At 39.9% G+C, this 144,179-nt stretch overlaps 1 long non-coding RNA gene across 2 annotated transcripts; it reads left to right on the top strand.

The window, feature by feature from the left end:
- Positions 1 to 37,639: 37,639 nt before the first annotated feature.
- Positions 37,640 to 140,026, top strand: LOC307224806. Of its 2 annotated transcripts, XR_013842747.1 has the most exons (10): positions 37,640 to 37,715; positions 71,037 to 71,172; positions 74,589 to 74,713; positions 104,397 to 104,605; positions 105,803 to 105,913; positions 106,592 to 106,722; positions 120,846 to 120,915; positions 130,171 to 130,269; positions 139,268 to 139,422; positions 139,807 to 140,026. It is a non-coding gene; the product is annotated as an uncharacterized lncRNA (long non-coding RNA). The 2 variants fall into 2 exon arrangements; XR_013842748.1 differs by lacking the exon at positions 120,846 to 120,915 and having other exon boundaries at positions 105,803 to 105,921; positions 106,601 to 106,722.
- The last annotated feature ends 4,153 nt before the right edge of the window (positions 140,027 to 144,179 follow it).

Here is a 144,179-nt window from a genome sequence, read left to right as displayed (position 1 = left end):
TGCTGCTGCTGCTTTTACTCTTTGCTCCCATCGCTGCTCACTTATTTGGAGAGGGCAGCTGAACAGCAAGGAGTGACAGCAGGGAGGAGGAGGAGAGTCAATAAGATTGGAAGTGGGGACGCAGCCAGGTAGTGGTTTTATCTTGCAATACTAAATGTGTTTCCATTCTGTTTCTAGGCAATGAATTTTCTATCAACCCATTTTGATTCGGCAGAACACTTGAAACCAATGTACAGGCAATGGAAGGAATTTGTCAATGGAATTATGCATCAAGAGTTGCTCTATTGATTTGATAACTATTGTCTTTGCTTTAAGCTTCTGATTCTAAAGCACAAATTGCATTGATAATAAATAAATCGAGGACTAACTATAGGAAGTACTTGACTCTAAACACATTTACCTGATTTATAATTGAACATGATTCCAAGTAAGTATGCATAGGCCACAACTTTAAAGTATTTCAGATTAGAATGGCAGTGGTTGCCAGGACCCTTAACATACTACAGTCCAGGATTTTTTGAGGTGTGTGTAGAATGCACTTTAAATGTGTTTTAAATGTGTAGTATGTACACAGCCTTAGTAAAGAAGCAATTGCTTTCAGTGATGTCACCCCACGATAACATCTCAGAATGCAAAGGGAGTGTGTGCGCGCGCATGTGTGCGTGTGTACACACACACACACACACACACACACACACACACAAATATATTCTGAAATGCTATGGAATGTTTTCATTTGGCATTATCCAAAAGGGGAAAAAGGAGCACAGGTATGTGAGGACAGTTGCACAGAGTGAAAACAAGCACAGAAAGAGGAAAGAATGGTCAAGGCATCTGGGGGCGGGTGTCACACTAAGGCAAGGATGAGGTGTGCAGGACTAAAAGCAAAGGTACAGAGACAGAGGAGTGTATTGGGAAGCATCTATGGGAGCTGTGAAGAAATGGCGCATGTGCCCAGCAGGAGCAGAGAGAAAAGACACAGTGGATGCACATATCAGAGGGGGGAGAGAACCTATGGATAGACACAGCGGGGAGTGGGAAAGAGATAGATGGCAACTAGGCTTGTGGGAGTGGGGGAGGAGAAATAGTGAATGTACGCAGCAGGGGGAGAGCAAGCGAGAGAGACATGCAGCAGATGCAAACAGCAGGGGAGAGAGGCGTTTGGAGCAGGGAGAAAGCTCCTAGGAGAAAAGTCGAAAGAAGCCACTGCAAAATTAATAAAAGATAAAATATGGTCATAAACCATAGTCCAAAATACCTATTTTGTACTTTGCAATTAATATGAAAAAGCATGGGGGAGGAGGAGGAAGAAGAGGAAGAAAATGCAGTGCATATAATGCATTTAAAGACTCCACTCTTTGTTCCCTCCCCTTCATTTTTTGTTTTTTTAATAAATAGACTTTGCTTGAAATAATGGCTCTGGCTGCACATTTATAATGGATATGGAAAGTTGGTGCCTGCTTTACTGGCCCCCTCCACCTGCAGACACAGAAACAGAGGGCCTGATCCAGGCCCTTTGTCAGAGGCATTCACTTTGGAAGAGCAAGAAATAAATATTCATTGTCCAAGTCAAACTTTATTGAGCTGTGAACTACTGATATTAAACGTTTGCAGGCCTAATGTATATGAGAACAGAATATTTTACCCGGCATAATCAAAACAATAATCTGTTAGGTAAGGCTGGAGTGAGTCTTTCATTTCCAGGAGTGGCTTGTGCATACGGTCAGCGTAACCTATTTTATTCGAATGGCCCAGGAGACATTTGGAAAATGCCATTTGGAAAACCAGAGGCTGGGATAAATATGAGTGGTTATTTACATAGGTTACATTGCCATGGAGATATATAAGAAATCTCGATACTCATATGATGGCTTACCATAATATATATATATATATTTTTTAAGAAAACCTTTTCCATTAAAACTGTGGATGACATATTTTTATGATGGCTCTGACTAGGTTCAATGCAAACATTGTGTATATTTAGTATGCAACCCAAAACCATGAAATCCACTGAGGAATACCCCATTGACTTCAATAGCATTTGAGCTGGCATATTATTGCCTTGTGGCCAGAAGATGGGGCGAGGTGCCCTGTCTCAGCCAAGTGATTTAAGACTATTTATGTAAGCAAAAGCAGTGAAAAGACAGAAAGGAGAGCTCACTTCCTTCCTTTTGTCTAAGCTTTTTGTGAAAGTGCCTGGATATATTACAACTTGTCATTTTCTGCGGCTCAGTCATTATCAAAGGTGTCTCACTCTGAGATATGCTAAGGCTACAATTGACAAATCACTTATTCTGAAATGCTCCAGCCAGCAAGCCCAGTCCCTAGAACAGAATAAGAGCTCAGGTATTAAAATTTGGCACTCCAGTCCTAAATACATTGATTTTAGTAATATGCCCCTGTGGTGTCTAGAATTTTATTCCAAGTGTGTTTAGGACTATTGTCTGACACCTTGATCCTGATCTCGGAAGTAATCCCTTGCCTGAATCCCCACCCTGAACTCCTAAACAGGTAAAATCTGCTTAGTATTGCAACCAAACACGATTCATATACAGTGGTACCGGAGGTCTGTTCTTAACCTGAAACTGTTCTTAACCTGAGGTACCCCTTTAGCTAAAAGGGCCTCCCACTGCTGCTGCCTCACGATTTCTGTTCTCATCCTGAGGTAAAGTTCTTAACTTGAGGTACAACTTCCGGGTTAGCAGAGTCTGAACCCGAAGTGTTTGTAACCCAAGGTGTTTGTAATCCGAGGTACCACTGTAAATTATTACAATAATTTACACAATATACATGTTGTTTGTGTCAAAAAATTGTGTGTGTAGGGTGACTTGGGAAAGAGTCAGCTTCCTGTTCACATATATCTAGGTAGGTTAAAAAAAAAGGATGACCACAAAGCTCCCATCTGATGAGTGATGCACTTACACACACAATTTCACCATATGCTGAGCAGCATAACAGCAGCACCTTTTAGTAATAGGCGCACATTGTAATAGAAAAAAAAAAGTCCAATATGGCTGGGAGCATCGTGCTCTTCCTTCCTGTCTCTGCCCCCTCAAAGGCATTTCCATAACTGCAGCAGGCACTCCTGGCATGATGACACAGCAGGTGGTGGCTTTGCTTCTGCCATTGGCCAGCAGCATTGTACTTGAGCATCATTCCTTGGAGCAAAACAAGCAATTGGTAAGAGCTACTTTGAAGGAGTTGTTAAAATGGAACTAATTAAATCCAAGTTCTTCAGCTTAACAGGGCTGTCAGTCTGTCTGTTCAACAAAATACCATTCCACTGAATAATGCAACAGCTCTTCCTCTTATTGACGTCTGACTTTTCCGGCCCTCTCAGTGGTAGACCTTCCCAGCAAAATCGAGCGTTCCACATCATAAATCGACAAAGTTCTTTTGAGCTTGGAATCTCACATGGGTTATCTTTACTAAAAGGCATAAGAGGAACAGTAGGCATTCCTTTACGAAAACATGTCTTTGCTCCCTCAGAGGCCATGTCTGATGGATAGAGACTCAAGTTCTAGGAATACAGGTGCTATAGGGAAAAACAAAACAAAACAAAACAAAACAAAACAAAACACAAAACAAAACAAAACAAAACAAAACAAAACAAAACAAAACACAACACCATGGGTTCCACAGTTCTTGATCTCTTACAATGTTGTTATGAAGAGCATCCCACTAGGGGGCAGAATGGCTATGTTGCTTAATATGAACAAAAAAAATTCCTTCCAGTAGCACCTTAAAGACCAACTAAGACCAACTCTGTATACCAACATCCCACACAACGATGGTTTACAAGCTATAAAGAACACCATTTCAGATAAAACCACAGCGGACTTTGCCACCAAACTCTGCCAATTTGTTCTTACCCACAACAACTTCAAATTCGGTGATGACCTGTTCCTTCAGATCAGCGGCACAGCTATGGGCACCCGCTTTTTTATAAACTTAGTTGGTCTTTAAGGTGCTACTGGAAGGATTTTTTTTTTTTTTTGACTATGCTACTGGAAGGAATTTTTTGGAAGGAATTTTTTTTTTTTTTTTTGACTATGGCAGACCAACACGGCTACCTATCTGTTGCTTAATATGAGTTTGCTTTTCAGCAGGAAGACAGAATTTAGACTGAGGGTGAGGCACTGTTAGCAAAAATGCTAATACTAAGACAGGCTGTTGTTTGTAGCTGTGAGACGAGGTGAGTTAAAACATTGTGGTGCAGCCATGGGGGTTAGGGCGACCAAATGCAAAAGAGGACAGGTCTCATGACTGCTGAGAGAGCCGTACAGATGAACAACCACAGTCTTTACTTGGTCCAGCATGACAAACAGCAGCAGCAGCTAAAATCCCCACCTTTGTAGACTTACGTACATCTGGTCACCCTGATCTGGGCATGTCTCTGGTTAGAGCTGAGGCAAGGAAATAAAGTGATTCTCTATGTCTGAGTATCAGGGAGGGTGAATGTGTATGTGTAAGACCATGGGTAGGCAAACTAAGGCCCGGGGGCCAGATCTGGCCCAATCGCCTTCTAAATCTGACCTGCAGACAATCCGGGAATCAGCGTGTTTTTACATGAGTAGAATGTGTCCTTTTATTGAAAATGCATCTCTGGGTTATTTGTGGGGCCTACCTGGCATTTTTACATGAGTAGAATGTGTGCTTTTATTTAAAATACATCTCTGGGTTTTTTGTGGGGCATAGGAATTCGTTCATCCCCCCCCCCCATATAGTCCAGCCCCCCACAAGGTCTGGGGGACCGTGAACCGGCCCCCTGCTGAAAAAGTTTGCTGACCCCTGTGTAAGACCAACAGCAAATGTTTTACGTCTCTGCTAATTAATGCACTGCTGTGGTTGTATCTATCTTCCCAAACAACATCTCTACGTTCTTGGAGATGCTTAAGTTTTCAGGGTTATGGGGCTTACACTAGTTGCTTGGGCAGAAATGTCTATGGACTGAATGTGGCTCTCCAGAACTCTCTCTATGGCCCTCAGAACTCTCCCCAGGCCATACCCCTCAACAGCCTTGCTTCCTACCCTCCTTGAATGATTTGGCCTGTCTGGAGTGTGTCCTTGAACTCTGGATGAGGATTATATAGGGATGAGTGAGTACGTGCAGAAACTAGCCTGAGAGCCAAAGGTAATATTGACATTTGTTGCCCACCACTGGCATGTGGCCCCTGGAAAGCTGTCCAGAAGAAAATGTGGCCCTTGGGATGAAAAAAAGGTTCCCCCACCCCTTCCAGAACTCTGCCAGGGCAAAAGAGCTGCTGCCTTTCTGACCAAAATCAAGATACAGATTTCATTATGTGCCACATGATGTGCTATTTTCAATGCATTTTCGGCTTCCATCCTATCTATTGTTGCTCACAACACATTTATTGTGAGCTCTTTGGGGCAAGGATTTCTTCTAGGTAAAGCATTATGCGCTAATATAGTATATTAACAACCACGATGACAGTGTGATTGGTGAATGTTACCCTCAGACTGATGAGGTTGCAGGAGGAGAAAAGTGTGCAATAGCCAAGGAGGAGAAATAATCTGGTATGGGGGAGTCTAGTGGTGCTGGGCAAGAGGAACAAAGAAGGTGGAGAAGAAGAGAGGAGGTGGCTTAGGACCAGGCACAGTGATGTTTCTGTGTTGGAGGAGAACAGTGGATGATCTATGGGGCTGAGAATCAGGGTGAGATTTTATAAAGTTAGAGAAACAATGAGGGATGCCTGGGGAGCCGTTTTGGAAAGGATGGGGAGGAGAGATTTCAATAGGTGAGGGAGAGATTTATAGCAAGGTTCAAAGGCTCCCAGCTGGATATATTGAAAAACAGCAGTGTTAAGAGCATTTGTTGTGGGTTATTTTCTTTTCTTCTACAGCAGAATAAATACAGGAATGTACAACCAGGCACTGTTTTAGAACAAAATAAATACTATAAAACAAAGGGAGTGGCGCCTTTGGCATTTGTATTGAGTGCAGGGGCCCATTTACCGGTAATTGTTATAACAATAGGTTTTCCCGCCCAAGCTGCATTTAGTAATAGATAAATAAAAAGATGGGAAATCAATCATGTATCTCTTGACATAACATATAGTTTTGCCCTCAGATCACTACTAGCAGGGGAAAAGACCATCCTGTAAGCTTTAAAACACCACACAGATTAAAAGCAGGGTGTAAATCATTCTCTGAGCCCAGTGAGAATTAAAGCTTGTTTAACAAGAGAAATAATTATTGGAAACTCTTTTGGTTTAATGATTTGGAAGTCAAAAACATGGCAGAAGACCACCCCAGAGGTGCAATGGTACAAATGAAAGGGGAGCCGAGCCTGAATTTATCAGAAGACATTTTTCGGAGATTTCATTTTCACAAGTCCAGTCACTTTGCAGATTTTTCACTGGAAACATTACTTTTGTGACAGTGCCTTCCTTCATGCCCTAGAACTGTGCTAGGTCTGGGCTTTGTGAATTGTTCATACTGGTGGCCAGGCTGCCAGCACACTTGCTACTTCCACTGACACTTGAAGTGACGGCAAACTCAACCCAACCCAAACTCTTAGGAAAAATGAAAGAAGCTGTCCCCTCTTGAGAAATTGGTTGAAATGGTTACCCCAGTTTCTCTGCCCACAAATAGGTGGAGAGTTTTCAGGTCTCATTTGTAGATAGCTCTAAACGAAAGTACAATGATTTACATCCTACAGAAATTTGGAAGGATGAATTTGCTGTGACTTTTTATTTTCAGGTCTAAAGTTGCAGTGGTATAAAATTATGGGCATTTGTACATCCCATAGCTAAAACCCCTCACTTCATATTATATCTGATATAATATCTGGTGATATTAAAGAATGTGATTTTTCTTCCATTTTCACTGATGAAGACATAGTGCAAAGACAGATGAAGACAAATTACTCCAAACTCTGGTATAAGGCAGCTATTTATGTCTCTTAAACTATATGTAGGAGTGATGATAACGACCAAGACCTTGTTTCTGTTAAATACAAAATATGACAGCTGAATAATTTACTATTGATCATTGTGGGATTATTAATGCATTTTGTTGAACAGGTGTCTTACTTTTTTTGGAAGCAGTAAATAACGAGCGGCTCCAAACAGCACAATAAATCATAGTAATGTCTCCATGATTCAGTCATTTCATGTTAAATTGGCAAAGAGCTGCTAACTCCCGTTTCCCAGTTCTGTGGTTTTGAGATGCAAATTTCTTCCCAAATGGTTTTTCCCTTGGAAATTGTAATAGAGCGCTTGACTTTGTTCCCAAAGTTGTTATAGGCATCCCTCTTGAGAGCTGTGTCCAGTGAATTCTAGATCTGTAAGTGCCAATAGGGGGTGAAGATTAGTGTATAATATCACTAATGGAGGACCTGTTAGATAGAAGCTGATTCACAATACCCATACACTTACAGCATGCTATAGTTCCATGCATGTGCTGCTTCTGAAAACTCAGTTATGGTCCCACACGCTTGGATCCTGGTTAGCTTGCACATCCAGACCATTGAGACATTTTCTCCATCTTCCAAGAATAGGATTGTGCCCACATTCTTCATCTTGCACAATTAAATTAACTTTTATTTCTTTTCTTACATTTATATCCCACCTTTCTCCCATCATGGAACCTAAGGTGGTATATATGCAGTTCTCAGGAGGTCACCTGACCAGAGACAGATCTGCTTAGCTTCAGCAAGGTTGTGTACCCTCATGTGCCTTCAGAAGAGGGGTGGGGTGGGGGAAATTCAATTCAGCTCACATTTAAAGGCAAACCCACCTAATTTGCACTTTCTGAAACAACATACAAACTGAAACACAGTCATCCTTTGACATGTAAATTTCCCTGAATTTTGCAATGCAGTTCTCCAACCAAGTAATGGGTACAAAAAATGTGCATACTAGGATAAAGTGTTCATAAAAATGCAGATGAATGCATACACAGAGATGTATTATATTTCAAAAGTGTGAATATTAGGCAAAAATGAATACAAACATGTATATTAAAATAAATTTGTAGTAAACTCCTGATGATTTTTTATGAGGACATTTTTTTTAACTAACTGAAATTTGAAGAGCTGAACTTAAGCCTGGAATAATGAGAAACTTGGAGAAACTGAAACTGCCAGAGTTGCCCATCCCCACTTAAGATCATACTCTGGGAACTGATAAATGCCTATCATACTGATAGGCATCAGTAATTATTGCACAATTCTGATTTATTATATAATTTTGAATCATTTTATTTTCTAAAACATCCGTTTGCCAGTTCATTCAGCACTTTTTATCTGATACCTTAAACTCATTATCAATTTGATGCTCTGATCTATCAGTTTCATATAAACATGTTAACCCATCTTGTCTAAGTGCAGGTAGATGGGCTGGGTATAAATAATAAATTATTATTATTATTATTAGTCATTATCTCTAGTCTTTCAACCAGATCTGTGAATCTTGCTAAACAGCCCTTGTGTGAATGAAACAAATTCCAGTATCCATCTTTTCATCCTTATCCATTTTGAGGAACTGGTAGGTAGCCGTGTTGGTCTACCATAGTTGAAACAAAATTTAAAAATTCCTTCCAGTAGCACCTTAGAGACCAACTAAGTTTGTTATTGGTATGAGCTTATGTGTGCATTTTTTATTTTGTTTCATTTTGAGGAAGTTACTATTCAGTCAATTGCCTGATCAAGGCAAGTAATAAACATGCATCAAAATAAATAAGCTCTAATTAATCAGTTAACTAAGTCAATAAAACCTATTTAATAAACCATAAGGCTTTCCAGCCATCAACAAATACTTTATGCCCATTTCCGTCACACGTTCCAGCCATAAAAGTAATCTGAATCTTCTTTACTGACAAACAAGCACCAAGTAATATTCTAAATTAAACAATATCAATGAAAGGTGAAATGTTACAAAATGCTAATAAAATCAGGCTTTCCAATGATCTAATATTCCATCCTAGGACCTCAGTGGGTACTCCTAAGATTTGCAGTGAAGAATTCATCCCCATAGTACCTGTATACTGTGGCCTTCATTCACAACAAAATTTAGATGCTTGATCTTGGAATCAGGTGGAACTACAGTCTTAGTAACAAGCCAATCTGCTTCACTGTAGCCACTCAGGGGTTGGATGGGAGGGACACACACAAAAGGTTTGCATCAAGAGAAATTCTCAGTTGCAGAAAGGACAGGTAGGCATCACACTAAAGGCAAATCAAATAGCGATTTTCAGTTGCTATTTATTTAAGCTTTGCACTCATCCACAATTTTGAATGCTGGTACCTAGAAACAAATAGAGACATCAATCAGTTGCTCTTCTCTTCTCAAAGAGCCGGACCAATTAGCTGAATACTTTAGAAGAAGCTGTAGCAAAATACAGCTTAAAAACTTATTTGATCAAGCAAGTATCTACTATCTGGCATGTTTGATATTCCACTGAAGAAGACATCATACTGAACAACTCATCTGTACCATGATTATTAGGATAAATCGTTAGCAAAAACATGTGGATAATGGAAACTTCAAAAGCTCAAATCTAATATGATAAATGATGCCAAATACTGTGCATTAGTTTACTTAAGTTAGGTTTTAATGTTTTTAAAATGAGTGAAACAATATATCTCTGAGCTGGAGTCACATTATCATAAATGTATTTGCTAAAACAGAAGACATAAATTGCACTTAAATTCAGTAATGTACAGTGGTATGCTTGAATGTTTCTTTGTGATTAAATGTGAACAATTGCTCCTTAAGGTAAAGGTCTGTGTATGTGTGATTAATCAGATTGGAATGACAGTGCGGACAGCTCATGCCATGCCTAGTTATCAGAATGATTGATTTTAGTCTATGCGGCTGGGTGAGAAAATATCTGTTAATAACTACAGCAGCAAAACTCCTGATGTCACTGATAGCTCAAATCACTTTGCACATTCTGTATTATCTGGCTCATTTGCAGACACGGGGAATACAAAATGATGTATTGGATTGCAAAATTATAACAAAAAAGTCACACAGATTTATGCAAGAGCAATGACTGTGTGCTGTATGTATAGAGCAAGTTGAAAATTGCTGCTATTGTAGCTGTCATGGGCAGGTTATTTTCTTTGGGATGTGTGAAGAATATACTGTCAGGCTTTTATCCCGCTAATGAGTTTTTGGTGCTGTAACACTCTTCCAGCTTGTAGTCTGATGTTCCTCAGTATTAAGGAACATGAGTACAATCCAATAAGGAGCTCTTGTGCATGTTCCAGTGAAATGAATGGGAACATAAACTCCATTCGTTCTGCCAACCTTATTAGTGGGCAACTTATTAGCTAACTTTGGTGGGTTTTGCACCTGGTGTGAAAAGAGGTGCTTGAATTGTGGGGGCAGTAATAATAATAAAAAGCCCCACCTCTCACTACACCCAATTTTAGCTAAATAATGCACCTTGTAGCGTTTTTTTAAAAAGAAGAGTAAATGGGAGATTTTTTCATAAAAGGCAGGTAGTCCCAGCTCCCTCTGTCCCCATGTAATTTAAACCCTGGATCACATCTGCAATTATATCCACACCTCACCTAGACAGCCTTGTGAATTGACCTGCCCTTGAGATCATCATATTGACTCAACCTTGCTGTCACCACCGCACTGCAGTTGCAGAGTCACCTGACAGTGCTGCAGAGATCACTGTTGATCACTGCAGAGTGCTTTGCTGAGTTTAGAAGGTCTACCTTCAGGCAACAGGTACAGGAGGCAGGTCAGTTTGTTTCCATTTTTATAGGTGGATTTTATATTTTAAGGATCATACAAAACTGAGTGGTTGTTTTGCCCAAGCCTGTTGCAAAGATCAGTCTTGACCTACTTGATCTTAAGGAGCAATTGTCCAGATTTCATTTCAAGTCCAAACAGGCTAGTGGAGCACACTTGTACACAGCATCATCACAACGCCAGAACAATCACAGGTAGAGTGAGGCTCAGACATCAATAGGACTTTTGAGCCATTGGGCATTTGCCGAGGGCACAAAAATTTCCAGTAACTGTGAATGAGCTCTCCATTCGCTTTAGTTATTCTCTCTCTCTCTCTCTCTCTCTCTCTCTCTCTCTCTATTTGTCAAGAGCCCTTCTGCCCATTGAATCAGAGCCACCACTGGTTGCATCTCTCATCTTTGCTACAAGCATTGTGTTGTTTTTTATATGTATCTGTTCAGTCTGAGAACCAATATATATGCAGTTTTTGTCCTTGAAGACAGCCAAGAAAGGGGAAGGCCTTTCTCATTATTGCAGAAGCTTCTAAAAAGAGGACAGGGATTTTATAGGAGGTGTGTTCCAGTCAATTTTTGGTCTTATAAATAAAATTATCTTCAGCATTTTCAAGCATGGTGTGGTTATTTTCCCCCACTCTGTATGATTCATATTTCAGACTATATTTTTGACAACCTATTTCGTGCTTCATTGACCACAAAGGTTTGAAATTTTCATCCATATTGGAACAGTAGAGCCAAATTTGTTATGATAAATGGGCAAGTAGGTTTCTTTAATAGATTGCTGCTGGTTAATTCGAGATCTGTATTTTTATTTTTTTTAGGTCCATTGCACTTACTTTTTTTTTGTCAAAAACAATGTGATCAAAAGAGACAAAGAGATCAAGGTGGAACAATGCTTAAGGTATCCTTGTCATGGTGCGAAGATTACCAGGGAATGAGAAGAAAGAAATAGGATTCATTGGCAAAGGGTAATAGCATTCATGTTGCTTATTCATATTGTGTAAGTCAAAAACATCCATCACTTCCTATTGCAATAGGGCATAACCAATATACAGTCCAGGACTACAGTACAGCATTTTCTATAATAGTAGCATTTGAGAAACTACAAGAAATGGTTTCTTTATTTCTTTCACTGTTGCATAGCGTATACATTGGTTCCCTGGGAGCCTTCCAGCAAGGCTGAGACTTACTTGGTTTCAGAGATGGAACTACACAAAGCCTTTCAGACCCTTTCCTGGTCCTTCTGTGTAGTAAAATGCACATCCTTAAGAATTGCATTAATGATTTTTGATTATTTGAAACAGTTTGTTATGCCAATTTCATAAGCTTCTTCTTCTAATGGTGATGATGATTTAAATTCATAGCTGCATAATTTGTTAATACTTTGTTTTACTTATTTAGAAAGATTAATGGACCATTTAATCAGAAGACTAAAATTATCAATAAAATGAGACTTCTGGGTTAGCGCCTCCAGCAATGGCTGAATTCCTCTGATCGGGAGGAACTTGCTCCGTGGATTTTAAGGTCTGACCGCCATGGCGAAGGCGGAGACCCACTAAAAACCACAGGCGGGAGAAGCCTGTGGACGTGGGATTCGGCTGGCACCTTTTGCGCCTCCCCTACTTGTGGGGAAACCCGGTTTCGGGGATCTGGAGCGACGTGGGGTGAGTGGCATGGTGCTTTGAATCGACTGCTTTTTTCATGGAGTGAAGCTGCATTGCTGTTGCCGGAGAGTGCTAACTTTTTCCTGTGGACAATTTGAGTAGAACGGAAAATTGGATCTTTAAACATCTTAATTTGGCATCGAACGGGGGGAGGTTTTAAACAGGAAGTCTGCCTCCCCTTTTTGTAAATAGACTAAAGCAAAGAGGTTGCAAGCTAAAGTCTTGGAAAGTCTTTTGTAAAGAATTAAATTTCCATCGGCTAAAATTGTTAAACCCCCCTTGGTAGCAGGAGAAGAGGGGGGAAATTTTAGATCGTCTAAGCCTGCAGGAGAGAGAGCGAAGAAATATAAATTATCACCGTTTTGAACCTGGAAAAGGGCTGCTAATAAAAGTGACGTTTTGGGAAAGTTCATTGACTGTGAATAAAACCTATGTGGACAGATAGCTAAACAAGAGAAATATATTGTTTCCATTGTTTCCTTCTGCGCTCAAAAAGGAGCAAAAGTAACTGAAAATTGAAAATAATTTTGTTGCTGGATCTGCGTTTAAAAGGATTGATACAAATAGAAATTGTTTCCTCTAGAGGGAGTCTTTGAAACTGTTACAGGAGTGGATCTAGGGAATTTCCCAGCTGCAGAGATAAAAGACCATGAGAATCAGGGATTGACCTTGAACGGGTAAGAATATCGACAGAAGAAGCTTTAGTGACTGCATTTTGTAAGATAAGTGCTTTATTGGATCAGCTTCATAAGAAGACAGATGTTATGATTATTAAAATTGATAATCTGGGACAAAATGTGACTGACTTGGGACAAAAAGTGAAAATCTATACAGAAACTATGACATGGCAAGTTGTGGAGAAGGCGAGGGAGGAAGTGGTTGTTGAACCTCAAGTAATACAAGTGGAGAGAGCCCCAGCCTTACAGAGGCAATTTGATGAATATAAGTTGTTGCCTTCTATGACTGAATTTAGAGAAAGTCAGATTTTGAGGATCGGAGCCTCGCTTGGACTGGAGAAGGAAAGATGGACAGATCCCCTTATACAGGGATGTTCTGGCTTTGGGGATTTGGATTTGGGCCAGGAGGAGATCGGAGTTGTGGGGGCTTCCAGCTTTGGAGGGATTTTGAAACATGTCCTGAAATATCTTTTGGACTTTAATTTTGACTATGGAGAATGGGCTGACCTGTCGAGAAGGAATAAAGACATTGTTAGGTTGGAGCTTCCCCGAGATCTACTCCTCAGCGCCAAAGGAAGGAAATTAAGAACAAGATCAGCAGAAGATAAAGTAAAGCGTATGTATAAATATGAAGAAGATCCGCAGAAGAGACATGGAAAAGAGTTAAGAGCCTCGGACAGAAGATCACCAGGTTGATGGACCATATGGACTTGACAGAAAGGACTGGCAGAATCTGAGACCAGGGAGAAGAGACGGTGGAAGAAGATTGGAAAAAAAGTTTAAAAGTTATTTATAGAAATATTGTAAAATTAATGAGTGTTAGAAAAATGTTGGAATGAAATTACATGGCTTTAGTAGAAATGATATAAGGAGTTAAGTACAAATAAGTTTTATGGTATTAATGGTAAGATAAGGTTAAAATAAATTAAGATAAGAATGGATTTGCTGAAATAATTAATAACTAGAATACAAAAAAGGGAGGTGTGAGGAGGTCGATGAAACAAGTAAATGAAAGACAAAGAAATGGAAAAATTGGATGTGTTTTTAACTGTTTTTGCTTTTATTTTTGTTTTGGATGTACTGTTTTTTTGTTTTTTGTTTTTGTGTATTGTAATGTATTGATTTGTTTTGCTTAATTTTTTTATTTTTTTATTTCTTCTTCTTTCTGTAATCTTTAAACTTTTAATAAATATCATTTTTTTTAAAAAAATTATCAATAAAATGCAGATAATATCAGGAAAATGGTAAAATAACATAAAAGAATTATCATTAAAATGTGGATAAAACAGTATGACATCTGAAAACAAAAAGAATTAACTAAATTATATATCTGAGTAGGCTTCGAAAACTATATAGTGAGTGATTAAAATGAGTTGGCAGTTTCAAAGTTACAGTGGTCTACTAAGACCCCCAGGTCTGTTGTCCTACTGGTAAGCCAGGTGTTCCCATCTTATATTTGTGCAGTTGGTTATTCCTGTCTACATGTAGAACCTTACATTTGTCTCTATTTAATTTCATTTTGTTTGTTTGGGCCTAGTTCTCCAATCTGTTAAGGTCATCTTGAATTCTGATTCCGTCTTCTGTAGCATTAGCTCCCCCTCCCAGTTTGGTGTCATCTGCAAATTTGACACCAAACTGGGAGGGTTAGCTAATGCTGCAGAATACAGAATTGCAGAAGTCAATTTTCAATAAGCATCTTAATATTCTGTGCCTTAACTGCTCTCAGCCCTAGACTGACTTAACAACTTTACATGGGCTATTCTGGTTTCTAAAATTTGGAACACTTTCTATCCTCCATAGGCTCAGTTGTCATCAGTATTCTGTCAGCTCACAGGTTCTTGTCATATAGTTTTGCATTTAAAACCATTTTCTTTTAATTTAAAATTTCTATACTTCAAATGTGAAATGCTAGTAATTCACTTCATTTTTTTTCAGGATCAGCTTAGATGCACCCTACAAAACTCTACTCTGAGCTTTGAAATCTGTCTCAGTTCAGAAAAGGAAAATTACCAGTTATAGTCTAAACAAACCTTTTGTCCTTATGAGGTATAAGATTGACTTTCCAGGTTAGAGTACTTAATTTTATTAATAAAAAGCTTTTCTTGCAGCCCCTGCATATTACTTCAGAGAGGTCCCACTGAAGTGAGGCTACTTTTTGTGAAGATGGCCTTAGGGTCTTGCCTTTGATGGAGTCAGAATTTCATCCATCATTGAGTTTAGTATTTAAAATTATATTTTTCTCTGTTTCCATTTGATTGCCCTTTCAGTTCATTTGCATTTAGACAAGCATGGATGGAAGCTCCCATACTGTGAATATGAATAACATCTTCAACAACTGACAGGAATTAAAATATGTCATTAGCTTTGATAGTTGTCCTAGTTGTAAAGATGTACATTGTATCTATTCATTAATGAGCTTATGTACCTTTTAGGGAAGAGTCTAATTAAAATCCTTAGGTTATGTTCGTCAAAACAGTCATACCTCACTTTTCAGTGTAAGAAAGCCTGAATCGTTTAATGAATAGAGCACTCAATTTCAATAGAAGGAGGTGATTCAAAGGTAATTTCAATATCTTATACATTTAATTATTCTGGATTACAGAGCAATTGGTTGAGTGTAAGATTATCAGTGCAAAAAAGAAATATCACTTTTGAATGTTGTAAAGATGTTATAGCCCCCAGATTTCCAGTTCAATTTCATATGAATTGTCACTGGCAGAACCAGAAACATTTGTTATAGGCAGTTCTTCTGGAAAGATCTATTGGAACATTAGGCCAACAGCCAAAGTGTCAAACAGGAATCCCCCAGCATCACCTTCTGAAACTGCCCTACAGATAATAATGAGAACCACAATGAAAATGGTGTTTCTCTATCCCATCCCAGCCAGTGGCTCAGAAGGATCTCATGTTATCAGAGGCCATAAACAAATCCATCAGAACCAAAAGGGGACAGTCTAGTTCCAATGATAGATCCATCAAGGCCATGAAAGAGACTTGTTCTGGGTACAGAGGCCAGGAACAGGAGGTCATGTTCCACTAGCAGGCCAGGAAAGTCAGGTCAAGCTAAAGTCAGATTCCAGAAAAATAAGGTCAGACAAAAAAGAGGGTAAGTCCTCATAAGCAAGGTTAAGGAAGTGGTGGTTAAGATCCAAAGGCAAAGGAAGTAATGTGGTTAGCATCTTGGATAGCTCCAAGTGGATCCTAAGCTGAAAATCAAGCAAAGTGCTTACTGTGGCCCTGCAAAGTGGAGTCATTGAAAATTGAAGAATGTACTGTGGAATCCATCTGGAGAGACCCTGACTTCATGGGGTCCTCTGAACCTTTCGGGAGGGCGCTTCTGAGGAAACCTCTCCTCTCAGGCTGAGATATCCTCTGAATCTATGATCCCTTCCCCTGAGGATCTTTTTTAAAAAACATTATTTGTATTTTAATATCAAATTTAACAAGGAAGAAAAACAAATAAAAGACGAAATGCCCTCCCCCAACCAAAACAAGGCAGATAGCTGAGCATACACTGCCCATCTCAGTGAAACCCCTTCTAGAAAGCAGTCCTCTTGGCCCTGTAGCTGCTGTTACCACCAGCATGAGTTTGGTGGGCTAGTATGGAATGCCACCATGGATTTCATCAACCGTCCCCATGTTAAAAACCCTCTCCTGGTCCCATCACCCACTCTGCCACCAGAAGTGTGCAGGCAGGCAGACAGTGACCAAGTGGTTCCAGCATCCTCCACCCCCCCACAAGGCTCTGGTGCCTGCTTTCACTACCAGGGGGACCAGGGAATGCCCCCTCATTCAGAAATCTGATCTACATTTAATCAGCCATCACCATTACCACTCACCCATGGAAAACTATTGTCCCCTCTCCTCTGTGTCATGTCAATAACAGAATGGACTGGGGTGGGGCGCATGGATCCAAAGCTGGCATCCATTTAAAATTGAATGGGGTAACCTATGAGATGCCTAACCAGATTTCTGAGCAGTATATTATTGGGAGCCTTGACTTGGCATCAGATGTACTGAGAGGTGCAGTGGTATCTGCAGTTGCTGCACTGGTGACCCCAACTTTGCATTTAGTTAGTCAGATAGTCAATTTATTTATTAATTTTGTATACCACCCTACATCCATAGATCTCAGGGTGGTTCACAACATTTAAAAAGGCATAGGATATCAATCAGCCAAAGGCCTGGTTGAATAATTTAGTGACAGCACTATGCAATATTTGAAGCTTGATTTATTCTTCAAACATTTTTTGAAATTTCATACAAATGCTTTTAAAGACCAAGCTCAGAAAATTCTGCCCTGTGAATGAATGTAAAAATATTTTAGTTGTAAGGATATTTATAGCTAAAGGTGCAGGGCCAGCGCCATAGAATAATCCCACACCCTTGAAACTTTGAATTCTCCTAGAGGAAGAACTGAAATTATATGTCGATTTTCATGCTGGATTAGTAAGACTCTCAACAGGGTTTTACCATTTTTAAATAGCAATCTTAGGGAGTTAAGTGAGTGGAGAGTTCATCACAGAGGAAGCATCATTCCCGAAGCACTACTGGAATTGTACTGACCTGGATGGAAGGTGGGAGTTGTATAGTTCTTACCTTTTTTCTGTTCTTGCTCATTTTTCTTTTAACAAATTTCCTTTTCAGTGGATTTTTTTTTCTTCAATGGATGGAAAAATAATTATGCCAGATTGATGGCTGGTGGATTCCCTCTCTCGTGTTCTGGGAGCATGTTCAATCTGCTACTGGTGTGCCCCCAAAAATGCCCAGTTCAGGACCCACTTCCCTCGGAACACTGAAGGTTGTTCAGCAATGGCGGTGGAGCTTTCCATGATCACATCACAAACGCCTCCAAATGTAGACCTCCAACTGCAGAGAGAGAGAGAGAGATTCACAACATCCCACTGTCCCCAGCTGCTTCCAAAGGCAGCATAGGATCACTCCTTTTGGAGTGTCATACTTTTGGTTAAATATACCTTTCTCATGAGGGTTGTCTACAAAGACTGAACAAGGTCAATTCTGGAGGGGGAACATTCCTGAAAATGTGGGAAATTAATTTTATATTTTTTTATTCCGCTTTAGTAGCTCAAAGCTTGATATGCAAAACAAAACAAAAAAACCCTTTTGATTCTTAGACTTGAAATAGTTATAACCAGTGCTATTTTTCTAGCAAAAGAGGTGCCAGAACTCACCATGAACACTTGTTTTCTTATAATGGCAATGGCACCCACTTGAGAGGTGCCGGAAATGAGTTCCAGAGATTTCTGGCTGAAAAAGAGCCCTGGTTATAATCTTAATATAGGACAATAATGTAATTTTACACTCTGCTCCAGCAGCTCAGTCAGGCAGATTTTTCTTCAGAGATGACAATGGTCCTCTTTGAGAACAGTCTCATCCTTATCACATGATACCAGGGCATTCTCTTTACAACTCCAATCACATCCTAGTTTTATCTCTAGAATAATTCCTCAGCTACATACAGGCACTGGCACACAGGGACCCTCAGTCTTCAAGAATCTTCTTGGCATTAGGGACAGCTGCTCCACATAATACCCTCCAGATGGTACTTTGAGGGCCACCATACATGACTGGGCAACTGTGATTGACTAGGTGGGTTGCAAGATACGGAGGCCTTGTTTATACTGATCCAACTCTTTCATCTTTCTCTTTTGCCTCTGAAAGTTTTTCACTCCAAAGTAAATTAAAATTCTGCTAAACATTTTTTGTTCCTTACTAATCAAGTGTCTATTTAAAAACAAATTGGCATTTGCTAACAACTTGCCATGTGTGGATGCTGAAATAATGCCTGCTTCTTCTTTTAAGTTGTGTCATATAAAGAGACACAGCTTGATGCACAATTACTTTTGAAAAGAAAGCACAATATTAATTTTATGCTGCTTATGTTCCAGATTCTGTTTCTTTGCTTCAAATTCCATGCAAATTCTATTACTATTAAGCCCACATCATAAATAGAAATCCAATGCCCTCCTATTGCTCACCATGAGAACTGAAAATCAATTCACAACAAGGCATATTTGGAAGGTACTAAGACCTTGTTATGATTAATACAATTATCTACCTATTTGTCCATCTGCATGGCAATAAAAAACATGTCTCCTAGCGCCCACAGCAAACAGATATAAGCAAATTATGCAGCTGTGGTGGTAACTCAAGGAATATAGAATTTTATACTTAACAGAAATATACTGCAGCTGGCAGAACACCTACAAGCTCTACCTATTGTACAGGTTGGATATAAGAAAATAGATGTAGCAGACTGAACGCTATCCAAATTGCAACTGTGTTGAATAGCATGAATATAGAAATCTGCCTCATATCAAGGCAGACTGTTGGTCCATGTATCTCAGTGTTATCTCCGTTGATTGGTAGTGCCCTTTTGGGCTTCAGGCAGGAGTCTTTTCCTGGCCTAACTGGATTGTACCAGAGATTCAAGTGGTACCTTTTCCATGCAGGCTTCTGCTCTACCATTGAGGACCAAGCTACACCTGATGCTAACTGTGTAAACATAATTAAATTGTATGTTTCTTTTAAAGTAAATACCATTTCTCTTTCCCTCTCCCTCTCCCTCTCCCTCTCTCTCTCTCTCTCTCTCTCTCTGTGTGTGTGTGTGTGTGTGTGTGTGTTGAGCATCACTGGGGTCACAAGGAGAAGGAAGGAAGAGTAGAACCTTTCCTTCTCTGGTTTAGTCCCAATGAAAATCCCTCCTCCCTAGCCCTGACTCTGGACAGGAGAGGGGAGATTTTACTCAGGACCATAACTGGGAGGGGACATGAAACTCTCCCACTCTAGTGACCTGACCTGATTCTGCTAGACTCCCCTGCAGCTTCTATTTATGTAACAAAAATATGCACATTAATTGCCATGATGTAATTATTATCATATTTAGCATGGTCCTGAGTTATGGTTCTATTTTGATGCACATGGGTTGCACACCATGTACGGTGGAACTGCAGCCAATGCAACTCTTATGTGAATTTAGCTGAATGCATGTTGATCTCACTTGCAGCATTTGGTATTCTCCATTTTTTAACAGATAGCACTCAAAAGGACCTGTGCAGGGCATTGCACAGTTATAATGGTACAATAAAGAAAAATGTCCAGTATGTGTAGGTACATTCTGTTATCTTCAAAAAGTCTAGCTTTTTGTGCTTCTTGCATAAATGCACATGAAGGTTGCTTGACTGAAATTTGTATTTTTTGCTTTCTGAAAAAAGTCAGCAGAATAGAAAAGAAGAACCATCTTAAAAGGTCCGTATTGTTGGCGATAGAAGAGAACAGTTTTTTCCTGGTTTATCTGATGAGTGAAATTTTGCTTTAGGAGTTTGAATTGTGTTATTTCTTCTAACTGAAAGTAGAAGATTTTCAGAGAAGGCTGAGCAAAGTATTGTAAAGTATATAAAAACACCATCCATTCTGAAATTTTTAGAAGGTGCAGGCTGGAAGCTCCCTTGATGTTTGATCCTGCTACCTTGGCACACAAATTGTGCTGCCTCTGTAAGGACATGACTTAAGACTTTCTTCTATTAAAATATACAGGCTTATTCTCTCTTGCTGCTCTCAGTCTCTACTTCATTTGTAGAGAAGGAATGCTAAAGATTTCTGAGCTGCATGCATTTCAAACTAGGTACTATTGTGAGAATGTTCTTTGGCAGTTTCTTGCATATCTCAGCTCTCTCCTGCTCAGAAATTGGAGGATATAATCACTAAGAAAATTTGCATTTTACATTTGGATCTCACATAAAGTTTATTTTTCTTATAGGACACACACAGACAGACGGACAGAGAGAGGGAGAGAGGGAGAGACAGACTGAGAAAGCCTATAGATTACATGGGTAAACAAATGATTTAGGTATTCTTGGAGGTAAAATATAACCAAGTAATAAAAAAACCCACTGTCACTGCTCTAGAAATCATTTTATGCTTTTTTGTACATGCCATTTCTTTATTTTACTATCTGTCATTCCATATCCTATTTAAATCTTGCTCAATACTGGAATTGTATTTTGATTTCTAACTAGGTCCAAATAGGTTATTTTCAAGAAGACTATATTTTCAGGTCTGTGATCAGGGGTTGTCCTCACTGGGCACCTGCTGAACCTGTGCCTGAGGAAGGGGCTCACTACCAGCACCGAAGGCTCTTAGTCCTCCTGAGGCTCCTTCTGCTTGCTGTGGCTGCCTGTTCACTTGCTCTCTCTGACAAGCAAGCAATGGCAGGGGTGGGGGTGGGGGGAAGGCGTGGAAGTCTCCACTTTCTGGGTGGCCATTCTGAAGAAGAAGGGAAACAGATGGGCAGCGGTGATAGCATCACAGAGCCCATTCCCAAGACATAGTGTGCAAAGCCGCCTCCTCAACCTGAAACCCAACACTACCTTCTTTGCAGCCATCATAGTTGTGTTGGGTTGCTCCACTTTCAAATAAATGTGTGTCCTGTGTAAGTGCACTTATTTGTGTACATGCAGGTATGGGGAGAGAAATCTGGGCTATAGCACAGCTTGATAGGATAGAATGTTTTCCCTTTTGGCATTTTTCTGACCTCTGTAAGACTGCTTATTGGATTTTGCATTCTTTGATAGACTGGGGATAAGTACATGCTTCTGCCCTTGTGGTTGATTTTGATGCCCCTTGTGCCTGGTGCTATTCTGATTTTTCAGTTCTAGTTTAACATGGGAATTTGTGGGTGGCTTTTCCCCCCATCCTGTGTTCAAGTTAGTAAGAAATTTCTCTGTTAAGCCTTACATGTTGATGGCAAATATTTCTGTAATTTCCTCCCTGCCTCATAGATTTTTATATTTGTTTCTTCCTCTCTACAGTTCTGGCAATTTCTCTCTCCTCTATTTCTTAGAGAAAAGGGATGTTCAGTCCCTTATATACCAGGTTGTGTGAATGGATAGTGATCTGAGCCCCCTTCATGTGTTACATGTGTGAAGATAGCCTCACACACAGAAGAGGCATGGAAGCTATGTTTCTGGTTCTGCCCCAGGCATGGATCCTGACACCCATTCATTAAGTGCTGATGTCTGAGCGGGAAGCCTACATACTTAGCCTTCTCCTGTTCAGATGTCTGTGCACAATAAGTGGACATCAGGGGTGTGGTGGTTATGTTGGAATAGGGACATGAATACAATTCCCTTGCCTCTTAATGGAGCCTTATTCACATAGAGTTCTGGCCTCTATTCTCAACATACATTTTATGTACAATTATTTGAATGACGAGACCATTTTTGTTGTGGTTTCTGATTAGATAATAAACATGGGGACCCATGCAACATTTCAGTACAAATCTTTGGGGTATGATACCAAAGATGGATCTCTTCTTTTGTCTGAAACATATGTTATGTTTTTGAGAAAGGACATCTAAAGAGAAATAAGGGCAATTAATAAGGTATTAGATTGCATGATAGACAACACATATCAGTGTGATAATCATTACCTGATATGTGAATGTTCAGCACACAGTAGTGGAGTTAAATTAGTGTGAGATTTTGAAATATAAATGTAAATGAGTTCAATGAGCTAGGTTGCCTTTTCCTCCAACGCACACCATGGAAAGCAAGAAAATAAGCAGTTAAGTCACAACACTATATCTCTGTGCCACTAATCAGTTTTGCTTTCACATCTCATTCTCAGCCACTGCCTGTCACCACCCACAGCCCATGTACCTTCAGCATCTCCCTGAGCAGTGTTAACACAATCCTTAATTACAATACATAAACACAGAGACAGATTACCGTTCTGTATTTTTCTGCTTTAAGAAAAAATGATGCCTTATTTAGAAATGGTGAAAATGTTTCTAAAACTAAGCATATAGATCACTCTTTGAACATGTGGCTGTGCAGTGAGGAAGGAAGAAAAATCCTAACATTGCACAAAGCTCAGAACCTTGAATTTAAGTGACTGAAAGGCTTAACCAGCTAAGGTCAGGACATTGCTACACATCCATGGTTTGTCCAAGACACCACTGGAGTAATTCTTAACTAGAGCATAGGCAATTGGAGAAAACCTGTAATTGAACTGAAGTTAATCCAAGCGCCACAGGACACTGTATGGTCAGAGCTAGGGTTAGTTTCTAATAAGTATTTGCACATCAGAACACCCCCCAAGTAACAGAACCAGCAGCAGAACCTGGTGTCATCAGGTATTGCTCCAGCCAAGTTCAGTAGATACCAGATGAATGACAGTGGGGATTAAGAAGTCTTTCCACCAGTGTGTTCCCTCTCATTTGCTCAGAAGGCTTAGAACAGACTGCAAATTCTTGACTGTAAGATTTTAAAATGGTCCATTGGGTTGACACAGCTCTTAAACACATGGATTTTCAGTGACATGTGAAAATGGCAGTGTCTCCTTAAGACAAAAAGGTCAATATCTATCTATTTATTTTATTAAATTTGTATACTGTCCTTTATCTGAAGATCACAGAGCAGTTCACACCATAAAAAAACATAAATTGAAAACACAAAATGCATAATAAAGCAAAAGCAAAACAAACCAATAACCCCCCTCCACAGACACATTTGAAAGACCACAGAATGTTAAGCAGTTGAATGCCTGGTTGAAGAGAAATGTTTTCACAGGCCCCTAAATATATGTATTGAAGGGGCCAAGCGAGCCTCCTTGTGGAGATCATTCCATAAATGGGGAGCCACCACAAAAAAGGCCAGTTCCAGTGTTTTCCTCCTCTGGATCTCTTGTGGGGGAGGTACCCAAAGAAGGGCCTCAGATGATGATCATATTATCTGGGATGGTTCAACAGCCAAAAGCTGGAGATATCATGCCATAGGCTGATAAATAGTGTGTGTGTGTGTGTGTGTGTGTGTGTGTGTGTGTGTGTGTAGAAATGGATTTATCACCACACTTTACCATTTGTTAACATGTTGACCTTGTGCATCAACTCTCAGTTACCCTGTTTGGTAGAGAAAAGGATATGCCAACTGCTCTTTCAAAAACAAGGCGCCCTCCCAGCCTCAAAGTTTTCAATGCTCAGAGTACATATATGAAGTTGCTTATGCTGATTTATGTCACTGATACATCTATCCCAGCATTTATCTTCTTTGGCTGACAAGAGCTCTCAAAAGTCTCAGGCATGGATCTTTGCAATACTCTGAGATTCTTCAGCCTGAGACACCAGGGAATAAGCTTAGATGCTGGTCCAATAAAAAAAAAAGTAGTTCTTCAGTTGTACGTAGTTAAACTGTGGAACTGGCTCCCACAGGAGGTGGTGATGGCCACCAACTTGGATGGCTTTAAAAGAGGATTATTCAAATTCATTGAGGATAAGGCTGTTAGTGGCATCTGGTTGGCCACTATGAGACCAGGCTGATGGACTAGATGGGCTATTGGCCTGATTCAGCAGACTCCTCTTAGGAATCCCATACATGCAGAGCTGTAGGCTGCTCTTCATAGACTGGGTAGCCTTCTCCTTTCTCTGTCTTTGTGCTGGTCAGCTGATTGGTCAGATTTCATCATCACTCTGGCTGATACCATTCTCCTTCTCCCATTGTTTTATCATCTTTCTCTACAGGGTGGGCAGGGGAACAAAGTGAATCCATGATGGTACTGCCTTGGGAAGTTGTCTTTGCCTAGCTCCATCTTGGAGGTCTTTCTGACCGCATGAGGCTAGAGCCTGTGAGGTTAGGGCTTAAAATAGGCTGCCAATAAATTATGTTCTAAGTTTGTAGCTTGAAGTGGAATTTTCATCCCACCTTGTGACTGGGATGACACAAAGGATCATACGACATTCATGGTTTTCATTTCAGGATAACCTTGCCATTTTATTAAACATCTCTGAATGGCAAACTGACTTTGATGACAGTTAAAACAAGTTTCTTTGTTTCTTTTGTGGTTTCTTTTGTGTATGTGTTATGGTTGGTTTTTCTGTAATTTTGTTTTTAGATTGTACAGTGGTACCCTGGGTTACAGACGCTTCAGGTTACAGACGCTTCAGGTTACAGACTCTGCTAACCCGGAAGTAGTACCTCGGATTAAGAACTTTACCTCAGGATGAGAACGGAAATCGTGCGGCAGCAGCAGTGGGAGGCCCCATTAGCTAAAGTGGTACCTCAGGTTAAGAACACTTTCAGGTTAAGAACGGAGCTCCAGAACGAATTAAGTTCTTAACCCGAGGTACCACTGTACATAGCTTTATGGTTTTAAGGAAAAGCAAAATGAAATGTTTTAAAGATGTAAATGTAAATCAAGCTTTTTCAAGTGTTTACAGTTAAACTGTTATATCTCAACCTCCTTCAGAAAGTTAAAAGTGGTCCTTTCTGGTAGAGATATATGTTGACAGCATGGAATGTACTAATGCCAATGATCGTAAGCGTAATTTGATAATTAAGTTATGTTATGGATATTGACTATAAATTATGCTGCCTGAACAAAAGGACCAACTGCTGAGACATCTTCTCTGCCTGCTTTATTTTTACATAATACTGGAAGCTTGTCCATGTGCAATGATTTCCTTATCTAAGGATACCAGCTGCTTACTGTCTGCTGAAAGCAGTCGCTCCTTTCTCAATCACTGTCATTTGAAGACAGAAATATGCGCATGACTTTCATTATGCCTTTTCATAATGATGGATGCACTTTACTTAGAAAATTGATTATAAATATAGAAAATCAGCTTTGAAAAGCAATTTAAAGCTAGGGCATTTGTTTGTTTGTGATCATATTAAGGCTAATGAGTATATTTTCCTTGTGTAGTTAATATTTTCAAAGTCTTACAACAGTGTTAATGTGGGGAAGGCAGTGTTTGCAATATGATAAACATTTTACTGATTTGCACCCAAATTATATGCTAACTGTTTAGTCTATTATTTGCATGGAAGAAGCATGCAGAATGCAAATATAATTTACTGCTAAAGTGGTAATCTGATTTATAATAAAAACAGAACTGCAATAAGCACATTTATACATTGTTAACTTAGAACGACAGAAGTAGATTTGAAGTAATGAATTGAGCTGAATGCATGTTCTATTGTTAGGGTTTTTCTCCAAGTTCTGGATAACTTCAAGGCAGTGTATTCATCTTGAACTTCTCATTTTTTAAAGTTTGTGGACAGTAGTAGAGATTAGAGAACTGAAAGCTATTAAGTTAGCACTGAAAGCTTTCCTTCAATTGCATATAACAGAAACCAGGACAGCTATTGATAGACAACAGAATTGCAGTGTGTTATATCAATCATTAAGGTGGCACTGTCTGACTTCCTGTGCCAAGAGCAAGTCTCACATTTATCAATGGATCATGTCTTTGGCACTTCATAATATAACAGAGAAATGGGCACTGAATGACTTTGCCAGGGTTCTTTGCTGTAGACGACAGGTAGAATAGAAGGAAATTCTAGCTGATAGATAACATCTAGGAAATGGAAATAAGTATATTTGATCATTCCTGCTATTGTTTGTGAGCCATATGAAGGCAAGAGATATCACATTACACCTCAGAATACACATAATTTTATAAACATTGGCAAAATTTGGTTTCCCCCCCTGCACAAAATGGCTTAAATTCAGTGTGCAATGTGAGACATACCCTCAGTGACATTCTGTGGTTGTGGTCAACTGTAAGAGCTTCAAATGGTTTTGGGTCGTATTTTTTGAAGTCTGATATAATGTGGCATAGGCTTTTCTGAATGAAAGTCTACTTAATCAAGACCTCTACAAGGAAGCAGAAATCAAAGAGGTCTCCTGAAGTGCTTTGTGGTTTAAAAGTATCAAGCACAGATTTATTTGCCTGCAATTTGGCAGGCCTTATCTAGATTGGAGGGTCTAATACTCCTGCAAATTTCATTCAGTTCAGATGAATCAGACTGTCCATAAAACGTCTTTGACTGAGGTGGGCTGTTTTCTGAAGTGCTGAATCAGGGTCTGAACAAAATCCTTTTGTCAATGTACACCCTGTTGGAAAGAATCTACTATACAAAAGACCGGTGACAGAACAGCACTTTCACCCACAGTTATTACCTCTCCAATACAGACAGCCCCCTCACACAAAACAGTTACTAACCACCTACAATTACAGGGAAACAAACACAGATGCCAGGCTCTGCCAGAAGTGGTCTGCTGTGCAAATGTGTGTGCTTTCCAGCAGGTGGTCTGTCTAGCTTACCAGAAGGGACAAGGGTAAAGCAGCAGCAAGGTTAGTGCAGTGCAAACCTACTGGAAGCAGTGCCACATTAGTTCTGCCTGTGTGTTTGCACCATGCTGACCTTCCCACTTTATTCTGTCCTTCTCAATAAGCAACAGCAACTCACCAGCTGGTGAGCTGCTTCTGGGCTTTGCAACAAATCCAGGTGACAATTTAGTATCCATATTCAACCTGGCAACATTGTCACAGGACCTAAGAACATCAGGTGAATGAACAAAAGTGAATGAACAACATCAAGGTTCATTCACCTTTTCACCCAATACATCCCAAAAAAGTGCGGTGTCAAAAGGGCAACCAATCCCCTTTGGTCAAACCTGGTCTCTCATGACAGGTAATTGCAGAGGCAGAAAAAGGGGAGGCAGCCCACACAACTCTGCCTAGAGGATTCATACACACGTACATAATTTTGTTTGTATGCCACCTTTCCATAGTTTGAATCATGCTCAAGGTGGCTTGCAACATGAAAAAATACATAATTACAACATAATAAAAGCAGTCATAAATCATAAATAAAACGTCAAAAACTGCAGAACCAAATTGAACAATTTCCACATAAATCATAATAAGATCTACAGTAAAGAAGCACTACGCAGAAATACATCCCATTGAATTCAAAAGGTGGGTTTGGGATCCCAAAGTAAGTGAGAATACAGTTTAAGTCTCTTGGTTTGGTTTTGAATAAATATTGTTATCTCACTGAAAGTGAGACCCTTCTCATTTTTTCTTGCTGTCACTTTCCCCCCTGCAATTGGCTCCCCAACTGCCTCTGTTGTGACCACCCGCTTTATTACCTTTTAAATCTCTCTTCCAAACTCATCTATTCATCCCACTGTACCAGAGGTAGCCATAGTGGTAGCCTCCAAATGTTGCACACTACAACTCCCATCAGCCCCTGACACCATGGCTAATTGTCAGGGATGATGAAAATTGTAGTCAACAACATCTGGAGTGCACAACATCTGCCTTGTACCTTATTGCAGCTAAGGTTCAGCACATATTCTCTGCACTGTTACTCAACCTCTATGGACTGCATTCCTCTGCTGTATTTTAGACAGGAAAGCCTTAGAGTAGGGCCTGCTATACCAGATTTTTGTGAAGTTCAACGTGCACAGTTGGTTATAGAAATAAATAGGAAAAATAATAATACTAAATACTAAGATGTTTGTGTGATCAGTTATTGCAGCCACAGAGATATTCTTGCACATATACTTTAATTCACCATGCAGCCAAAGAAGTAGGCTCTAATCCTTGAAAGCCTATGTCACAATAAGTACTCTACTGGTGTGTATTTTACTGTTGTATATTTTTTAATTGTGTTTTGCATTTTAATATATTCTTATTGTGTAGGGATTTAAAACTGTTGCAAGCCACCCTAAGTGGTGCATAGAAACTAGAAGGACAGGACAGAAATGCTTAAATAAATAAAATCATTCTTAAAACATTTATTAGTCTTCAAGGGATTTTTGTCATTTATGCTGCAATAGAGTTATGCTCCTCTGGAAGTTTTTTTTATTGGGGTTACACAACTGAAGAATTTAGTGCCTTTGCTCTTAGCTTCATTGTCATTTGTTTCGATTGCTTGGTCATATAGAAGAGATTCATTGTTTATTCAAGCAAGGAATTAAGATTTGAAATCTAAAAACACAGTGGTGAGTTCCAGGAAGAAGCTTACACTCTAAGACTGCTCAAACTCCAGTTCTTAACTGGACCAAGTTTTGATATGATGGCTCATCATGGTAAGGCATTTCCGTATGATTTTTTTTAATATATAAAAATTATTTGTAGACTAAATATAATTTCTAGAGGATTATTTGGCTGGCATATATTCATTTTCTATGAGAAAATATGGTTTCGTGTCTCAAAAACCAGCTGACCAAATGGAGAAGTGAGAGAAAAACTTTAAAAAACCTTATAGTTTTTGTAGTTTCGGGACGACATTCTTTGCTATATGAACCTTGTAATATTTAAAATGAAATAATAACCTTTTCAGCCTGAAGATATGAACAGAATTCAGGTCCCATCACAAGAAAATCATGATAAAAAGATTTTAAATATTATATTGTGCTGAAAGGGGAAAGTTTCTTTCTGTATCAAATATGCTGTTATTACTTTTCAGCCTTTATTCTTTTGTAAAAATAATACAGCCTTTGTTGTCCAAGGATGACTTGATTTTTGTGAGAAATAGAGTGGTTAATTCTGTCTTCTACTGACAGAAACTTTAATGGAAAAGATCTGAAATCTTCAGGCAATGTCAGCTATACACTGCTTCCATAGCTTTTCATCAAATAGGCAACAAATGGCGCCCATAGCAGAAATGAGCAAGTTCCCAAATTCTCCTGGCACTATTCTCTTATTCCCCGAAAGACTGACAGTTGTTATTGATGTTTATCTTTCACATTGTGGTAGTGCCCAGAATCCTGTTTTGGTTTGAACAATAAAATATAATAAAAACATTGTCCTCACCCAGTTATAGTCATCCTTGAGAAAAAGCTGAAGAGCACTTGTCCAAAAAGAGCTATTTGATGTTAGTAGCATTTTCAGTTCTGTCAGAATAGGACATGGCATCACTCAGTGAGCTGTTAGCCCATTCACATATACACACTTAAAATAGTTACGGACTTAAGTTTGGATGTGGTAAACATGACCGGAAATGCAGTGGTTCCACTCTGTGGGTAATTCTAAACATTCAATGACATCACCTATTTGGTAAAGGTTCTGGTGGCACTAATGCCGTACTAATGTTGTCTATCTTCTGAATTTGTTTTATTAATGTCACATGATCACGAATCTTATAGCCATGTGAGGTATAGAGAAGCAAGTAAATCTGAGGTTCACTTCATTAACTTCTCCTAATGAAAATATACTCAGTTCTCTCCAGCAGCAACAATAAACAACCACCTAGTTCTGTCTGTTCTGCACCTAGTTCTGGACCATCAAGAAGGCTGATCGCCGAAGAATTGATGCTTTTGAATTATGGTGCTGGAGGAGACTCTTGAGAGTCCCATGGACTGCAAGAAGATCAAACACATCCATTCTTAAGGAAATCAGCCCTGAGTGGTCACTGGAAGGACAGATCGTGAAGCTGAGGCTCCAATACTTTGGCCACCTCATGAGAAGAGAAGACTCCATGGAAAAGACCCTGATGTTGGGAAAGATTGAGGGCACAAGGAGAAGGGGACGACAAAGGACAAGATGGTTGGACAGTGTTCTCGAAGCCACAAACATGAGTTTGACCAAACTGCGGGAGGCAGTGGAAGTGCCTGGCGTGCTCTGGTCCATGGGGTCACGAAGAGTCGGACACGACTAAACGACTAAACAACAACAAAGTTCTGTCTGAGAAGTCACTGAAGCTTAACCCAGAGTGAAATGTAATATTCCATAAATATTTCTATGGACTATGGTTCTTAAACTGGAAGATGCAGGGCAAAAGGCAGTTCTGATGCTGGTCTAAAGCAGAATTAACATTTTACACATGACCTGCATGCAATGGCCAGCTCAGAATCAAGAACAGGACATGTGCATATTTGGCTATATCTCAACATGACTCCAATATCAGAAGTGACTTGACTGAGGAAAAAAGCTGTGAAGCAGTGGAGTCCAGAATGGGTGAAGGGTAGATTTTCCCCTGCTCCCCGCTTGGTCTAGTAAATGAATGTGCATGTTGTCTGTCCCTCAGAAACCATAATTTTAGCACTATGTCATGAAGTGAAAAGTAGTGCAGAGGTCTCCAAGTCACATAAATAATGGCTACATTCACATCATACATTTCTCTCTCCCCTGCCCCCCTCCCGAATTCTGGCAATTGTTGTTTGTTAAGGGTGCTAGGAATTGTACCTTTATGAGGGGTAAACTACACTTCCCATGATCCTTTGGGTGGGATAACATGCTTTAAATGTATGGGGGGTGTAGATTGGAAGCTAGCATTCATAAACAGGTAAATAAAACCATGGTCCACAGTTCATGGCCCCCACATAGCTAACTCAGCATGCCCAGCAGAGCTTTTGAGCCTAACTTCTTTTGTCAAACAGCAGTCATCCATGTGGCACGGCAAGCTACATTTGAAACTCAGGGGGATTTCAAAAGCCATTTGGAATGTGGATGAAGAGCTGCTGTTGAAAAGAAAAAGAGTTGTTGTTTTTATTTTTTATTTTTTATTTTTTTTAAAAAGCAACCTTCTGGTCATTCAGAATGAGTCTTGCGGTACTGTGTATTGTGCCTGGACTGTGACCTTTGTTTGGAGGAACAAGTTTCCACCACCGAAAATTAATTGCAAACAGCCTAGGTTAATTAAATACAGGTATCTTTTTTCATAAGGTTACATCCCCTGCTATTCTTACTCACAGTAAACCCATTGAAATTGAAAAAGGTTCAATTAATGGACCCATTAATAAGTCTGCTCTGAGTAGATTTAGTTGGCAACAATCCATAGTTTCATGTTTGTCATGCTTGTTAGGTATACAGCTTTAAATTAGTAGATTCCTCAGTTCATTTTATGAGTTTGTGCTTACAAAGTTACTTGGGTACTTTCCTATTGAAGGAAGGAGTTCATGTTTTGCCCTTTTCATTGACCTTTGACACTTAATTTGAGCATCAGCAGTGCTTGTCATTTCATTTGTGTGATTTCTGAAGCGTCAGGAATTGGAATGTATTCCACAAATACAGACTTGGCATACTTCTGCAACGATATTCTGGCTTTAGCTTCTACAGTTCCCTAATTTTCCCAAATAATTATGTATGCTGTTTAGAAGCCAAACATACAGATGGCACTGGAAACACTGAACTCTAGTTCAGCACTTGGTATCAGTTATTAATGAACATGTCTGACAAATAAAACATTGTATTTTGTTACAGTTTGGTATTTTGGGAGCATGGAATGACAATCTGTTTGGAAGGAGAATGATCTGTTTTAGTGATAATCTGGTAGTGTGTGCATACATATTTTTTTCTAGGCTTACGTGAGTTAAATTTGGAAGCAAACCCTTATGTAAATTTGATATAAATTATATATGGATATGTGTTTGCGTGTGTGTGTTGATATAAATGCTATAAATGTATTATCACTAGTTCCAAAGTATCCATGCTCAACTTCTGGGAAATTTGAGACCTGCAGTCAACTTCATTTAGCCTTCATTGCTGAAAAGGTGAATGTACCTTCTAGAAAGAAATTTGTTAGGTAATGGGGATGCCTGGTGGCCTCCCTACTTATATTGGGTAGGCCTGCCGAATGTGGGTTGCCTAAAGGCATTAAACTTGAGAGAGCTAAACAGAAGACTGCCTATGACTGGCTAAAACATTTTCAGCCTTTTTCATTCTTAGTTCATGGACCAACTTGCAACCTGAAGTTGGGAAGAAAGAGTCAGACTCACAGTGTTGGTTGATCTATGGGCCACTTTATTTAAACACAAACCACCTGCAGAGGTATAAGTGGGGAAATGAGCAGCCTGCAGGCAATAGCACGACAACCCCTGACAATGGAAAATGTGGTACTGCCTATCCCCTTTCCCTTAGACACCTAAAAGGGTGAGCAAGGGGCCTTTCCGGTAGCACCATTCCCCAGGGCCCCATAACTAGCCTTTTTGCCGGATCCATCTCCTTTGTTGAATGTATACTATTCTGTGCCATTCCATTTGGAACTGTTTTTCTTGTTTTATGATTGTATCTGTTTTTATAATTGTACGTGTTATTGTTTTAACTAGCTCTGGGACCTTTTGGTGAAGGGCAGGTAAGTCATCTTACAAACAAACAAAGGTTGAATGAAATGGAAGTCCTCCTTAAATTCAGGGAGCTAGTTAACTATTGAGGAGCCTAACTATTTTCAGAACACTTTATTATGAAGACTGATTCCAGAAGCAGCAGTAAAATAATGTGGGCTTAGCTTGCAGGTTGTGTATCTATGGGAAACAAGGACATTTGGTTAAATCAGGGTGGATGAGAGGTGTGTGAACTTTACCTATTCCATAGCTTCGTATTCTGGCAGAAAAAAAATCACACAAATGCTAGGTTTTAATTAATGTCAGGGATAGACAACACGTCTCACATGGAGAAGCTTCAAATTTAAATCCCTGGAAGCTCCAAATAACTGCTGAGCTGAGGAAAAACACTACTTGAGACCAGGAGTTGTACTGCTAGTCAGACCAGACCATAGACGGAGTAACCTGATTTGGGATAAGGCATCATTGTACATGTATTAATTGTTCTGTGTGTCAGTTGATATGAAAGGGGTTTTTTAATGTTCCAGGTAGGCATTAAACGCAGTTAGTAAATTATGTAGATAATATAGTGGAATACACTGGAACTGAGTATTTACCTCTTTTTCTCTCCCAATTCATCAAAATTTTAGGGAGCGATCCTAGACCCACTTACCTGGAAGAAAGCCCCACTGAAATAAATGAGTCTTCTGAGATGTTCATGCATAGGATTGTACTGCATTTTTTGTAGTCATAATGCCCATTGAACTCAAGTTGGATACTTTTCACAAAACTTTTTAAATGAACCAAAATATGTTTTAGGCAAATCGGGGGTTAGAAATTATTATGAGGTATTAGAAAATGTTGTATTTCAGGACTTCAATTGGTTTCCAGCTAGAATCAGAAATGTAAGGTAAGTGTGTGAAAATGGATTAAATTGTAATTAAATCATAGCAAACTAATTGGAATTTTGAAAGCCTTAAAATAAGAGTTAATGTTGACTTTGATATTATTGAAGCCCTTAGTTTCAGGATATTCATTATAAATGCTCTATTTTTTAGGGCTCTTTTAAACAGGAGTTGTTTGTTTACACATGATATGTTTGTGGAGATGAGCCAGACATTTTGAAGAGACCTGCATCAACTTTTTATAAGCCAAGCTTATTGTTGTCATGGGAGATATAGCCCAACTGATTATATAGGGATAGTCCCATAATTCATAGTGACCATTTGTGACTGGTGTCAGCTAGAGGAATAATTCCAGGCTACAAATTTCTTTCATTTCATAGGAGAGTTAAGGTTATTACAAATTTATTTGTACACTCCTCAAAGCATGGAAGGGGTAAGTTAAGGCTCCTGCCTGATCTTTTGCACCACAGTCTTACATATTTCAGGGCCAACCTGAAAATGAAGAAGAGTGGGGCTGAAAGAGTAAGTCAGATTGTGAATGCATGGACAAACTTGCATAGTGTGCCCACAGTCCAAAAGTTCACACAACTGATCAGCTGTTCCTGTGGGTGGGTGTGGGTGTGGGTGTGTATATCTAGCTGCCTGTCTGTCTTATATATATACATACCTCAAAATGAATTCACCAAGGAATGTTTAGCTTCTGAAGGTAGTGCTTCATCCACCATTTTAAATAAAAGCCTTGGAGCTGATGCTGGTTCTGGCTGATAGTGGGCTTTCTTCTTCCATGGTTTAGTATCCTTTTCTAATTGGATTATTATTATTATTATGGTTTTAGTAGTTTTTCTAAGGTAAGGTAAGGTAAGGTAAGGTAAGGTAAGGTAAGGTAAGGTAAGGTAAATAGGTTTCAGATGAGAGGCGTCTACTAGTATCAAAAGTGGATTGGATACAGAGCATCTTCTTCAGATGAAGGGAGTTCCTCTGGATCCAACTGTCTGTTTTTCAGCAATCTTATCTGACAGAAGCTAGTGGAATACTTTGGCAAGTAGAATAAATATGGGGTAGCTTTGAACATAAAGGTCCTGATGCAGCAAAAGTTAATTTCACCACTTCAAAGAATATAAATGGGCCTTGGTTAGTAACAACTTGTCCCATTGGTTTCAGTTGTTTGACTAATTTTTGTGTGGCTGGGGCCTTTATGTCTAAACTGGCATTTAATTTAATTGCCTTGAACTGCCTACCTGTTCATTTCAAATACACCTTGCCTTCCTGTCTTTTACTGAAAATTATACAGAATGCAATAGTTTGCAAAACAATTGTAGATTTCCCCCCATAGATTCTGCCCCCCATAAATTGTCTATGCGCTTTGCACAATCTCACAATAAATTGGGAATTTTATTCTTTTTATAGCATGTCAGAAGATCAGTACTAGGAGTATTATCACTTTCTAATAAGCTAACTTAGTCTACAACAGGAAGTCCCCCAGGACAGCTGTAAACTGCTCTTGGAATTCACATTATGGAAGAAAATTTGTGAAAGAAGGTTAAATACATCCCAATACACTGGGTAGAGCCAAATAAGATTATTGTATCTTATTTGGGGATGGAAACTTAGGGGGAATGCGTGTATAATATATGCTGCATATTAGGAGTTTTATAATAACTCCTTGTTCAAGGTGTTTTTTTACAAAGTGTTGCATTCCAGGACAAAGCAGACATGTCCCCGAATAATGCCACAACTCTCTTTTTTAAACAGATTATCATTTTAAAAAACAAACAGCAAAGAAAATAAATAAATGATAATAACACCAATATAAACATTTTCTGTGGATGAGGTTAAAAAAATAAAAGTGACATTTTGGCCAATGCATGCAACGTTAAAGCTTTTGAAAAAGTGATGGTTTTATGTATTTCAACCACTTAAATAACTGTATCATATATAATGTTTGAATGTAACGGTTGTAACTTAACTGTGTACATTTTGACAAAATCGCATTCCGCCTTACCATTCTGTGGAGGGGATGCAAATATTATGGAAAGCTTTTTGTGTGTGGCTTAAATAAAGTATATTGTTCCATCTCTGGAAGTAGCTACAGTCCTATCCCATCAACAGTTGGGAGCACAAGCCTTTTAATGTACAAAGGGTAGCAGTACTTCAGCCAATCTGTGATAAAGGGGGGAAATGAGATCACTATGGAAACGACAGGGAGAATCTAAAAGGTTTCTTTATAAAGTAAACGTCTGATGTTTGTGACTGCGGGGGCAAAAAAAATCATAAATCTGTATGATGCTATCATTTCTGATTTGTTATCGCAGCAAATGCCAAGTGTAAGCAGTCTGACCATGGCTTTATTAAGCGCTTTCGTTTGCTAAGATAGCTACTATTCGACAGCAGAGGAGAGAGAGAGAGAGAGAGAGAGAGAGAGAGAGAGAGAGAGAGAGAGAGAGAGAGATGGCAGTGCTGTAGGGGAAATCTCATTTGCTTAAATTTTTCATCATACCTTTTTTTTCTTCTTGTAATCACAGAGAAAGCTTAGAGCTTATGCAGTGAGGAACACCATGAGGTTTCCAGAAAGGCAGTCACTCGGGGAGCTGAATACAACTGCGAAAGCAATGTTTCACCCCGTTACGTGTCTGCCTTTGATCTCAGATTGAAAATCTGTGACCCTCTCCCTCCAATCCAAAAGCAAATAAATGCAAAAGGAAAGAAACCTTCAGAACACAGACTGGCAAGGACAAAAAAAAAAAAAAATTAATAAGGAAGGAAGGAAGGAAGGAAGGAAGGAAGGAGACTATAGTTGTAATAGCTCCCATGGACCTGCTTGGACAACAGGCAACTGCCACTGGATTCACTGGACGAGCTAAACAAGTGTTGCAGGCAGCATCTCTGGTCCTGCAAAGGACAAGGAAAGCTTTTAGGCTTTCTCTGTACTTGCTGCCGAAGCTCTCACAGAAGCAACAAGACAGTCGTAGCTCTCCTGAAGTCCCAGTTCTGCAGAATTTGTCTCAAAGCTTGAAGAGAGAAAACAATGGTAAGCCAACAATTATGAATACTGTTTACTGCATTTAAACATGATTTTTATTTTGTGTCTTGCATCTAATAGGAATGATTGCTTCTCCCTAGATATCCTGGTCTTTTAAAAGACAGGTGTGAATTTTGATTGGTTTTCTGAGGTATAATTTGTTGATTTCGTCCAGTTTATTCATTTGCGGCACTAGACATACAGGGGCCATTCAGAGATTGTTGTGGTGCAACTGTAAATGGGTTGTGTCAACCCCAAGTTAAACTACTTCCATTTTCAAAGCACCATGTTCCTGTAGCTTAACTTTTAGCATGTGACTCAGATAAATAAATTTTAATGCTAAGTTTGGATAGCTGGGACAATAAGGGTTTTAAATTATATTTGCAGTGACATGCAAAGTTCAGAAGGTAGTATTTCTTGTGAAAGCATTTAGATATTGTAGTAGACTTATGAGTTTTAACTGGAACAAAAACTCCAGCCAAAATCCTGGCAGTGCAAACTTTTGAAAATGCAGAAATAAATATTTCAGTGATAAATAAATGAAATGATTTGACACCAATTTCAGTGTTGCTTTTTGGGCATATCATGAAAATCAGTGATCTGTGGATAAATTTGTGGAGTGAAATGAAACTGTTTTTTAAAAAAATTTCTATATAGCACTACCTTGGAAAAACAGTTTGAATTACCTTGCCTCATTGACAGATAATGTGTTCAGACATTTATCAGATGTTGATGATAAGACTAACTATATAGGGCTGGATGACACTAAAGGGGCAGTTTTTGAATGTTTGTATTTATTTTCTTCAAGGTATTCTACACATGGCCTTTCCAGACCAGTAACTTCATCAGAACAAAGCTTATAAGGTAGGTCAGAATAAATACTCATACAACTTGATAGCTGGGGGGGAGGGGGAGGGGGAGAATATAAATTGCATGCAACACAATGTTAATGAATAATCTCTTCTGCCCAACTATATTGTATGCAGTATGAAATGAGAGGTTGATTGATTTACGCAAATGCTCATTTATTGTACTGTTTTTATTCTGAATATGCTTTCAGTCCTAGCTAGTGTTGGTAGCATAACAGAACTGAAAACCAGGAAGCTGTTGCACATATCCCATGCCAACACACCCCCTTGAGTCACAATATTCAGTATAGATACCTGACAGCTTCTGAATTGTACATTTGTGTTTAGAACAAAGCAAATGCCTGAAAAGAGCTGAGAAACAAGTGTAAAATACATCACAACTGAGAATACTGGAAGAAGTTGTGATTTTTAAGAGCAAGGGAAATGTTACCATCAACATAGTGATGATTCCTACTGCAATGAGACTGTCTGAAGATACTATCTACCAAAAAGATAATGCTCTAGGAGTGTCAATATGACAAGCACTTTTGATAGTGGTTCTCTGAATTAGAATATAGCAGCTGCCTATCATCTTGCTGTTCTAGTCTTTCCCACCTTTTTAGTAGTACCTAGGAAATAACGCAGGATCCTAAACCATATTTCTATAGCAATGATATTTAAAAGGCCAGTTGTCGCACTTGTTTGGGGGGACACATCTATTTTGTAATAGATCATCAGAAGGGAGTTTGGGGGAATTAACTTACGCTGGGTTTGAATCATTGCCATCAATAGACTTCAACAGAGAAAGTGGTTGGGTTTCAACTTTTATTTTTTATTTTTTTCAGTCCAGTGTTTACATGCTATTGTTGTTATTAAAATTTAACCCTGATTAATGATTTTTTTAAAAATTCTTCATGTGGAATCTGCCACTAATTTTGCTAATACCTAGACAATAAAGACTGCAACTGAATGTAAAGCCATGCTGTTTGAACTCCGCTGGAGTCAATGGGCAGTATCCAGCTAAGTCATACTCGGAGTAGACCTACAGAAATCAATGGACTTTGGTTGGTCATGACTAATTAGGGTACATTGATTTTAATGGGTCTACAATCCAATGGGATTAAAGTTGCATTAAATGTTTTCAGGATTGCAATCAAAGACTAAAATATTTATTTTAGCCTTTAAAGGTTTTAATCTTTAAGAGTTTATGCCTATCCAAACACTATACACTTGTTCTCTCCTTGCACTTTTAATTTTGTTATTAATCTTATTATTTTGTTAATACATACCATTCATTCTGTAAGTTATATGCACTAGGAGATGTTACATTAGTGATCTTAAACCTATAGAGGGGAATTCGCCATTTTAAATAATACAGATTTACACAGTTAGATAAAAGGTTAATTAAGGTTAATATTGGAAAACATGTTCTGAGACTTCCTTTAGCAAAAACTTGAATGAATCTGATGTAATTCTATGTATTTTCTCTCTGTGTTTGATATGTAATATTTTTCTAGATCTAGGCTGCTGCTAATTCATTAAAACTTTCCTTGAGGGCAAATGGACCCTAGATATAAGTAAGCGCCTTTGTAGGAAAGCACATAGCATTATGAGTTAGCTAAGGGAATACTGTAACTGTATCCTCAGGTAACATTTTTGTGTACGAGTATATTATGCAATAAAAGTAGGTATTTTCCCCCTATTTTTATATTTCTTCTGGGAAATATCCAAACCTTTTCAAGCAGGTTATGCTCCTGGCTGAAATTTGCAGAAAACAATCAAAATAAACCCTGAAGAATATCTAAGAGAAATACTACTTGTGCTTGTTCCTTGGTTGACAAGTAGCATTGGACCTTTGGTTGAGTTGTCATCGCATCATGTGAACTTCATTGTTAATTATGATAAGTATTTGTTGGAATGAAGATCCATGCAGCTGGTCGTTGTTGAATTTAATAGGGCAAACTCTTTTATAACTGTGTAAGATTGCAGCCTTACTCTGCAGCATATCATTCCAAATTCACAATGAAAGTTCAGCAATTCAGTAGGTTGGATCCAGAATTCACTCTCATCTGCGGCAGCATCCCCTAACCAGAGTTCTACTCAGGGGATTTACTTGCTGGTGTAGGGAGGGTGACATCTGCTTATTCCCTCTTTAGTTCCCAGTACCACCTCCCGCTGGATTTTGGGGGGACACTTTGGAATAGTGTGGGAGATGGCACTGCAGTGTGCAGGTGAAAGGAGAATGCCAAAAGGCACCTCTCTCCTCCTACCAATGGGATCTGCCTTCTGGATCAAAAGTCTTCTTTTGGCAGAAGAGGTCTTTCTGTCTGTGGAAAGTGAAGTCTGGATTAGACTCAATTTCTCTTACCTGCCCTGCACCACCACTTTTAAAATGTGTAACTTAAAATAATGGCTTTTTTTCCAGCCAGAACTCACTAGAACTCAGTTCTGGCACCTTCACCGCAATGGACAAATGTCCCTGCTGTTCCTGAGTAATGTTGTGTGTTGTGGTAATGGTGCAGTGGTGCGCATAAATCAGCATACACACATATTTGTCTAGTGTACCATCTCTTAAGACTGGGCTGCCACCAGGTGCCAGAAGGAGCAGTAGATTCGTTTTTATTGAAAGATAAGAAAACCTGGACCATCTTTGCAACGGAGTATTCTGACTTGCACATGGAATTGTACTAAATTCCCTATTGACCCTTTTTAAGCTTTTGATTTTGTTCTGTTTTTATTTGATTATTTAAAAGATTTCTAGGCTACCTTTTAGCGTTGTTTTCCTATAAGGTGGTTTTTAATAAATAAAAATGACATGCCATAAATATAACAAAAGACCATAAAACGGTGAAATTATCAATAACAACCAACATAGCAACCTCTAAAATAGTTAAAACTATTTCTTGCCAAACTTTTATGCAAAAATGTATTTTGCGTTTTTCTTTTGTAAACCACCCTGTGGCTTTTGGATGAGGGCTGATATATAAATTTAATATATAATAATAATATTTCCTGAATATACTAATAATACACTAAGCACTGTTGTCAACCTTCCTACTCTACTTTTCCTGGGGAAAGGATATTGGTTATAAGTGTTCATTGGGGACTTGCATTGTGGGAAAGTGACTAGATTGTTTGGAAAGCAAATCAAGTTTGTTTGCATGCCATGTTAGGGCCACCACAATGCATTTTGCTGCCTGAGGCAGACAAGATACCCTGCTCTAGAAGTTGACTGGAGTGGCAGCTGAATCATACTTCAAGACTGGTGATGGGATAATATCTTATTGAGGCACTAGGACACCACAGGTTTGTTCTTCAACAGAAGGGAATAGCCAGGCAGCTTAAGAAGGGCACTCAGGGTGCTGTTGCCTATGCCTCTCCGTAACTGTCATCTAAGGCAGCTGCCTTATTTTGCCAAATGGTAGGGGTGGCCCTGTGCTACACTTTACACCCTGTCACCTGCAAAGACCTCAAAGTACAGTGGTACCTCGGGTTGCATATGCTTCAAGTTACATACACTTCAGGTTACATACTCCGCTAACCCAGAAATAGTGCTTCAGGTTAAGAACTTTGCTTCAGGATGAGAACAGAAATCGTGCTCCGGCGGCGCAGCGGCAGCAGGAGGCCCCATTAGCTTCAGGTGCTTCAGGTTAAGAACAGTTTCGGGTTAAGTACGGACCTCCAGAACAAATTAAGTACTTAAGCCGAGGTACCACTGTAGTACAGTTCCTAGGTAATCTTCAACAGTATCATGGTATTATGTGCCTTCAGGCCATTCTCTTTGCAGATCTGTTAAAAACGAAGGTAATCTTCACATACACACTTCCCCGGGGTCTTTTTCTGTTTTGTTCAGAACAAGCCTGCTGATTAGTCGAGGAAGACCCACGCAATTAGCCCTGTCCATGTATTTCTAAGCGAACATACTCTAGAATAGCTTGGGAACGAAAATTCCTCTGTCTATGTGCATGCACAAATAATGTTAGGATATGCATAGTCTGATCTATTCATAGGAAATATAAATCATTCTGGTAGAATATCTGTAGAAATCTCATGTTATGGGGATATTTGGGGCATGATGGTTTCATAGCATAAATATTAGTAGAGCCTTGTCTAGATAGGTACAGGATGATTGATAACAGAGTTAGCAGACTTGTCTGATGTTAGCATTTGTTTTCTCGTGAATCTCCTGTTCTTTTGATAGAATATATATAGAATATATATGGTTACATAGATATAGCACAGAATGTGTTTTGAATGTGCTCCTTAGGGGTTTACTTTTAGATGTAAAGAACTACTGGACATTAAACAGTAGAAGAGTAATGGGTTCTAGCTTTCTAGCTATGGAACATGAAGTGTCTGGATAGCAAGTAAAAGTCAAAGCCCATCTAGCCAAGAAAGCTGAGAATTATTATTCTCTGCATATTATAATAGTAGCTGGGACAGGCAACTCTCAGGGCGCCCTAAGAAATTTTGTCATTGCATAGTGGTTGGACTAGATAAAACTTGAGCCATCAGGCAGCTCTAAAGTTGTGTTTCCATTTGAGATTCTATCTCAGTGCTACTTGTCCTTGATAATTGTTTAATTGAACAGTGCCACCTCTACATAAGGAGATAGTCTGAAGCTCCTAGAAATTATTTTCAAAGCAGACATCACTACTGAAATCCAGTGATGTTAGAGCTCGGCTTGGATCTGAGAAATCATTGTCTCAGCTCCACAAGCTTGTTGAGAAGCCAAAGCTTGCTGCTCACATCTCCTTGGAGGAAGAGCAGGACACAAATGTAATTAACATTTGCCACTATATATGGTTTTGAATGTTTACAGCAGATCAATCATTCCACCATAAATGGTTTAGCCTTTACTACATTGAAAAGTGAGACGGTAGAATTGCATCATGTTTATGAGAAAGTTATAATCTGGGGTGGTATTCAACTACTTTTTACTCAGAGTAGACCTACTGAAATTAAATAGCATGACAAAGTTTGGCTTTGTAATTTCAATGGGTCTACTCTTAGTAAAATTTATTAGTATTTCCCTTACAAATTTAATTTGGCTCATTTTCTTTATTAGGTCTCTATAATAAAGGTAGTTCTTTAAAATGCCATACTTCTTAAGAGGACAATTCTTTTTTCAAAAGTTTTCTTGTTTCATCATATTATATTACAAAATAAAATCACACTTTTGCTGAAACATTTCGTCTAAAATTTTAACCGTGAAGACATTTCATAGCATATCTCAATGCATAAGGTCGCTGACCCAGGAAACAATTATATTTACTCACCACTCTCTTTTGTATAATGAAAAATATTTCCACTGCGATACATTTCATCTAATAATAAAACTATTTTCTTCTTACCGTTGTTTCAGTGAAAAAAATAGATAATCGGAAATCTGGTTTCTCCTGTCAAGCACAGAGAATGTAGATTTCAGTATGTTCACATGTATGCACATTTACAGAGACAGAGAGAGAGAGAGAGAGAGGTGTCAAGAATTCACATAGTATCCAAAGTTGCTTTTTTTGTATAGTTCTGAAAACAAAATTCATGATCCAAAGGAAAATAATCCTCCAGCAAAAAGAAGAACCCTTGCATCATTCTGGGTTAGGCCAAGATAAATACAAAATCTGAAGATGGCCTCATTCATTAGAATCTGTTTTCAAACAGCATTCTAACTTGCTTTAAAAGGAAACTCAGTGTAAACACTAAAAAGCTCATCAGATCTGACCTGAAATTATCTCTGTAGAATAAAAATGTGTAATGTTGTCTCTTTGGGTGGTTTTAAATCCAATGCTTAATTTTGAGCTTTTCTTATTTTGTCCGTGTAAATGAATTCTTAAAATTTATTTGGAGGGAGGCTTATTTTGGAAGGGAACTTGCAAGGGCACATATCTGCCTTTGGAATCAAGTACAGAAAAAAACTCCACTGTCCAGATCTCACAAAATATAAATATTTTCTAGACAAAGATGTAAATGTATTGTTCAGACAGATACAGCTCACTGAAAGTGGAAATCTAAGTATTTGTTACTGAACCACGTATCCCATTCAATGATAATATCATTTGGGATAGAACCAGGTAGTAAATTGGAATTAGAAAACATTTTGTATGCTAAGATATATATCAGGCCATATATAGAACAAATAATTTAGTTTTTTTCCTAAACAAACAGTATATGTGTTAAACTCTTGTAACAACAAAAAGATTATTCATGGAAGAGTAAAGCAGATCTAGTTCATGTTGAATTCTAAATATGCCCAAAGAGTAATATCAGTCATTCATTTTGCCTACATTTAATCTCTCTCTCCCCCCCATTTTATTGTGTGTGTGTGTTTTATAAATCAAGTAGGTGTGTTTTTCATTCTCTAGTTTTGTCACGGAAGCCTAGCAATTGACCATTGATTTTATTCCCCCTACTCTTCTGTGGGTTATAAAGAGAGCTGTGGGTGGTTAATTTATGAAAGGGATGTGTGACTAAATAAAGAGTTAAAATAAAGGCAGGCTCACTGGTTTGTTGAGATCTGTCAGAGTCTGAGTGGCTGGCTGCATATCTGTCTCAGGAACAATAGGTACCTGTATTCTGCTGGGCAGTCAGCAGCAATATGGAAAAGGTCTGCTTTGGTTAAGATGTTTCTTCATGAGAAGCCCTAAAGACAGTCCCACTTTTTTTGGCGGGGAAGCAGAGGGATGCAATCTCAACTGCCTTGAGATGAGGGGCAGAGCTTTGATCATTTCTATTCAGCACTGACTTGGCCTGAGATTGAGGTTCCCAGTCTAGAAGTCAGCAGGCTGTCTTTTCACTTTCTTCATAGAGGCACACACACACGCACGCAAACATATGCTCTCTCTCTCTCTCTCTCTCTCTCTCTCTCTCTCCCTCCCTCTCCCTTACGCACATACACACACGCACCCTCCTTTGCTGGTCTAAGCAGGCAGCTTAGTGTCACAGCTATAACCAAGGCACAGTGCACTGAACACAGCAGCACCAGTCTCCGTGGTGGGAAGAGGGGGCACGGCAGGTGACAACAATGGAGAAGCCTCAGTCCACTTGCAAGTTTAGGTAAGAAAGAATGATTTGTTTTCTCAAGGTTTCAGACATATTAGAATCCGTTAGCTTGAAATGAAACTGCTTAAATGAAACTGTTTAAGGATGAAGATGCCAGACTATAGGTTTCCCCCCATTCAGTTTCTGCATTGCTAGTATAAAAACACAACTCCATCCCACCCCCACTCTCGAGATGGTGACTAATCTAATTAGAAATGTTTCTAGCACTCACTTTTTAAAAATGCATTGTGATGCTTTCTTTTACAGGGGGATTGTGTCACGTAGAGCAGTATTTATTCATTACGGTTCAATGGGGTAAAATGCCACTTTGCACCTGCCATACATATACAATATTAAAACTGTGTTCCATCAAACCCAATTTTTAATTATTTTCACACTCTTAACTGTACCGAGTTCAGAGAGTTTTAAAAATTAACGAGCTTCCCTGCGGAGTTCAAATAGTATAATCTACATGAACCACTGCAGCAGGAAGAAGACATTATTCTGGGAATATATTTTTAATGCAGGTGTAACCTTTAAACTTTAATGCATTGCTTTCTCAACAATTTCAAGGAAAACAGAGGCATGTGCAGTCTGTACTTTAAAAGAGTCAGTGGCTTAAAGAAAATAATAATCAAGTTGATCATTAACAAAATGAAGCAAAGCTTATGTATATATATCTGTGTAAATAAATGCATTTATGGTATTTTCTCTTGATGCGCTGTGGGAATGCTACAAACAACTTACTGAATGTGTATTCCCGGATAACCCATAATTGTTACAGGGAAAGTATAGTAAACAGAGTTTCTTTTTGGGAATGCTAGAGTGAAAATCCTGGAGAAACAATTTGAGGCATAAAGTTAGACTGCTAAAAGAACACGAGGGGAGGTGAATCTGCATTGGTGCTTTTTTTTTTAATTGACTGTAAACCAGATGCCATCATTTCCTTGTCTCAAAAGCCTAGGATTTGCTACAACATGCCATCCCTTTATAAATATAAATTTACCGTGTGACTCCCATACAGGAACAAAGACTAACTTTGACACTGTGAGCTTTATAGTACTTTCTATTTATTGTAAACTACTGGAGATTTTTAATGAAAGAAAAAGGAAGGCAGTTTGAAGCTTGAGTGTACAGTAATCAATGTGAGGGATGCATTTTATTCAGTTGCCCATTTGCAAAATTCATTCTGAGCTTCCTGTGATATATTGTTATGTAAATATGGTTCAGCAGGGGAAAGCGGTGCTAAGGAGATTCAATTTACTTTGAAAGTTGTTCATTTTAGCTTGGGATGAATGTTATTTGTTTGATGTGACTCAAAGGAAATAAGTGACTTTTTCATTGTGAAACCTATTGTGATGCGAACAGGGTGATATAATCTTTTTAATTTTGGCTTTCACACCACAGAAGATAAAGAGAGATCTCAGCTCATTTAGTGATTGCTAAGTCTTCATGGGTGCCCAAGGACTGATCTTGGTTGCTATGGCTAATTTGACCTCAATCTATGCCGCTTTAAGAACCAAGGCACTTTCTCTCTTTTTTACATTTAAGAGCATGTACCTTGATTTATGTCCAAAATTGTGACTAAATGTCTTTGTATCCATATGATAAATGGTGGCATGCAATTAATCATTTTGTAGAAGTAAACACTGCTGTCCCACTCGAAATATGTTTTGTTCTGAGTTAATGGTATGGAACAAGCCAGTCTCGGCAAACAGCTATCTATTATTTTAGAGAACCATTGAAACTTGGATCAAAAAGAAGGAAATTGGCATTCACTTTGCCTTGCATTAGTATTTCATTTCTGCTATCTGGTGATGAGACGGCATGTAGATTGACAATGAATGACTACCATTCCATCTCTCTACCTGAATATATAATAGATTAGTTCTGAGGGTATTTGTTCCACAAGACCAAAAAAAGGGTCCCTGCTGCTTTATCTGATACTGTTTGTGTGCTACTCCATTATCAGTGGCTGTACAAAGATTTGCAGTTAGAAGTACTTTTGCTCTTCTGAAAGAAGCTCACTGTTTTAGTCTTATGCAAGTTCCCTGAACACAAATACTATCAGATTTTGTTACTATTAGAAATGTTCTGCCTGTATGATACTTAATGGCCCTTGCATTTTCATGTATTAGAGAATCTCTTTCACAAGGAACTACTGTGATTAAAAGGATTTTTTTTTGTACAAAGTGTTGGTTTTTTTTAGGGAAAGGAACAGTAATATTTCTTTTCTGCTGGATGTAAATTACTGGTTTGACTTCTTGTTTGGGTTCTGTATGCCAGGATAATGTAACAGTGATCTCAAGCTAAGAGAGAAAATGATCTGGTGTTTTTAGCATAGCTAAAAAGCACAGCAATACTTCACAGTCTTTTGCTTAATAATGAGTTGGCTAGTTAAGATTGCCACTACTATAAGGACAGCCAGTTGCTGTGTTGTGCCTGATGGGATGGTTGGCATTATAAACAAAGAAAAGCTTGAATTTGTTGGTAATTGTACAAAAGCAGCCCTTTAGAGGAAATCTTTTATTCTCTTTAAAAGAACCCATAACACACAAAGGCAGCAGAAGTGAAACTTAACAGCTACCGGTAATTGGCTGCTGTTAGAATTGATCACCTAGGTTCATACCTAGGCACTACTTTGGAGACCAAAATAAGTTCAGCTATGAATGTCATAATTACCGGTATAGTAGGTCTAATGTTATATAAGGGTTTATTTAAAGCACTTGTTAACCTTGATATGCCACTTAAATCTGTTCCACATTTTTATCATTTAAGAAGGTTAGTGGTTCGAGCCCACCCAGGGATGGCTGTGAGCTGGATCCCTGCATTGCCGAGGGTTGGACTAGATTACTCGGGGTACCTTCCAACTATACAATTCTACGATTCTATAAATTTGAAGTATTTTTATACGGTTTAATTTTCAAGAAGTTCAGTGAAAGTTGATGGTGTAGAGAAGGTGGGAAACTTAATTAGCTGGTTTGTTAAATGGACTGTAGAAGGTGGCTCTTTTGAGAACTTTTTTTTTGGGGGGGGGTCCTGGATCGATAGCAGTATTTGACAGGATAGTACCAATGGCTTCTCTACTGGATTTTAATAATGGTCAAAATGATAATAAGTACAGCATAACTTCTTGAAAATCAGGAAAAGTTTTGCTACTGACTTTAATGGGATCTGAATTACAATACCTTTCAATATTTACTATGTAAACATATTTACCTTAAAATAATGACAGCTTAGAATGTACAGTGGTACGGAAGGGTCCTTCAGTACCTCGGGTTACGAACACTTTGGGTTACAGACTCCACTAACCCAGAAGTAGTACCTCAGGTTAAGAACATTACCTCAGGATGAGAACAGAAATCGTGCAGTGGTGGCAGCGGGAGGCCCCATTAGCTAAAGTGGTACCTCAGGTTAAGAACGGTTTCAGGCTAAGAATGGACCTCCGGAACGAATTAAGTTCGCAACCAGAGGTACCACTGTATTGGCACTTTGATCACATACAGTGTAATTCTATACATGTCTACTCTGAAGTGAGTCCCATTGAGTTCAGTGGGGATTACACCTATAAATGAATAATAGGATTGCACTCTTAGTTTCTGGTTTAATAACAGTCAACATGTGGTGATCAAGATTACTGGAGTGCACTCTCTCTCACTCTCTCTCTCTCACACACAGTTGTGTCTGCGTGTGTAACAGCAACCCACTAAAATTTACTTATCACAAATGTACAATGTACCAGTTAATGTCTAGAAGTGAGAGTACCCAAATGGGAATCCTCCATAATTATATGGGATGAGCGATGGCAAAATTCAAACCAACATTGCCTTCATGTTTTCATTGTCACTTCTCTTTATAGTGTATGCAAATTTCAGTGACTTGAGCATAATGGCCAATGTTCCATGTGTCTACTTAAAAAGATAAAGTGATAGAATTACATTGTCTTAGTTAACTGCTGCCAAATACAGAGGTATTGATTAACCAGCAGGAGATGCTGTTTAAGTGTTTCAGCTGTCACCCTTCTATTGGAGACTGAGTGCATCATTTTCACCACTGACTCATTTTCCACTAATCTATGACAAAAGGGAAATACTTTATTCCTACACTTTGACTTCCTTATGTTCCCTTATGCTTATGAACCAAGTCTTATTTGCTTGTTGTTTGCTTTTAAAATTTGTGGTGCCATACTGTTTTCTGCTTCTGAAATATAATCTTGTTGTGGCATGTGTTTATAAAACATACAGAGAGCCAAAGGGACAGAAATGTGTTGTTCACATAGAAGTAATGCTATGTTAATCATTGTTTCTTAATTTTCTTAGCTTGCTTAATGCAACATTGCTTGAACCTACATTTTTTAGAATTTTTTTTTTTTTTAAATACATACATCTAATACCGCCATTCAGATTTATATGAAAACATTTTTGTGGCTGAATGATGTTCAAAATTATACATGCACACAAATATTCACATGTGAGATATCATGGAAGGGACCCTGAGGGTCATCAAGTCCAACCCCCTGCCACACAGGAATCTCAAGTAAGGCACACCCAACCTCTGCTTAAAAACCTCCAATGAAGGAGAGTCCATAACCTCCCAAGGGAGTCCATTCCACTGTCAAACAGCTGTTACCACCCAAAAGTTCTTCCTGATGTTTAGTCATAATCTAATTTCTTGTAACTTGAATCCATTGGTTTGGATCCTACCCTCCGGAGCAGGAGAAAACAAGCTTGTTCCATCTTCCATGTGGCAGCCCTTTAGATATTTGAAGATGGCTATCATTTCTCCTCTCAGTCTCCTCTTTTCCAGGCTAAACATACCCAGCTTCTTCCACTGTTCCTCATAAGGCTTGGTTTCCACACCCTTGATCATCTTGGTCACCCTTCTCTGTACACGTTCTAGCTTGTCAATATCCTTCTTACATTGTGGTTCCCAGAACTGAGCACAGTAATCCTGGTGTGGTCTGATCAAGGCAGAAGAAAGTGATACTTGAAACCTACAGAAGAGATGCAATAATATGTTTCATTGTAATATCCACCCTTATAAGAGTGTTTCTGTTCAGAATTCCAGCCATTCACTTCAAGTAGGGCATTTGAGTCCCCCAACCCCGCCCCCTCACCACACTTATTGTATGCCTCTGAATACCACTTGTTAAGGACCACAAGCAGGAGAGTGCTATTGCACTCATGTGCTTTTGGACTTCCCATGGGCATGTGGTTAACCCCTGTGAGAATGGAATGCTGAACTGATTCAAGCAGCCTTCTTGTGATCTGCTTTTCTGTTCCAAGTACCACGGCATTCTGGAGCCACTGAGCATGCTCACTGGTCTTTTTGAGGGGAAGGTAGTGATTGCCCCCATTAGATTTGCTTTCATTTCTTATATCTCCATTTGCCATGCTAAGAAAAGAGATACTCTCTATGAGAGATACCCAACATGTTTCATCAAGAGAGGATCTGGAAGGGATAGCCTTGGGAAAATCGCCACCAAACTACTAGAAGCTACTAGAAGGATGAAAGTGCTAAAGATTTGCACAAAGCCTTTGAAACACATTAGGCTGGAACACAGAATATTATTGTAGGGCTTTAGATGGTGCTTCCTGTCTTATAAGAGTGAATTGAACCTAAGTTTGTAGATAGCTTTAGTCCTTGTGAATTTGTATTTTCCTTGCATTCTAGGTAGATAAGCATTTATCTTCCAGTATCATAACTTACCCGGGTAGTGGAAATTTTTGGTTCAGTTAACATTTAAAGGTGACCTACCAAATTTGCAGTTTTGCAAACAATATGTTAACTAAAAAAGAGTCATCCCTTGAAATATGCATTTCTCCGAATTTTGCAATGCAGTTCTCCCGGCAAGTAAAGTGTACAAAAATACATATATTTGGGTAAAGTGTGCACAGAAATGCATATATTAGTGAAAATACAACTACAGATGCATTATACTAGTGGCAATTGCTTTGCAAAAATGTGTTATATCTGGGGAAATTGTATACAAACGTGTATATTCTGGATTTAGTCTGTAGTCCTGTGTACCCACTTTCCTGGGAATAAGCCCCATTGAACTTAGTGGGATTTTTCCTTTTGAACAGACACTTATAGGCTTGTGCTGTTTAAGAGTTTAAGAGTCATTTGTGATTATTAAATTATGCAATTTTTTTCTAGACATGGGGAGGCACCAATTCACTTCTTTGCCAAGACATGGGAGGGAGAGCCAGATACAGGATGCGAGGGAGCCTAGGTACACCTCTGCCCCTCTTTGAAACCACTGGCAAGCTATGTTGACTGAATGAGATGGTCTGACTAAGCATAAGGCAGCTTCCTATGATTTTTTAAAATATGAGGTGTGAATGTCACAGACAGGTATTTCAAAACACTTAAATGACACAGAAGAGAGCCACAGCTGGGAGCAGCACCATTGTAGCTGTGTGATGTGTGAAACAGCCCTGCACTTTGAAAATCTCTCCTCATTTTAACGTATGGCTAGTTCAGTCTTGCCCCCTTTCCTTTCACCATCTGTGGGCTCTGTTGCAGTGGGAGAAGCCTAGCAGCACAACTTCCAATACAGTGCAAAATAAAATAAAAATGTTAAGTTAACAAGAGGCCTTGGCAGAGAGACTAAAGTACGGGAAGGAATATTTGCTGCAATTATTTCTTGCCTCTCATCTTACTCAGAAACATGAAGGGCTTTTACATCTACACAGCTTGGCAAGAGCATCATTTTGTTGTGACTGGGCTTCTGTTGAGCTTTGCCAATGTTCATTTATTTTAGAACATAAAGAATGCTATCCTATCTCCAGTCACCTGGGAGGAAGCCCAGAATTGTGCTGAAAATGGATCAAATTCCAGTCCGTTTCTGATTTCTGTAGGGTAGGTCCATTTAACTCCACTTCTTAGTGGGATACTCCCCCCTTCCCTCCCCCCACCAATGGGATTCCCATATATTGGCACCTTGAATTTGTGTGTTATGTGTCACTCTGTTACACTCTATCTTGCTCATGTCTAGGGCATAAGTGTGTAGAGTATGGGGTAAAGCTGCAATCCAACATCACGTTTCCCCCCTTTAGTGACCATATATTGTGTATAGCTGTGCAAGCAAAAAGCCCAACATCCAAACTCCTGTGCAGTTAATACATCTGATTATTTGGGAGCCTTAATCATGTAGAGCTCCTCCTCAGGTGTTGCTCCTTAATCTATACACATATGCCATACAGGTGAGTAATGTGTGATAGGGCTGAAGTGAACTACTATTGAGCTATAAAAATATCCATTATTTGGGGCTATGGATGTTACAATCTACTCAATAATATCACCATGGCAGTTGTTTATTTCATTGACATCTGACAGGAGGGCATTCCACAGGGTGGGCGTGACTTCTGAGGGCCTTCTTGGTAGTTGTGGCTGCCCTGTGGAATGTGCTCCTGTCAGATGTCAAGGAAATAAACAACTATCTGACTTTCAGAAGACATCTGAAGGGATGTATAGAGAAGTTTTTAATGTTTTGTGTTTTATTGTTGTTTTATAATCTGTTGGAAGTTGGGCAACCCAGTCAAATGGGTGGAATATACACAAATTAATATTACTACTACTACCACTACTGGGAGTAAGTGATAACATATGGTAAATTCTGCTGCCTTTTCTATTTTCCCAGTCCCATTCAGTACATGTCTGTAGAAAAACCACCTGGTGATTGGAAACTACTCTATATTATTCATTCACTGCCTTCTCAATTATTCAGTTCTATATGTCTATGCAGTTTCGCTTGTGATTACTCTGGGCCATATATTTTCTAGTTTTAAAGTTGATCATGTGTTTATTAATCCTTGAGGTTATTTTTTTACAGCAGATTACTCTTGGTTATGGAGAGACCCTGTGTCTGTTCCTTTGGTAAATTATTCTTGACAGGATGGCCACAGGAAGGGCTGAGATACTTCTGTGAAACTGGCCCAGGACCCCCCTCCCCCTTAGTCACATCTCTTCATGGATCAAATTTGGGGGTAGAGAGAGTGAGCGCTCACCACTCTGCTTGCTAGCCCTGCCACGGCTGTTGTATCCCCTTCCTGCTACCCACACTTTGGGGGTTAAGATCTAAAGCAGGAAGTCTTCACACATGTAGGCTCTTCTTGCGATTTAGAACAATTATAACCATGGGGTGGGGAAGAAACACTAAAGAAGGCTTAGAACTTACTTCTCCTTCAGAGCATATGGTCATACGAATCATTTCTTAGACAGCTATGCCAACAACATTTCTTAAGTTATACCCCTTTTCAGTCATCCAAAAATCTTATGGGCAAGAGACAGCTAATTATTTCTAGTTTACTTTTGCTTACTAATGAGATATTGCCTGTACTACAAAATGTATCACCAAATGGCATGGAGAAGGGAAACGTTTGCCTCAGTTCATATAGATCTTACTCTTTTTCTGCCGTAGCCACCAGCTTCTGCCATTATAGATACCTTTCCTACCTGTCTGCATCTGCAATTATGTGGAGGCCACACATGAGGGCTTTCTGTGAACCCTCCATTACTTCCTGGCACATGGACTGCTGGAGCGATAGTGTCCGAGGCAGAAGGAGCCCCAGGATATAATTTTTGGGGGTATCTGAATTCCATACTAAGTACTCTGATGGCCCATGTGGAAAAAAAACATGAATCCCCAGGGCCTGATTCTCATTTGGGAAGTAGTCCTGACTTTGGGCTGCACCTTCAGATTCTATGTGTGGGCTCTCATAAGGCAATGTTCATTCATACAAAACAATTCTCTTTACATAGAAAGCTAGTAACCTGGAGCCCTTCTCCCTCAATGTGCTAGCTTTCTATGATCCGTTCAGTGATCTAGATGGCAGGATGTAATTGACACTGCTCACTGTCATCAAGAGGTAAGTGTTAGAGGAAAAGAGAAGGTCAGTGGGGCAAGGTTAGACAGTACAGAGGAGTTGGGTGGTGGTTGAGTCCTGCTTCATTCCCAATGACGTCATTTGGACATGGGAGCTGAACATTGGAATGGGCTCAGAAACAACAGCAGCCTTCTATTTCACCCCCCAAAAAAAACTCCTTACAAATCAAGATGGTGGTGGTTCATCCATCACTCAAAATGATACAGATCTGTTTTCATTCGTGCCATCTTATGTGGAAAAATGAGGTTTAGTACAGAGATTCTGAAACCTCAGCTCTCCATCCCCTTCAGACGTCTAGGCTCCCCCATCCAATAGAAATATGGAAACCCAGACTACTGAGCTGAAAAGCACTCTGCTTTGAATTAACCATTGTTTTGCTGCCCAAAGAAAGTGATAATATCTGATGTTGCATTCAAGTCACCAGAACAACTTTAGTTGAGAATGGCAGCTGTAAATATCAGTTTTGTATTGCCAAGGCTTGCAGTTGGCTTCAGTGGTTGCTATTTAGCTTGTCACTTTGCAGAACAGATCATGACATCATTGACCACAACTGAGCTCCCTTCCTGGTCACATTAGGATAACAGTGGCTAGCCATTTCTATTCTATTTCTGACGGTCATTCTAATCAGTCTGTGTACGCAAGCTCAATTTGGAGGGTTAACTGAGAGGGGGCAGCTGCTGCACTGAGACAAAAATAACACCACAATCAAAGGGTAAAAGCTTAATAAAAGAAGTAATTGCTACCTCTCCACAGTTTTACCTTTGGAAAGCCTGCTGTAGAGATCCTGATCATCCTAGCCAGCATAATTTTCCCAGAGTACCTGGCTGGAGCAGACTTGGGAATGGGAATGAATTTACAAGGCTTGAGTACTGTCCTGAATACTAGATGCTGTGGTTTCTATGGCAACAGAAACCAAGGATGACAGTCAGGAGGAGTAGCTAACAAAAGCTCCTACTCAACTGCTGGATACTAATTTGAAAATATTGCCTTTTTAAAAAACAAAAACAAAACAAGAAAGTTTTGCTTTATTTATCCCCATTCAATCCCCTTTCCATGGAAAGGAATAGTAATAAAAAAGCATTGGGTTGTGCTTCTCAGCAGCAATATGTGAAAACAATCGCTTGACACTTTGATAATCTAGCTATCAGGCAAAGGCCCATAAGTGTTTCAGTTTTCAAAACTTGGAACAGGCTTATAAGGTGTGTGGTTTTTAAGAGTAAGAGGAACAACGCTAGAGGACCTGTCTCACCTTCAAGTGCACTTAAGCACCTGTAATACAAATTCTGCGTGCTAAAGAGGTTTCATGAGATCAGAATCAGGCTGACCAGATGCTGTCATACGTTGAATTGTGTGTATTTGAGTCCTGGTGCAACTTCGATGTGCAGAACTGAGCTTGGCACTGCTGCCACATTTCATTTACTTTACTTTATAACCTCAAGATAATTTAACAACAGTTTGAAACAATTAAACCTGCAAATATGTCAAATCCCCTGAAAACAAAAGCATAATAACTAAGCATTCCAAATGAAGTTTTATATGTATTTGTCAAGGATGAGTTCTACTGGTTCTAGAAAATGTTTCTACTTTAGCAAACCCTCATTAGATAAGATCAAACCCTCATTAGATAAGATTTCCTCGGCTGTAAAGGAAAATTATTTTCTCCATGCTTTTGCTTTAAATGCCTGAATGGGTGGAAACAAAAATAGGTGCTCTGTAAATTTTATGATATATTATAGGAAGTCTCTTGGGTATGCATGGCCTGAGGACATTTGGGCTATAGAGATCAATACCAACAGACTCTCTAAGTATCCCTATTTTTCCAGGCACCGTCCTAGATTTACAGACGGCTGGAGAGTATGGAGTTATGTGATCCGCTCCCCCAAGCCAAGGAGATTAGTAACTATACAACCTTTAGAAGACATCTGAAGGCAGCCCTATATAAGGAAGTTTTTAAATGTTTAATGTTTTATTGTGCTTTTGTACATGCTGGAAGCCGCCCAAGTTGGCTGGGGCAACCCAGTCAGATGGCCAGAGTAGTAGTAGTGATAGTAGTAATAATAATAATAGCTGCTATTATTGAATAGGACGTCCCAATTTTCATTGGAGAAATGTTGGAGAGTATGTAGTAACATTCTAAATTATGACCATAAGGCTACAGAAAACTGGTCACACTAACATGAAGCCAGGTCTTGAAGCCTCGCAATGACCGCTCCCCGCTTAAAACGGAGGGCGCCCTTTGCGTGGACGCGTGCAGCCCTGGATCTGGAGTGGCCCCATCAGCATAGGCTTTGCCTTCCCTCAGGTGGGATACCTGGAGGTCCCCGCCTACCCCAGTGAGTTGTCCAATCCCACCTGGGGGAAGCGTTGCCAGGGAAACCAGGCCAGGTAGGGGGAGGGATTACCTGCCCACACAATAGAGGGTGGATCTTACCTGGTAATCCTCACTTGGCTCCAGAGCTTCCTTGGAACGTCCAAAGTGTCTGCTACTCTTATATGAACTTGGGTTCAATGGACTGACCCTTACTCTGACTTCATCTATAAGTGGTTTCATGGCATGTGAAGCTGAAACAAATGTACTCCCAAATCCTTGTTACTCTAGAGTAAACTGCATGTGTGAGTGGAAACAGTATCAAAAAGTCCCATGGAACCGTAGAATACTAATATACTGCAGTCCTACGTAGGTTTACTGAGAAATAAATCTCACTGTATTCAGTGTGACTTACCACCAAGCAAGTGTGCATAAGATTGCATTTATACAGTGTCAATCATTTTTAGGGCATTGGATGCCTGGATTGCAGAAACTGATCCTTCTGGCTTTGTGATTCTAGGGTGAGTGTTACATCTTGAGGTAATGAAGTGGGGACAAGAGGTGAGACATCTGTCACTTTTCTTCTCCGGCTGTCAGCACTTCAAATGCCTATTCCCCCACTCCCATCTTCTTCCTCTTCTCTTCAATCACATCTATTCCCATGTGGACAATTGGCACACTTGAGCACTATCTTTCAGGATCACCCTCAACCTTCCTTTTTCATCAAGAAATTCACTTTATTTCTCCATCCATTCAATTCATAGCTAAATGAACTAAATTAATAGCTAAATTAACTGTGGGTGAAAAATTGTACTGGAGAATTACATTCTCAAAATATTGTTCATTTACTTTCACGTCGTTAAATCCTCTCCATACTGCCCTCTAGCTACCACTAAAGCGCTTTGGCACTTTAAAGTTTTATTTTGCAAATGAATCCTTAATTCCACCTTGCATGAGCATTTCTGCTTCTTAGGAGGGATAAGCATGTGTTTATTAGAAGATGATAAGGAACATAACCTCAGGACTGAAGTACATGTTCCAAATAAGTGACAATAGAAGATGCACATCTTACTCATGAGCTCTGCCACATTCATATGCTCCTGATACATTTCAAAAGAAAAGGAGTTAAGCATGCCTGTAAGCAACAGGTAAACCTTATCCCTGAAAATAAGATACAATATCCTTTCCCTAAATGTTGTAAGGAGCCCCTCTTATAAAACTGAGGGTTTGGATCTGTATTTAATTTCTCAGTCACAGGTACTGATGCTCAAGGGTGCCTGGAAATATATTTCCTCTAATCCTGAACAAAGTCCAACAATCTTGCTTGCCATCTGACTTACCATCTCAGTATGGTGAAAGGTCAGCCAGGCTGTGGTGAACAGGACTTCTTCCCAATGTTGGAGCTGCAGAGTGGGAGATGGTGATCCATGCTCCCTCCTCAAACAGGGGAGGAAACTTGCTATTTGGTTTACTTCTCTGCTTGATGGGAACAAGCAAAGAGGTAAAGCCAACTAATCAGCTTCTGGCTCCCCTCTCTTGCTCCAAGCTGGTGGGGATGGTGGAGGTGTGCTGGATTTTAGAGGCCTGTCAGCCTGGCACCAATGGAGAAGGCCATACAATTTTGGTTCCGAGCTGTGAAGGTTCATGTCTGTGCTTGTCAGGGTGGGTGGGTGGAGGTTGGAGCTCCAACAATCCCATACATTTGTAGGTCTAATGTGGACTGTGGCATCTTCATGCCTTCCACACCTCTGATGCAACAGAGGCCTTTGAGCTTATGGGGCTTATAATGGTCTATAGATACCCTTGGTTCTTGAGATATAGTGTAGCCTGCACAAGGCAGACTCGATCTGCCCAAGAAATTCTAACACCTCTTAAAAACTTGCTTTCTTTCCCTCTGCAGCTTACTAGCATTTGTTTTGGATGGACTTTGTCTTCTTTATGCTTTCACTGGTGACCTCCAGACTGGGTTGCCGTATTGTACTCTTTTTGGGGCTGCCTTTGAAGGTGGTTTGGAAACCTTAACTGATACAAAGTGAAGTTGCCCAGATGTTGATTGGGAACAGGAAGTCAGTAGATATGATCTCAAAATTCCACCCGTTGTCACTGGTTTGTTTCCTGGCCCAATTCAAACTGCTAGTGCTAACTCTAAACTATTTGGGACCACCTGGACCCATATGACCCTGCCCACGATTTAAGGTCATCACCAGAAGTCCTGCTTCTTTGCCTGTCTGGTGGCCCCTTGTTTAGTGGATCTCCCTTGCAACAGATTTGCATTTGGTCCCTACATAGCCGGCCTGCTAACGAGCCTTACAAATGTGGTTGTTTGTTTTGTTCTTCATAATATTTTTTGGCACTGCTGTTTAGAAAATGATTGTGATGGATTAAATTGTTCACTGGTCTTATGGAGTGATTGTGGCTTATGTACCTATTTTAAGTACCACTGGTTTTGGAATTGCTCTCAAAACTGTTTTCTCTTCCAATGCATTGTTCTTCAGATGAAGGGCAGTCTACAAAATAAAATAAAATATGCCTCCTGTGTAATCTACCCTGAAGAGTGGCCTAAGAAAAAGTTTGTGGGTGAGATCCAACATTGTGTGAGTGGACTCCATCTTCCTCTCCTCCTCTCCACAGCCCTAGCAACCCTCTGCCAATATGCTCTGGACCCTGCCCCCCAACCGTCTTGAGCAGATTTTGGGTATGGTGGGGACTTCTGGTTGGGAGAAGAGGAAGTGAAGTTGTGCAAGCAGAAGTTCATTTTACTGATGGCTGGACACAATTGAATTTCACTCTAAATAACTAACATAACTGCAGAAAACAGTAATTATAATTGTTTGCTTTGAAGCGGTGAGCTTGTTGTTATAACCAAATTAACAATAAGCAGTGCTCAGTCAATCATTTTTTAAAAATGTATTTCATTACTATATGAAAATGGGACTTTAATGACAATTTCAAATGATTTAGAATGTGGTATAATTATTTGATTTTAATCTACAGTACAGGTTTGTTTCTTCATCTAAGAAGAGGCCTCATTCAGTGTTTTCGCAGGTGAACAGCTCTTTCAAAAGTTTTGTCCTTGGAAATTAAGGTGGTACACAAATAGCCAAACATCACAGACAATTAGTTTGGGTTTTGTGGTTTTTGGGTAATGTGCCCACATTTTCATTAACCAGTGGAGATTAATAGTGGCATATACTTTCTTTAATTTTCTTTATTCTATGAATGCATTTTTATTCAATCAGGATATCAATACTTTGAATAAACCCATAAGATTTATAATTTCACTAGAACAATAAACTGAGGAGGTTACTCAGGAAGTTTTATAGTTAGCGTCCATTATTTTTCAAGCTAAGGAACCAACTGGGCTTTTATATTTCAAAATGTGGGCTGCACCTTCAGACCTCTTAATTTCAGTTACCTGGGAGCAAGTCTTATTAACTCAAAGGATTAACTTCAGAGTAGACATAGTTAGGGTCACATTTTTAAAAACGTTTATACTGTATAGCATAAACCCCAACTCTGCACGTTTACTCAAAAGTAAGTCTGACTGTATTCATGAGACTTATTCTAAAATAAGAGTTCATATGAGTTTATCTTCTGGTTGTTGTTTTTTAATTTGGTACATTAGACCAACAAAAATGATTTACTTGCATTGCTCCGAAAGCCACTGACTTCTCATTTTAAATCGCCATCATGCAATTTCCCTCTGACAGATTAAGCGAAAGGTCTGGGAAAGGGAGGCATCCTGAAAAATATTGTTCACGGGACATGAAAGTTAAATTGGTATTAATTACATAACATTTAACTGTGAACAACCAGCTGATGAAGCTATTGATGGCTGAGCTCTCCCTCTTCCCCTCTCCCCTTTTCTCCTCACTTGACACCTGCTGATTCTTTCCCACTGGTCTTCATTTGTTGCACACCATAGTTTGCCATTTCATCTAAATGAGCAAACAATGGTGTGATGCAAAAACAAACAAAATTTCCCCAAAACCCCCACCACAAAGCCTATGTGTATATATGTGTGTGCTTCTGTCTTGCAACTTCCTTACCATATACTGAAACAGTATTGCTTTTCCTATGGGATCTTCACATAAAGCACACATCTAATGCGCTCAAGTGATCATCAGTTGGGCACTTCCCTTCTCCTATTTTAAATTTTAAATTTATGGGGGGCTCACCTGCCTTTCACCTATTGTGCCCCTTACCTATATCAGTTCATTAATATCCCACCTTTCTCCCAGAGCAAGGACCCAAGGTGGCTCATGAATTAAAAAGATACAACTAAAAAACCACCAGTTATAAATATTTAAACAGTTACCATATTAAAAGCATCACTGAATCGAAACAACTTAATACCATTTAAGTGGAGAAGAAAATATACAAAATCTACTGTTAAAAGTCCCCACCGCTACAGCTAGTTAGTGGCCAAAGGCCTATCTAAACAAAAGAGTCTTTGCCTGCTGCTGGAGGGAAAACAGAGAGGGGACCAGTCTAGCCTCCCATGGAAGCATGTTCCACAATCTGGGCACATCTTCCAAGAAGGCCCTCTATTGTGGCCCAATGCACATGGCAGGACCAAGAGAAAAGCCTGCTTGAAATATATCAAAAGGTGGAGTGGCTCATATTGGAAAATACAACCCCTCAGATAGCTTGGACCCAAGCTGTATATGGCTTTAGACGTCATAACCATCACTTTGAATTCTGCTAGGTGGGCAGCAGCTGGGACCGAACGACGGGAGCTCACACTGCCGCGGGGATTCGAACCGCCGACCATGTGATCAGCAAGTCCTAGGCGCTGAGGTTTTACCCACAGCGCCACCCACGTCCCTAGTTACTAAAGTCTAGTTACTAAAGGTTAATTAATTAAAGGACATATATAACCATTGCAAGGGACGCGGGTGGCGCTGTGGGTTAAACCACAGAGCCTAGGACTTGCCGATCAGAAGGTCGGCGGTTCAAATCCCCATGACGGAGTGAACTCCCGTTGCTCGGTCCCTGCTCCTGCCAATCTAGCAGTTCAAAAGCACGTCAAAGTGCAAGTAGATAAATAGGGAAGGTAAATGGCGTTTCCGTGCAGTATTCTCATTCTCCAGAAGCGGCTTAGTCATGCTGGCCACATGACCCGGAAGCTGTACGCTGGCTCCCTTGGCCAATAAAGCGAGATGAGTGCCATAACCCCAGTCGGTCACGACTGGACCTGATGGTCAGGGGTCCCTTTACCTTTACCTATAACCATTGCACTTGTTATTGTAACAGAACTCATTGCCACTGAACCTTATTCATGGAGGATACATCTACTAACCATGATGGTTTTTCCTCTCATTCACACTTGGAGGCAGTAACATTTCTGAGGACCAGTTGCTGGAAACAGCAAGAGGGCAGTGTGGACTTGTGCTCAAGCTTTTTAAATTTTATTTTAAGCTCATTATGTTAGGGACTTAAGTTTCAATTTGGTCTGGGACATTTTAAGTTGCTTTGATAGGTTGCATCTACACACATCATATGAGCAGCGCATCAAGTAGAGATAGATGAGGAATTTGATTCAATCTGCATTTAAAGGCAAACCTACCTAATTTGCTCTTCCTGAAATAATACGCACAGCAAAATGCAGCCATCCTTCAAAAGCCTCCCTTCTCTTAACTTTTCAGTGCATGTCTTCAGCTAAGTAATATGTACAAAATTTTCGCATAGTATTTGTACAATATAACAGGAGATCTAAAATCTAGTGGCTTAAAAGTGTGTGGATCTAAAAAGCTGGGGAAATGAAAAGGTGCCAAAGAAGGTACCTCTCCAGGGAGGGTGTTATATAATTGTGATTAATAATTACGATTAACTTAATTTATTACTTGCCTTTCGCTCTAAGGTCCCAGAGCAAGGTATAACAATTTAAATTACATTAAAAACAGTTTTAAATAACTTAAAATCAGAAAATAAGGTGAGTCCTAAAAAATTCACAGCTTGCCACAATCCAAAACTTAGACCAAGATTTCTTTTCCTTTTTTTAAATAGAATGCAGTTTTGCCCAGGGTTATCTTTTATTTCCCTCCAAGGCCTACAATATTGGTGTCCCAGCAGATGCAGGGAAATTCAGTGTTTTGAATTTACATGTGGAAATCTCAGAACCTGTATTTTGCATTTTAAAAATGTACAGAGTAATGAATTTATGTGAAATTTTCAGTTAAGTGCTAGGCAAGTAATTCTTTCCCCCAGATAATACCAAGTAGGCATGCAAGTTGGAAACAGCATGCCTTGATTTTTTGTGTTATTGAGTATTATTGGCTAGTAAAAATGTTTCTGTTGCACAACTAATATTGTGAACAGCTTTACCCAGTTTAAGATGACTGCTTGGGATCCATGACCTTAAAATGTTTAGCATGGCTGCTGGTAAACCAAAACTCTATTCTGTCACACTATCTACACTGTGTACATTTGTTTGATATGATTTTAATATATATGAGTCCAGAAGCACATATAGGACATAAGCTTGTCAAGATATATTATCTGTCTGTGGAAGAAATGAATGCATGCTCAAAATGGGTAAAATTACTCAAACACAGAAGGACTTTTTATTCTACAGTTTTCCCAGGAGGATTTGAAACCAATTTTGGGTGTCTGTTACAGCTGACCTTTGAAAGAATAAATTAGGTTTTCAAGATTTCTCAGATGTGTAGCCAAAAGGGAGCTGTCTAGTTACATGCATTTTTAAACATCTGCTAGCAGAATCTAAGATCAAAATGCAAAATCTTTGGCTCCGTGATAGTCCCTTGAGGACCTGGGGAATCTCTGAACTTATAAACCAGAAGCACTTTTAGACATGCAGTGTTTTCTGCACAGAAAACTGTTCTTTTAAAAAAAAAAGTGTGATTGAACAAATAGCATTGTGGTTAAATCAAGAAACAAATATGTGGAAACTCATCTGTGTGTTTTGTTTTCCCAGAAACACTATTGGAATTTGAACCATGCATGACAAAGTAATTCATTCAGTTTCCATTTCCCACCCTTCCTTCAATAATGAACCGAAGGAGATGAAGGTTTACTAATTTTATCTTAGCACCAACATCACAAGTAGATGAGGTTGAAAAATTGAGAATAGCGCAAAGCAAGCCAATGAACTTAATGGTCGAGCAAGGATTTGAACTTGAGTCACCTTGGTGTAAGTTCATCTCTTATACTGTGCACTGCATTGCATATGATGAATATATAGTATCACAATTATATCAAAAATGTTGAGGGAATTATGATGTATTTGCCATATACTTTGGGATCCATTCAGTGTCTAACATTTGCTTGTCACAGGACTTAATAGAGGCTTCTCAAATCTATTTGTCACCCAGCCAAACACACCTAGCGTACACATTTCCAGTAATTTACAATGTGCCACCAAAAATCATCCAGAAAATTTGGATATGACAGTACACAACTGAAACCACCACAATAGGAAAATTCTATTCATATGCTTTCCGTTTGGCAAGATAGTACCATGCCACATGCTGCCTTTTATTCAGTTCAAACAACACAATCACTGTGGCTGACACACACACACACACACACACACACACAGATGATACAGTCAGCACAACTATTTTAGGGCCAATAAACACAAAACTAACAGCCCACAGAATCTGCTTTAAATATCTCTGTGTGGCTGATTCCTCCACTTGGTAATTCTGTCCCACACCTAGAACGAAGAGTCAAGATAGAGATATGGTTAAAAAGTAATGAGATTGCTTTCGTATTTGCACGTTGAGGTCCCCAAGCCACCCCAAATAAAAACACAATTCACACTTAATTTTTGTTTAAGGTTTTTGGCATAATTTTGGCCGAAACTTTATTAAAATACAAAAAATGTGAGTGTTTGCTTAGGCACTGGTTGCGACTATCTGACCCCGCTGGGGACAGACTGACATTCACACGACCGCGAAAGTCAGGAAGGGAAAACATTTTGGGGAGAGCGATGGAGAAGGGGACCTTCCCTCACCTCTGCCCAAATGCTCCCAGGGGCTCTTGCGTGGCCCTAGCCCTTTGTCAGGGGTTCGGACAAAAGCATGGCGAGCCCCTGGATTCCTTTAATGGAATACCCTTGCAGCAGCAGCATTAGAGGGGCAGGCACAGCCAACCCATGCCCCTCCACCAACCAATTCATAAAACCAATGCCTAACCACAACCTTACAAGTTGTGACGATTTGCTACGCAGTAGGCAAAAACCAAATGGTACCAGCCAATCAGCCAAATGGACAAAATTCCTACCGGGCCCCTGCCCCAAAAGCAAATGACCCCATGACAGGCATAGCAAGGTCAACACGAACAACCCTAAATGAAGGGAGGGTGGGCGGGCAATCTGATGAGCGCAGCGAAAAGAGGAAGCTCAATGCTGCGCACAGGTGTTTTAACATTTCAAGCTGTCAATCACGAAATGGCAACATCAAAATCTCCCCCACGACAAGGAGAGCCCAATCACAGTAGTGGCCAACTCAATTTTTCCCGCCCAGCAACAGTGGGGTGTCTCGCTAGCCCCCACCGCAACATGTGCTCTCCATGAAGGAAAACATGCTTTGTCTAAATGCTTTCTTTTCCCTGGATTAAGTCCTTTCTCAAGAGTTGCTTGTTTTGAAATTCCCAAATCACTTTTGCCCTGCCTAGTCAGTCATCTGATCCTTCCCTAGCCAATCCCCCCATCTTATATGACTCCCTAACCTCTTCCCAGTCTTCCCTGCTGTGTCTGATAGTCCTCTGAGTAAGTAACAATGCCACTTAGTGTTTGAAACATACTGCTCATGCAGTAAAGAGTAAGAGCCTCCCAGTATAAATCTTGGGGCTTTATGACCTTGAGAAACATGTAAGCTCTTTCTAAAATGCAGTGAATAATATAACATTACCTTATTATAACAACCTTTGGTGGATTAATTATCTGTAAAAATGTAACACTGTATATTGTATATTCATTTTAAGTGAATCTAATATTCTACCCATCTGCTCTGTTTAAAGTATATTGTCCAAGGTATTCTGTGAATTAATTTGTGTTGAAAATAGGGTTTTGATTTCTACATTATTGTTTACTTCTCAGTAGCTGGTTGAATGAAATAGCTTTGTCATATCAGTTTTATAGTACAGTGGTACCTCAGGTTACAGACGCTTCAGGTTACAGACGCTTCAGGTTACAGACGCTTCAGGTTACAGACGCTTCAGCTTACAGACTCCGCTAACCCAGAAATAGTACCTCGGGTTAAGAACTTTGCTTCAGGATGAGAACAGAAATTGCACAGCAGCGGCGTGGTGGCAGCGGGAGGTACCTCAGGTTAAGAACGGACTTCCAGAACGAATCAAGTTCTTAACCCGAGCTACCACTGTATTGCTTATTAATTTATCCAACAATTTATATGCTACTTATATTTAAGAGAAAAAATATATTAAATGTATTTCATTAAAATCTTTAATAAAAAATATTATTCAAATTTACAACTTATCTTAAAACATTACAAATAAAAATCAAATAGAGAAAAACTAGAAAAAAATCACAACTAACAACTAAACAGTGAATCCCAACAGTAAAACAACTAGAATAGAATGAAAATTCTATGTTTTAGAACATATAGAACTAAATAAAATCTTCCGTAAAAATCAGATTAAGTATTACAAATGAAAATTAACTACAAAATATAAATTCCACATGTTAAAAATAAAATAGTTGACAACTAAGCAAAATGAAATAGTAATAGCCGCCCAGAGTGGTTGGGGAAACCCAGCCAGATGGGCAGGGTACAAATAATAATAATAATAATAATAATAATAATAATAATAATAATATTCATTTTGAAAACAGTCTAAAAAGAAACATCCTATCCCTTTCTGCTTCCAAGATTTATACAATGATCCCCAAATAAATTTCATTGTATGGAAGGTAAATAAAATGTTTGGAAGATTTTCATTACCATCACATTACCAAAATGTAAAACAACTCAAAAATTTCTTACAAGGTTACCCCCTCGTCATAGCTCCCTGTTCCACAGTAACCTGTAGCTTCATTTATCCACAGAAGCGAAGCCTAGAATAATCAGCTTCCCACCAAACAGATGATCCTCAATCAGTGTCAATAGGATGCTGGGAGTGATCACATCCTTTTGCCATGATTAACATAGGCTTTGGCCAAACAATTGATGGAACACCTGTCTGGCTGCAGACAGGATCAGGAGGCCCTCCTATCATTAGGGTCCTCCAAGCTTGCTAACCAATGGGAGGTAGCTTAGCTACTCATTGAAGCTAGGTGGCCTATGCCTCTTCTTGGAATCGAAGAGTGTCAAGTGCATAATAGTTGTAAGAGTGGCTGCAGGTGGCATTGTGCTCATCTCCCAGCCAAACACAGTAGGCTAGAGTTTGCCTTCCCCATCTGCAGCCAGGCATTTCATTAAATGCTGTACATGCCTAATGATTGTCTTTGTATGCTGTTTTGGACTTTTGAAAATGAGTTCCCAATCAGAAGCAACATTGTCAAAGCCTGGCCTTGAAAGAGGCTTTTGCACCTTTTATCGCTGCTGGGAGACGAGGAATATGAACATGCAAATTTGTTTGCCATTTTCAAGACTGTTTTCAGTGCTGAATTACCAAATAGGCAGAGTAGGCACCGGTCTATGGGCCCCATGCTTTTTAGGGGCACCGCAACAACAGATCAAAATAATATTGATGATCATGAAAGAAAATTATAATCAAGCTTTCTTAGTTCAATGTTATCCCACTCAAGCATGCAAACGAGCCTCAATATTTCAACTGCCCGGGACTTCCACAGGGTTTAATCCAGCACTGACTGTTGTGATAGAAGGAGCTATGTAAATCTTCCTTCTGCATGGCATATAGCTAGTCAAGACAAAAGGGGATTTTTTTGGCTTGGGGGATTGTAACTGTAGTGGAAAGTTGAAATGCATAACGGTAGCTTTAATATGTCTGTTTCCTCCCCAGCTTTGCAGCTCTTAAAGAGATGGGGATTTGCAAGTTTTTGAGATCCTTCAGGATAACAACTTATCACTTATTTATCCAAATTATTTGTATATCACTTTTAAAACAGAAGTCACCAAGGTGGTGAACATCATAATAACTCAAAGACACACATGGAAACACCAGTACAGTATAACAATTAACATCTGTCACATTGAATGTAAGCCTGACTAAAAGAGGAGCCTAGTCTAAGATGACTAATATTGGAAGAACCAGAATGCTTACTGGCTTTTAAAATCAGCTGTTATTATAAAATAAAGCCACATCTCCATTGTGGATATAAGCCTGTTTTCAGGCTTATAAATGTAGCCCTCCAGGTTATTAAAGAAAAGTATAGGAACTAGTGTTGTGTGAAGGTGCTGGGAATGTTATACAGATCATTCTTGCTCTTGAAGCTCCACTGGGCTCAGTGGGCCTTATTCCTATATATGCCTCTTAGTGTCCTTAAAGAGCTAAGCATTTTAGATTCCAACTGGGAAACGCTATGATTTATACCACTTCTGAGTTTGCAGTGTAGAGAATCCAACAAATTACTACTCAACCTACACTAGTTTATTTGGGTAATTTGTGTACTGTAATGTTTTCAAAAATCACATAAAAATGTCCACCCACCTAGCACCTAATCATTGTCTAGTTCTTTCTGTCTGGTCAGTATGTTTGCTAAGAAGATTGGCTCCACATCAAGGTGTTTATAAAGCACTTATGTGATATCTAAAAATATTGCTGTGATTTTTCAGCTCTGCTTACAGAACCATTTACACTTCCCTTGTGGTATAGTTAACAAACAACAGCTTCAGATAGGCTCTGTTTATACATTTCAGAAGGAGTCCTAAGCAGAATCCAGATCCTGAATGCTTTATTTTTTGTTACTTTTCTATACCACCCATCCCCTGGCTGGTTTATATATTTGCTAATACAAAATAGAAATTAAAAACTTTCAATGAAGGAGAGTCCACAACCACCCGAAGGAAACCATTCCAGATCATTGAGTTGGAAGTGATTCCGTGGGTTATCTAGACCAAACTCCTGCAATTCAGGAATCTCCACTATCAGTCTCAACTAATGATGGAATGCTCTGTCACATACCCCTCAACTGTCCCAGGAAAACTGGGACAACCCATTTTTTCCATACAAGAGTGCGGTGGCCATTTTGGGTGCTGTGATCTCGTGCCATTGCATGATCTCCTATGGGTGACATGACTCCCCCTGGAGCGAGGCCCGGAAGATGCAAGGAAATTCTCTTTGTGTGTCTAGTCTTGCCCTCATGCTATCTTGAGCCCAACAGGAGAGCTTCATGGGTGCCCTCCCAAACCCCCACTATGTTTTGCACCATTCAGGTTCTACTTTGTCTCTATGAACTGTATGACTTGTGCCGTCCCTTTCTCACACTATGTTGACAAGCAGGACCAGACTGGGGGACAAGCTCTGGATGGATGTGTCAGTGAGTGCAAGGCACAGATGAGATACATCTAATGGCTCCTTAAAATGATCATCTGGATGTACTGTTAAAACCAGTGACATCACTGAAGCTCATAATCGGATGCTGTAGAAATCAGATGTGTTATTTCCCTCAAAAGTTCTTCTACAGCTCAGAATGAAAGTCTCACTTTTGTATGCGCCCAAAGGGTACTTTTTAAAACTTTAAATATACTCTTAGCCCAAGTCCTGGATCCCAATTAGGGTTTACATAAACCTAAGGAAATTCCCACCACCACCATCTTAGAGGTTTATTAAAAGGCTTTATGGACTGGTTGACAAGCCTAGTGACACTCCAATGCATTGTGTGGTGTTGGGGGAGGGAAATGTGCAACCCCTTAACTTGACTGGGAAGCTTTCAGACCCAGATAGCGGGTAACAAAAGCAAAGTTTTTCATTACAGGCAATGCTCACTGTCCTTGCCACCCATGTTTTCGACCTGTGTAGCATGGCAAAAAGAGTGAAAACTTCTTCCCAGGTGCCTACTTCTTCAGGGCAAATTACAACAGTAATTACCAAGTTCCGAATCACAATGAGCGGAATTAAATCCTCTTGAAAACCATTCCACAAAATTTAGTAATCCACCTTATGTTAGTGATTGATAGCCTTTGCAAGGTGGTCACTTGACCCTTTATGTGTCCACTCAACTGCTTCGATTTTGTGGAACTGATGCTGTTGCAGTTGCTTTGTAGTATTTATTCCACAGTTGTAAGAAATTAAACCTACATGCTGAAACTCCCTGCCTATTGTCATCAGTCAGACACCTTCACTGTACTCTTTTTGGCACCTACTTAAAATATGTTTGTTTAGGCATTCAAGACATGTTGGTTTTAATTATGGTTAAATGTTTTCACTGTTTTTATTGACAATTTTAATGTTTATTGTAAACTGCTTACAGTTTTTACTATAATCAAGTAGTATATAAATATTGTTAAATACGCACCCAAGTCCTACCCAACACCCTGGTTGACTGGGGGTAATTCTTATTTTGCTGCAGTGGCCTGGTTTCTAAATGATACTTACATTGATTAGAAAGTCACTTTAAAAAGGCTTTCTCCCACTTTCTGTAGTGTATCTATGACATTTAATTGTGATATATTGGCAACTAGAATTCCAATCCTATAAGCAAATACTTGGTAGCAAGCACTATTGAATGAAATGAGAGTTGCATCTGGGTAACTGTGTACAGGGTCATACTGTTAGCCACAGATACAGATGCAAATTCTTCTCTATCATTCTATAATGTGACATGTTTGATTAAGTCAAAAGGCTTTTTGCAGCTTTTATTAGCAGAAGCATTCAAGACCCTACTGACAATGACATGGAGAATGGCTTAATTTAGAATAAGCTTGAAAGAAAACAAATACACAGTGTGATGAAAATTAATCAAGGGAATATCAAGTCAACACTTTAATATGAACATAATTATGTTTGGCAGAATGGGTGTTCTTCTGGATTTAGCTTTCATACCTTAACTCATGCTTTGCCACAGATTAACTGTTCTGTTCAAACAAAGTGCATTTAATGTGTTCTCTGTCAAATGAGTACTACACCTGCTCAGACAGTCTGGCCTTATTTTGAATTGGGTCCTGCTTTCATTGAACTGGGCCTGACGTGACATGGGGTTCACACTCTGCTCCCACTACTATCCAGGATCTCTATCAGCCCTCTAGATTTCCTCATGCAAAAGAAGGAGGAAACTATAGCCTGAGGAGGAGGTAACCTGGTGGCAGGGGAGACCCCTCACACACATCAGAGAGGACCTGCAAGTAGGGATGGGGAAATCTGTTAATTTTAGTTTCTCTTGGGCTCTCATTTTTCCAATCTTAAATTCACTTATACACATTTCCACATTAGTCTGCAATTTTTATTTTTTGTATGCAGTACAATTTTGAATGCATTTCCCCCAATATACACATTTTTTTGCAAAGCACTTTCCTGTAATATAATACATTTTTATGCACACTTTACCCAATCATGTGTGTTTTTGTACACGTTGCTTGACTGGAGAATGCATTGCAAAATCTGGAGAAGGGCAATTTCCAAATGTATGGGTTGTGTGTCAGCTGATGTATTGTTTCGGAAAGTGTGAATTTTGTTTGCCTTAAAATGTGAACAGAATTTCTCTCTCATCTTTACTTGTAAAACTTAGTTGAAAATGATGTGACTCATTTCTTGCCAGGGATCTTTGGACTCATAGTTTTTTTCCAGCTAATGAGAAACTGTGTCGAGCCCATTCTCTATAGTAGTGAGTCCTGTCTGCCACCTGTTGCCTTCTTCTGTTTAAATCTGCCAAGAGGTTCTGTTTTGTGGTTGGCTTAGGAATGGTGCATGGCTGGGGGACTTGCAGGGAACTGCACTTCCTCCATTTGAGCTTCCCAAACATTCCTACTGACTACTCAGAAAGCCCCCCTTTCCCCCAAGTATTCAACAGGAATGTTGAAAAATCAAAATAGTTTCTGGAGTAAGCTGTGTCAGGGGTGGCCTCACATGTCACTAGTTCCTTTTCAAACTACAATGTCATATTTGTAGTGGAAAATAGTCTTTGTCCTTTCATTCCCCCCCCCCCACATTTGCAAAGAAAGAAAGTTATCCAAAATAATCTGTCTCACACACACCTTGTCTTTTCGCTCTGCAGAAACTACAGGTTTATTGAACGGCTCATCGATCCTTCTGAGTTGAATCCACTTAGAGCAAAATGGCTGCAGGAAATCTGCTCGTATATTCCAGTCAGCCCCACAGAACGGGGCTGCTTTCTTCAGGATTGGACACAGGTGTGTCAGAAAACATTGGGAACATAACTCATTATTGATTTTTCATTAATGTTTGACAAGTGAAGTTGGAGGCAGAAATACAATGACCGTTACCCTTGATACAAAAGATTATATGAAATAAATGTCACTGTGAAAATCTCTTTAGTATACCAACCCACAAGCCCAGCTCTTCACATGTTTACTAAGGTGTAAGTCCCAAATAGGGACGCGGGTTGCACTGTGGGTTAAACCACAGAGCCTAGGACTTGCCGATCAGAAGGTCGGCAGTTCGAATCCCCACGGCGGGGTGAGCTCCCGTTGCTCGGTCCCTGCTCCTGCCAACCTAGCAGTTTGAAAGCACGTCAAAGTGCAAGTAGATAAATAGGTAACGCTCTGGCGGGAAGGTAAACAGCGTTTCCGTGCGCTGCTCTGGTTCGCCAGAAGTGGCTTAGTCATGCTGGCCACATGACCCAGAAGCTGTACGCTGGCTCCCTCGGCCAATAAAGCGAGATGAGCACCGCAACCCCAGAGTCGGTCACGACTGGACCTAATGGTCAGGGGTCCCTTTACCTTTAAGTCCCATTGAAGAGAACATGTGTAAGACTTCTGCCAGCAATCTGTGGCCCTCCAGTTTATTGTTTTCTAAACATTTCTTTAATAACTGGGTGGTTGTTCCAATCTCCAGCTGTAATTAGTTGGATAGATTCTATAGCCTTTTTTTTTGCTTAGAAGCAACAGGGCTTGGTACTTTGCATCTTCACCTAAAAGATCTCAGGTCACTGAGCAGGGAAATGTTTCTGCATGGGAAAATGTGTGAAAGTTGGTAGAAGGAAAACTGGCATGCACGGTGGTTGGCAATGGTGAGTTGGGTTTCCTCAGCTTGCTGGACTAGGTTCTATAAAGTCTGCTAGTATTCAGTGAGTTCCCATGTTTAGATTTCCAAAACATTTTAGTGAAATGTGCCATACACATAGACCCACATAGAAATGGGCTTATTAACACTTTGGCTCTGTGTCCTCTACTGCATTATGAGATATAAAATACCTATACCTAATTTAAGGAATGTTGGAATTTGTAACATTTTGAAGAGATGTTTGATAAACACCGAACATCATAAGCCTTGTTTCAGCTGTTTGCCGTTTGTTTTTTATTTGCCAAAAAGCTGCCTCTTCCATTTGGTTTTATTAGCATTATTTGATTCTGACCCAGTCATTCGGATGCTTTTACTGGAAAATTTACTCTTTGTCAGTGATGTGAAAGATGAAAACCATTAGTACATATAAGCACTGAAACCCAAACCAGTACTTGGTATTTTGCAGGACCAGGAATGAAATTCCATTAACTTTGCACTGAACTATCAATTATCTAAAATGTTTAATTTGTGCAGCATGTCTAGCAGACTGCAAGCATTATTATATTTGTAGCTTGTATTGTGTGTTTGCAACTGCATTTTTGAAAGACGATCAGGGCTCCTCCAACTGACCTATTTATACAGCTTTCACCCTGATTTGCTTGCACAAAGTCTGTGTGATGTTCAGACTATGCCCAGTCTTTATTGAGCATTTCGTCTGATTTGTTATATGACAATGAGCTTTCATCCTGCTTTGTTTGTGAGGAATATATACATATTCCCCTTAACCATTCATTCTTCCCACACTTTTTAGTTGTATTTGCCCCCAAACTTCTCTAATACAAAGATCTGTTTGTTTGTTTTTAAAGTGCAGCTCTTGCGCTAGGCTGACAAAGCACTTTAATCTACTTTTATTGTGCAAACCTAACGGTCTGGTGTGCACTTGAATCTCTCCTGCAAAATAGTGATGGCCTGGAGTATTGTTGAGATGGGCCAGAATAGTTGCATTAGAATTTTGAGGAAATAAATTTCCCTTCAATAAATAATCCCATATAGTTGCACCTCCGCTTACGTATCCCTCCAGTTACGTAAACTTTGGGATACATAAGTTGCAACCCCAGGAGTATATTTCCGGGTTTTTGCCGCGCACGCATGCAGTCTTTCCGGTTGCAAAAGCATTGGGATCCTTCCAGACCTCCAGAACGTATCCCATCCACAACTGGAGGTACCACTGTATTTTAAAAAAATTCCCACAGTGAGAAACTTATACTTTCTGGCCCCTTACGCGTCTCCAAGAACACATCTATCTGATCAAGTTCCCAACCAGCTCAGCTGGGAACTGGAGCACCTTTCATAAATGAAGAGCAGGAACTTCTTGGTGATACTTAAATCGGGATACTTAATGATCACTCAGGGTTGCCATATTTCAAAAAGTGAAAAAATAATTTTATTCTTTTGCCAAAATCGTTGAGTTCCAATACGTCCGAATTTTCCCAGACATTTTTAGCAATTTCCACCCAGACGCTGCTTCCAAATGTAGTATTCAGGCTATGTTCAGAAAACTCTGGACGTATGGCAACCCTGATTTATTCTCTGTGCACTTTAGGAACTTGGTTCTGTTTTGTATGAAGTGCTGAGCATAGAGATATAGTGATATAACTGCATGGAACTGAACTGAAAGAAACAAAAAGAAGCCTGTGGGTTCAGAATGGCAGTGTGATATTGCCTGCATGTTCTTGCATTGTTCTCCATGCAACTAGAAGCCAAACGTTCTAGCTTATTGTGATTGATCAGGAAAGACCCACAGGCTTGTGCATGCTGCCTGATTGCTCCTGCAAGTGGCTTCTTATTATGTCCAAATCAGACATGGTGGTCTTGCTTTTAGACCTATTGCTCACTCTTCACTTAAAAATGAGGCACAAATTGGAAATGCAACTAGGTAAAATAAGACAAGGGAACACCCTATATTTATATTGCTTTCGCCAATGTGCAAACCTCACCCGTCTTGTGGTCCTCTGTTCTCCCCATTTACCCATTTGTTTTTTAGTTGGGTGGGTTAGGGCTCCAGGACAGGCCAAAGAATGAGACTGTGTGGGATGTGGGAAACTCCACAAAATTCTATGCAGATTTATCCTGTGAAATGTTAATTCCTAAATGGTACCTAGTCATAGTGGATTCCAAACAGGAAAAAGTGGCACCATAAAGCCTAAAAACACATTTCTTGGGGTGTGAGTTTTTGTATGCTGTGTTGTGCATCTGATTAAGTAGACTGAACAACACCAAATTTATACCGCAGTAGATATGCTAAGCTTTAAGGTATGCAGGACCTCCACATCTCTTGGTCTGTTGGTCTTCCAATAGATTTTAGTACAGTACTACAGTCTTTCTCTGCCCCCCTCCATCTCTCTCTCTCTCTCTCTCTCTCTCTCTCTCTCTCTCTCTCACACACACACACACACACACACACAGTCCTATTGATAACAAAATGCACTCTAATTTGCTAGGGAAAATATATTTTCTGGCTAGGCTGTCCTATATTCTATATTTTCCTCCCTAGTAATTTTCCTTGCTTTGTTATTTTCTTTAGCTTTCCAGCAATGTTGTGAATGGAGGAATATCCGTCATGCATGTGTAAATTGTAGGAGACGTCTTAAAGAATTTTATAGATCTCCTATCATGTGTGCGCACAATGTCACTCAACTTTACTGCCAGGTAAGGAATTTGTTTTGATTAAGTTACAAAAAGCTGAAAAGATATAATGTTCTTTTTAAAGCTATAATTTTGAAGTATAAGTGGGTGCATCCCTATGTTTCCCCCTGAAAAAATTATGAAGAATTGGAAAGGCGTGCACTCTTAAGGATAAATTGCTCTCAAGAGACGAACATGCTGGTTTTTTAAATGCAAATATGTCAGTAAAAGGTTTATTCAGCAGCATTTTCTAAGTTTTTTACAGTGATTTAGGGAGTGCCATTTGAGCTGCAGTTACTAATAATTCGGCTGATTTTAATGACCATTCTGTATAAGGTGATCATGGGGGGGGGGGGGCGCTACATGAGACCAATTCTCTGCAAAAATAAATAGTAGTGCAGGTTATGTGCTGGGTGTCTATGCAGATCAGATTCAGAATTATGCACATAGGTCTCTATGGAAATGGGATTTTGAAGGTATGGAAGTCCAGGGTTGGCTTGAACATCTTACCATATGTTCATTTAATCTGAACAAGGTTAATTACAAGGACATACAAGTGGTACGGAGTGTTTTTAGTAGCAAAAAGAAGAAGAAAAAAGCAGTGCCAAAACTCGTATCTTGATAAAAGTGCTGTGAGTGTTATCACAAAATGGCTGCCAGAGGCAGCAAAGAAAGAGGGGATGGTACTCTGTACAGGTAAGTACTACCACAGAAAAAAACACTTGTGGTACTCAGTACTAGGACCCCTAAGCTGAGGTATACACTTTGTTTTGAGGGTAGCTGCAGAGATTATTAGCATCTCATGTTGTAAATCAACATGAATCATTACTTCTTAACCCCTCTCTGCTGCTTTTTGTAGTGTCCCCTTGGGATGATAGCTATCTATGATGAGTGATTTGACAGTATTTGACATTAAAATTGCTAAATGTAATTTCAGTTACTGACCTGGTTCACACTTAGACCTGGAAGGTTTGTTTGTGGTGAGTAAGGAGAAAGCTTAATCATGAGTCTAGGTTGGGACAACACACCAAACCAAACTTTGCATTAGCTCAGTGTGGCATGGGAGTAACAAAGACCAGGAGGAGGAGCAAATTGACTGCAAGTTCATCTCTGGAAACCAAACATTCATGTTGTCTCAGTAAGCTATAATGTATATGTCAGTGCTGAGACTCCAATTTTACAGACCTACACCTTGCTTTGTGCCAATATTACCGGAAAATGCCATTTTAAAGATGTGTTAGTATTTCTTACTGCTACCGTTCAACAGCTCTGAGTTGGCCATGACATGTCTCCCTTTTTTCTTTTCTTTTTTGACACAATTGCAATCTGAATTAGTGGAGGATTGTACAAGTTTCCCGTCCTATGCCACATACCTATATGTGCCAGATATGTCATTCCCATGGTTCTTGATAACCTGCTAAAATTCAGCTTGCTGTCAGAAGGCACCTGAAGCTTCTGTCATAAGTTGAGTCAGTGAAAATACTAAAAATAATGAAAGATATTGAAACAATTCTTGTTTGACATGTGTTTTGGCACATGGATGAAAATCAACTTGTAACAGGCACATGAGAGTCTCAACACAGTACTGTTTTATGGTTGGGCAGACTTTTGTGTAAAAAGATCTTCTATAAACATATTCCACTTAGTCTGGAATGAAGGAAGAAGAATGAGCATTGGCCGAAGGATCAGCCCCAGTACCTGTCCCTGGCCACATCCCTGACCACAGCCCATTGGCCTTCCAGGCAGGGGCGGGCCAATTACACCCTGTTACTAGGTGGGTGGCACCAGGCCAGGTAAGTCCTGCACGGGGTCGCAAACTCCGCCCACCCATTGGGAGGAGGTGAACGGGAATTATAAATGTATTCCACTCAGTCTGGATCCCAGTGAGTTTCCAGGCTTTCATGATTATTCCAGGGAGAGTATTCTAGAATGTAACATTCTTAACATCTCCTCAAACAAACCTTTTGAAACCCTTACAAATTTTCTCTTGGAGTTATCCCAATTGTCACCAGACGGAAGATTAACAGGCTGCTTCCCCCCCTAATTTTCACTTTTTGAAAAGAACGTGAATATATGTATAAATGATTATTTGCTTACTTTTGCTTTCCTTATCTCTGCATTTAAACACAGAAAAGGTATGTGTGCAGAAAGGATGTCTTGCTGCATCCTGCAGCTGTGTAAAATCCAGTAGCAAAATCATCATCAAACCTTTTATTGGCATCACATACAAACATCCATAGCACATCATGGAATGGAAACAAGATGGCGGCTGAGACAGCAGCCTAGTCAGAGCTCCCACCTTCCATTAAGCTTTCAAGTAGTTTTTAGCCACTTCCTAATTCTAATTTTATATTTTTAACGTTTTACTGGCTGCCTCATCACCTCTCCTTGTTTTTAGTTTATTGTTTTATTGTTTTACTGCTCAACCTGACGTAACATAACAACAGTAGCAAAATTCAACTCCTCAACTCTTTTGGTTTTTTTAAAAAAAGGATTCTCTAGGTCCACCCCTACTCTTTCTGTGTGCTTGGGGGCAGAATTGTGTTTAATCACTTGGATCTGCTGCCATCACTTTGACCCTAATTTCAATTAGACTCCAGTTCTATTTTCCGTATTGCGGACTTTGCAAGCTTAGCTGATGGGTTGGCTTCTGCCATGATATAACCACTTTGCTACACTGATTGGAATATTGATTGCATTGTAGCTGTCAATATTTCTGCAGAGAGAGCAAAGCCGTAGCACCTTTATTGAGACCAACCTCCCAGCCCTACAAACAAGATCTTTCTATGCTGATGTGCATTTAATGCAAAGCGCAGTACAGCCCCCCCCCCAGCTTTCTTGAGATAGTCTGTTCCTCTTGAGATCCTGTCTTTTTATTCAAGAGAAGCACAGCAGGCACACAGGACAATGTATATTCTGACTGCTTCTCTCTGTGTTGTCTTCCCTCTAGCCGAGCAGAGTAATAATGGCAGTAAAGTTGCTACTGTTTAGTGACAGAAGCCCTTCAAAATGTTGCAGGGTAGCCTTTTCAGTGGTGGTGTTCTGGTTGTGGAATTCCTTCCAGAGGCAAATTTGCACCATTGCGAACAGTTTCTTCTTCCTGTACTTGGCCTCTTCCCCACCCTTTTCATCCAAGACAAACAATGGACCGTACACAAATAAAATTTGGCTCTGCACCTATGTCCATTGAGCTAGGAGTAAGCTCTATCAAATGAAGTGAGACTTCCATCTGACTAAACATGCACTGAATTGTCACACAAACTGAAGTCGCATTGAAACCAATGAGATATCCATTAGCTGCAACTAACAACTTTCCAATTTGGGTGTGACTTAAGCACAACCTTCCCGGACTTGGGCCTTTGATTTTAATCTCTCAAAAGCTGTGCAATTATGGGAAATGACTTTTATTATATTTTATTTGTTTAAATATATCGTGCACCACTTGATTACAATAGTCTCTAAGCAGTGAACAAAAGATACAATACAGGAAAGGTAGAAACTGGTTGAAACTGTAAAATCATACTTCGATTAAAATGCCTGCTGAGATTTTAAAGAGTCTTCAGTAGGCTGATTATAACATCAGCATATATTCTATAGCAGCATTCATCAGATGGAGCTGTAGTCTAAAACATCTGAAGGCATCAGGACGGTGATGTTTTTTTTAAACGCTAGCATAAGCAACACATTTTGATATTTCCAAAGCTGCAAAAGATAGACATGAACATATGCAGCTATAGGCTTATTTGCATCTGGGGCTGATGGCTAGGAATTGGGGAGAAATTTAATTCAGTTTGCATTTAAAAGTGAACCTACCTACTTCTTACTTTCCAAAATAATATGTGAACATAAATCGCAGCCTTTCTTCGAAATTTGCACTTCTCTGAATTTTGTGGCATAGTTCTCTAGCCATGTATGAGAATAACGTACCAAAATGCATTACACTGGCAAAATTGCTTTAAAAACGTGTGTACTGGGCAAAATTGCATGCAGAAATTTGTATTTTAGGAGACATGCACTAAAATGCTCATGCATTTTCATGAGAACTTAAAAAATAATAATTCACAAGCTGATATGAAAATCTTAAGGATGGTACCATTGAGCTTATGAAAATCTTAAGGATGAGGAAATGAGAGAAACCAAAACCTACACATTCACCCATCTCCAACGATGGCTAAGGAGCTAAGCCAAAGCCTTCACAGGAAAAGTGGGTTTTAAGAAAAGATTTCAAGTCAAAATCAAAATGAAGTGTTCTGGGAGGACATTCCAGGACCTAGAGGACAGCAAAGGAGACGGGATTAAGTAGATCAAGAGAGCAGAAAACATTGAGATTATATAGAAGGGTAGATTTAGGAGAATGAGGGCTGGCAGCATGTTTGCAAAGAACAGGAAAAGGTAAATGAGATTTTGAATAAGCAATAAACATTTGTTTGATATATTTATTTTGTAGGCTTCCTGCTATATTTGCTCCTTATTATATTTCACACCTTTAAAAATATTTGACTGTTCCGCTCTCCATATTGTACCATCTCCTGTACAATTCTTTATATTCAGTCATTAAGATTCCATTTTGCATCCAGATAAGCATGGGATATGTGAAATAATAGATTTATGTGGCAATCCCTATTCTCTCCAAAATCATCCAGATTGGCATTGATATCCTAATTTTCGCATCTGTTTTGATTTAGAACTATGCTGGCACTTCTGTTATTTTTTACTGAGAGTTCTGTCAGGGTAGCTAGTCTACTAGTACTATCCTGCTTCTCTTAATTAGCATCTCGGTTGTATTGCCTGAAAGAAGATGGAATATTGTATTATTATTTCTGACCACATCACAAGTTGAAGCTATGTTAGGTTTGCAAGTAGCAACACAGACAAGTGGAACTATCCAGCCAGAGGCAAACACTTGCAGCCCCATTCAGTTCAGTCAGACTCACACACGTGCTTAACTCTCATCCATTAAAATCTCTGTGTTGCCACATGAAGACTTGAATATGGGCCATGTGTTACTGAAGTTCTGACATACATCAGTTATGTGTATCTTCATGATGCAAAGCTATCTTCAAAGAGCATTTGGGTATTTATTCAGGGCATTATAGGGAAAGTGGCAAATAGTGCCAAAGAAATTGGCTATAATTCAACAGTTAAGCATTTCTCTTGCAAGATAATAACGATGGTACCCAATCTCAGAATAGGAGAGGGTGTTGTCAAAAATCAAATTCCACCATTTAAGCTGCCTAGAAACCTTTAAGATTAAGTCTTGGCTTCTCAAAAGCTTGGGCCTAGTTCCAAAAGGGTCCAAGAAAGGTGACAGGCCTAGTTTGGGTAGAGTCCACATTTAAATTAATTAATTAATTAATTAATTTAGGCTTCATTTGAATCAGGCCCAGATTTATTTATGCACGCATTTCAGTCCCACGGGTGCAGTACTTGGGGCAGCTCGCAACAATTTAAAATCACACTGTCATATAAAAACAGTTAAAATACAGTAAGCTGTAACAAAGGCAAAGATCACCAGATAAAAACACAACCGTTATAATAAAACAATAGGATACTTAACATGTGGATTAAAAATGTATTTACCAGCTGGCAAAAGGCAGCCAGACAGAGGGCCACAACCTATGCTTCAAGTGGCAATGCATTTCTCAGCATTGCTTCAGCCACTGACAAAGCTTTATCTCATGCGGCCACGAGCTATGAATGGCATCCAACTAAGCCATGCTCACCCGTTGCAATCCATGGGCTTAACTTAAGTCTGTTGGTTTCATTGGGTCCACTCCAACTTAGTTGCCTCCATCCATTCTCCAAAATTAGATCCATTCTGAAGCAGGCTGTGAGCAGCTCACACATGTTTGCAAGATAAGTTTTGTAATGAACTGATTTATAATTTCTACCAGTACTGGAGAAACTTTGACGGAAAATTTGTTTCCAGTGTTCATTTTATGTTTTCAGTGAAAATACTATTTTCAGTGGTCACTTTTTTTCATTTCTACTTGCTAAGCTTTTGTCTGTGTATGGACAGCGGAATATTTCACCAATTATAAAACGAAGCAGGAACCTCATGGCCCAAGGAATGCTATAGGGATTGGAGTGTTTCATTAATTTATAGGCTATGTTTAAAGCCAAGCCCTTTGCTGGCAATCAAAACTTGCTATCACCAATGGGCAGGCTCTGTTAATCTCACTGGGGATTAAATGAAGATCCTTCTTGTGTTCCCAGGAAATAATTAGGCAGAGCTGATTTATATAAGCACTGGAATCTGTCGTCTATTGATACTTTTTCTTATTTTAAAAAGTTATTGAAAATCAAAGACAACCCTTTCACACGAAAATCCACTCTTCATTTCATTCACTCCTCCCAGCTTTGTTAATTTCAGGAGCTGAATTTGGAAAAGAAAAAGGCTTTTAAGAAGTGGTTATTACTAGACAGCTAAGAGTCAAAAATGCTGGCTGATCCACTGCAATTCAACCACGGATGTATCAATAGAGCATGACCTACCTTCTCTTTATTCTTGGTATACAACACTGTTAGCATAGTCTGGTCAGCTTCAGGTTGGAGGGTGCCCTTCCTGAAGTCTCCTCTGGGGGCCCCTCTCCTATTCCATTGGCTATCCTGGTGATAGTGGAGTTTGGCTGGGGGTACTGAATGACCACAGGGGCAGCAGTGCTTATGTGAGCTCCCCCAGCAGTAGGGTTGGGCGCCATTGCTAATAAATTTCCTATCATGCCACTAACATCCACTGAAGCCTGCCATTTTTATTTTTCACAGTGTCCTAGAGGGAAAAGTAAAATGGCGGTGGCTCCAAGACTGGGCCTCTTATGGTAATGCTGGGCCTGAGAGTGCATTTAAAACCTTCTAAGCAGTGTGCGAAATACAACGTAGAAACGAGAAAACAGTATCATAAAAATAGAGACACAACATAACAAACCAGTAAAACAATGTTAGAAACACATATACAAAGAGGAACTCAGTAATAACAGGGTCTGAACTGATGAATCAAGGAAAGCTTAGGCAAATATATATTTCTTTCTAAGAGAACTGAAGCAACCAAGGGTTGGGGTTTCATGTATGGCAGAGGGTAGGGCAATTCAGAATGCAGGGGCAATGGCTGAAAGTGCCTGATTTTGTGTCACTGCCCTGTGATATTCTGTAGGGTGTGGTGTCGCAAGTAACATTTCCCCAGATGATCTAAGTAAACCTACATGTTTATACAGGGGCAAGTAGCCTTTCGCATAACCTGCTCCTGAGTTTGTTCAAGGCTTTATATATTGAGGAACAGATGTGGGCAAATGCAGTTTAAATGTCCTTGACTTTGAGTTGGAGAAGTGAAGGTTGCAAGCCCAGGCTATCTTTCTGGGCATATGAAGACAGAGAACGAGAAGTCTGTGCCATCTACAACTTGTGATACAAATGGCTGAGATTACTGAAGGAGCAAGTTAGGCAGGAGCTGATGCCATAGCCGCAAGTTGACTGGCAAAAGGAAAGAGTAGACTTTTAGTTCACATTCTCCAGCAAGTCTTGAAACGGCAGCCGTGACTTGATTTCACATTGCAGTATTCCAATTAACAGTCCAATATTTCTTTCAACTTTAAGAAGTGATAGGGAAGCTAACCTCACTGCATTAAAAACAATAAAGAAGCAGATATTTGAAGTGTGCTTATGAGAGAGATGACATCTTCGAAAGGATGGGACGGCCAACTAAGCCATATCTTGTTTTCATCTTCATGGAATGATCACATTTATATTAAATTTATGTCAGTAGACTCTTGCGTGGTAGTTCTGTCTACCTCTTCTCCTCCCCTCTGTTGAATTTGTGCTTTAAAACAGGTAAAATGTGCTTATGGGGAAGTTTGCAAATTATCACATGAAAGCTAAAGAAAAATTGATGGGAATATTTCCCTTAGGACTGAGCATACTGATTATAAAAATATTAATACTTAATGCCTCTATTACATCTCTTATGTACACAACAGAATAGGGTGGCAGGAGTGGGAGAATGGCTTATGGTTTAAAATAGAAGCAGTGATATATGCAAATCTTCCAAATGTCAATTTTGTGGGCAGGATTTCTGTTTAGGGTAAAAAAAAAAAATTGAAGAAAAAAAGATGATAAGTGAACACAGCTGTTTCAATCTCATGAAGTGTATCACAGATGTGCCCTTTTCCAAACCAGATACCTGCACATAACATATGACAACATTGATGAGAAAACTGATATTTCCAGCTACCTACAGTAACACTTTATCTGTAATAATACTTTGGCTCTTCTTGTTTGAATTACAAATGTTTCCTCTCATGCAGAGAATAGCAATGAATGTTGACAATGTAATGCATTGCTAAATTCTGTAATTCTTGCAAACAGCCCAGGCCGTGGTAGAATAAAATGCGAAACACTCATTTGCACAACAGAACTATGCATTTTGCATTGGCAAGGGAAGGGAATATGCTACTGTTGCAAGATTTCTGTTTAGTTTGACTTTTCAATTTTTACAATGTCAAAATATCAGAGTCTGAAGAGGCACAATGTACCAGGAATATTTTCCTTTGCTATACTTCTGGAAACAAATGAAAACCATAGTCTTCCACATCTCTTTGATTCATTTTCATAGTTTTTGTTCAAGCAACTTCCTAGAGAATAATACAATTTTTGTTTATCCATTGCCTATAGTTCTGAATCTCATTCTGTATGTAATTTTACATATATAGTGGTACCTCGGGTTAAGAACTTTATTCGTTCCGGAGGTCCATTCTTAACCTGAAGCTGTTCTTAACCTGAGGTACCACTTTAGCTAATGGGGCCTCCGGCTGCTGCCGTGCCGCTGCCGTGCGATTTCTGTTTTCATCCTGAAGCAAAGTTCTTAACCCGAGGTACTATTTCTGGGTTAGCAGAGTCTGTGACCTGAAGCGTCTGTAACCTGAAGCATCTGTAACCCGAGGTACCGCTGTATTTTAAAAGGAACATTTACAAGTGTGGCTGGAAACTGGCTGGGAGAGCTCTTCAAGCTTACATCTCTTCTTGGAAGCTATTGAGCTTTAAAAGAATCTAAAGAACAAAATCTATTTAAACTATGTAAGGAGAAGGGAGGAAGGTGCAGTTGTAGTGTACAGTGGAGCCTCGGTTGACGAATATCTCCATTAACACACATTTCAGCTTTTCAACGCCAAAAACATGGAAGTAACTGCTTCGGTTTTTGAACGATTTTCAGAAGCCGAACGTGCCATGTGGCTTCTGTTTTGAGTTTCCCTATTGTACTGAGGTTTCCGCTTTCAGTTTTTGAACGTTTCAGAAGTCGGATGGTCTTCTGGAACGGATTACGTTTGAAAACCAAAATTCCATTGTAGTGATAAGTTTTGAAGTGCAGGAGCAAATCATGAGTTTTGGGAGAGCATATGAAGGAGGAATGACTAGTCTTTCAAGAAGACTTTTAGCAGCATAAATGCACAATCCTAACCACGACTCCTCTGAAGTAAGTCCTGTTAAATTATGAGGCACTTACTTCTTGGCAAATGAGGTTAGCATTGCCACCTAAACTTTTCTGTAGCATGACTACAGTCCTATGTATCATTGCCTAGTGGTAAGCTTCACTGAACTCAGTGGTGCTTACTTCTAACAGCACGGGCTAAACTAGAAAAGCACATTAAGCCTTTAAAAAAGGTATTCAGTCAGCTGAAATATTACATCTAGATTTTAATTAGACATGCCAACAACATTGCAAAGAAGAGGTCCCGTTTGAATTGCTAGCATGACGTCGAAAACCCATGGAAGAAAAGGACCTCAAAGCGTTGTCATCACCTGCTGGAACAAGGACTGGCTGTAAGTTACCCTGGTGGTCCAGCAGATGATGTTGCTGCTCATGCTCTGAAAAAGGCCCCAGAAATGAGCTTCCAGGAGTGGCTTGCTCAGTGGGGCAGAGGCACAGCAACATCTCCCAGCAGCAGCAGCTCTGTGGTTCATGAGGAAAGGGCAAGCTGGGACTGCACAGATATGCAAGTGAGGGCACCACATCAGTTTCAGTAGTAGATCTGCACAGATGTGATTTCTTACCTCCGTCTTCCTGGTAAGCAGAAATGACACTGTTGCTTTGAGGCTGTTGTTGCCTTTCTGTTCTTCTAGGCAAGCTGTGCCTGTGTGTTCCTTCACATTCCCTTTCCATTACACCACCAACCGCAGTTCTGAAGTAATGTAAGTGCTATTGTGGATCCAGAATTGGATATTATCTGCAGCTTCCAGTGGCACCATGAGCTTCTACACAATGATTTCCACTTACTTTCCAGCGCAGAGTTGGAACACCTCAAAAGGCTACCTAGGCCCCTGCCAAAGATATTTTCTCGGTGTTTAATAACTCTTACACATGAAAGCGGAATAGGATTCTGAAGTGCACCTCCAGTCCTCACTGCTCAAAGGCATTGCCTGCCCACATGTACTTAACAAATGAAGCTTTGATATGCCTATAGACACACACACACTTGAAACTTGATTATGGAATGAAGGATGACTTCCAGTATAGAACACAATAGAAATAATTGCTGTTATCTGACAGAGAGAAGAAATGTGTCAGATTAATATTCAGCCAGAACAAAACATTAGTTCACATAAACCCACCATCCTCGGGGAACCCAAAATAGCATTAAACCTTTGGTAAATGAAGTAATATTTTACATTTTGCCATCATATGGGTGATTTTTTAAAAAGAACTTTTACAGCAGACTTAACAATACCAGAGATACAGGACAAAGCATTAGAATAGATATAGAGAAGAATCTTTCATTTTATAAAACACGGACCATCATAAAAGGATGATATGAGCACGTATGCCTTTTTGTGTGTAGCCTTTTTCTGGATTTATCTTTTTAAAAGGAAAGGATTTCCATTGGGATTTGCTCGTCTAAATCCATTTTCTCTTCAGCATATGAAATGACAGTCCATTCTCAATGCCCCAATATTAATTTTTCAAGCATGTCTGTATATTCATCTGCCAACCATCAACAAATTTCTTGGGTTTCTATTAGCTTGTCTCAAGCTGCTGGCAAGCTAAATTTCTCTAACAGGCATCAATTCAACGTATTAAATGCCTGTTCTGCCCTAGAAGACATATTGATTATTTTTTTCTTAGCAAAGTGACAAATACCATTTTCATGACTATAATAGAGATTGATTACAATTTTATGGAACACAGAGGGAGTTGATCTTAGTGAGACAGCCTCAGGGCATATAAAAATTGAAGAAAATCATTTGGATTAATAAAGAAATTAATGAATTCACGGGCTGATGATAAGGTTGAAGCATTCTAGAGATAATGAAAGCTACAGTAGATGCATGGTTGTTACTGAATTGTGAAGTAAATTTAAATGTGCTTAAAATTACTAGTGATTAAAAACTTGTGGAAAATAACTGGGTTTTTTTGTTCAAATTTAAATATAGTGTGGCTTAAGCTTGAGTTTTGAACAATTTGATGTTTTAAAAGTGCTGGGTGTACTTTTTGCACAATGGACTTTTCAAGGTAACGGTGTATTTAGATGTATAAAGTGAAATTATGTATCTCTCTGCATACCCCATATTCATGTGTGCATTCATACTTACACACACGGACAACATGAATTGCGGTTAGAGAATCCTATCCTCCAGTTCTGTGTATGGCTAGCTGTTCCCCTGGAATTCCTCTGCTACTCTCAAGGAAAGACAGATTTACTTTTTCTTTGCTGGAGAGTAGCAGATAGACTTCTGCACATACAATATTTATGCACTAGGCAAGATGTGCAAGAAACAGACTGTAGGTTGCTGGATGTTAACCAGTCAATTTAGCTTAACAGGGCACAACATTATTATAAAAAAATATTTATATGCCATTATGGTGTGTGTGTGTGTGTGTGTGTGTGTGTGTGTGTGCAATAAAACGTAAATCTGAACAATAAAACACATCAAAAACATTTAAAAATGTTACCTTTCCAGAATCCAAAACAAGTCTTAAAATCAGCACGGAGGGTTGCAACCCAAAGTTGCTCATCTTAAGTTTTGTGCACAGCTCCAAAGAACATGGAATCATAGACTCATAGGACTATGGACCCCAATGGTCATCTAGTCCAACCCTCTACAATGCAAGAATCTCAACTAAAGCACCCATGACAGATGGCCATCCAACCTCGGTTTAAAAAACCTCCAAGGAAAGAGGCCACAACTTCCTGAGGGAGACTGTTCCACTGTGGAACAGCTCTTACTGTCAGAAAGTTCTCTCTGATGTTTAGACAGAATCTCCTTTCTTGTAACTTGAAACATGAACATGAGCTCTTTGTCCTACACAAGACAGGTGTGAAGGCACATATTGTCTAATCACATTTACAATAGGACTATCATTTAGAAATTCTAGGTTGCACCCAAAGTGAGGCTAACCTAAGGGCTGCTTCACATATGGTATTTTAAAGGTATATATATATATGTAAAGTTTACCAGCTGATACATCTAAGAACAAATGCACTTATTGTATAGGTGCTCACACCAGGAAGTCAGAATTGGCTGTGGTTCTGTGTTGTGTGTGTATGTGGTTGTATATATAGGTTTGTCACTATTTGCCCAGGCAGGTGCATTATGTGACCCATGAGAGCAGCAAAATAACCAGACTGTACAACGGTGAAGGAATAAATTAGGCCAAATCTTTTTTGACAGCAGCAGGCAGTGGAAGGGTTGGCATGGCATTGGGTCCAGGACCAGTTCATCATTCCACAAGTCCCATGTTGATGGAATGGATCCACTGGGTTTGGATTGCTCCAAACCTGTACGACAGGAGTTGGCCCATGTTGAACCTTGCCGTGGTACAAGCCAAGCAAGCAAGATCTCACTGAGGGACCAGGGTGCAGATTCCAACCAGGCAGATACCGAACCCACGCTTGGGGTTGCCATGGTCAGTCCTCCCCACAGGCCCCTTATGGCCTCCCCCATACTATGTTTATCCTGCCCAATGCCATTTCTGCCCCCATACAATGTTCTTCCGCCTAACAAAGGAAAGCCTTAATTTCACTGAGGGAAAGGTGGAAAAAACCCAACCAAGTGCCAATCAGGTTGAGAGAGAAAAAAATCCTGTAAACATTTGACTCAAAATTGCTCAGTGATGGCTCTAACCCGAGGGTTGGTGGACAGGAAGCTCTCAAAGCAAAATGGCTGTGAGCTCCAGAGGAACCAGCCTTATATATGCTTTCCCCTCCCCTCTTCAGCAAGGGCTCATGGGACAGCTTTTTCCTATTAGCCCATCACACAGATTTTTTGCTGCAATCTATGGGCTACAGTGCCACTGGACAAAGGTGTACCACACTTACTAGGCACGGAACATAATGTGTACTGCAACTTTTTCAAGTTTTTAAGTCCTGGAAAAATCAGTACCCTATGGTTTATTGTTATTATTTATCAAAAGCCAATTGACATGCTTTATTATCTTTCTTTTGAAAAGTACAGTAAAATGATGCATTTCTTGGCTCAGTTTCCATCGGTAGCTTTGTAGAGGCCTTTAATCAACACGACAAACTCTCTGCACAAAACTTGTGTGCGAGTCTATTTGTCAATGACATGTGGACACCAAGAATAGAACCCTTTGTCTCCCGGGTAATATGACCTCGTGCGTCTGATAATAAATTAAATGTTGAGTAGGTTGATGCAAAAGTAACATTTAATGTTAAAGTCATCTTTTTATCATGATTTGTTGTTGAAAGCATCTGCAAGTTTTCGTGTGCTATAGCTAGAACATCTCTTTTTCCATCTTTTTTTAAAATTTAACAACTGCCCAACCACTATTGTAAGAAAAGAAAAGAAATTTTTCATGCTAAAAGAGATTGTGAGCTTTGCAGTTGCTAACTCTTAATTCCAAAGTACCAGGGTAGTAGCATGCAGCATATTATGCTAATGGAGATCTTTCATTAGAATCTCCTTTTTTACACTACTGTGAAAAAATGATCATGCAATGCACCCTTGGTAACCACACCTTGTCTGTAGGCAGGTGGTTTGTTTTTTGTTTTGTTGTACTTAAGCTTGGATGAAGAGCTTGTTGCAGTGCACAGGGAGTGGTATATTTGGTTGACTAGCCCCCTATTTAATCCATAGTGCAGTTGCCAACTACAATGAAAAGTGCTCGGGGGCCACTAGGGGGCGCATTGGAAGATGGCTAACAATAACATCTCTCCGACCCACACGAGGTAATTTGGAGGCTATGATGGGAGTAATTAGCCTCCCTACCCCCCCCCAGGATGGTGGGGGGGACTGCCTTGCCTGCTGTGCCCTATAAAGGTAAAGGTACCCCTGCCCGTACGGGCCAGTCTTGACAGACTCTGGGGTTGTGCGCCCATCTCACTCAAGAGGCCGGGGGCCAGCGCTGTCCGGAGACACTTCCGGGTCACGTGGCCAGCGTGACATCGCTGCTTTGGTGAGCCAGAGCCGCACACGGAAACGCCGTTTACCTTCCCGCTGGTAAGCGGTCCCTATTTATCTACTTGCACCCGGAGGTGCTTTCGAACTGCTAGGTTGGCAGGCGCTGGGACCGAGCAGCGGGAGCGCACCCCGCCGCAGGGATTCGAACCGCCGACCTTTCAATTGGCAAGTCCTAGGCGCTGAGGCTTTAACCCACAGCGCCACCTGCGTCCCTATACCACCCCCGAATTTGTGGGGATGGGGGCACTAGGCACAAAGCCCTCCTGTGGGATTCCGGTGCTCCTGGACGCCGTCCCTGATAATAATAATAATAATAATAATAATAATAATAATAATAATAATTTATTATTTATACCCCGCCCATCTGGCTGAGTTTCCCCAGCCACTCTGGGCGGCTCCCAATCAGTGTTAAAATCAGTACAGCATTACATATTAAAAACTTCCCTGAACAAGGCTGCCTTAAGATGTCTTCTGAATGTCAGGTAATTCTTTATCTCTTTGACATCTGATGGGAGGGCGTTCCACAGGGCGGGCGCCACTACCGAGAAGGCCCTCTGTCTGGTTCCCTGTAGCCTCACTTCTCGCAATGAGGGAACCGCCAGAAGGCCCTCGGCGCTGGATCTCAGTGTCCGGGCTGAACGATGGGGGTGGAGATGCTCCTTCAGGTATACAGGACCGAGGCCGTTTAGGGCTTTAAAGGTCAGCACCACTAGCTGCAAGAACTTCAAAAGAAACAATTTGGATGAAGGAATGCACATATCTCAAGGAAGAAGGGGGAGTAAAGACTGCTAACAGAAGAGATCTCTGATAAAATAAGACGAGTCGGAGGAACAAGAGAAATCATGAGAAGATACGCCAAGACTCAGTATGGCAAATGACTGATGGGGAGGGAAAAAAACCCCTTTCCTTTCTTTCCTTATGTGATTAAACAAGAATCCCCTCCCCTCACGAGTCAGAAATGTCGTTTTAAGGACTTAAGCTGTGGATTTAAGGCTGTGTGGAGATAAACTTTCGAACCAAAGCATGTTTTAAGAAGAGCATGGAATGTATAAGAGCTTTGGAATGACGCAGTTAAAAATGCCGTCGCCATATTGGGAAGTTCTGTCGGAGGACTTAAGTCTGAGAGGAGAAATAGAGAAATAGAGCTGTTTTTATATTGTGGGTGAAACTCCTCAGTGGGACTTAAGAGCGACAGTTTTGCGAGATTAATGATGGAAAGAGCGATGTTATCTATGAAGGCGATGATATATGGAAACCATCTCGATTTGAGGATTGGAAGAACGGAAAAATTCACACAGGATTATTATTGGTGTTTATCGGCTTAAGGAGACTATCAGAAGAGATCATAAAGAAAAAAGAGAAAATATATGAACAAGATGTGATGTGGAAACAGCAAGATAAGACTGGATAGAATTATGAACTCTGTTTGGATTGATTTGGACTGATTTGGACATTAACGCAGTAGCAAGAAGACGATCAGAATCCCCCTTTGGATCTTGAAATATGGGTCCCCCCAACAAAATTTAAAATTCGGCTTTGTAATTCGGAATTTATGTGATTTAATTTGATTTGATTGGCTGGTTAATAAAAATTATTTAAAAAAACAACAACAATGAAAAGTGCTCTGTGTCATGGATTGTTTCAAGGGAAATGGGCTAAGAATAAAAAGTTGGACCTACCAGTTGGTGCAAGTGCTTTGGATAAGATCTCAAGAGGCCTGTTCTGAGCCAGTTTGGAACTAGGACTCAATCCTCTGACTTGCTAGACATTCAATAGCATGCCAAACCTAATAGAGGTTGATGGTGGTTGTAGCCCAATGACAGCTGGAGGGTCACACACTCCTGATCCCTGAAATAATCTCTAAATGAATAACTGAAATGTTACTCTTTGACAGTTGCGTGTGACGACCCCCCAAACCACCCCCAAAATAAAGACACAATAGACACAGAATTTAGTTTAAGGTTTTTGGCATTAATTTTGGCCACAACTTTATTGATTACAGCATGTGAGTGGTTGCTTAGGCATTGGTTCCAGACTACCTGAACCTGCACGGTGGCAGGAACAGGACTGACACTGGGCACCACCATATGTCAGTAAGGGAAAGCATCCTGGGGGAGCGAGAAGCTGGCTTCGACCTCACAGCTTACCCCAGATGCTCCCAGGGGCTCTGACTTGGCCCTAGCCCCTTGACAGGGTTTGGACAAAAGCAAGGCGAGCCCCTGGATTCATTTAACGGAATGATTCCTTTAACGGAATTCCCTAGCAGCAGCGATGGAGGGGCAGGCACAGCCAACCACTTCCCCTACACAAAACATTGAACCAATGCCTAACTGCCAACCTTACAAAGTTGTGACGATTTGCTACACAGTAGGCAAAAACCAAGTGGTACCAGCCAAATAGCCAAATGGCAAAATTCCTACCGGGCCCCTGCCCCAAAACAGACGACCCCTAGACAGGCATAGCAAGGCCAAAGAACAGCCCTAAATATAGGGTGGGAGGGCAGGTGATCCAATGCACATTGCAGGAAAGAGCTCCCAGCAACATGCAGCAGCTTAAATAGCCCCTTGGCAGCCAATAGACGACCCAACAGGCCAAATTTCTGCCCCAGCAACTGAGGGGCAACCATTGGGGTGTTGTGGCTATCAAAATGTTTCTGCCCCAGGGAGGCAGTTTAGGTGATCTCACCGCAACACGTGCCCTCCATGATGGAGGACATGATTTATGGGGGAAAGTAGAGAAAGTAGAGATAGTAGGGTTGACATTTTAGGTACAGTGAACCAGTTCATCTCTGAGTTCTAAAACATTGGGATAAATTGTGATTTGTTTTAACAACAGGATAACCATGCAACAATTTTATAACCATAGGAACAAAACTCAATGGAAACAAAATTTAATTAGGAGCCTTTAGGCTTAAGCTGAACTTACTCTGTGGTAGTTCCATTGAAAATAAGTTAAAACTAGTGCCCTTTGCAGGAACCAAAATGTGCAAATTCTGGAAGGAAATAACTTAAATATATAAGTACATTCTCTTTAAAGAGCCTTGTGCAACGTAATTTATATTCCAACTATGCTTGGTACAATTTGTTGTAACAGCAACGTTTACTTGGAAGAAAAAAAAATCAAATGCTTTATTAATTTGTGTTTAGAATATTTTTATTTTAAAAATTCAGAGCAGAAACCTTGAGAGCTCATATATACAGTCTGGAAAAATATTCAAGAGGAGACAAAGAGCAACTGCTACTGTGATAAGTAGCAGAGAAAGGTGTCTTTTCTTAGAGATGCTGGAACTCCAAATATATAACAATTTACTAATAGCAGCAATAATAAACTAATCAATTCAGTTGGAAGCCCAGGCCTGGGCATGTTTACTCAGTACCAACTAGATATGTTGGTGGCCCATCCATGTAGGGATGGGTAGGAATTCAGAAAATGTGACTTCCAAAACAGACTCACCTGATCTGCAGCTTTCAGGCTAAGGTGTGGGTTGAGGGTTGGTCCACTTCCAAATCTAGATGGCTACCTGATTTTGTGATGAGGTGGCCCAGGGCTGCTAACTCTCTCTCCTTTTCTTTTGTTACAGATAGCAGCCATCTGGAGTGGGTAGTGTGCACTGCTCTTTTTGCATGTGTTAAAATAGGCTGCTGTCCCCCCTGGGAGTGCCAGAACCCGATGACACATCATTGTCATCATCAAAGAATTGGGGGTATCTAGTACAACCCCCTGCAATGTAGGAATATCAGTTAAAGCATCCATGACAGATGGCCATCCACACTCTGCTAAATAACCTCAAAGGAAGGAGAGTCCACCACCTCTTGTGAGAGTCTGTTCCACTGTTGAACAGCTCTTACTGTCAGAAAGTGCTTCCTGATGTTTAGTCGGAATCTCCCTTCTTGTAACTTGAATCCATTGGTTTGGGTCCTGCCTTTCAGAGCGGGCGAAAACACGCTTGCTCCATCTTCCATGTGACAGCCCTTGAGATAATTAAAGATGGCTGTTGTGTCTCCTCTCAGACTCCTCATTTTCAGGCTAAACATACCCAGCTCCTTCAACCATTACTTAGAAGGTTTGGTTTCCAGACCTTTGGTCATCTTGGTTGCTCTCCTCTGCACGTATTCCAGCTTGTCAACATCCTCCTTAAATTGTGGTGTCCAGATCCCAGGTGTGGTCTAACCAAGGCAGAATAGAACAGGACTATTGCTTCTCTTAATCAGGGCACTTTATCAATGCAGTCTAGAATAGCATTAGTTTTTGGCTGTTGCATCACACTGTTGACTCATGTTAAGCTTATGGTCTACTAAGGCCCCTAGGTCCTTTTCACATCTACTAATGGCAATCCAGGTGTTTCCCCATCTTATATTTGTGCATCTGGTTCTTCCTACCTAAGTGTAGAAATTCACATTTGTCCCCATTGAAATTAATTTTGTTACTTATGGCCCAGCTCTCCACTTATTAGATTTCTTACCCAGCCTTCATTGTAAAGTCCCAGTGTGGATTGAGGCAATTTGAAAATGCATATTTAAATTAGCACAGTGGTATCTATGGTTGCGGATGGGATCTGTTCCGGTGCTCTGGTCAGATCCTGAGGTTTTCGCAACTGGAGCGACCACTTCTGTGCATGTGTGCGGTGTGGTAGAGCACTTCTGCACATGCGAAACACTTCCGGGTTTGCTGCTTTCACTTCCGGGTTTGCTGCTGAAGTTTATGTTACCCAAGCGTAATGTAAGCTGAGGTGCTGCTGTATTTTAAAACAGCTAAAACAGATATTCCACCCCTATGTGGGGAAACATGACTTCCCCATGGACCAATTGAGGGTAATCATTCTTTTTTCAGTGACCCTAGCAGAGCTCCATGGGCCCTGACAGCAGAAAAATGAGATATGGGGGCAGGGCTAGGAGTGGGATTGTGGGTTGGAGAGGAATTCCTCCTTCACCTGTTCATCTACTCAGTTCTTTAAATGTTAAGCTACTTCACTCACACACACCCATTTGCAGAAAGATGCATGTCAGCCTTGGAAGTGGCCTTAGAGGTCTATGCAAATGGTTGAAATTTATTCCTTTGTTGTCGTTTTAAAAAAGCTGAGGGAAATAGTGAGGGTTTAAATGATTTCTGAGACACATGCTGTCAATTTTTCACATCTCTCACCAACCCTAAGATCCATTTTCTTGCATTTTATGTGAAATTTGGTGTGTGTGTTGCTTTTTTAAAATAACTTTTTACTGAACCTATTCATGCCACATTTTCCACGTGAAACTGCTTAATATGTTTGGTGTCAGCGTTTGGAAGCTACATTTGAAAAAGCTTCCTCATTCTGCATATTGCCGAGTATTTAGTTTCATTTTTGTTTTGTAAATATAAATCAAGTTTCTGTGAATATAATTACAGCTAATTAATGTTTGTGATTGCATGTTAAAATGTTGTTGCAGTCATTCGCTCCTTCATTTATTTATGCTTTGTTTGATGCATTGGAATTTTGGCTGCGTAGTGACTGAATGATCAAGTACCTGATTCTTGTAATAGGTGGAGGGCTCTCAAATCAGTCTCTCTGGAGTTATTTAGCTGGTACCAATTACTCCCTCATGGTAAACAATCAAAGTGCTTGTATCTGCAAGCAGTAGATAACCTGGAAATCAAATATATCTGCTGTATACAGATCCATAAAGAGATTGTCCTGACAGCTAAAAGATGTGATTGCACATAACACTCGCTCTATCTCTCACACAGCCTAACAGAGGCAGTTGTGGCTATCTTGGTGTGAAAGAAAATGTAAGAGAGGTACTTACTACTGGGAATGCAGGGTTAAATCTTGCCTCAGTTTACATATCTGTTGGTCAGTCCTTGCAAAAGGAACAGCCACTTAAGAAATAAGTGGTGTGCATGTAACAGTATAAAGGAATTAACAATAATGCACAAATGTAATCAGCAAAATTTCAAAGCAAATACATACTGAGATTGGCTAATGTCATTCTCAGGGTGGACTCTAGGCTCCGGTTCTGGGTCTTAAGTGTATATAGACGGTTTACATTTAAGGGCAAACTTACAAAAGCCACACTTCTGAAATATTTGACTCAAAATCCACACTTTGAATTTTGCCATGCAGTTCTTCAGCTAAGTAATGTCTACAAAAACACATAGGCTAGGGTAAAGTGTTAGTGAATGCATGTGTTAGTGAAAGCAGCAAACAAAATGTATTATATTAGGGGATGTTGCTTTGAAAAAAATGTTTGCATTAGGCAAAACGGCTTACAACATGTGTATTAGGAAACATTCACACAAAAATGCTGATGAATTTTCATGAAGATTTAAAGAAAATCACATATTGACATGGAAACGTGGGGGAAACGAACTTAAGCTTGGAAAAATGAGAAAGTGGGACTGACTGGGAAATTTACCAGAAGCGGCTTAGTCATGCTGGCCACATGACCCGGACAAACACTGGCTCCCTTGGCTGATAGAGCGAGATGAGCGCGCAACTCCAGAGTCGTCTGCGACTGGACCTAACGGTCAGGAGTAACTTTACTTTACATGAAGGCCCAGCATCACGTATGAGTAGAGAATTTGTGCACAATTCAGCCCATGTGCAGGATACTTCCACTCCTATTGGGAGGGGAAGGATCAAGCTGGGTGAAAACATGTTTGCCAGTTGCCCAGCTCGCAGATGATGCCAGAGGTGGATTTAGGGCAGCTTCTCAAAGCCCAGTAAGCACTTGCCCAGCTTTGGGAAGGAGGTGTGAGGGCTCTGACAGGGTCCCAGAGTCCTCCTCCCTCCTCCCCAAAGCCATGGGCCATGCCAGAGCCCTGCACCTCTTTCCCAAATACTGACTTAAGCCAATGCTGTGAGGGCTGGGAGAAGGGCATCATATTACCAAGGGCTGGACCTATTTATATAATGTTGGGCACATCTGAGATCCCACCCCAGTTTTCATCTCCTGAAGGATGTCACTGGGAGCCCAATGTTTGCACAAGGCTGGTACACGCCGTGTGACAGACCTGCCACATTGCTTCGATAAGTCATAACTTGTTGCCTTTGTTTCATTTTCTGTTAAATTTCATTTCCTTTTCCTTTTCCTGCTTCTCTTAATAACCTAATGAATATAACAGGGTTGCCTGTCTTTTTTCCTTCCTGATACAATGCTCATTTTAAAACTGCTTGCTTATAAACTGCCATACTTTAGAATCCTGCTAATGAAAACTGGAGCAGTGTTTTGATTATGCTACCAGCTGGAATAACTATGGTCTCTGTTGCAACTACAGAAATAATAGTTTCTGCTGAATTATTTATTTGCAAGGATTAAGTTTGAATGGATACCATAGGAGGTAGCTTTGAATGAGTTTAAGCAATAGAACAACAATGTCATTTACATCCTGGCTTTCTGAAAAAGTGTAGTTTTGATGGCCTTTTACCAACCTTCTGCTAGTGTAATGTATATGTAGCTATTTTTAATTGAATGCCTCATTGCGGATGCCAAAAATATGCAAGTAAAACATCCACAGTAATGTGTAAGCATTTTAATTAGTTTAAAGACAGTGGCCTGTCTCCAAAGATCCTCATATTCAGCCACTGAACAGTTGGTCAGTGTGGTCAGATTTGACAGCACAAATTATCTAATTGGACTGGAGAACAGAAGGGAGACCTGGGTGCAGGCCTGCCCTAAACAGGTGATCCATCTACACCTTAAGCCTCCATTGAGTAAGGGGGGGGGCTATGAATGCAGACCTGAGCACAGAACTTTATCACAGAAACACATAAGACAATCTAAAAGGTGATTCATACACCAGTCCTTGCTGGATTGGAGTGCAAGCATTTAAACCTGTTGATAAAAGCTATTGAGAAAACCATATATACTGCCAATTTGGCCTCAGATGAAACCATGTTTCAGAATGCACCAGCAAAACAAATAATTCAAATCAAATCCACACTGGATGGTTATAATAACTAATAATTAGATACAAATAAACGACACATTGGATGTCTCATTGCCATGAATGTAGTGTCAATATCATAATGCCATTACAGTGGACGTTCGGGTTGCAAATGTGATCCGTAAGGGAGACACGTTCGCAACCCACAATGTTCACAACCCGCAGCGCCGCGTCTGTGCACGCGTGGGTTGCAATTCAGCGCCTCTGCACATGTGCAAAGCGCAATTTAGCACTTCTGCACATGCACCGAAACCTGGAAGTAACCCGTTCCAGTACTTCCGGGTTTGGCGCGGTGTGCAACCCAAAAAAGCACAACCTGAAGCGCCTGTAACCCGAGATATGACTGTATACAAATCTGATGTGATCAAGGTGATGGAGTAAAGGTTACTACATTTGGGGCTTTTTAGTTTAAAGAAAAGGCAAGTAAGAGGGAACACAATAGAGGTGTGTGATGTATGTGGTGTGGAAAAAGTGGGTGGAAGGGAAAATGTCTTCTCATAATATTAGACCTTGGAGTTATCCGATGAAGTTGATTTTGCAAGATTCGGGACTGAGAAAATAAAATACTACTTCACACAGTGCATGGTTAAAACTGGAATTTGCTCTCAAAAGATACAGTGATGGTCACCAACCTGAATGACTTTAAAAGAGGATTAGACAAATCCATGGGAGGTAAGACCATCCATGGCTTTAAGCCACAGTGAGTATATTCTACTTCCACTGTCAGATGTAGTATACCTGTGAATGCTAGCTGCTAGGAATCATGGGTGATGAAAGTGGTGTGCTCAGGTGCTGCTCATGGGCTCCCCTGGGACATCTTGTTGGCCACAGTGGGAACGGTGCTGAACTTGATGGGCTTTTGGACTAATTTACCAGGCTTTTCACATGTTGTTTCATACGAAATGTGGCTTGTAGATCTGAGATCTGAGTCAAATGTCTCCTGAACCCACAGGGGTTCCCCAGTCCCTGGTGCTGAGGGCAAACCAATGGTCCAATACTTAAGGAAATGGACAATTCTGCTTGTGTAAGAGATCCAATTGCAATGTGCATTTCCCTTTTTTTTTTCTTAAAAAAGTGGGAGGACACATATTGGAAAAGACCAATATATGATGTACATGAACGGTCTGAAAGTAAGCAATGCAACCATTTTACTAGAGCTAAGCATGCCATGGGTTGGTCAGTATCTGGATTAGGGACTGCTTGGCAGCCTGTGTACGTTACTTTAAGATCCATTATGGAAGAAGGAGAAGAAGCCTGCAGGTTGTACAGAAGTGTGTTTACTGAGCCAGATTCTCTTCCACAACAGAGTTGGAGACCACCAAGACCCAATTTGGTTGTGCCTAAGAGCGTCCCTGAAGACGCCTCTGCATTTGGTAAAACATGTGGGTCTCAGTCAACACACATCTGTGTACCTGGAGACTTTCAGCTGTGCCTCCTACCTTTGGTACCTTCCTGCTTTTCTTTTCTATTTGCCAACCCACAGGCAAGAGGGATTTAGGGAGACACTGGCAGGTGAAGCAGTTATCATGCTAGCTGTCCATATGTGTGCATGTAGGAATATGTATACTGACTGTTAGTGCCCTCTTCAAAAGCTAGTTGCTGTGTTGAGGACTAGATTATTATTATTTTTAATCATTGTTTGAAAAGCTCTGTCGATTGGACATGCCTTGAATGCTTGATGCTGCCCTACTGCATAGCTGGATTGTATCAGATCATCATTTGCCTAGAAAATATCATGTGTGGTATATTTTGTCATAATGAGCAAATGAGATGAATGCCAAGTGCATTTGAATACGATCAATTTGTTGTTGTTTTTTGCTATTTCCTTTCTTTGCTGAACAGTTTCTTATACCAGATCAGGGGTGGGGGGAATCACATCATTAAACAATAATTTTCTGAATTTTACCATTTCATTTAAAAAGAACGTACTTATTCAGGACAGTAACGCTTTCCATGAAAATGGCTCTTTAGTACATAAGTGGCTATTTTCCCTTGCAGCCTGACTTCCTGTGGGTTTGACTGCAGAATAGCAGGTGTACTATTCCAAAGTGTCTTTCCAAGTGGCTCAGCAGGGTCTCTGTGCTGTACATCCACGGGAGACAGCTCATCTGTTTAATCCTTATGTTTTAGTCAACCTTCCTTATTATGTGTGCAGGGCTCCAATGCTCAGCTGGATTTTGACTTTCAGAATGAATTGATGGAGCTCTTTGATCTTTGCTGTGTGTTGCATCTGTTTCATCTTTCATCCTAATGCACGATCTTCCCAACTCCAGCTTTATTTTTTCCACATGAATTCATCATGTATATTTTTTTTTACTTTGCTCTCCTATTTCTTTGCGTTCCCTTCTTACGCGCATTGAACTTGATGTGGCATCATTTGAATACGACAATGTAATTTAATTTGTAATTTAAGGATGCACAAGATGGCCGAAGAAATGTATGCTTAATTGGGAGGAACATTTAACACAAGTCAAATCTTTAAATGAGATGAGGAACCATCTAAAAAAAAAACCCCAGACAAATTCTTGTAGACATTTCATGTGGTCATTATCAAGATAATGACTATATCATTATATAGTCTCCCATAAACATGGGATAACTTCTGCCTATTGAGAGGGAGGGAGGAATATAATAGAATTAAATAGACATTTAGCAGTGCCATCCTATACCTGCCTGTTCAGAAGTAAACTCCATTAAGTTCAACAGGGATTACACTCAGGCAAGTGGACATAGGACTGCAGTTTATGTTACTTTATTTGCTATTATGTATTATTGTGATACTTAGTAAATATCCTAGGAAATTGCCCTCTTATTTAGGAACTGAAATGCAGTGCAATTGTATTTTTCTGGCACAGTAGTATGTTGACTGAGGTAGCAATCTGCCTCCAAGAAGATGGAGATTGGATCGGCTTCCAAAGTACTTTAATTTCATTGATTGCCCAATATTGGTCTTTACATTTGGCGCAATATTAGGATTCAGTGTATTTTAGAAGAATAGGTCTACAATGATCCAATAAATTTCAGGAAGACTTTTACAAACCCTCTAGCAAATTTTCCAGACTTGTTTTTCGAGCTTGCTTTAGAACTTCAGTTCTAGGAAAGATATTTCTACCTTCCTTCATGTACTTTGCATGGAGAAAGTCCCAGGTTTAATTTCCAGGTAGGACTAGGGAAGACCCCTGCCTGAAACCCTGAAGGCTTGCCGCATATTAGCATAGACAATACTGAAACAGATGAGCTAATAACTGTGCATGTGACTATATGCAAACTTCTCCTATGCCCATATAGATAGTTGTCTAGGACTAAATTCTAAAATACTTGAATTTGTTTGCTTCAGGTACAATAATCCTGATAGCTTACTTACTGTTTAAAAATGAATGTGTATTGAGAGTGCATTAGTGGCAGATTTGGTGGGACGCGGGTGGCGCTGTGGGTTAAACCACAGAGCCTAGGACTTGCCGATCAGAAGGTTGGCGGTTCGAATCCCCGTGACAGGGTGAGCTCCCGTTGCTCAGTCCCTGCTCCTGCTAACCTAGTGGTTCGAAAGCACGTCAAAGTGCAAGTAGATAAATAGGTACCGCTCCAGCGGGAAGGTAAACGGCATTTCCGTGCGCTGCTCTGGTTTGCCAGAAGCGGCTTAGTCATGCTGGCCACATGACCCGTAAGCTGTACACCAGCTCCCTCGGCCAATAAAGCGAGATGAGCACCGCAACCCCAGAGTCGGCCATGACTTGACCTAATGGTCAGGGGTCCCTTTACCTTTACCAAGGTGGGGTGGGGTGGCAGGTTGGGATTGTGTAGGTGCACCAGTGGAGCCAATCTGATGCTTCTGCTGGTGCAACTGCACAACCTTGACATCACAACCACCCTGTTTCACCCCCATTCAGATACCTTGCATTGATACTGGTGTCGGAAGGGCAGGTCCACCTTCCCTTCCCCTGATGCTGCTCATAAAGTATATGAAAAATCCAGAGGCCAGATGTAATGTGCTATATTTAACCCATATACAATAGACTATTGCAGTTCCTTTCTGTTTTGGGGTAATAAATGAGATCGTCCATAACGCACTTAACTGCAAAACTTAGACTGCTGTGCGACCCTTTCACCTCTATGTCATAGAGGAAGATATGGAATAAGAGGGTTCTTGAAACATACATATACGAAGCGCTGGACAGATAATGCCATACATATAACTATATAGCTTATTTCTTACTCAAGGACTTCTTCCCTGCCACGAGCATATCATTTATTTTCATAAGATGGCTGGTTGAGGCAGGTAGGAATTAATAGGAATTTCATCTGTTTTTGAAAGGATCACACTATTTCAACAATGATGATTCCTAGTGAGTTCTTCTTAATCCTGAAGACTTCACAGGCTTCGCTGGTTCCTTGGCTGTTACTATCTTTATGAGCCAGGGTGGATGTTGGTGCTGAACTGTAGCAATAAATGACAAATAGCAGAGCAAAATAATACTTATCTGTCTCCATCAATCAGAAACACATGGGAACGTCTTTCCTGAAATGCAGTGGGAAAGGGTGCCGAATCTTAAAAAGGAACCATGCTGCTTTTTACGTACAAAGAAATGACTATGAAGATTCTAACCCATACACTGCTGGCAGGTGTTAGGAAGTTGTGGTGCTCCTCTTCTGGAGTCCATTGAGAGGGGGACTCCAGTGGAGAACCCAAGTGTAGCCACTGAAAGCACAGGCCAGTGCACACTCGCCTCGGTGGTGGTCCCACCAGCAATAGCTCTTGTAAAGTTGGAAAAAGGGTTGTTACAGAGGTTGGGTAGAGCACAGCAGGACTGGCAATGGATCTGCTGGATTCAAAGCCAACCCAAGGGAACTGATTTGATTGCATGTGCTGCATGACACCCCATCCCAGAGCCAGTTAGGATTGCTCTCTTGTCCTAGGTACACACACAATAAAAGGCTGCAGTCCTAAACATTTGTACTAGGAAGTTAAGTCCCACTTACTCCTGTGTAGCTAACATTGTTAGCTATCCTAATATAACTCCACTGTTGAATCTTTGTGAGTAGCACTTTTATTTATCTGGCCTGTAGTCACTTTGGTGCCGCTAATGCAGCGGTTTGACTTCACTCTCGGAGGGGCACTCCATTGTCTCTCGAGACAGACAGATGCCAACAATAGATTATCTGGATCTACTGGATGTTCTCCAAGCCATTCAGATACCTGAGAATTTACTCGGTTTGAGTTACATATTTGTTTCCATAAATATGACACTCGCTCTATGCAGTGATTTCATAATGAGCCCTGGAAAAATACACCATGCTTTCATGTGCAATGCCGTGCTAATGGGGAAAAATAGGCATCTGGTACCTGTCGATTCTTTCCCTCCATCATTGCTACATTTCTTTGGACATCTCTCTCTCTCGCTCCCATTCTCTTTGGCAATCTAGGGGTGAAACTTTTCGTTCCAGGAAAACAGCTTGTATGGTTCTACAGCAGCATGATTGGTCTCCTGTGTAATTTTGGAACTTCCCTCTTTAAAGACTTCCTTTCTCCCTCTCTCTGTACTTGTTCCTTTCCCTTTATTGTCTTTCTCCATCTCCTACATTATAGTTTTGAATTTCAACTTTTTTAAGGTTTTGGAAGCATTTCCTTAAATTTCCATTCATTTTGAGGGTTTTCTAGGTCGTTTTGGCCCCTTAACCACTTTAATTCTGAAACAGTCACCAAACATATTAGTTCATGTTGCATTGTATGTACACATATTGTTTATATTGCAAATTGTAAGACAAAACCGGGTTGGGGGGGTAATTTTGCACAACAGCTGTTTCAAAACTTTTGCAGCTGGGTCATTATTACTTTAGTTTGGAAAATGAAGGGTGTAGGTCAACTTGGGATTGTGTGTGTGTTTATATCTAAATGCTCCAGATGTAAGCTTCCTTGGATTTTTAGAAAAATAAGTCTAGAAACATTTTAAATAAATAAAAAGGATGTTCTAAAAATAGTAGAATTTTATACTTGCATGGCTGAACTAGTTTTCTCCTGGCATTTTAAATGCAAGGCAAAATGCAGGTCATAACCAGTTTCCACAAGTGTTTTGACTTTAGCCTCAAGAATAGAGATGGGTTGCATACTTTTTATGACAACTTTAGAAAGAACCAAGTAAATTGCTTGCCTCATAATCCTTAAAGTGCAGCAACATGGCTAGCAGTACCAGGCATGAAAGGCTTACAGAAAAGAATATTTTGATTCAGAGATATGAATGATCGCTGCTAGCAATGACTAGTCAGAGTCGAGTTTCACAGTGTGTGTTTACTGTAACTCCTCTACAAGTGCTAATAGTACTTGAAAAAGTGAGATAAATTTTGCATTGCTCTGTAAAATCATCCTAGTCAGGGAAAGCACTTATATCCAATTTTTGAAATGTAACTCTCAGCATGCTGTTTTCTATCAAACTGTGATATTGGGTGATAACAAAAGTTTCTTTATGTTGCACATGCTTATTTTTTTTTTGTGTTCTTGAATTTAAATGACCCATAATCTGCTGAATAGTTGTTTTATTTTCATGACACGTCTTGCAGTAAGGATTCAACCATTTCCCATAGTTATTCAAATTTTTTTGGTCCGCTGTTTTAAATTGATGTATTTAGTATTTTTGAAGAGTGACAGTGAAATGTTAACTATCACTTAACTTACATTTATTTAGAAGGGAGCCTTCCTGTAACAAGATTACGGTAGAATTTAGGTGCCTGTTCCACTTGTTGGAGTCCATAGGCTGTCAGACTAGTTAAGATGGAAGGTGCCTACAGAGAAGACTTTAATGAAAGCCAACTGCTTCTGTGGGCCCAATTAAGACTACCCAACTGTAAAACACAGCCCTCTGGGTAGAGTTGGATTGCTCATTTTGGGAGCGGGGGGGGGAGCAAAGGGAATACCTAGTGTCATGGTTAAAAGGGAATTGTCTTAATGTTCAAGGGTTCTACCTAATCCCCTAAATTTTAAGTATGTATTATTAATAAGGTTAGCACTGATGTCCCTCAGTGCAGGTTTACATATGCACCACTGCCTGAACTTGAAGCCCCGGTAACAGTTCTTGAGATATGGATGTGCTCTTGGTCCCAAATCAATCTTGTCATTCCTCAGAAAGCAATGAAAGATAATAAGTACTATTCACCTGATTGCCTTCCTGCTCTGAGACAGCTGGTGACGCTTGTCTTCCTGATAACCAGGACTTTCAGATCTAAGGCAGGGATAAAGAAAAGCCGGGAGCTTGCTGAATCTAAATTTGACAGTCGATGGCAGTGTAGAGGGGTCAGGAGGGATAGAATCTCTGACACGTATAAGAAAGGAACAAAATTTATCTGCTCTGGTTGCAATGATTAGATGTCTCGTTGTCTGGCTTTCTTATAGTGGATGATTGATCGTGCCCGCCAGCTGCCTAATATCATAATTAACAAAGTTGCTACCGTGTCTGAGAAGTTTAATCGAAAAAAATTGCCAGCAGTATGATGCCATTGTCGCCCACAAAGATCACAAGCGTGGCAGAGTCGACTTTTGGACTAATGGAGCTGCAGAACTATGTGGCTGGAATGAGAAGCACTGCACCTGAATGGCTAATGGTATGTCTGTTTTTTCACAATTGCATTTCCGCTCTTCGTTTTCCTTTTGTGCAATCTAAGAAAGCATGAATTTTCATTTCAGGATGTCATGGGGTACCTACATTAATATTTGATGTTTCCTTATCTTTGTTTATTATCTGCATAACAAGTTTTAAATATCTTGCCTTTGTTAATTATTGTGCCAAGCATTATTTAAATCAGCTGTGAATGTGGTAATTGCTGCTATGGTTTAGTGTCTCTCTCCCCCCCCTTTTTCTAGCTGCTAATAGGTTCTCTAAGGTTTTTCCTCTTTTTGCCTGCATATATCTTTAAATGTATGATGCATAGCCTAGACCTCCTGGTATTATGCTAAGGAATGTTGTTAAAATATACACGTTTATGTATCTCCTTATGCATATAGAAGTAACAATACATGGTTAACAATCTTGAGCTCCAAATACCTCAAACCGTTTCAGAAATAATCACATATCACAGTTCTTTATTTGAAACATTTATGTGTTTTATGGGTAAAAAATTGCTTTGCAGATCTCTTTCTTCTTTGCAGTTGTATTTTCTTCCCCCTTTGTGAGCGGTATTTGCTCACATAGTTGTCCCCAGAGTACATGTTGCTATTGCCAAGCTAACATATGACTCTGAATATTGACATTGATGGTTCTGTGTATGCGCCCTGCAAAACAAAACAACAAAAAAACAGAGAAAGAAAGAGAAATAATGGGAAATTACTGAAAAATAAAGACAAAGGAAACACTACTGGATTTATGAAACAGGACATGAAAACTTGAAATAAGAAAACATTGTATATAAAGCCTGCATACTTTACCACTATTTTCATTTAATAAAGCCAATGGCATAAAAGGGGATATTTTCTTGGCTTGTTGAGAATTATAGAAGAAATTGTACATTTTAATAAAATTTGAAAATAGTTTCTACTGCAGCTTAAGTGAATATGCAGTAGCTATTGTGGTGGGTTGTCATTCTGATCACAGAAATATCTCTGAAAATATTCTATTTCACACTGGGCTCCCCCCCCCCCCGTTACAGTATGTCTGTCATTTGCAGATTGTAAAATATATTAAAACATTATTGATCCCATTGTGTATTCACTAAGACTTTTAAGGATGATTCAGTAAGTATTTCATATTGGTAATTTATACTGTCTGGTCAAATTTAGTGATGATTTATTTTTTTAATTCTTAGAAAAAGAAAAACAGCAGTGGCGGCTGATATTCTTCCTTTACTCAGGATATTGTTCTGAACTGAAATACCATTTCTTGATCTGAAATGTGCTTTCCACATCATCAGTTATAGGTAAAAATGTTAACCTTGCCTGACATTTATATTGTTCACCATTGGTTTTTAAAAACTCAATAGTTTTCTTGGAAACCAAGAATGGTATAAATATAGAAGTGAAAAAACCAGATTAGTGATGCAAATTTCATACAGAAGGAAAGATTATGCTATTAGAACAAGTATATTGTTGTTTTAATCAGCACTCCCATAATAATTCATGTAATTGAGACTTAGGGCATTGTTAGAACTCAGCTGGAGAACCAAATGTCTATATGGATTACAGGAGGAAATGCTAAAGCAATGTCACAGCAGATGTGTCTGGCTTTTAACAGGATTAATTCCTGGGATATGTAGCAATGAACTGCTTGTAATAGTTTCAGAGGAACTAATAATTTTGAGAAATATGTTAATAGCAAATGTGCTAATATAAAGGGCTAGAAGATTAGAGATGCATTCTTTTGCACTGAAATAAGAATATAATAAATGTCTCCCAGGTGACTCAGGCTACAGCAATTTTTATTGGAGATTAAAGCTTGATGGACCTTTGCTCGGATGATTAACCCTTCAGAAATTAAAACCTAGTACTAAAGTATTCAGTCCAATTTAAATGCAAACAGAGAGAAAAAAAGGTTATCATTCAAGTTTTTAAAAACCTTTTAATTTTCTTTTTTCCTCCTCCCCTATGTCATTGAGAAGATAGGCTAGTAAAAAGGAACATGATTTAGTTTGGACAAAGCTGTTCAAATGGCAAAATCGCTTTCCAGAATCCAGAGAAGAATATTCTTCAAAGGAATTTCAGAAGTAAACGTGAGCCTGAGATGAGACAGGTAGGACAGTAAACATTATCTGTTTAATATCTCTTAATATCAAGTTTAATTAGACTGTGTTCTTGCAAGTTGATTAACACTGGTAATTAATTTGTTAATGTTGCAGCCTTGCATAGAAAATGTTTCAAGAGCTTAACTTGTACGAAGTATAAAAGTCTGCTTTTAAAGCTGACAAACTATTATGGAACATGTTGAGTCAATTAATTCACAGAGGCCTAAAAATAACATCTACACACTTTTCCAGTTTAAGGGAAAGGATTTTAGGATAGTTTTATAATAAACTTTTGGAATAGTCCTTGCTAGCAGTCATATACCACTGATGATATTCAGTTGGATTAAACAGAATAGATCCATTGGTTTCAATAGGTTTATGCATCTTTGAACTAATGTTTGTAATCACTTGTGTTATCTTTCTGTGATTCTGCATAGGTTATACAATGGCATTGACAATATGGCATTACTTCATTCTAATTGAACTGGCGCAATATTTTGGAATTCCTAGCTTCATTCCATATGAAATTGAAGTTTCTTTGCAATATTTATGTTCAATGTATTTATTTGTTAGCTTGTTTATTATATTTGCAGGCATCAGCTTTCGTTTCTTCTTATAAACTTTCATGAGTCATTTTGTTTTTCTCCTTGTGCTTGAATTTCAATTGCCACAATCCTTCCTTGTTCATCTTTAAAAAGAAATTTCGGTGATAGGCTTTCTTTTGCATATATAACAACTCCTCTCTTCTTCACTCTGTCAGATGAAATAAATTCTTGACCCAATCTCTTATTAATCAAAACTTTCCTATGAAGCCTAGTCACATGTGTTTCCTGTAGGCAAATTAAGTCTAATTGCTCCTTTTTTAATATGTGAAATATCCTCTTCCTTTTCTTCGGACAATTGCAGCCATGAATATTCCAAGTTACTAGTTGCAGGGCCATGCTGGAGCCTTTGTTCCTTTTGGGTGGTGTCACTTACTTCTGGTCCGCAGATCCCAAAGGTGTGGGAACAGAACTTAGTGGTCCAGGTCCTAAGGCTCCTTGTTCCACTTCAATCCCTTTCTGAAGGTCTTCTCCGTAGTGGCTCAGGATTTTTTCCCTATCTTCAGCTGATTTCATTTTAACCTTCTTCCCCCTAAAAGTGAAAGATAGTCCCTGGGGGAACTCCCATCTAAAAATGATGTTGTTTCCTTTCAGTAGTGTCACCAAATCTTTGTAATCAGCTCTAAGATCTAATAGATATTTCGGGATGTCCTTGTAGAGTTCCACGTTGGTATCCTGGATAGTTAAGGTCTTTTGATAGTGTGCATTCAGTATCTTGTCTCTTTCTTCTTTCGATCTGAGGGAGATCAGACAGTCTCTAGACTTGTCTTTCCTCCCTCCTCTTCCAAGCCTGAATGCAGTAGTTATTTTAAAATCCTTATCTTCTTCCAAAGACCAAAGTTCTGCAAATTCTTTTGTCAGATACTCCTTCAAGTCTCCTTTTTCAAGTTCTGGGACTGACCTCAGCCTCAAATTATTTTCTTTACTTTTCAGATCCACCATGGAAAGATATGCCTGATGATCACCAATCTGTTTACGCATAGGTTTTATTTCCTGTTCCATGGCTTCCACTTTCCGTTGAGCCTCCTCTGCAATTTTACGATTTTCAGTGGTGGTTTCTAAGAGTTTCCCAATTGCCTGTGCATTTAAGCCAATTTGTTGTGACAGATTATTTACACTAGCAGTGTTCTGATCTAGTTTAGATGAGTGCTCATTCACTTGCTTACACAGATCATCTAGTTTCCCAAGGATTTTATCCAATACTGTTACTGATGTGTCTCCACCTATGGCCATTCCTGCAGGACTTGCTGGCTCTAAATCTTCCTGTGGAGTCACGGAGACTGTAGGAACCGATGATCTGCGCAGCTGTGAAGTTATCGTAGTTTGTTGTGTTTTGGCTTTTGCTGATCTTGTCTTCCCACTCATCCCACCACTGTCTAGGCGCCAAGGTCAGTCTTATGATTAACAGTTCCCATGGGAATCCACAAGCCCTTGGATGGAAAATTCCCCCCAGCCGTTGCAAGTTTTCAATATTCCACTAGGGGAAGACTGGCTGTTTCTTCACAAAGGAAAAACAATTTGCAATATGTCAAAAATCAAAGTCTCTAGAAAGTTCAATAACAATGTCTAACAGCCCCAAACTTCCAAAGACCTTCTGAGGTTCTTAGTTTTTGCAGAGCCGAGCCTTAATTCCTTACAATGTCTCAAAGAGTGCAAGTTTCTAGTGTAACAACTCCATGTAGCAATCCACTGTAACAGTTCCAACAGACTGGCAGCTCTGGCAATTTAGTAGCTCTACCAATCTGGCAGTCCACTGCAGTCACTGTCTCTCAAAGAATTTATAAATCCATAAAAAAAGAAAGATATATCCACAGGTATAGGGTATAGTCCACAAGCATAGTAAATTAGAGCCAGTTGATGCTTGGAAAGATGCTGTTCAGAGAGATAGTTCAACGGCAATTAGAAAGTTAAAAGTCTCTGCTTAAGATCTATATACAAAACCGGGAGACGGACTTCCTGGTTGCATCTCCCGCTTCAGTGCCAAATTTCCACAAATTTAGTCTCAAAATCGATTATCTTCACCTACTCACGAGTAGTTGATTTATATCCGAATTGTCCCAGGAAAAAAGGTCAGTGCTCACCGGCAGCAGCTTCGCGGCTTTGTCTCTGCAGGAAGAGCGATTGACTCACAGCACCACGCTAGCCCTTTCACGCTCCGGAGCTCCTTACGGGGTTCCTTTGACGTTTCTGGGCGCACAAATGGTGCCCACTGAGTCCCACGGCCACAGGCTATCTCTGCCTGTGGTTTTCCGACGCGGGTCTCCGCTTCGCCGTAGCAGACGACCCGTTTCTGCAGAGCCTCCTCTTCACAAAGTAAAGAGGACCGCCATTGCCGTTCGCGCCGCCTCCGGAAGTCTTTCATGAGTCATTTTGGGATTTGATTTAGCATTTCCCACGGATTAAAGAAAAAAATCATAAAATGGCATGGAAAGGAAATATGGAATATTCACTTCACTAATGTCCAAATAGTTGATGAAATGTCTTAATTTCAAATTCATTAAAAAATCTTTATTTTTTTTTTGAAAAAATAAACTAAAAGCAGAGTGAAAAATAGGCTCATTATGTAATCAGTGGTTTAAGAGTATGGTAATAAAACACAGATTTGGGGTACATATGTTTTAAGCATTATAATGCAGAATTTGACTGCTGAATCCCTTCTGGTATTATTATTATTAGTATCATTATTATTATTATTCTCAGTTCACTGCTATGACATAGGAAAAAACAAGATGAGTTGAGGCTGCAATCCTATATTTACTTACCACACAGCGACTCTACTTCTGTCTAGACATGCATACGATTGTGCTGTATGCTAGTAATTCTCAAACTGGTTTTTGTGTGCACTTCCTTGAAGCATGTTTCTCCACATCCTCCTATATTCTATACTGACACCTCAAGAATCTTGTTAGCATCATTTTGCATATGGATCTGCCATATTGCACCTGACCAGCAGGATAGTATAGAGGAGGCACCTTTTCATAGTTCTCCTTGGGACTTGGCTATACAGCTGCAAATAAAAAGTTTTAAGTGTGCTTTAAGTGCAATATACAATATGACACTAGATGGCGATGGTGAGTCTTATGGAAAATTCACTGTATTTTTTAAAAACACTTTTCCAAAACATTTTCAGAACGGTTTTTATATGTGTGTAGATTCCTCTCAAATTAACTCTTTTTGCATCCTGCAGCTAGTGTGGTGAATCTAGTCTGCAGGTGTTAGTGTGTATACATAAGACAGGATGCAAAGCTCCCCAACTAATTTGCATGCAAAACAAGCATACAAAAACCCACTGCCAGTCTCTTCAGTGTGGACTAGCAAAAAATTTTTTGAGGCTTTTCAGAGTCACTACTGCGCCTTTAACTAGAAACTTCCTCATTGGAGTGTCTGACACAAACTGCTTCCTGTTCATTGTGGCATAGCATAGCTGGTTAACTAGTTCTTCTTCACCAACAATGGGAGTTTTAAATTGCAGGTTTCTTTTCATTTCTTTAATTTTCTTTCATTTCTTTTTGACTGTGAATAGTGTCATTTTACTTTTTTTTTTTTAAGTGGAAGCTTGGGGAATTGTACAATTATGGGGAAATTAAGAGGTAATTCATCACTAAAGTCACAAAAGGCAGCTTCTAATTAAAATTCCAGGTGATGTTTGTTGAGTGGAGCTTACTCTAATAATAATAATAATAATAATAATAATAATAATAATACTCCACCCGTCTGGCTGGGATATAAAACATAGTAAAATAGTAAACATTAAATAGATACAGACCATTAAAAGGATACAGACCATGGCGATGCCCATTTCCAGAAACTATAGCACTAATGTAGGAGTTAGGTAAGGGGCGCGGGTGGCGCTGTGGGTTAAACCACAGAGCCTAGGGCTTGCCGATCAGAAGGTTGGCGGTTCAAATCCCCGTCATGGGGTGAGCTCCCATTGCTCGGTCCCAGCTCCTGCCAACCTAGCAGTTCGAAAGCACCTCAAAGTGCAAGTAGATAGGTACCGCTCCAGTGGGAAGGTAAACGGCGTTTCCGTGTGCTGCTCTGGTTCGCCAGAAGTGGCTTAGTCATGCTGGCCACATGACCCGGAAGCTGTATGCCGGCTCCCTCGGCCAATAAAGCGAGATGAGCGCCGCAACCCCAGAGTCGGCTACGACTGGACCTAATGGTTAGGGGGTCTCTTTACCTTTAGGAGTTAGGTGGAGCCACAATTTTAGTTCTACTTCTACAAATGATTGCAGAAAAGCAAAGTGTCAGCAGCGTTAAGGGCTCCAGTATGGAATAGGTCTAGGTGATAAACCTACTACAGTACCTGAAATCTAATTTTCTCTATTTACAGTTTATTATTATTTTTAACAGGAGAAAACGTGTAACAATGCTAGCGCACGAGTTTGTGAGAGGCTTCCACAACTTCCAAATGAAGGCGGGGAATTAAATGCTGCTTTTGCAATAAAAAGGCCCTGTGGCCATAGAGCAGAAGATGCAGAATTTGTTTTTTTATTTGTAAGGGGCCTTCTCACACCCTTGGGTTAGGTCAGAGTGGATTTGTAGCTATGACCAGGGTGTGTGGGTGGAATTTGGGAAGGATACAGTTGGGACTGGTGGAATGCAATCTCATATATGGGACGGGGGCCTCAACCAGCGTTGAGAAACACTGGCCTATATCCTCCAGTATACCTGTACAATTAATGAGCCTTTTGTTGAATAGCAGATGGAAAGAAGCTTATGTCCTTTATATACGAGAGTGCAAAGTTAAGAACCTGCTTCCTTTTCTATCCTGCTGGCTCACAAAGGTTAGAAACAGCACTGGTGAGCCAAGTTAAATTCTGGCGTTAACATTCACTGCATAGTTAAGAGTTCCTATCTTTTAAAATTTTTATGTATGTTATTAAAATTGTAATAAATATGCAATCTCCTGTCCTATTCAATTTATTTCTCTCTTTCATCAAAGATGAGTTCCCACTGACTCTGTGAAGATAGTGAAGTCCTAGGCATTGTAGTGGAGAAATTAAGGAGCCTGAGGCAGCAGCAATATCCTACCTAGCCCTTTCATTTACACTTAAAACACCCTCCAGGGAGGGGGGGGGGGAACCTTTTTATGGGACCCCATGAAAAAAAGTGAAAATGATGAAAACTAAACTTGGTGTGGAGTTCGTTCAGTTGGATGACCTTGAAAAGGAAAAAAAGGAAAGGAAAAGTAAACCCTTTCAGGACACAAAACACACACACTTTGAGACCTAGATTAACCCCAGTGTTTGAACTAAGCAATGCACATGCTTAATGGTCTCTTAACTATATTCTCCTCAACATTTATAACCATTCTATTTTCCTTTTGGATTTTTGTATATATTACTAATTGCTACCTGCCAGCTTTGCCTCTCTGCTTTTCAATTTACCATGTAAACTCCCTTAATATATGTTGAAATGTTTGCACAAACTAAAATAATACACCTGTTCTGTCAAATGCCTCAGACAATCACATCTAGATTAGAGGCTTGCAAAAACATGCATTTAAAACTTGACAATGCATGCACAGAATTTAACCACGTATAACATAGCATTCCAAGCTGTTTATTCAACTATAATTTGTTTTACTATGAAGGAGCCATTTGGCTTTGCTAATGGTGTATATATCTAGCATTAATACATCTTCTCTTGAACGTTGCCATTATTTCCACATTTCAAACTGAAGAAAGAGATGAAACAGTAAATACTGAATAGATATATACAGTGGTACCTCGGGTTAAGTACTTAATTCATTCTGGAGATCTGTTCTTAACCTGAAACTGTTCTTAACCTGAAGCACCACTTTAGCTAATGGGGCCTCCCACTGCTGCCACACCGCCAGAGCATGATTTCTGTTCTCATCCTGAAGCAAAGTTCTTAACCCGAGGTACTATTTCTGGGTTAGCGGGTCTGTAACCTGAAGTATATGTATCCTGAAGCGTATGTAACCCGAGGTACCACTGTATAGATATATCTCATGCTTTCTACATGTGTATGAAACTTTCTGCCTAGCAGTTTATCACCTCATTTCAAAAACTATACTGCAGTTCTTAAATAATTATAAATTGTGAGGTCCACAAGCTGCTACAAGTGTTTCACTTCTAGAGTTCCAGGCAAGGAAATACTGGAAGGGCATGGCAATAAAAAGGCTTTGCAAGATCGTTACCTGTCAAAGTCCACATCCTGATAGCTGGCTTCTTTCCTCATCAATATGAAGAATATTGGCTTGCTTTGGAACCTCAGGTCCATGAACTGGTTTAAAAGGCAAGCTGGGTCTATTTCAGTACTTCTGAACAAAAAATATAAAAAGAGCCTTGCTGGGTCAGTCCTAAAGCTTAGCGAATCCAATCTCCTGTTTCTCACAGTGGCCAGCCAGGTTTTTTGTGAGACGTCCTCAAGGATGATATGTTGACAACAGCCTTCTCTTGCTCCTGTAATTGGCCCCTATTCATAGACACGCCATCTCTGATCATAGATGTAGCAGGTAGCTATCATGACTGGTAACCATTGATATCTTCCATGAATGTACTTGCCTACACTCCCTTTAAATGCTACCTAAATAGTGGCCTGAAAGTGGCCTGAGGTAGACCAAACCTGGAAAAGGCATAGGAAAAATAAAGTTTTGGAAGAGGATCAATTGCCCAAGTCTATATCCTGAAGTTTGCCTTCTTTCTTCTTCAATGTGAGGAACACTGGTTTGCTGTGCAATTGCCTCAAGTCCTGATTTAAGGGACAAGTATAAAGGAAATGAAAAGATATCAGAGCAATTTACAACAATTATATAGGCAATAAAAAGAACATCAGAACTAAAAACACAGTTCACTAACTACTTCAGCAAGACTGTGGAAGAATTCAGTAGCCTATCTGCTTGTACACAAACCTTGTATGGCCTCTTAGCCCTAAAAATCACTGGATCCTTAGGGATCCTTATGGCACATCATGGGGTGCAAAATGTATTGTCAGAGACCCCAGAGAACCAAATAAATTAGCAGGGTCTTTTGTTTGAAGCCCCTTGCTTATGGGAATGTACCAGCAAACTATCAGCAAAGATGGTGCATGTGCATATTAAGGAGTTCTGACTGGCATTCTAGGATGACCTTAAATAGTTATGCAGGAGAAGAAATATAAGCAGGATAATCATCTGAGTTGGTATGCAACTAAGTTTTACTCAGATAGACCCATCAGAATTAAACTACCTACCCTTACTTTTATTTGTTTACACAATTGATATATTGCTACAATGGTTTCCAAGCAATATCTAAACAACATCATGTTCATTAATTTCAGTGGGTCCCCTCTAAGTAAAACTTTGTTGAATACCATACATTGCGTGGAAGTGCTGCAGGACTGAACATGAGGAAACCTCTCAATTTTCAGAAATGAATTCACAAGTTATAATCTGTCAGCCAAGAGATTACGAATTAAACTGCTTGGCTAGAAATGGTTTTTATTGCAAGTGCCGTAACTTTATAATTTATGGGTTTTATATGGCAAATGCTAGTAATATGGCAAATGCTAATAAACGCTCATAGGTAGGATTTGATTTTATAAGGGTAATACATGTTCCACAGCACTGCTACTTCTAGATAAGAAATTGTGTGAACCTCACATGTACATTGTCACATAATGTTCATGTGGAGGAGCCCAGCAGGTGGCAGGCTTCCCATCACAGTTATGCACAAAAACCCCAGCACATCTGTGTTCAACACATAAGACTTTGAACATGCAGAGTTCAGATAGAGGTTTCTCTTTCTCTCTCCTCATAAAATAAACTTTCAGATATGATTGTGGCTGGAATATTTAAGCATCTCAGTCAGAAGACCATTTTTAAATCCAGCTAGCTTTAATTTGATTTCTTTAGATACAGTACTTAATCCTTCCTGAAAACATGATATAGTAGTAAATTAATGGTTTGCTGACCATTTCATACAGTGCTGTGATATGAATGATCAGTAGACAGGGCAACAGTTATCCTGTTGTTGTTGTTGTTGCTGCTGCAGTTAAACAGATATTCTGACATTTAAATGGTTTATTAGAGACTCAAGTGAGTTCAAAGTGAATCCTGGCAATTTAAGAACTTTTTCCTCATCTCTTTTTGTGCAAGAGATGAGGCCCCTTCACAAGTATGCATGCAGTGCCAGCTGAAGTCCACCCACTAGGAACAAAGGTTTCAAAATTCTTGCTGCATCACTTGGATGCCAATTTCTGCTTTTGGTTACCACTCCCTGCCCATTAATGGTACAGCCTGAAGCAGCTCACTTCACCCTGCTACATGAATGGGCTAGCTATATACACGTGTGTAGTAGCTGCTTTCCCTATTGTGCAGTACTGAAGCCTCGTAATTGGATTGGAAAGGCCCATGTGATTATTCACGGCCACAACTTCCTCTATCCACAAGTGTATTCACATTCACCCCAAGGAAGCACCTGTCTCCACAGCTGAGGTGTCTTCATTTGCATGGATATATGGAGATAAAAGAAGTTCAAAATTCAATGCAGGGACAAGAAAATAGCAGAAAGGACCTGAGACAGTGGAGGAGGCTGCAATACCTTGGAATTCTTTGGTGTGTAGAGAAAGGTTGTCTGTTCAGATAACAACCCTGAATCAACCATCTGTCAAACCTTTTAGAGTACACACAATAACACAAATGTGTAAAGGAGGATACTGTATTCCATAAATATTCTGTTTCACTGGTTTCAATTAGTTTCACACTGCCTGTTCCAGAAAATGAATAATAGTAGCTTGCATGCATATATATATATATATATATATATATATATATATATGAATGATTTGTTGTTTGCTTGTGAAAAGCTAACACATTATTTTAGAAAAAAATCAATGTTGGGTTATATTGGTTTGTTTTGAGAATATGAATTTGCCATGGGTAGGTAGACTGATAGATTTATTTTAGACATCTTTAAAAAACGCATCAATAATACCCTTTGTAAAGTTTTCCCATGGAATTCCTGCTGCAACATGACAAAGGCATTTGTCAACGAGAATTGCATTGCTTTTTTCATTCCACCCCCACCCACTGTGGCCCTTTTTTGGGAAAGGAGGACACAAATTTAGTCACGGTGCAATTTGTTAAAAAATCTACATGTAATATTAAAAACGTCATTGCTAGAAGTTAAGTGAATGGTTAAAGGCCACGATCCAGAGCGTGCGTTTTGCATCTGCCAAGCTGTTCTCTTGTTTGCTTCCCTCCTCCCTCCCTCCCACCATGCTGCAGCTTTGTCTGTGGATAAGCATCTATGGTTTAATGGAAAATTATATTTGGCATCATGTGGTTGCCTATGTACTTTCATTAACAAATAAAATAGGAGAATTTTAATGAGATGCACTGATATCAAAGTGTTTGCTGCTTAGCCACATTAGATATATGATTTGCTGTCATGATAATGAGTTGCATATTAACTTTGTTTTATTGACTTTATAATGATGTATGACTGTGGGGAGGATGACAGATAGCGCACAGGATTGTTGTGAGGGTAAACAAAATTGATTTGTAAAGCACTTTGTAATGTAAAATATGCTATAGAAATATAGAATTGAATCCAGACTGAAATCAGTGGAATTTAAGATAGTCATGACTAACTTAAGTCCCATCTACAGTATTTCAGTGGGTCTACTCTGCCTAAGTCCTCAAACCAGAGTGGTTAATAGGTGATGCTCAGAATGCCATTGGACTTGAACTCCCATCATCCATGACCATGGAGCATGCAGGCTAGGACTAATGGGAGTTGGAATCTGACACCTGGTGGTCACAAGTTATGTAGCTGCCCCTGCCTGTTTTCAACACATTACAGTGGTACTTTGGGTCACATATGCTTCAGGTTACATACGCTTCAGGTTACAGACTCCACTAACCCAGAAATATTACCTCGGGTTAAGAACTTTGCTTCAGGATGAGAACAGAAATCGTGCTCTGGCAGCAGCAGGAGGCCCCATTAGCTAAAGTGGTGCTTCAGGTTAAGAACAGTTTCAGGTTAAGAACAGACCTCCGGAACAAATTAAGTACTTAACCCGAGGTACCACTGTACTCTTGAAGTTGTTCTACTGTAAAAAGGTAAAGGGACCCCTGACCATTAGGTCCAGTCATGGCCGACTCTGGGGTTGCGGCGCTCATCTAGCTTTATTGGCCAACAGCTTCCGGGTCATGTGGCCAGCATGACTAAGCCGCTTCTGGAAAATCAGAGCAGCACACAGAAATGCCGGAGCAGTACCTATTTATCTACTTGCACTTTGATGTGTTTTCGAACTGCTAGGTTGGCAGGAGCAGGGACTGAGCAACGGGAGCTTCAAACCGCCGACCTTCTGATCAGCAAGTCCTAGGCTCTGTGGTTTAACTCACAGCACCACCTGTGTCCCTTGCTCTACTGTACTACCCTATTAATAAAAAGTGGCTCTTTAATAGATCTTGCTTTACTGTTTGCTTCTTCAAAAATAAAATAGGTCTATAGTCTCCCTAAGGGACGCGGGTGGCGCTGTGGGTAAAAGCCTCAGCGCCTAGGGCTTGCCGATCGAAAGGTCGGCGGTTCGAATCCCCGCGGCGGGGTGCGCTCCCGCTGCTCGGTCCCAGCGCCTGCCAACCTAGCAGTTCGAAAGCACCCCCGGGTGCAAGTAGATAAATAGGGATCACTTACTGGTGGGAAGGTAAACGGCGTTTCCGTGTGCTGCGCTGGCTCGCCAGATGCAGCTTTGTCACACTGGCCACGTGACCCGGAAGTGTCTCCGGACAGCGCTGGCCCCCGGCCTCTTGAGTGAGATGGGCGCACAACCCCAGAGTCTGTCAAGACTGGCCCGTACGGGCAGGGCTACCTTTATCTTTACCTTTATAGTCTCCCTGGCTGAAATGGAATAGGGCAGATTGCAGCAATAATAAATTTATTTGATGGGCTTACAAATGAATGACCTGATCTTGTCGCCTCTTAATCAACCATGCGATGCACTCATAAGATAAAGGCGCTGCTTTTATCTCTGACAGAAACTGCAGAGTGTAGTATAGTGTAGGAATGTCAAATTAGGACTGCAGAAAGCCAGGTTCAAATCTCCGCTCCAGCATGAATCTTCCTGAGTGACCTTGTTTCAGTTTGTAAACCTAACTTATTGTAGAGATGGCTGAGAAGTGGGATAGCCGCATACACCGCTCTGAGCTCCCTGGACGAAGTGGGTGGGGGAAAACGTAAAAAATAATGTAGCATTGATGGCTGGACAGTGGCCTAATGATGACAGCATGCACGGCTATTGCATATTGTTTGTGGTGATGGGTAAGAGATTCAGAAGAGGCAGGGTCACAGGCAGATCTGCTATTTGTATAGTGAAATATAGGGATAGATGAATCTGTTTCAGTTTCATGTCAGTTTTCTGTGAGGTTAAGCATTATTCCATTCTCTCCTGTTTTATGCAGATTAAAAGAAACAATTCATGAAAAATAGCATTTAAATTGTATGCAGTTCTCTCCCTGATATACCAGTTTAGTAGGCTCTTTCTCCTAAATTTTTCTGCTTTTCTATGCATTATTCCCTAAAATATGCATGTTGTGTGCGTTTCCCCCCAAAATGAGTATTTTTCTATTTGTTTTTGAACCAATACTACATCAAAACATTGGGAGATGTTGTGTCCTGATCCACGTATATATTTAGGAGCTGTGAATTGTGTTTTAAAATGTATTCCTACATCATAGTGGCTGCCTCCAGTCCACCTCTCCTAAACGCTGTCACCTTTTGGGTAACTATAGTCTAGTAAAGGACCAACTGTCAAAGCATTTCTCCTGTGTTCCATTGCTCCCTTCCTGTTCTACTCCTTGTGAGTTTGGACTGGGGAAAGAGTGGGGAGGGGGGACTTGGTTTCTCAAACTCAAGGGAGTCACCATAAAGTCCTGTCCCCAACCTACATGACCTTGTGCTATGGCATCAGATTCAGTGGGCTCTTGCAAGCCACATAATGGTTCCTTGATCACTGATGGGAAACCCATCTGGCTCCTTAGCTAGTGACAATCCAAATAAATGTTGTGACCACTGTTGGATTCCATGGTCATGACAACTCCACACTCCTCTAAGACATGTCCCTTTTTTTTTCTTTAATAGTCTTTAATCCTTAATGATATGAATTGTTCTTTATGCTTATTATGGAGCTGCAGCTGTACCCTGCACTGCAGAGTTATACTCAATATATAACTCAGTGTTCTTCTTTACCTTTTCCCAAATGGTTTCCTTCATTTCGTCCCATGTACTTTTAAGTGGACTAAGGATGGAGAAACTTTTAAAATAATGAAACATGTTTATATTCATGCAAATAATCAGTGCTTTGTGAATAGTATCCCCCCCCCCTCCAAAATTGCCATAGTAAATTTTACCAGCAAAGACCACGTTGATATCTGTTTGTAGATACATTAACCTTGAATGTTCTTTAGTGGGAATCCATCAAAAAATATTGAGGGGTCTAATTATATTTATATGCATACAGTTTCGGAAAATACAGGTCAATTAATTGCTGAGATTTAATTTAGATATTTTTCACTGAATCTGCAATTCATGTTCATTTTGGCTAAATTACCCTTGTTTCTTCATCTTATTTGCAAAAAAAGGAAAGAAAAGACTTCTGCTTATTGAACTATTACTACAGGATCCAGCTTCCCCCCTAAATTACACACTTTTTGCATAAATGTGCCTAATTACCTGAATTCAGTTTTGATTAGCAGTGTTAATTGATGCAGCTGTGGATGGGATCTGTTTACCTAAATTACCATGTGCAAACAGCAATACGTCTGAAAGTGAATATGCTGAACTGAAAATACTAATTAGCTGAGACAGATTGTTATTCAAGTCACATCTCAGGGCCTTTTTAATGAAAGCCTGGATATGTCAGGGCTTTATGATATGCAGACAGAAATCTCTATATTACATACGATTTCCTAAAGTTAATTCATGAGAGCAGATGGGAAGTCGTTTGGGTTTCTTGTGATTTACTTCTAGTGTTAAATATCAATATTGTGCTTTATTGACAACATAGACATTGTTTGGAACTCCCTGCTTAAAAAATCATTGTGAATACTATGACAACAAAACCAGAATTTATATTTTGAAGCTAGCATGGCAGTGCTCAGATCTTCCAAGAGTTCTGATTACTAGGAGTACTTTGCACTAAGTACATTAGTGTGTCACCTGGAAGATGTTCATGGGACCAAGAAAAGTGCTCCTATATCTTTCAGGGGCATGAAGATCTGATTAAGGAATAGCGTAAGAAAGGGATAGACAAAACTGTTAATTTCAGTTTCTCTCTCCACTTTCTCCCAGTCTTAAGTTTACTTTGCCACATTTCTGAATCAAGTTTGTGATTTTTTTCCTCTGAAAAGGCTATCCTTTTAGGACACATTTCTACTGTTATACAGACTTTTATGCAGTTTCCTAGTATCCACATGTTTGCAAGCAATTTTTCCTAATATAATCATTTTTGTATGTTTGAATCCAAAAATATATGCATTTTATACACTCATTCTGTACACACTTTTTTTTCTTTTTTAGAAGATCACAAAATTCATGATGTGAATTTTACAGGATCACTCATTTCATGTACTGTTTGGGGAAACGCAAGGTAGGTAGGTTCAAATTAAAATGTGACCAAACAGAATTTCTTCCCCATCCTTAGCACCATGACTATGAATCTGAAAAACAGAGACTGACTAGTAATCTCATTGCCCTCTGGTTACATATCTTCCTGGCCTTAGACACAATTGTTTAAGTGCAGTCTTGAGTTCATTCTGAGCTCATTTTATTTAGGTTTCTCAGCCATGACCAGAGATTGCTGATGGACAGAAGGTTGACTCCAGGACTAAAGTGGCTTTGGGAAAAGTGTACTTTGTTGGTTAGTCCTTGTGGCCATACCTGGCTAAACTGTCAGCACTCTGAGCATCTGTCCTTTACTCTTAGTGCACTAGGAGGGTCCAGGACAGGTAGCAGAGGGCCTTACTAGGCTTCTGAGACCTTGGCAGTTCCCCAAGGATAAAAGACTTGCTGGTGTGGTTGTAATATTAAACCATAGTCTAGTGTAAAGTAAAGGTAAAGGTACCCATGACCATTAGGTCCAGTCGTGGCCGACTCTGGGGTTGCTGCGCTCATCTCACTTTATTGGGCGAGGGAACAGGCGTACAGCTTCTGGATCATGTGGCCAGCATGACTAAGCCGCTTCTGGTGAACCAGAGCAGCGCACGGAAACGCCGTTTACCTTCCTGCCAGAGTGGTACCTATTTATCTACTTGCACTTCGACATGCTTTCGAACTGCTAGGTTGGCAGGAGCAGGGACCGAGCAACGGGAGCTCACCCCGTCACGGGGATTCGAACCGCCAACCTTCTGATCGGCAAGTCCTAGGCTTTGTGGTTTAACCCGCAGCGCCACCCGCGTCCCATGAACGTCACTCTCATACTTTCCCTGTTCTCTCTTCTCTCTGCTGTGACTTCAAGAAGCAGATTGGAAGCATTTTCTTCCTTTTAAAACAAATCTCAGTTTATCCTCAGGGCTTGACATCTGTGGAAGAAAATGCTTTGCCTCTTTCATAAAAAAAAATAAAAAATGAAATTGCTGATCTTCCTGCAAAATCAGCTGCGTAGGACAACTGCCCCAACCTTTTATATGAAAAGCTTACATCTTTGAATGACCGTGTTGCATATATTTTTGAAAATCTGAGTTGGCTGTAAGGGTGTGAAGATTAATGTGTTCTGTTGCTGAGAAAGTGGCTAGAGAGATGTCCCCACCTTCCTCATAATACTGGAATTTGAGGTTCTCCAATGAAGCTGACTAGTAGAAGATTCAGGATGAAAAAGGAGGAAGTGCTTCTGCACATTGTTAAATTATGGAATTTGCTCCTATAAGATATGGTGATAGCCCACAACATAGAATGCTTTAAATGGGGTTAAACAAATTCATGGAAGCTGCTATGATGGGCTGTAGACTATCTCCAGGATGAGCTGTAGTGTGCCTCTGAATATGACTGGAGAGCATCAGTGGGAGAAGGCATTTGTGCTCATTTTTGCTTGTGAGCTTCCTTTAGGCACCTGGCTAGCCACTGAAGTACACAGGATGCTTTACTAAAAAGCCCTTTGGTCCAGCAGGGCTGTTCTTGTGTTCCTTAAGAGTGAGTTGCAGCGGCGAGAACAGATTTAACCAGATGGATTCTGGCTGAAATTCTTGCTCTGCCACAACCTTCTCTCAGTCCAACCTACAGGGTCGTTGTAAGGCCACAATGGGAGAACTCTGTACATTGCTCTGAGATAACCAAATAGGCAGAGTAGGCACTGGCCTATGGGCCCCATGCCTTTTAGAGGTCCTGCAACAACAAATCAAAATAATATTGACTTGATCTTGAAATAAAATTATAATCAAGCTTTCTTAGTTCAGTGTTATCCCACTAGAGCACACACGAGAGGGGCCCAAGATTTTGACTACCTAGGGGTCTCCACAGGGTTTAATCCAGCACTGGAAAGGATTAGTTAAAATTGTAATCGATGAAAACCCACTGCATTGTAGTGACAGAGATATTATGGCATTTTTTGTTTGCTGACCCTGCTTTGTCAGACTTAAGCTACACAAACCACTTTATTATGTGGTGGAATCATTCGTGGGCTGCACCATTTTAGACTGTTGGTGAGGCATTGTGCTTTTGAATGCTCATCCTCCTCAAAGAAAGCCCTCTCATACGTAGAAAACTTGTATGGCAGAGATAAGTCTAGCCGTAACTCTTTATGGTTTTCTTTGTGCAGAGAATTTTTCTTTTAAAAAAATACAGTTCTGTAATTCCCTCACCTGTACAGCCTAAAGTGTAACTACTAGGAATGTTTGTACATGATAAGGTGTTTGTACAGATTGAGAATTATACAAACATTACCAGGAATTGCCTATTTGTGCAATACATGGTTGCAGCACTCTTAAGGCACTTGAAGAAAGAGTTGAATCCTAATCACGTTTACTCAGAAGGAAATCCCATGCAGTTTAATAGGATTACTTCATAAATGTTGTTAGGATTTGAGCCTAAGGATTACATATCAGTCTAACAACAAAATGCAGCATCAATGTCTTATAGGTGAGAAAATGATGGGATAACATGAAAATATCAAGGTCAAATAGTAACAATCTTGCAGCATTATTTTTTTTAAACTTGCTTATAAGACCTTTAGGGCAAGAATGATGCCTGTCTTTGTGCAATGCAAAGCACCACAGCTCCAGTGAGCCCCCTCACAGTCTCTTGGTGCTACTGAAATATAAGTATTAAATAATTCAAGACTAATAAAGATAGGAAACTGCAGAGCTAGAGGGAAGCAACTCTGCAGCTAAAGCTGAACAGAGGTTGATAAAATATTGGACCTTGTTTTAGTGGTATCAGCAGAAGAAGCCGTAATGCTGTGTGTTTCTGTGAAAACCATTCAGCAAAAGTATTGTCAGCAAACTTTCCAATGCATGAGGGATTTTCGAGGTCTGATCCTCAAGATATCACTTATGTTAGTTCTAGATCCTACAAGGGTCGCAGTGTCATAGCAAGATCAACAACCATTCTTATTTCTCCTCTGCAGACACAAGGCTGATTTCCTCATTATGTCTTGATCAGTTAAACTCACTAGAAAATTATGTTAATATATCAGTTTCATATCATATACATGTCATTTGTGTTGAAAGAAGCTGGTAATCATCACATTTGGAGGAGGTCCAGATTGTAATATTTCCTTCTTCACAGAACCTCAAGCAGAAGTATATTGTTGCATGCCACCCAATCTCTGGACGATGCAAGATTCCAGGGGTTCCAGGGCTCCTTTGAAGGGTTTGGTTTCCTTGGAATGAGGGGCAGTTGAGATTGTGGTAGCTTTATGATACATGGTGTGTTTACACAAATACACAACCTGAGCCTACAATAGAGGGGCTTGCAGCATTGACACCTCAAAAAGTTTTTGCTTTTCCCACAGTTGCAGGATCGATTCAAACAGGAATTGGGCACGGCTCTGTCTCTCCCAGCTGCCCATCCTGCAACTTGCTGCTTCTCGCTTCTCACTCTCACATACAACTCCCAACTCTGTCCTTTGTCTTTCTAACTACCAGTGAGTTCAGGGCAGGGGGCCCATCCATTTTCTCTTTGGCACAGAGCAACTTCCTTTGTTTCCTTAATAGCCCATCCTTAGAAAGCCATTACCCCACCAGGAAGCTATCTTGGCTCTTCCAGGAATTGAATCTGCCCTGTATCCGGGAATTAGAAGGGGCCTCAAGCATACAGCCTACCTTTGTCTCCAAACTCATAACAATATTTAATAGTATTTAAACTAATTATGCCTAAGGACATTTGTTGAAAGCTGCTTCTTAAATGAATTTAGATTTAAGCCTGTAATTAAAAGAAAAACTAAATAATAGAATCATAGAATTGTGGGGCTGGACGAGACCCCGAGGATCGTAGCCTCTGGACCAGGAGGAAACAAGCTTGTTCTGTCTTCCCTTTAGATATTTGAAGATGGCTATCATAGCTCCTCTTAGTCTCCTCTTTACCAAGCTAAATATACTCAACTCCCTCAACCATTCTTAATAAGGCTTGGTTTTCACATCCTTGGTCATCTTAGACACCCTCCTCTGTACACATTCTAACTTGTTAATATCCTTCTTAACTTGTGGTGTCTAGAACTGGACACAATATTCCAAGTGTGGTCAGAATAAAGTGGGACGGTTCCTTCTGTTGATGCAGCCTAGAATAGCATTAGCTTCTTTTCTTTTCTTTTCTTTTCTTTTGTAGTGTGCAAGGTAGATGCTATAAACTCCTGAGATTAGTCAAAAGATGGGAAATGGTATGTGTCTATCCCTCTCCAGTAAATTATTAAACAATTACTGCCAACCATTATTAAACCTTTTCTATCAACCATTGTTATCATAGTCGCCTGTTGTGATATTTTCATGTTGTATAGATACACAATTTGGATTTGCATTGCTAAATTGTGTAAACAGCCATCCAGTCTCCCAGAAGTTGAGAGTCCTTAAGAACAATTGCTCCCCCTCGGGCATTTGTAATGTGTGTTAAAGAAATACATAAGGGAAGGTGTAGCATGAGCATGAGAGCTCTGCCTGCTCAACATTTTTATCAGCTAAGAGTTAAAGAGGAACCTTCTAAAGCCAGGAACCTCTGCAGTCATGGAAGCCACCCAAAAAATCAGGGTTCTAAAACACTTGGGTAGAGCAGAGTTGATAAATGACAGCGCAGCAGAGCCAGTGCATTCATCTGCATTGTGTGCTATCCTGGTATGTTAAATTAACACACATTAGTAATGCCTGTAGAAGTGTAGTAGCTACTGCCAATTTGGAAAAGCAATAAGAAAAAGAAGGTCCATATTGTCATAGGGATTAGGATTTACTGGCGCTTGTTTCGCATGACAGTTGATCTTGCAAGCAGATTTAGATCAGAAGTGATATTCTTGGGAATTGACAAAATGGCATGTTGAGCACACTGATTTGGCATGTATCTGTTTGCGATAAGAGCCCTGGGGAAATGAGCACCTGCATTTTGTCATTTTCAAAATGAAATATTGATGTGGGGCACATAAATTCAAAGATTGTATCCTCAGAGCTGAAATGTCTTTGAAAATCTGGTACCTTCTGACTAGGTAGAGGTTGACTCATATTGGAATGCTAGAATCCCCCTCCCCTACTATTGTTATTTATTTTTGACATTTATACCCTGCCTTTCTATAAAATACTCAGTATGGTGTAGGTTGTGTAGCTTTGCTGATCTTTCTTGCATTTCCTTTTTACTGGCAAATGTAGGCTTCATGCCTATGCTCCTGTGCTGGAAGTATGTTTCATTGAAGCCAATGGGACTTCTGAGTAGACATGCATAAGATTGTGCTGTAAGTCTTCTAGTACTGTATTTGCTCTTTTGGTTGTATTCTTGAAATTTGTCTACCAGGATTGTGGAGGTGCTTAGAAGTCTAATCTTGAAAAGTATTTGATGGGATAAAATATTAGCACTCCCCTTCAAAACAACGTTGATTGTTTTATCTAAGGTTTATATTCTGGTTCAGATTTGCAAGCACTAATCACTCAAACAAAATGCTAAAATAAGCTACTATGATTTGTAAAGGACAAAGAATTCTTTACACCTTTTTTCTCTTTTAAAGGTGATGAAATATTAATCAGATTCTGCTGCAGCACATACAAAATTTAATCGCATTGTTCCCAAACCTCATTTTTGAAAGCTTATTCTCATGATATTATTGCCTGGAGCTAAATCAATGTTCACATGAGAGATTTGGTAAAATGAAACTTGTATATACAATAGATTCACAAGGCTTTTCTATTTTTATTATCTGCCTCCAAATATCTCTCATTTTTTCTTAGTGGGTAAGCTGGCTCTAATGCATAAACATTGCAGTTAGCAAGTGAACCATACATTTTCCAGAGCCCCCTTAACAGTCTAGTTTCTTTTTAAAGGGTTGAAATACAAAAAGCTATGCTTCTAAGGAGTTTTGTGAATATTTTAATGAGCACTTTTAGAGATGATCAAGCCTGGATATATTCTCAGTAATATAATGCATGTCAGCTCTTCCCAAATAATGTCTGGTTGTAATTTTAATGAAAGGTCCAGCTATTTATTATCCTATCTATAGGCTATTAACAACCCAATACATAAGTCACAGAACCAAATGAGATATCCAGTGGCTAACACAGTAAGGCCTGTAAATCAGGAGGAGTCACTCAAAACTGAGCTGCATTCTTAAAACATCTTTATCTGTACTATAAAGAGCTGTGTTTATCTGGGTGGTGGGGAGCTGCTGGCAGTAATTGGCTGAGCTGCTGTAATGTCATGGGAAATTCCAGTTGCTGAAGGAATAAAGATATGAGTTTTGCCATAGTTATTCACATTCGGGAAACTCTTCTTAGACCATTGTACATGAGGTCACCATGCACAGAACCACAAAACAGAACCACAAGATTATTAAATGGGACTGGATATTTTGATTGTATTATGCCAGTGACTTAACAACTGCACTAGTTCCATATCCATTTACAAACCCAGAGCTGGTCTAAATCAATGTAGCTTTGAATGGCTTACGACCAGGTTACCTGAAAGATTGCCTCCTCTTGCAGATGCCTTCCTGAACCTTAACAGTCCCTTTGGAGATCCTGCTTCCAACATATAACGTGAAGTGACTATTAAGCAAAGGGCCTTTTCCATATGGCACTCTGTCTTTGGAATCACCTCACCAAGAAGAAGTTCATCTGGTGGCTTCTTTCTGATGCCAGGTGAAGACCTTTTTATTCACCAAGGCTTTTGTGTTAAATCCAGAAGATTGTTTTGTGCTGTCTCTGTTGTGAGAGAGCTGTCTTTTATAATTTATTGTTTTAATAGTGATAATTGTAGTTATTTGAAAGAAAACACATGTTAAAAACCTCTTTAAATGTGACATTTTGTGTAGATTTGTTTTATTAAATAGCACATTTATGTGGGAATGGGATAGAGCAGACTGATAGGTGAACACTTGACCGTGACATGGAGTGGAAATAAGAGTGATTTGTCAGTTCTCAAAAGCAAGAAATAAAAGCTTACAGATGTATCCTGCTTAAGATGTTTCTAGTTGGCACCTAAGAGACAATCACCTCGGTTGCAAATGAGGATTTCTAAAGAATTCCAGAACTGGGTTACCGCAGCTGGAAAAGTTCCCTACTTAGTTGACATCTGCCTCACCCTCTGAAGGAGGGCTCACTCAGAGAAGGGCATCAGCAGATGAAGTTAAAGTGAAGGCAGGTTGCCATAGTAGTAGATACCTTCTCAGGCATCTTTTCAAAGTGTCTGCTGTTTAACTAAGCTCCAGGCTTTACTTGCTACTTCCAGAGTATTCAGGCATGGCTTTATTTTCTCTTTATGCCCCGCGACAGCAACAGTGGCAACAATGGGGGACAACTTTAAACACTGACTAATTTCAGTTTCAAAGCATTGCAGTTCAACTGTTTAAATGCATGTTTAATTTTCCCTGGTTAACATATGCAAATAGTTTTCTTGTTTCAACCCTTTAAATAATTGAAGGAAGTGTTGCTGTTTTAAAAAATTGTACACACACACACCTATACACACACGCAGCACCAGACAGTCCCAGTTTATTTGAAAGCCTCAACTTCAGTTACTGAAACAATGCTCAGTCTTCACAATCCTTTTAATAAGTGTGGTCTGTTAACCCTTTCTGTCTTCTAAAATGGCATCATGCTGGAGGGTTGAAAAAGTACAGTTTGGTTGTCTGTTGCTCTGAATGTATTGGTCTTAGGCAGAGGAAATGTGGAAAGATATCGAAATCTCTTTCCTATTCAAGTGGAAACTGTTTAGTGAGATTTGAGGCAGGTTCCATAAACATAATGTGGCAGATGAAGTCACAGAACCATACTTTGAAAAGTCCATTACAAATGTCTTGCAGCAATTGAACAGTGAATACTGATTTTGCGTGGTACGGCTGCAAGACAAATGACTCTGTAGTGAAAGAAAATCTAATGTTAATTAATCTTCATCAAGGTTTAGTGGATGATAGAATTTATGTGTTGTACATCTTACTGGATTGAAATTGCATGAGGAGAAGAAAGCCTGGCTGTAATTCTGCTGCTGCCATGTTGATTGCAAGTCATTTGGATAGGTTAACATTAAACAAATTTAATAGATTTTTTTTAAAAAAAATCCAGCCCTGCTAACAGCAAAGAGTACATTAAATCAGGGGGCATAGTTTTAAGAACTACCACTTTAAATAACTACCACTTTCAGATCCAAATTGTTGAACCCCTTCCTGTATGGTAAATTCCAATTCCTTCCAAAACAAGTTTAATACTATTATCCATTCATGACTACATTGGGGCTTATTCCCAAGTAAAGCGTGCTTAGGATTTCAGTCAGAACCTAACCCTATGCAGGGGACAATTGGAAAAGCAGAGGAATTACCACATCCAAAGCCCTGGGGACTCCAGCTAGTCATGGCAGAAGGTGGCAAGGCTCTGTTCTCTTCCAAGCTGGTGCAATAGAGAAGCTTGAAACAGGCCCCTCACCTGAAAACAGAATGGCATAAGATACAGAAGATCCTTGTCTTACTTAGCTCTGGCCCACCTGTGAAACCCTCTGTAGCCTCCTGTTTGCTTGGGTAGAGATCAGGCCTGGCGGCATTGAAGCTCCTCCCCTCAGTGATTCTTACCTCTGTTGATGAAAGTCAACAGAGAGGTGTCTGTGCTTCAATCTAACCTCCCCCATCCATTCACATCAGGGGTGTTAGGGTTGCTCCCATAATCTATGTAAATGGTCTGGAGTTTAGATAAATACAATTTACTTGCTAAATTTAATCTGATTTTTAAATTCTTAGGAGCACTGAGTTTATTCTCACATCATATGCCAAATGAACATGAGACGTGCAAATCGGATTTATCTGTGATCTGTTTTATCATAAAGCAGACTTTTAAGATTCAGAAAATTCTCAGATTTTTTCTTGAGAAGACAGGATATACGGTATGTTGACTGTCTGCCATGCCTCTCCTTTGTCTGTCTTTCGATAGCAAGTCAATAAAAATGATTAGAGTTGGCACCTCACAAAATGTACGCCCTTAAACCATGAAGCTATAACACTGTGAAGGATTTCTCCCCCTGACCTTTTCAAATTACGTCCAACCATCTGGGGAATTTCTCAGTGACTAGAGGTAATAAGGTTCAATCCTTTTTTGCTAGTTGGCTTCAAATTCAGCTCCTCGCAAGCCTTAATTTATCTATTCTTTTTATCTCGACCTTGGCATCTTTTCAATACTGTAATCCATGCATCTAATCTTGGTTGTGTTTCTCTTCCCACACCCCCTTCTTCCCCACTCAGGTTTTGCTGTACAATCAAACTGTGAAAACTACAGCCATGAAAGACCCTCCATTTATTACATTCTCCTAAAATGTGATATTAGCATGGGAGGCTAAGCTGGTATGTTGCCTTTTGAGAGGCGCTTGTTGAATTTAATTAGTTTTTAGATTTCATCTCCAACCTGCATCTCAGTTCTTTGCCATCCTGGGTGATTTATGCTTCAGTTGCTTTAATTCTATAAAACTTTCTAAACTTAGCTGTGCTGTTGCACTCTGTGGATTATTAAGAAGTTGGGGCGAGGTGCTGGCGGGGTGAATGAGTTTAAAAGTTATTTGTGTTAAATTGATTTCCCTTTAGTTATCAAACGTGATAGACACAATGGCCCGGTAAATAAGTGAGTCACCCAAGTGAAACACCCAAACAGACAGCTGCTCTAGCCTTTTCTTTTTTTTAAGCTTCAATGAATAGAATAGACTAGAATAGAATAGAAACTGGAAGTTAAGAACACATTTACCAAAAAAGGTACAGAAGTCCCTGGAAGTTCTTAAGATAATAAAAGCTTACTTTGTGTTTTATCTAGCCAATATTCTTGCATTTCAGTTCAGAGATCTGTGCATGTAATCATCTGTCTACAGTATGTACATTGCTGATGCTAAATTAGACACCCATTCCCACTTTGAGGCTCACTGGCCATGATGGCTGCGTTCTCCATCCAGTGCAGCATCCTGTTCACACAGTAGGAAACCTGCAAGTAGATTATGAGCTCAATGGGTCTCTTCCCACTTGTGTTCCCCAGCAACTGGTATTCAGAGACACACCACCTCTGATACTAGAGAATAAAGGTAAAAAAGGTAAAGGACCCCTGGACGGTTAAGTCCAGTCAAAGGCGACTATGGGGTGCGGCGCTCATCTTGCTTCAGGCCAAGGGAGCCGGTGTTTGTCCACAGACAGCTTTCCGGGTCACATGGTCAGCATGACTAAAATGCTTCTGGCACGATGGGACACCGTGACAAGTGCCAAAGTGCACAGAAATGCCACTTACCTTCCCGCCGCAACAGTACCTATTTACCTACTTGCATTCATGTGCTTTCAAACTGCTAGGTTGGCAGAAGCTGGGAAAGAGCAAGAGGAGCTCACCCCGTTGCATGGTTTCGAACCACCGACCTTCCGATCAGCAAGCCCAAGAAGCTCAGTGCTTTAGGCCCCAGCACCCTTTTACCTTACTAGAGTACATTGCCATCATGCAGCCACTGCTAACCTTATCATCTATGAACTTGTCCAATCTGCTTTTAAAGTCATCCAAGATGGTGACCATTACTACATGTTGTAGTAGCTAGTTCTGAGTTCTGCCTAAACATACTTCATCTCTTGTCACCAGCATTTCCCTTAAACTTGTTTGGGCAAGACTTCAATTTTCTGAAGTAGGCCTTCGTGCCTCAAATTATTTCCTTGACTCTCCTTGTTGACCATGCTGGCATCCTCTTGGCCTTAGTTGTATCTTTGCCCATCTGTGATATACATTGTAGCTTAGCTTCTATTTATCGTGGTTTGAATAATCCTCAAACTTTTTTTTTTTTTTTTTGGAGGGGGAGATTATACTTTCTTGCTTTTCCCTTTCAGCTTCTTTGTTATTAATCCCCTCAGTTTTGAATCTTTTGAAATCAAATGTGACAGGATTGGACACTCACATCCCACAAATATTGAATTTGACAGTTCTGTGGTCACTGTTTCTAATAGGTTCAACAGCACTTGCACTTAATACCAGGCAAACTGCTAACACCATATTGGACCCAAATATGTATACAATCCAGCCAAACATAAGCCTTTTAAAATCTGATTGATCTCAGTCAGTGAAACTGAAATCAATAGGCTTAGAAGTGTTCCGTTTGTTCCGTTTGTTTCTATTAGCACAGCCAGACATCCCTTTCATTCATCACAGCAGCATCTGCATGACAAAGTTTCCATGGATTAGACCATTGCACAGTTAGCCCTTGCTATCCACTTGTGGTTCTTGAGAGGAAATGATACACATGTGTATGTTATGTTTCCTTCACATCCTCTCTTCTGAATGTGGAGAAATGATGTTGATTCAGAAAATATCTAGAAGCCCCATAATACATTCCTGTCACTGAAAATGTGAACAACCTGACTTGTTGAGCACTTGTTGAACCAGATATGTGACTCCTACTGCTTTGTCACTTATTAATGGCTTAAGAAAAAAGGGCTGTTTGTTAGATCTGGATTGTGTTGAGCTCGGGTTGTGGCTGACTGAGGCAGGTTGCAAGGCAAAAGTGGAGAGAGAACAAGGTAAAATCAATTGGTGGCCAGCAAGAGCAGGATTTCCTTGCTCTGATCAAAAAGGAAGCCTGACCCAGTGGCTTCTGTAGTACTTGGAGAATGCTATGTGACTAGCTATAGCTTATTGTAATAAAGAGACTTCCGTGCTTGTGAGACATTGCCTTTCCTATGTGTAACAATTACAGTGCAAATGATGACGGTGATGATGACAGGCAAAATCTAGTTGGTGCAACTCTACGTTGCCTTCAGCCAATGTGATATTATACAAGTGTTGTTGTGCTCAGGACCTGCTTTTAGGATTCCCGTAGGCATCTGGTTTGCCGCTGTGAGAGTAGGATGTTGGAATCGATGGGCAATTGGCCTGATCTAGAAGGCTCTTCTGTTTTGTGTTCTTAATTAATTGCAGGAAAATCATGATTTCTGGAAGATGTATTCTATTCCACAGGGGTTGCACATCCCATTTTACTGCTTGAGGTGAAATAGGAAGTGCCGTCCCTCCCTGCCGCCACTACCACCTCACCTGCTACGCTGCCTCTACCACCAGTTCTCTGTCGGCTGAAGAGGTGGCGGAGCAAGAGGAGATGCCACTTCGTGGTTGGACTGGGTCTGCTACTCCAACCCTGCCAGGGACATTGGTGTGTCAAATCAGATTTGTGAGCAAACGAAGCTACCACAGGCAGTCCATTGGTCCTGGTAGCTTAAAATAAGTGTTGTTAGCTCTGAGTCTTTGGTGCCAAGCCCTGGATCTTCTGCCCCTTTCACCCATACTTTAAAAAAAACCCACACATTTTAATGACTTTGCTTACAGAGTACCGGTAGTTGGGGACTTTGGCGGATTCCAGTTCCAGTGAGATTCCATACACCTTCTCTCTTAATTTTCCCAGAAGCATAGTATATATTTATGCAAACGTGTGTTATGGGTCTGTGTCCCAAGTCTTTTAAGCACCTACTAACACCCCTGAAACTTGGTATTGTGCATTGTGGCAGGCAGCAGCTCTCCAATCTTCTGAAACAAAAAATAACCCTTTTGAGGAATATTATCAGAAATCCTAGCTCTCTGATCTTCATCATGCCTACACTGCAATGTGCATGCATACCCCATTAAACCTTTGATAGGCATCCTTATTCAAAAAGAACCACAGTCATTGCACAAAACAGGTTGCACTTTGCCAAATCTGGAGTGAAGTCATTTTTAAATTATTTTGTACTATAATTTTTAAAGGTGTCTTCAGTGGTTTAATTCATCACCTTTTATGTCAATTGGTATTGATTGCCTTGTTCAGTTAGGCATGTCCACAGTGTACTTCTTAGCTCGTTTTTAAATTAGACCACCCACATGCTATTACTTATTCCTTTGACCTCTTGCACCAGCACACAGGTGCTGAGACTGGGGGTGTCTATGATGTTTCACTGGCACTAAAGACCAGGTACACTGTCAGCATTTCAAAACACAACATTACCTGGCACAGTTGTTAGCGACCACGCTTTAAGACTTTCATTTTGATGTAAGCTCATTTCCAAAATCATTGTCTTTCTTAATGAGCCTGATCTTTCATAAAACACAAAGAATATCATCAAGTAACCATGTTCAAAAGGTAAATGGTCCATGTTTGCTCATGCTGTCTTCTTTCATTATAATTTCTTTATAGTCCAAAGTGTGTTGCCCTGTTTTAAAAAAATGAGCATTGCCACAGAGGAAATGAAGTGTCCAATTATCTTCCTTAGCGAACCGTGACTGCAGATATCTGTGTCTTTGTCCCCTTTTGTCTGAATAATAAGTCTTTCCTCCACTGAGATTGCTGTAATCACGTATTTGGGTGGAATGAAATAAGATACCTGGTATCTTAGCAAGGAGGGGTCTTAGCTCAGTGGCAGAGCTTTGCAGACAGAAGGTCCATGGTTCAATTCTTTGTATGTCCTGATTTAGTTGGAAGAGACCTTTGTATGAAATCCTACAGAGCTGATGCCAATCAGCATAGACAGCATTGAGCACTCCTAGGTTATAATATTCAATATGATCCCACATCATATTTGGACCACTCCAGCTACAGAAACAGGTGTTTCTTCCACTTGCCATGCAGTACCCATTTCCAATGCTAGGTTGAGCCCTAGAAGAAAAAGAGCATTAATAAAAGTAATAAAAGAAATGGATGTGTGGGGAGCAACTTTGCTCACCACTTAGCAGCCACAACCAGCTCCCTACATAACTTGAGCTTCTAAGGCAGAAGCTGTGACTTCCAGGCAGATTCAGCCCCAGCAACTCTCTGTTTAGAAATAAAGCAGCACTAAGGGAAAGCTAAATGGTATAAGCATGGCACATCCTGCAAGTACAGCAGCTAAAGCAGTCTCCTTCCTTGTTTAACAGATGTCACTGCTCTGCTAAAGTGCGCTGGCTTTAATTCAACACATTTGAAACTTCTTTAGCTATAATGAAATCCCATTTCTAAAATGATGTCTGCACGGGAAGTTCCTTCACTCCTTGCCCAATGCTTTCATGCTACCAGAAATGTGGTGTCCCATAAGTGTAGTGGAATGTAAGGATCTATATAGGAAGCTGCCTTATATTGAGTCAGACCACTGGTCAGTCCAACTCAGGGTTATGTAAACTAAATGGAAGCAAGTCTCCAGGATTTCAGACAGGGATCTCTCTCATCCCTACCTGGAGATGCTGGGGATTTGGGGATGGAAAACTGTTATGTACTAACCTTGGATCCTAGAACAATAGGCAAGTAGGATCCTAGAATGCAACAACTGATTGGCCTGAGGCTTGGGGGGTAATTCAATCACTGTTTTACAAGCTGCAATAAAGAGCATGAAATCACTACAGGACTCCAAGTATATTTCAGAAACCCAGGCCCTTCTGCATGCAAAGCAGAGGCTCTGTCACTCAGCTATAGCCCTTCCCCAGAGGTGCATGGCTTGCATTCAAGTGGCCGCAAGTTCAGTCCACATCACCTCCATTTAAAATGATTATAGGAAGCAGTACTGGGACAACTGGCCCAGGACCCAGCACCAATAGTTGGGCTTAGTATTAGGGGAGTGGACCACTGCTCAGTGGTACATACTTTGCATGTATATGCTCCCAGATTCAGAGCTCACTTAAAGAATCTCAGGGCCAGGAAACATATCTGCATGAGTTTATTTATAGTAAGCCCGCAACTTACATGAGGGTTATGTTCCAGGAATCACACCTAAAGCCAAAATCGTGTATAGTCAGCACCCACTGGGTTCATTGACAGCCGGGATTGCCAAAGTAATTTCCCCCAGAACTCTACCCACTTTCTGTCCCCTTTTAATTTTTAAAATATTTATTTACACACGTGTAAAGCTGAATGGGAACAAGTTAAATGTGAGTACGATGCCGGCTTACTGTATAATAGTTTTATACAGCCCTTCATTAAATTTGATTCTAAGGTGGTTTACAACATTTAAATTGCTAAAAGTATAATCCACAGTGAAATCAGGTTTTAAAACTACTTCAGATGCTGTGGTGAATAAAGAACAGGTGCCATAATAAGGCAGGTATGGAGAACTGCCTTCAGCCCAAAGATTGCATTTTCCTATGGTCAACCTTTCACGTGGGGCACATGTCACTGGTGGGTGGGGCTCGAGGCAAAATTGGGAGGCTGTATTTGACCCCCGGGTCTTAGGTTCCCCACTCCTGTGTTAAGGGGCTGCAAGACTCTTTTTGGGAGGTTTGAGGACCCTTGAACCAGTGGTCTTACTTAGCCTTAGGTAGCCTTATATGTTCAGGAAATCAGTGCTTGCCTTGTTGCATGAACAGTTTTCAACCAAGTGAAATCTACCACCATCTGCCTTGTGAACTACTGGGGAGATTGCTGCAAGGGCATCATATTTCTGTGTCACATACGTAATAATAATAATAATAATAATAATAATAATAATAATAATAATATTTATACCCCACCCATCTGGCTGGGTTTCCCCAGCCGCAGCCCCTGTCTGCTATAGTCTTCCTGCACCAGTAGATAATGACTTACTTGGAATTTCCAAAAACTACTATTACACCTACAAACCTCACAACAGCACCCTTGTGGTGCCAGCAAATACACATTGCGCAGATATTTGGGCTGCCAGATATACATCTTCTACTGCTCTTTATGTGGAACAATTTAGTCATCTTAGGACTCTGGCCCATGCAATTGGCTTGCCCATCTAATAAAAACAACTTACAGACACCCACTGTTTTCTACCCATAACCTAAGAATAAAGAGGCCTCTTTGCAGCAGCACGTTTGAATGTCATTGTAATGTCACCACTGTTAGCTGCATTTATGTATCTTTTTACAAGGATGTGCTTTGGGAGAAAATGCAGACAGCATCACTTATAATAGATGGCTCATTTGTAATTCTGCAAGCAATAAATCCAAAGTAATGTTATAATTTTGAATTCAGACAAGATTTCTGGACTGTGCCACCCTACTAGAGCTGTGTGGTTTTTTAACTACACATTTTTAATATTCAGAATTACATTTAAATAATAATGCTTCAGGTAAGAACTGCCTTAATAATTTGAACTCTCCCTCCACTCTTACTTTTTTTAAAGCACCGAAGGCATTGAAACTGAACTTGAAATTATAGAAGGGATAGCACCTTTATTCATTCCTGCAATTTCTGAAATCTCAGTTTGAACATTGCCTTTCATACTACAATGCATGTGGGGAAGTCTAAATATATGATCCATTGATACTAATATTTTGCATTAAAGTCTTAGTATTTTATAACAAAATGTATAATTCCACTGTTGTTACAGTGATATCCTTTGTGCATAGTAAAGTGAAGTATCCAAAACCACTTTTGCATTACTAGAATTTAGTTTTGCAGTCAGTGCCTGGCGTGCTCTGGTCCATGGGGTCACGAAGAGTCGGACACAACTAAACAACAACAACAACATATGTGTCATTAAGTAGGATTGCCATATGTCTGGGAAAACGTGGACATGTTCTCTTTTGGGGGGGCCAATGTGCCCCCCGAGGTGGATTTTTACATTTTAAAATGTACTTACGGGACCGCCACTCCTGGTACACCCTGTGGAGGACCTTACGGTCTGCAAATAATAAATTTTTGGAGGTCCTAGGCCCCAAGGAGGTTAAACTGGCCTCAACTAGGGCCAAGGCCTTTTCAGCTTTGGCCCCAGCCTGGTGGAACACTCTATTGCAGGAGACCAGGGCCCTGCGGGACTTGAAATCCTTCTGCAGGGCCTGCAAGATGGAGCTGTTCTGCCTGGCCTTCAGTCCGGACCCAGTTTAACCCCCCCCCCATGGGACTCTGTATGTTACCTCTTTGTGCCTTTTATCGGCTCATGTGGGACTAACATGGATAGCTGGTCCTGATATATACTTGAGGTTCCCAACCCCTATGGTTGTAATTTCATGGACAGGCATTTAATTTTATCCTGATTCTAATTTTTAAGCTGTATTTTAATCAATTGTTAAAATCAATAAATCAGTAATCAATAAATTACTTGAGGGGGCTGTCCCCCAAAAGTTGATGTGCATTGCCATTCAAATGGTGTGTGAGAGCTGCATTTTGTTATCAGTTATGTGGAGCAGGGCTTACCTTCCATATTTTATTCACGTTGGCACCTCTGTAAGACAGCATCTCAGTCCTCAGAGTTTTGGAGACCCTTAATGGAAGAGCTGTTTTGACTAAATGATGCAAGTTGGCTTTGTCTGAAAATTCTGCGCAGCAGAATCATTAAATGAACATGAGCATAGAAAGTTTACATCCTTTCACCAAGGCATCCTGGATTAAAACTACATTGACGTGCTCAGCACTTTAAGGAATTAGTATTTTAATTGCATTGTTTAACTAATTAACTTAGCCTCAGTGTTTAATAATGTATTATAGGAAATAGTAAGTGAGACTTGTGGGCATAGGGCGGTATATAAATTCAATAAATAATTATGATAATAAATGCAATAACTGGTATTTTTTTCTCCTTCTTTGCTGTATTATAGTATTCCATTTGTTCTAATTTACTTGCATACATGGATCTAGAGAGAAATCAGAGGCAATTATTACCAACAGATAATGCTAAAAAACTTACTACTAAGAAATTATATATATATATATAATCCTAGAAAATTAATAATAACAATAGAGCTATATTTTTGGATGAAAAGGTTATGATGATATCATAACCAACTAGTCTGAGCTGTTAATGAAAATCCAAACCTAGCCATCCATACACCTATTCAGGATATTTATTTGTTTTTATAGCTGCATCTCTATTGTCTGATGCTATTTCCGAAGATTAGTCCATCCAATCATCTTAATCAGTCATCTATTTTCCTACAGCAAAAAAGAAAATATTTCTTTTTTTTTATTGAAAATATTGTTTTATTGAACAAAAAGAAAATTATGTTTGCATTGGCAAACAGACAACAACAAGACCTTAGGAGATTTGCTTGGCATTGCAAATTAATGGTGGAGAAACAGAAGAATTATAATTAGAAAGGAAAATAACTTTCCTTTTTCATATACTTTGTGTGTTTGGGGGGGGGAGCATGAGTGTGTGTGTGTGTGTGTGTGTGTGTGTGTGTGTTCCTCACCAGCTTCTTAGAAAATAATGCAATTCAGGCTGAGGAGAATTACCGCCTAGCAGATTCTATTTATCTGTAGCTTAAAAAGCAGCTGCGTTTTTGTAAAAACCAATGAATGTGGCAGTCCTACTTAAAGGTAGAAGAAAAAGAACACCCCTTGTTTTGTAATAAGGGGATTTTCAATTTAAAAGCGAGAGAGGGCCTGTTGTGTGAAGTATGGTTATTACATTCATTGTATTCTATCTCACCCACCAGGAGGCTAATAATGAAGGAGTCAGTAAAGGAGGCCAGTGCCATGGGGGTTATCTCACAGTCCCAGATGATGGCTAAGTTGAAGAAGGCAGAATCGCTTTTGGATGACATTCAGGTCTGAATGATGATTTAGAGAAGAAAAGGCTATTCTTCCCAAGGTAAACAGTCCATTTCATCTGTCGGCTGTATATATTGGTCTAAAATATGTTTATATAGATATCTGTAAAATTTACTTTTATCACTTTCAGGGTTTTTTTTCTTTCCGTGTGACAGTGAGCTTTCAGCAATGTATTTCTGAGACAAAAGATGCACTATGGACTCAGCCACACCTAAAGGGAAGCTTTGAAAAAATTGCCAGGTTCACTTTTAATAATGAGATAAAAAATTGCCCACATGGAGTCAGCAGAAAATGAAGCAGTGGCAGGCCTGCTGCAAATAATTCCAGCAAGGGCCAAGAGACTAGTTGAAAAATGACTTCATGAGGTGAATATCCTTAGTTCTTACTTACGGTTTGGTAACCATGCAATCATTTTCTCTTTTAGGAGCCATGAACGAAAGCGTATTTCAGCACAAGCGCATCTCCACGTTAAATGGCCCTCTGAACATTTGTCATTTGTGTTGAGTCCGTTGACAGACCAGCTATCCTTATTGCTGTTATTTATGACAACTAGTTTAATATATGTAAATAGGCACAAATAGCCGTCAAAAGGCTCCCAGAGTGGGAGACGTAATAAATGTGTGTGTCTGAAGCATCGATGTGAATGTGTGTCCGTGTCTTTGTTTGTCTCCTTGCTTCCTTGTGGCAATTTTGTCATCCTTCGTAGCTTACATTTTTCAAAGGGAGGTGCTTAGAGATGCACATTGTGGTTTCAATTCTTCCCAAAACAAGTTAAATATATGAACATATTTAACTTGGGTTCTGTAACTAAACTTTAATTTCCAATACATGTATGCTTAAGAGGACACAACTGGCATACATGGTGATATGTTAAGCATTACTCTCTGGGCCCCTCCAACAAATGAATAATCAGTTTTCAGTGCAAACTAAGCTTGAGAATCAATCTATCATTGGGTCGTAGCCACTTTTGCTTTATTTTGCCCCATAAACAAACACATAATCAAAAGAAGTTTTCTGAAATATCTAACCCCAAACCTTTTTGTCAGTGCTATTCATTTTCTTTTTTTCTTTTATCAGACATGCAGCCTTCCCTTTTAAAAAATGGAAAAATTGGAGTCTGGGCTTCCTCCCTGCTGAACGTCCTGTAGCTCTTTGCTTCCTCCTTTTCATTTCAGGCTGTCAGCCAACAAGGGAGTGCAGCTGAGACAAACAATTTCCTTCTTCCACAAATAAAGGCTGCCATGCAATGCAAAAAGCACTGAAAGAAAACTTTCAACCCAAGGCTGTGTTTCTTAAGAAGACTCCCAAGAATGAAAGGATTGATCTGGCCCCAAGCCAATTTTCTTACGTGAATTTTGTTTGGCTAAGCAACAGCACAATAGTGGGGGGAGGAAAAACCCTCTCTACTCCTCTCCTTCCTACCTTGCCAAAAAAGAAAAAAGAAAAAGTTTCATGACTCTGTTTCCCACATATCGGAGCCATGTGATATCACCATGCCAACCTAGCATTAATCTTCCCCAAAATGGCTGTTTCAAAAGAAACAAGGCCGCAGCTTAACTTGCAACACCCTGAAATTCAAACCTGAATTAGGAACAGTGGGCATAATTAGGCCAAACTTTATCCATGTCCTGCTGATTTCGATGAAAAAGTTAATTATGTGCTTCTGTTTCTCCTGTTTATATCAAAGGGTTTAGAAGTACTTAACTTGGACTGGATTTGGCCCATTTTTCCTCTTATTTTCAAAAGACTGGTTGTCAAAAGAAGATAAGCAAGAAATTGTTTTAAAGCACAGGGACTCCTATCACCTGTAGTCTGACATAACTAGCCATGTGCAACAACCACTGGGCATAAGGCAGTTGCGTATCCTCATCATAAAAAAGACACATCCATCCAATTGACTGGGTTACAGATGAACATCACAATAAAGGTGCAGATGTATAGCTAGGTGGGCACTGCAATCCTCATAGAGTGAGCACAAGGAGGCTTATTTCCTGTTGGATTGAGTCAACTACGAAAGGGAGAGATGATTAAGGCTGCTTGAGTTGTGTATGTCAACCTACATGAAGCGGCATATAACATAATTGAACATGCTTGTTTTGTAATGATATTAGTATTATAGTATATTTTTATCCCAATATGATACTGTATTTGTTGCCATTGCCCCAGAACCTGAGAGATAAAAAGGGAAATGAGTAGCTATTTACATTTTAATATATGTTATTTAAAACTCACCTAAAACACACTGGAAGGTTTGGGAGTGCATTAATCTGGACCAATTAGCGTCTTTTTGTCCCTCAAAAGTGCAACCTGAGATTAATGAATATAAACTAAAGTTTCATATACAGTTTTTAAATCATTTGCATGTTTTATGCATGATAATTTAATTTATTTATGCACCTCCTTTCATTTATGGGTTTCACTTATGCTAAGCATAGGGTGCTAGACAAGAATAGGTTTGATAGGCAGCCAGAGAATAGTAACAGGTAAATAAAATAGAGGAGGCTTTCAGTGGTAATCATTAGCTGCAAATTAAAATTAATCCTAACATCAGGTTTTTTGGGTTTTTTTTGCTAAGGTTCACATTAGCTATTTTCTTTTATCATATTGATTTTAGCCTTGTGTGGCATATCAGATATTATTTAGTTTATGAACAAATGTGGAAGCAAATTTATTTTCAAAAGGCTTTGAATTTGTGATAGGTTCTCTTATTGACAATTCAATGACCCTAGAGACTTGTGTTTCAATTTGGCCAATTAGTGGGAATATGAAGACTAGTAATTTCATCTATGTAATACTGTACTGCATTAGTCCCAGGTCCTATGGATTCCTAGCTTGATTTGGAAATAACAGTACACGAACATTTCTTCACTGGCTGATAGAAATGTGACTGTGGGTAGGTGGTAGATTAAGTATGGTTTGGGATATATTTAGGTCCAGAGAAAGGTTTGCCTTTCAGTTTGTGGCCTTGAGTTTTGCAGCACTGGTACTGACATCACCATATTACCAGCTCCCTGTTAATCTGAGATGCTTTACTGTCCCTATAGTGATGTTGTCTGTTCTCACCCCAACCCTGAAAGCAAATGGCAACATCAGGAAAAATACAGTGGGGAAGGCTGAAAGGATTCTTAGAAGTTTCCAAGGCAATGTTCATAGTTCCCTTGTCTTTTGTACGTGTTCAAAGATGTCTGTTCCAGTGCTATTTTCTGTGGTGTCCTGTCTATTCAGTGGATTCAATGGCTGTGTGTTGTGACTGTCCCCCCAATCTGTTTAGCTAGCAACCTCTCTGAAGTCTAAGTTGCTGTTAATTTGTGATGTAACCATTGTGGAGTGTGTGTTTTTTAATCATTGAAATGCAGTTTTAAAATGTTGAGCAATGTAGCATGAAATTCTCAGTTAGTTTGGAAATGGTTGTGAAATCATGTGAAGAAAATCAGTATTGCTTCTGATCAAGATAAATTCACTTTAGTGTTTTATGGCTTTTTATTCCTATGTGATAGTAATAAAGTCTCATGTAGGGATGGAAGCCATGAAATACATTGTGAAAAATCATCAACTAAGATGAGCCATCAGAATAGAATTGTAGTAGCAGAGCTGCTAACGATTATTGGAAATTGATGTAGTATGTTGTGTTGTTGACTTCCACGCTTGCACTGTTTCTTCATTGCCTCACCCTTAGAGTTTGAAGGATAAGGGAGCTAGTTTCTCACAAGATAATTCATCTTTTGAGCCAGCATCCAAGTCTTATCTTTTAATACATTTTTTAATTTTTTTGTTATTAAATACAACACTGTGCATGAAACACTGAATTATGTGAGCTATAAAATAAACAAAACAAATTAAATTCTATTGTTTTATGAGGAGGTCCAGGTTTCTTTACTCCCATACTCAGGAAATGATCCTCTAAACCAGAAGACAAGCTTTAGTCTCAATATTGTGCGCTGGCATGTTTTTTTCTCAAAGCGTGTGCTGTTCCTTTTCCTTTCCTGACACGAATTCTGGGAAACTTGCAGGCTGATCCATTAAGGCAGATGGGGAACTGCCCAACCAACCTCAGTCTGCCCATAACCATCCCTTACCTGCCTGCCAGGGGTTGCCACTAGCTGTCAGCTTCCTCCCCCATAATCTGTTTCCCTTTGTAGAACTCTGTCCATAATAGGCTCTGATTCCACCTACTGTTGACCTCCCTGCCTTCTGCTCTGTTAGACCCAGTGTGCATGAGTCACCACTGTGGACTAGTATAGTTGTGGGACAGGGAAGCAGTGCCATGGGAAGCAGATGACAACCACATTCCTGTGCTGGTATACATGGTACTCTTTTACAAACATGATTGCAGTGATATGGTACCTCAGCCATGCCACCAGGGCTTCTACACTGCCAAGAGTCTGCCTGGATACACTCTGTTTACTCAGCATTATCAGCCTTGTGTATATCATTTTCTTTTTTTGTTGGTTATTCTGATCACGATGTATTTGGGGGACTATTAAGCAACGGTGTTACAGTGCTATCATTTATTTTATTTTAGCACCTATTATTTCTCTGTCTTTCCTCCCCACAAAGTTAAATTTAATAAAACTCACTTTTATCATTTTCTATTCCTCTGAAAAACAACAAATCTGACTTTCTCTTTTATCTCCACATCTCTTTCCCTAGTTGACTGTTCTGATGATGCAGCCCCAACAAGAGAAATAAGGGTTTTCCACTGCATGGCACACACAATTTAGGACAAAGTTAAATGACATGCTGAATGCATGATTACAATTGCATGTCATGGAGAGGTCCTAATCTGCATCAGAACTG

This window comes from Podarcis cretensis, assembly GCF_951804945.1.
Source record: "Podarcis cretensis genome assembly, chromosome: 10".
Lineage (NCBI taxonomy): Eukaryota > Metazoa > Chordata > Lepidosauria > Squamata > Lacertidae > Podarcis > Podarcis cretensis.
This window is presented reverse-complemented; position numbering and strand designations above follow the sequence as displayed.